General features: G+C 41.9%; 3 protein-coding genes across 8 annotated transcripts in view; all 3 read right to left on the bottom strand.

Annotated features, from left to right (window-relative positions):
• stxbp6 (syntaxin binding protein 6 (amisyn)) overlaps positions 1-45,870 on the bottom strand; it is a 60,543-nt gene extending 14,673 nt beyond the window's left edge. The window contains exons 1-2 of one of the 2 annotated variants that reach the window (XM_030444040.1): positions 45,534-45,870; positions 34,046-34,268 (exon numbers count right to left, since the gene is read on the bottom strand). In XM_030444040.1, coding sequence (XP_030299900.1) covers positions 34,046-34,199 — 154 coding nt within the window. In that variant the 5' untranslated portion in view covers positions 34,200-34,268; positions 45,534-45,870. The remainder of the gene's footprint in view (positions 1-34,045; positions 34,269-45,533) is intronic. The other variant, XM_030444041.1, reaches the window with a different exon arrangement.
• A 13,984-nt stretch (positions 45,871-59,854) lies between these two features.
• Positions 59,855-102,882, bottom strand: fermt2 (FERM domain containing kindlin 2). 4 transcript variants are annotated; one of them, XM_030391363.1, is made up of 17 exons: positions 102,620-102,882; positions 100,518-100,675; positions 86,492-86,725; positions 79,063-79,191; positions 76,125-76,157; positions 74,239-74,464; positions 73,970-74,072; positions 73,190-73,297; positions 70,130-70,264; positions 69,509-69,558; positions 68,779-68,903; positions 68,541-68,647; positions 68,234-68,452; positions 65,586-65,606; positions 63,842-63,966; positions 63,506-63,647; positions 59,855-62,560 (listed from the first exon to the last, which is right to left on the bottom strand). In XM_030391363.1, exons 2-17 carry the CDS (start codon positions 100,672-100,674, stop codon positions 62,387-62,389), a joined length of 2,088 nt encoding a protein of 695 aa, XP_030247223.1. In that variant the 5' UTR covers position 100,675; positions 102,620-102,882; the 3' UTR covers positions 59,855-62,386. The 4 variants fall into 4 exon arrangements, with proteins under 4 accessions (XP_030247223.1, XP_030247224.1, XP_030247225.1 ...); XM_030391364.1 differs by lacking the exon at positions 65,586-65,606; XM_030391365.1 differs by lacking the exon at positions 76,125-76,157 and having other exon boundaries at positions 102,620-102,881.
• A 3,880-nt stretch (positions 102,883-106,762) lies between these two features.
• ddhd1a (DDHD domain containing 1a) lies at positions 106,763-138,837 on the bottom strand. Of its 2 annotated transcripts, XM_030443981.1 has the most exons (14): positions 137,570-138,837; positions 135,420-135,596; positions 128,123-128,224; positions 124,803-124,931; positions 123,150-123,297; positions 120,257-120,366; positions 113,803-113,909; positions 113,455-113,717; positions 112,506-112,581; positions 112,191-112,340; positions 111,870-111,934; positions 111,588-111,760; positions 110,830-111,027; positions 106,763-110,744 (listed from the first exon to the last, which is right to left on the bottom strand). In XM_030443981.1, exons 1-14 carry the CDS (start codon positions 138,360-138,362, stop codon positions 110,557-110,559), a joined length of 2,679 nt encoding a protein of 892 aa, XP_030299841.1. In that variant the 5' UTR covers positions 138,363-138,837; the 3' UTR covers positions 106,763-110,556. The 2 variants fall into 2 exon arrangements, with proteins under 2 accessions (XP_030299841.1, XP_030299842.1); XM_030443982.1 differs by lacking the exon at positions 128,123-128,224.
• Positions 138,838-144,179: the final 5,342 nt, after the last annotated feature.

Genomic DNA, 144,179 nt, shown 5'->3' with positions numbered 1-144,179 from the left:
TAGGAGTCAAGAAACTTGGGTCATCCAATTCCCAGCAAGAATAATTTGTCTCTGAGCTACAGTCACGGCAGATGATAGACTACAGCGCAGAACCACTAACTTTCCCCAAGTGATTAAGTTGAAATAGGGTTTTATTGCTCTCACTTGGTAAGAGGAGGACTGGTAGCTGACAGATAAAAGACTCCCTCAAGCACACTATAAGTATTCAAGAAGAACCATCCATCTCTCTTATACCACTTTTACACCCAAATTAGCATGTGTATGCATATTTTTTAAATGTGGGTAAACTTGCTAAGATGTTTAACATCTTTTACTTCAGCTTTGCTTTCAAACTTAGCACAAACTGAACGATGTTCAAGCGCTGCTTCAACAAACACAGATGGAAAAGTATTAACAAGCCAGAGTGTTGAGGTTCCATCATAGCTATAGCTAATATATACCTGGGACTATTGCAGATTTTACACATTCACACTGAAGGCAAAAAGCCAAGTAGTAGCAAATGTTTGGCATTTCTTTAATGATAACTACCCACAGCCCTATGTGAAAAGCTTAACCAGCACACACAGTTTGTGTAAAAAGAAACGTATTTCTTGTGCTTATTACAAAGTTTACTTTAAAGCAGAGCAATCAGTCACAGTAGGGAAATGGAACAAGCTGAAAATACAGTTACAGTAGTCTTACACTATAGTGTAACAGCCACTCAGGTCCAAGCTCAACGGTGTATATTTTTGCCCCTGAAGTACACTGTACAAGATAACATATGAAAAAATAAATAAATCCATGTATATGAATGAGAGCAAACCCCAAGCCTGAGGGGTTCCTGCCGTAGCATATTCATTTTTCATATACAAGTCTGTTCTGAGGCTGCTTTCAAAACAATCACACGGACTCCAGGCTTACAACAGTAACATAACATTGAATATACTAAAATATCAATGGCTCACAGGAAAATGCACTTCACGTTTAGTCACAATCTAAGTTAACTGTTTGGATATCTATCTTTTTTTAAGTATGAAATTTCACTGACAATTGTGAAAGAGTTCCTTTGTCTAAAGGCAGTGGAGCAAAATCGTTAACGCATCAACACTGAGGTCTTAATCAACCTGCCAGACACCTTTGAGCCTCTCGAATCAATTTCATATTCAGCTGTTGACTCCCACTTTGTCTGAGTTGCTCCCCTGCATATTAAACGATTACGGAAAGTTAGAGGCGCTGGCTGTACTGAAACAACAATCAAGGAGGGAACTGCGAGAAAATGTATACTCAGGCCCTTCAACTGAATGAAACCTCAATAAGCTCTCATGTTAAATTTAACCACTGAGTCATGCCGTGGCTGCAGAGAAAAAAAAATAGAGAAGCAATTATCAAACAAATAAAATGATAGAGGCAAGCTGGGATACACCAACTAATAATAGAAGACAGGAGGATATTTGTTTCACATCAGGCATGATGACATTATACCTCATATCAATATTTAATATCCAGTTTCAAAGTAAGTGTGTTGTCTAGATTGCATCTTGTAACACAGTTCAACTAAACTAATATTAAACTAGACAATACTCCAAACACCATTCCTCCATGAAATTCCAATCAATACTAGAAGTGAAATAGTTACCAGTTGCATCAACCAAAGTTAGTGGTCAAGTAGTCAATTCGATCATGATTAAGGGCAGTGGGCCTTATGCTTGTTTGTTTTGTTTAGTTTCACTGCTGCAGTATGTGTCATGTGTCTGAGGGTTTTACCCATTGCAGATTAATCTACCAGAATAATGACAGTTCAGGTTACTAAATGTTATTATGTTAAATGTTTAGGGGTGAAGTACTTGCTTCAACAGTTTCAAAGTTGTGTTGACAACTGGGATAATTTTGGTCAAAACAACAGTGAGATTAATTGTTTCTACCGTTTAATTCTGATGATAAATTGGTGAGTAAAGATTGTGTTCACTGAGCTTGAATTCTTGAACAGAGTGATACAAAGATGGATGAAGACACATTTTCCCTCCCTGTACTTGAACTTAAGTGGATCAAATGTGAAAGTATTTGGACACACTTCTCCGACTTGCTTCACTCAGAGCACTCACACCCTGAACACAATGGTACAGCATAATAAACTTTATGAGAATGTGCAAACACCACTTGGCTACATAATATATCTAGATACAAGGTAAGGCCACCACCACTGACAGGCTGCCAAGGCCATTGTTTCCATGTGTGCTGTCAGAGGAAGGCCATGCTGGGGTCCCTGCCCTACCCCTTTCTCATGCTCTGATGGTGACATGCTCTCACTTCCTCCAGTGGATCAGTCGCTTGTTGTGCTTGGCTGTGCACGAGTGCTGCGGCCTGAAGGGAAGCTCGTACTGTACCATTTCGCAGACTGCGGACATCACAGCGGAAACGCTCTCAGGATCAGCTTTCCCTCAAGGAAATATTATCATAGCTGCGGTTGTTAAAAGAGAAATGTGGGCGCTAGGATGGGTTTTAGCAAAACCATTAACAACATAAATGATCATGTGAGAAGTGTGCAGGTTGTCGATTATGAATGCATACAAGTGTTTGTAAAAGGTTGAATAAAGGATTATGAAAACAAATATGTTCCAGTACAACCAATGCCATAGCAAGTATGGAAAAACTGTGGAATTCATGCAAAAATATTGGAGCTTGGACCACCGGCATGGGCATAACTTTAATAACTTCCTTTCTCTTACATAATACAATTTAATCCCCGTGTCAACATTGATGCTTCGCAAAAATCTAACTACACATGCCAGAAATATGATAAGAATCAGCAGAATGGGCCATTTGAGAGGAGATATGAAAAATCTAATCCACAGAATAACAGATGATAACATCAGATATGCGAGATAATGTGTAACTGTACAGTCAGAGAGGCACCATGTTGCAATGTTCGAATGGCCTGTTGTTCCAAGTTCCACCCAAAAAGAAGCAGTGACTAAGTAACTAATTCACAAGATAGAATTTTGTAGGATTGTATATCGTAGATGGGTACACAATCATAGGCATATGAACCGCAACAATTAGTCAATTAATTGATTAGTCAATCAAAAGAAATTACATTTCCAACCATTTTTATCATCCATGAATAGTTTAAAGGTAAAATGTAAACCCTAAGCTTGTTACAGCTTCTCAAATGAGTACTTGCTACTTCTACCAAAACATCCATAGTTTTTACTTGAGACCCAGTTGACATTTGCGCCAAATAAGAAATTACCTCAGAGCGCTCTTGAGATATTTCATTCTTATTCAAATTACTATATATAAATAGTCAATACATGTTTTATAACACACTGAGGATTTTATGATGGATGTAACTATCAATTAAGATGTAAACAGCTATGTTGCTGCATACTCTTTATCAGTGGTTGTATGTTTAAACACCAATTCCAGATGCTTAACAACAGGTTATAGGGGGATGATCATTAAATTCTTTTATTTCTGAGTGTCAGAAGATATCTGACTCCAGAGGTCTGGAAATGCAACTATGAAAACTTTTTAAGTGCTACATCTGCAATCTGTGATTGCGTTGCTAAACAGATTTATATTACAATTTCTGATTACAGTTTAAGGATGACCTGTTAGTGAAGCATAACAGATGTTTTTAATCATTTGACTCGCATCTGTCCTACTTCAAAGAAGCATGTCACAGTCTCTATCTCAGCCAGGTGGGCTGAGGATCTCTTGACAAATCAGACCCTTTCAGTTTGCAGTCAAGCAGCTCTGTGCTCTGACATTAAGGAGACACAGTTACCATGGCAATCTCATTTGCATGGCGCAAAAGACACCTGAGAAGCAGGAGCTGGCACCTGGCCTGGTTCATACGGGGACAAAAAAGTGAGGGCGGTTCACATGAAATTGTGACTCTAGACTGGATTAATTGTCAGGTGGATATCATTAACAGTAGAAAATATTAATAAACTAAGTGCTAGGCTACAAAGTATTGTGTACACTGTTGTTTGTTTGGATTGGCTGAGGGCCGGAAATGACCTAAAGGAAGAGCTCATATATGTATGGCCAAACTAAACAGAATAATCATTATCAGCCTCATGCACTAATGCAATAAATGTACCTTGTGTACATTTAGGAAAGTTCAGATTAATTTATGTCTTCTAAGAAAAGACTTTGATTAACTTGGCAGAAATAATTGACATACAACTACATAGATGACGTAACACACAGCATAATTCACAACCTCATCTCCTGAGGTAAAAACAACAACAACCTGAAATGATAGCCTGTTGTATTTCTGGACTAGAGAACAGTCTAGTACCTTAGTAGCAAGGACACTATCCTGCAAGGTAAACATTCAGATTGTGCCTCACAGGTTGAATGGTGCAGCTTGTTATTAGAGCTGTCGTCTGAGGGCACGTCTAACACTTTTCTCTGTCTGGGTCTATGATTACAGGTCCATTTTAGAGCTGCTCCCACTCTGCTTGCGCTGGAACACACTGTTATCGTCAGAAAGAAGCTGTCACTGGAATGAACCACGGCACTGGCTAGACTAGCAGCACCACCCCGGAACAAAGGCCTCTACAGTCTATTCAGGGGTTGGAAAACACAGTGCCTGCTGTGTACAAGGCTCCTCAGATGGGATAACACTCAGGCAGTGGCAAGGCACTGATAGTAAAAGGGAGTGCATATACCATGGTGAATAATAGCTATAGAATAGAGATCAGCTTCGTTCAACCCTCGGGAGAGACAAGTTCCTCACACAACAGATACAGACACCATTAGTTTAACACGACAGCACGGACACAATAGAGCATTGTGCAAAACATACAACAATAAAATATTTATTACAGACTTTAACAAAGCAGTTTTTGAAATCCGAGTTACTATAAAAGTTATTGCATGATTTATATCAGCTTCTGATTTGATTTTCATCAAGCCGACATTAATCCCAAACGCCTAAACATCTTCATTCCATGAAAAGATTTTTAATCAGCGAGCAGCAGAAGTAAGTTTCACAGTTTTGCTTTAATCAAGGACACATTTCAGTGAACTTTTAGATGACATGTCTCACAAATTCTCGACTGAAAGTACTAATTTGAATATTTTACCAATCTAGTTGGCTGTCACGGCTGGATGGCAATTGAGCAAGATGTTAGCAGGAAAAATTCCTCATGCACATTGTTTTGTGTGTTATGCCACTGGAGTGTGTTTGAATGTTGATTTTGTATTTATAAATTATAACCCCTATAAACAGTCATGCACCACTGTTAATAGCTGTAAACCATCACAGTGGGAACATGCATGGGGTACTGCTACTGGTTGTTAAAATGACTACACCATCAGGAGATCAGGAATAATTTTTGAAAAAGTAGTTATATTCACATTAAATAAAACTGAACTTGCCTGAATTTCAATCATCGTAACTATCACTCGGGTGACATTAATATAACCTCGTGTTCATACCATGCTTTACCCACATGTTCATAATAAAACTAGTCTTTATCTTTGACGATCTTTTGAAAGTCAAGCCGCTCCTTTCATCCAAGCTCCTTTAAAACAGTAAGAATTCAAAACCCAAATGAGCTTTTTAAAACATAGCTGCCTCTTGCCTCCAGTCACATCTGTTATCCATCCAATTATAACACTCACCCAAGGACAACACATTAAAAGGATTCTGAAAGCTTGACAAATCATGTGCGTCAGCCACTCAAAATGAAAACTCTCATTTGAGGCACCAGAGCGTCTTTAAGTTCTGTTCAAATCAAAGCTGCTCGGAAATTATTCAGTTAAAGAATGAGGCTGAACTGAATGTTAAACAAGTTAATTTTTTGACATGTACTTCACAACTTTTCTTAACAGGTATGATATGTATACTATCTGTATGTTATGACACTATGATAATTCTACATCATAAACATATTTTTCAACCTAAATATATGTATTGAAATATAATCCAAGCTATCTAGTTTCCTTCATCTCCTGGATCTCCTCTACTGAGATCACAGAAAACTTGACTTTAATCGTAAGATTCAATCTGAACTGTAATAGGGTGAGACAGCAACACTTTTTTGGTTAAGGGGTGATGAGATGCTCTGCTGACAGCTCATGATACAGTGCAAACACGCTACTGATCACTGTGACATTTCCCCTTGATGTATGAGGTGAAGAGTGCAGCTTGAGGAGTTGATTAATGAAGTAACAGGAAGACTGAAGTTATCTTTTAGTAAAATAAATCAGAGCAGCAGTCAGTAAGAAGATGAGAAAGAAAAAACTGAACATAAAGGTCAGGTGGGAGATAAGGTTAAAGAGGGACAAAGGCGACTGAAAAAGCTGAGGCAATGAATGTTGAAAGAATGTGGCTTCATGAAGGCCTCAACCTCCCCAGCAGCTTTCAATACAAAACTGCCTAATGACAAATTCACCAAGTCTTAAGCCTAGTGCTAGTATCAGCTAGTGTATGTTCTTTTGACCTGTCAGTAAACTAAACTAGTTATTTTACATTATTTTCAACGCAGATGGGGGATCAACGACGACACAAACTACATGTCATTTTAAATTAGTTCGAACCCGATTTTGAAATGCAGGGTATTTTTTTCTCATATAGCAAGTGATAAATAGCTTCAGACCAACAGTACTAATCACAATGTAAAATAAGTAATACATCTCAGTGTCCTATGAAGAGAAACCAAGGAATGAAAGTCATCATCATCAAATACAGTGGCAAGGAAACCAATCACACTTTCCACAGAGGCAGGCTACTGTGTTTCCTTTTTCCATCTTGCTTCCTGCTCCAGTGCACATCCTGGGAGAAAACACAAGGTCTCTTGTGAGGCCTATATTCCACATTAGGACCCCCTGAGCTCGTCCATCACCCAGTGCTCCATGGAGCACTTAATAACCCAGCTATTCAAGGCTGGTCCCCAGACGCATAGTAGACATTCCTTCAGAGCCAGAGCCCACGGATACAAGGAAATATTTAATTACAGTGGGGCACCAACCTGAGGCTTCCCCCCTGCCGTGATGTTATGGGACGAATTTTACACCAATCCGCCTACCGTCCCTGTTGGCTATCCAAGACCTGAACTGATTGTTTCTGCGTGATTCCGCCAGGCTCAAAGTGACAAGATTACATTTTTTTCGTGGTTTCTTTCTTTGTTGTCTTGCGTTGAGATTTTTATTTTCAACTTCAAAGGAAGACAAAGTCAGAAATTAATGAATGAGAGAGAAAGACAAAAAAGGGCGAGAAATGATGTCAGGTCATTACATTTTGAAGGGCAATCTCTCAGCTTGAATTTGGAAAGAGATGAAATGCATACAAAACATGTTGTAAGTGCCAAAACTCTGAAGAGTGTGAATAAACGAAGACTTCATAACAACCTAATCTGGATATCATCACGCAATAGCATGCGTCGCCATTTCAATGGTCGTAACAAAGAGCATTCCTCAACACTTACACTCACTTTTCTTCAGGATGACCTAAACTCGTGTGCATGGAAATCCTTAAACCTCTGTGTCAAACCTGGGTCACATAGTATTAGAAAGAAATGGTTACTGACAAACTGTGTGTGATGCTTCAGATGAAGTCAAATATGTTGTTCATCAAAGAGGCATACAGTACACGCCCTGTCTGTCTACATCTTGAAACATCCTCAATAGGAAATGTTTCAAAATTGCTCATTTATTATGCAATACTTCCTCTGAAACTAAATCCAACTTTCTGTAACATTATCCTCCATCAATCATGGTCACTTTAAAAATACAGAATTTCGTTTCTCTGGTCTGGGTGGTCTGGCTTTTTGGTTCCTTGATATCAGTAATCTCTGAATAAAATCATACAATTCAACTACTCAACTAATTTATCTAATATCCCAATATCTGAGATTGTTCACAGCTATTACTGAAATGTTCCGCGGAGTTGGAATGAATACTATCAGTGAGTCATTCCAGTAATTTCTACCTTAAGTCCAAAGAGTGAAATCAAACAGGGAATCAAAGCAATACAGTTCAGGCCTGTTTCCAGATCTCATTTCCTGGCCCATCTGTTCCTTTTTAGATGAGGTTTACTGAAGCCCTGTCTGCATTTAATATGGAGGGAGAGACAGATATTTAATACGGCCAAACTCACTTCAGCTATCCAAGAATAAATATTGCTTATAGCTTTTAAGAAAGCCTTAAGAAAAGGGACAAGTTTTACCGTCATGGCTCTGATGGGTCGAGTCAGAGAAAATATATTTTTGGGACTATACCAGCTGAAGACATTTTTTGAATAGCAGAGAAAATGACTGCACCGTGCAGTACTATGTTGCAGGGCGCTTTGTTCTTTCAGCTTTGACACACTGTCTACTTTTACCAAGATTAAGGCTCAAAAAAGGCATTTGTTTGTTGTTCTGTTTCAAAAGGGAAAACATCTTATCATATACTGAAAAACAGAGTTACATCTTATGGTTGAGAGTGTGTGCTGCTGCTTGTGTGTGTGTCAATGTACGTTACGGACTGGGTAAGGACTACATTCACAATTCCAACCACGTATGTATTGTATTCAGACAGGATTAAAGCCCCACCTGATGTTTTCTGAGGATTGCAGAGCAAGGTCAATATAATATGAACCTATACAAAATGTTTTGAGTTTGATTAAACAGGTTGTCACTGTTAAGTTAGGACCCCTGCTTCATGGGCAGCAGGGATGAATATGACTATCTGAAGGCTGTGTGCTATGACAATATCCTATATATTGTTATCAGTTATCTCTTAAATCACCTACATGACAAACATGTCAAACTGTAGAGCCTGACCAACAGTTAACATTTACAGCAAAACAATCAACTTTTGCTGACTAAAAGGGCTTTGTGCACTGAAACAATAAACTTAACTGAGATTTTTTGTCATTTTAAATCACCTCAAGAATCTAAGTTAAAAGGAAAGTTAAAAGGAAAGGCAGATAATTAAAAAATGACCTCCAACTCATCCTTACCATGATAGCATGATCATGATCACAGAGGCTGTTGCTCAGTTTCAAGCATGTTGATCCTCACAGCAGCAGCAACTCTTTAAGCTTTTGATTTATGCAAAGTTGTTGGGGTACATGATAGATGTGGCATGTCACCAAAGAGGAATGGGATAGTAAAGAGAATCTATCAGTCTGCTAAAACGGTGACAGGCGCCCATGAGGAGCATAAGCCTCCCCCAGACATCTAGACCACAAGTATGATCATGAAGGTCATGAAGATAGTCATTTGAGCCACAAATGACATTTACAAAAACATCATTTTGCACAGAACCGAAGGCTCCATTATGTACGCTCCTTATGGAACAACAACAAAGCCCAGGAGTTATTATCATAGCATTTTTTAATTCCGGCCACAACTGGACCCCTGGGATGTCATTTTATGCCTCTGCTGGAAATATTTTCCAGCCTCATAGCAGCCCCACATTTGCTGTCTACATTCACAAAACGTATCTTAAGATAACACAGATGACATAACCGGATCTCAAAAATGATTCACTGGCAACAGATGTGTGCAATTAAAGGGTTAGTAAGGCACATGTGTATTGTATCAACCTGGAAATCGATGATTAACTGAGGGGTAGATCCCACAATGATTTGTTCAGTAGTAAAATCAAGTGAATAGTGGAAGTTAATCCCAAATATGCAGGCCACGATAGTCACTTAATTTACAATGTTATAAACACTCTCCTCTCCTTTAGCCTTTACTCTTGTTTGAAATCCATTAGTCCTGGTCACTGTAACATTTGGAGAGGAGGATGAATTATTCAGTACTCATTACAAAGCGGTCATGGGAAAGAACAAAGAGAGGGTGATTTAACCGTATAAACATGTAGGATTGTACATTTGGAAAACATTTGTGTGGTAATATATTCAACTAGGGTTCAGCGTGACACATGCCTCTGTAACATAACCTGGATTCACTTTGTGGAGTTTATGATCACTGTCACAGCAGAGGGTCTAGGGTCTATGAGCAAATGATCTGGTACACCTAAAAGACACTGAGTCTGAGTCTGAGTCTCATTTAGTTACATCAATTGATGTATGATGTAATATTATGTAGTAGTGAGGTTTGGGTTTTCACTATTTAAGAAAGTACAATAAGCAGATAGAACAAATGACCCCAAAGGACTGAAATATTGAAAAAACTCAATTTGTCAACGATAACAAACCTGAAAACCAGATCAATAGTTTCCTAAAGTAGCCAATTAGTCCAACTGGCTCACTCACTGGTTTTTTACATAGGTTTTCAGTCACTCAGCTCATTAGGGACTGTGGCTGATTGAATATTGAATACCTATACATCATACGAATATTGGAAGAGTCGAATATTTGGGTCCAGCACTTTGTTTCAAAAGAACTCAAGTCATTTAGGAAATACACTTTACTGCAGAAGCAAAATGAGAAGGTCAATATGAATTAGATTTCTGCACATGTGGTACAGAGGTACTATACGGTAGGTGGTTGATAGGGTTTGCCAAGCTTAGTTTAAAAAGGCAAAAAACTGTCAAGTGTGCATAAAAATGCTTTCCGGCACTTCCAAAAGTTTTTTAGTCACACATTTGAACTTTCTTATATTCAGTGTATTGAGGAAAGATGAGAGGAATCTCCCCAATCACCCACAACTACAGAAAAAAAAAATTGTACTGTGTATAATGTAGTTTTGGATTTGTTGCAGTGCAGCTGGTTACTCCTGCTCACATCTAGGATCTAATAAATGCTAAACACATCCTGGACCAATCTCTGGACTGCACGCACAAAAATTTAACTGATATTGGTCCTCACATTGGACAGTTTCAGGGCAAAATTCCCTGAAGGTAGGCACGTAGCATATTTTCCTGTGATGTGCCATATCTTGAGCTTAAGCCCATCGCTGATGGATCAGAACGAGTTACACTGTAATGTCTGTATGAGAAAAGACAGCAAAGACTTACCCCTGGGGGCTTTTCACACACACACATAGAAACAGTGTCAGTGAAGGGCACAGATTGCTATTCTGACAGGATGGATAACAAACATGCAGGAAAAGTTTCATTTGTTCCTTCAGTCCGTGGGTTTCCATCTGGTCTTCCAATAAATGATGTTCGCAGGAAAACAGCTGGGGGTTGTCAGACTGATACTAAACTATGATATCATTCTTCCATTCCTTCCTTCCTAGCGTTAAGCTCGAGAGAAAATCATTAAATAATCAATTCAGTTCATCTTGTGAAAGTCAAGCAGTGTGATTTCTGAGAATATTGACAAGTGTGATAAGAGATTTCGAGCAGCTAATCTAAAATAGAAACTGTTTTTAAACGGCTGTTCTGACATCATCTTCTTCAACTTCAGCATAAAGATGAGAAAAATGTTTATACACATTTTCTTCTCAGTGTGTGTGTGTGTGTGTGTGTGTGTGTGTTTGGCTTCCCACTAATGCGCAGTGTGTACTGACATGAGACTGTCAAGGAGCCAGTAGGGGTGCTAAGATATGCCCTTAATGTGAAATACCAGAGCAGAGCCCACCCAGCGGCCGACAGAGGAAGTCTCAACAGCAGACCACTGGAGTCCCTGCAGTCTGCTGTCGCCAGGTTGTTCAGCCACCCAGCTGCCTGGAGAGAGTGAGATGCCAACGTGCCAGTCCTCATCCTGTCTAACCTTTAAATCCTAATGAACGCTAAACTTCAACACCCCCCTTCAACAACCCCCCCCCCCTCACCCACCCATACTGCCTGGTGCTGGTTTGACCACCTGCTGTGAAAAAGTTATGTGTAGAGATATAATCTTTATTCACAGTTCTAAAACAGCTAGCGGCCGTTAAAGAGCACAACAACCTTCAGAGACCCAATCAGCAGCAATGACTGTTTGGAAGTATGTCTCAGCTTTACATTACTGCATGTTATACAAGTGTTTAATAAGTTCTATAAATAACAAAGACTGAGTTATCAGAGTAGACCATCAGGAAAGTGTTTCCTAAATGCCATCAATCAGTTTACATACATGTAGAGGAGGCAGGCTTAAGTTAGAAATCAATATTACAAACACACTCACAAATATTTTGTGGAAAAATGTGTCTAAGTAATAAAATAAATAAAAATAAATTATGCCCCTGTAAATGTATATGGATTTTAATCAACTGTCAGTGTTTCTATCATTCATGTATTTGCAATGAATCACGATTTATATCGTTCACCACTGTCATTGGCTCATAGCTGTAGTGTGGACTCATTATAGTTATCGTTCAGGCCTGAAGTCTTACAGTGTACATCCTATTTGCTACAATGTGTCTTTGGAAGACAGCATTTGGTTCTGCATGCACTTTACTTTAAATGCACACCAATTTGCACAAGGTGACAGAGCTGCACCTAATTTGAACTGAAAACATACTGTATGCACTCAACTACATGAGCACCTGGAGCTGATCTGTAGTCAGGAGACTATGTAGCCCAAAAAATACATCAATCATACATAATCCAAACAGAGATTAACATATAATATCGGATGTTGGTATTCAGCAATTAAAATTTAAACAATCCCAATTGTAGAGCCTTGGCCGCTGCCAAGTACAAATTTAAAGATGATGCAAACTTGAAGATTGTTCAGTATGTATAACCAATAAACCTGCAGATCTTCTTTTGCATTTCATAGTAGTTATTCTGCATTCTGCCAAGCTGACATCCATTACACATTACAGGGCAGTGCTGTCCGGTAAATCCATGAATTTGAAGGATTTTTTGATTTCGAGCTAGATTACATGGAAGGAGAACAGGCTGAGACATCCTCCAAACTGACTCAAATCCTGTGGCTTACCTCAGGAATATATGGTCACCTTCTTCAAAACAATGTTGTTTTTCTTACTTTGTGAAAAGCTGGCATTTTAAGGATAAATGGTTTTCAACCAGACAGCAATGAGAGGCAACTGAGCGATCTATAATGGATGTGTGCACCACATAGAGTTACACCCCCAAATTTGTGCCTAGGAGGACATGAAGAAAGATATGAGTTGAACTGAAATGAGAAAGCGCACAAAAGAAGGTCTGTTGGTGAAAATAGAGTCTCTGATGTTCCCTTTGTTCTGAAAAGCTGGTCCTCCCAACGATTCTAAAGGTGGTGATTGAACCAGCAGCAACAGCACATTCAATGAAAATGTGCACAAACTATGAGAGGATGTTTTAGAGACAAGTAGATATATTAAGATCAACAACAACAAAAATAGTTATTAGATGTGATTTTGGTAAGAATCCCTGTAAAGGACAGTCTGTACTGAGCACCACCATCTACAACATTATCTTCTCACTTTTAAGTGACCTGTCTAGTTTATTCTGATGAGCCATTTTTATCATTGCTACGTCTATCATAGAGTTGAACACAGTACTTCAAGTACCATTAAATGGCTCGAAATAAGAAGCACACTTGAATGTGCTTCTCAAACAGTTTTGCAGGAGTGACTACAGGATGGCCCTGGCTACTTTAAGGAGATGTGTGAGAAACCACTACAACATTAACTTATCTTAAAGTGGCCTGAAAAACAAATCCATCTCAGTGTTCTAGCCATGCCCGCTTCATAACATCTTCAGTATCTCTGCACTGTGTTTCTTTGAGTTTATTTTAGTTTTTGACCTGCTATTGGCAAAAAAAAACCCTTAGTGCACTTTATCCTAGTTTGGACAACAGAACTCATAGTATCTTGCATATCTTGCATGGCCGCAGGCTATGTGATTGAATTTCTCAGTGCCATTCCTAAGAAAGGTGTGAGGCGGTGGGTGGGGAGCATATGGTGTTTTTCCGTGTCCTGGTGAGGTTCCCGCCGGGCACCAACTTCCCCTACAGGGACTATTGTAGATACAGAGAAGGACTCCAGCTGCTCCTCTGGGTGACCTTCATTACCACAATTAACATGCATGCCACTCACAGGCACACTAGGCTGGAGTAATAGCTGCAAGGTAGGCATTAGTAAAGAGCGACCAGTGCGTAAAAAAAACTAAAAGTATGTTTAAGAAATAAGCTTATGAAAACTATAGAGAGGGAACCAAACTCAAAGCTAGGCTATTAAAGATTAGATACAGAGAATTGGAATCAACAATTTGTCATTGCCAAATTAAACAGTATTGTATTGTACGGTACTTACTTTAGACAAATGAGGTCATGGTTGAGCATGGATCAATACACAGGATATATTGTACTGCGTCTCTTGAGCGATTAGCATTTAATATAATAATGAGCTACCATGCAAATGGAAACTGTAGCAGGTGAAACACACCAGGCTCAACTCGCATTAATCTGTAACACTACAAGAGAATCAAATAGGTCTTGCACTCCCCCACTTGAGCCTCAGGGTGAGTGAGTCATTGGGGTTATCAAGTGGGAACATCCCTCACCAGTGTTTTCTTGCATGAGACCCTCAACACCCCAAGACGGCTGAATTGCAGAGCAATGTTTTCATTTTTCATGTTATTGCAAGATACATTTCCACAATCAACAAATTGCAAAGGGCCATCATATCAATGCAGGGTCTCATAAAGCTGCCATCTCATGGTCCCATGTGCCCGCTGTACCAGGGCTGTAATAAAGTCTGTCCCACAATCCCAAAATTAACTGCCAATAAAAGAAACAGCAAAAGATGTAATAATATAGATGCAGCCCAACTTTTATCAGGCGACAAGAAAGAACCCTTTTTTGTTTCTGGAATAATGTAGACGTAAACCACAGAGGTACAGATTTTGCAATGATGTAGTTATTGCAACACTACATGTTGTGTTAGCCGGTGATAGAGCTGGGACAATACATCAATATCATATGGTTATAACTATATGAGATTATTGTTTTATATTTGAGATATCGTTATATAGTGATATGGTATGTGTGTTGTTTTCTTTCCTGGGTTTAAATACTGCATTACAGTAGAGTGACGTAATATCCTAAACTTACCAGACTGTTCTACTTGATCTAGCCTAATACTGCCTTTACCCACTTAGTCATTATATTCACATTCATAATAACTATTTATCAACATACGTAAGTATATTTATATTTTATGGAATATAAATGTTTGATTTTGTCACAGAGTCCTAGAATTTTTGAAGCCCTAGCCTGTAAAGTTATAGTGACGCTTCAATGCTGTACTGTAAATCTTTAAACAGTTTGTCAAATATTGAGATGATGTATAAACAAATACTGCAATTTTTTTTTTTTCTAAATCATGCACAAAGTGGCTGGTCAACAGCCATTAAAAGAAATGGAGCTTAATCAGTCAATGAAATTAATGAATGTGCACTCTTTGTCCTTTAAGCTCAAATGTGTCTTCACAAATCTGTCATCACCATTCCTCAACAGTCTGATGAAGCCCAGACTTAGACACAGAAAGTTGGGTTACATCATCTAAAAGGCCAACAATCCGAGTCAAAAACACTCTGCTTTCTGTCAAAAGCCCTGACAATGAGAAATCAATAGGGAGAAAGGATCAGCTCATTGCACAACAGCTAATGGGCACTTTATACAGGAACTTTTGTTTGTTATTGTAAAGCTGATCGATCAGAGAACACAGAGGCCAAACAAGGTGAACACAGAGACCATTACCTCCTACTTCCCACTGCTTCTCAACACAGACACATTCATTTTCATGCCTGATCAGGTCTCACGGGATGAGGCATAGCCAACAAAAACAATGCTCAATTGGTCAGTAGGATGTTCAGATTTGTAATGACAGAACAACTGAGTAGTGCTAGACTGTTGTGTTGCTGACCTCCTACATGACAGAAAACAGATGACCTCCGAAATAACACTAGTCTATCACAGGTATATCAGTATCAGTGCATTATGATATTCCCAGTGTAGTTAGCGACTGCAGTCATTTTAGATTATAAAGTTTAATATTAAACTTCAAAATGTCCTGATTTGGCAATTTCAGTCCTTGGTAAGAACTGCATCAAAATCATTTTCACTCACCAGAAGCCTATTAAATTGTACTAAAACAGTAGAAAATAGTTTATTTAGATAATCTTAGATTGTTGGATTGTACAGTGCAAGTTTTTGTGGGCTGCAGATTTCAACTGTGTAAATAACAATTGATTTTTTGGTGGAGTACATTATTCAAATGGTGAAACAAGGCCAGATGACGCCACTCTTTAAACAAACTGCTAGTTCATATTGTACTGGACACAGCCCTGAACCCATAGAGTTTTATTGACATGGAATCGGCAGCCAAGCCTACGTGAAAGTGCAGTGGTGTTATTCTCTGATGTGACTTTGGCTTCTTGTCAACGAGACCACTTAAAAGCCTTAAGGGCTTCACACCACCATGGTTTCATTATAAATCTCTAAGTGACAGAGACACATGAACTAGCACCTCAGGTCAAACCCTTATTAAAGTATCAAGCATCGATCTTGACCGAATGATGGTCAAAAGAGTATGGTCATAAAACCAAAAAAGAAGATACTATGATCACATATAAAGGAAAAAAAGAGTGTCCTTTTTAATGACCATGTTTCAAATATAAATCACTTCTCACAAACATCAGTTTAAAACTTTGCTGCTATAAAAAAAATATATATTTTCCCAAAAGGAAACTCCGGTGTGACAAACATGCCAGACACATGCAAATGAGTGACAAAAGAAAAAACTTGACTGGGCCACAAAAGGGAGGCTAGTATGCATCTTTCTTTGCTTCAAATCTAAAAAGTCCAGCTTGTCCTTACTATAGATGAGACCGAAATTGAGTCCAAGTACCTACTACTCCTACTATGGAGAGGACATGGGAGATGGAGACCAACAGATGTTCAATATATACAAATACAAAGATATGAAATTGGGAAAGTGAGAGGGGATGTGAACAATGAAAGGGAGGGGAGAAAAGATGCAGGAATAGATACAAGAGCCATTATGGAAACAGACAGGGCAAGATGAACAGATTAAAAGTTATGGGCAAGAACAGTCTCATCTTTTTAGCCCCCAGTCGCTGTTCAGAGTTATGGGTTGCATGGGAGGAGGGAGTAACGAAAAGTCAACTTCATCTGAACTTAAAGCAATTTCAAAGGTCACAGAGCAGGGAATTGGGTCAGAATAAAGCCTCATGACATCTGGATGAACTCCATGTCAATTTCTGCTCTGGAAAAAGTGTTATCACAATTCCTTGAATTCATACGTCAACTGTGTACTGAGCACATATAAAAACATAATCAACATGATGTCAATGACTTGCTAATTAAAAGGTATGTGTGCATCTGTTATTTTGGAGAGCAGATTAACATTTGATACAAAACAGTATTTTCTTTATCAATTCATCTGCGATTATAATCAAACTTTGTTTTGATTATTTCATTTCACAAATCTGATAGGTTTATCAGAAAAGGCCAAACGCAATTTCATATTCTCTCTTTTGGCAGGACTTGCAGCCTATTGGTTCATACCATGACCATAGAGAATATCTTGATTAAAGAACATCTTGTCCAAAAAGAGCACAGCATGACTGATCGTGTTAAACAGACATGGTAACGCCTGCCATTTATGAGGGCGAGAGTGGATAAAATGCTTCCACTGCATTAAAAAAAAACTGAGCAGGTTGATGACTCAAAGTTCAAATGTGATAAGATAAAGTTTGTTTTTTACCTTCCAAATTGCACCAAAACACAAAAATCTAATAAATACTGTTCAAGATCTTTCCCATCTTGGAGCATCTATCTGGTTCAAATAAACAACACCCATGTCACACTGGACAAAAAACCCACTTCCACCCACTAAACATCTGGCTTTGTCATAAATATAAATGGAAGCAATATCATTTACTCATGCATCAAATTACGGCAGTAGTGACAGGCGTTAATCAGCTCCAGTGTTTTGAAGTGCTGCTATGGAGTGAGTTGAAGTTAAGGACGCTGTATTGTAAATAGTTTTTCTGTCACTCTCTGATGAAGCAGCACTTCAACATGATTCAGTCATAGCTGAGTTTGAAAGAGAGACTGAAGTAAGGTGTTAACACCATTTTTTATTGGTGTCTGTGTCACTACACAAGCCTTTCCAGCAACGATTTCAATTTTTACCTCTTCTAGATGTAGCCGGATAAGGTATATGATCCGCTGCTTTCTACTGTTCCCTGTTTTCCCGTTTTATTGTTATCATGTCCGTCATCAGGAAAGCGATACACAAGATAAACAAACTCTCTTGGCATGGGAAAGGAGTCAATAGGCTATTTTTAGCTTGGTTTAACTGCATTTAAAAATCCACAATTTATACGCACTAACATTGCTGTAAATGGCCATGGCCGAAATTGAGAATCTTTAGTATTTTTTTTTACCTTAAACCAGCAAACAAACTGGTTAAGAAACTGCAAAGTGTCAAGAGTTGCAGATGACCTAGTTTGAAAATAATGAAGGCCGACCAGAGATTGCAGACCGTATAACATGTTTCTGTCAAATGTTTCACTGGGGAGAAAATTAACAGTGGAAACTGTTTGCCAGATGCTGCTTCCCCTGCTGAGAGAATAAAGCACACTTCAGTCTAGACTACGGCTTATCTTAAAAATGTCTCTTTCTGATTACCTGACCAGAGTCTGACTTGACCCCGACTACTGCTCAAGATTTCTTACTGGCAAAGAGGAAAATCTCCATCCAAAAAAGCCATTTATTCTGATCTCAACAGGCTGGCTTTTATCTGATAAATGCAACAATGAGTGATATTATGGCAAAGCAGCGTGTAGATGTGAGTGAGTGAGTGCTGTCCTGAGTGTGTGTATTTGCCAAAAATGGGACTGATGTTCCCCACAAGGTCCAATTACTCAAGCTCAGTGGATTCAGCGCTGTCTGTTTGCATCAAAGCAGATTCACATCTAATGGCCTCATCTAAGCAAACAAACAGGGCTGCATTCATAAACAAGCAAACAAACACCACCACCAAAACTGCAATCTCTAAAGGACAACAATGGGGTTGTTCACATGTATCCTGTACGTATCCTGGGTAAACAAAGAGGGACTCTGGCTTACCTGCCAGAACAGAAAACAGCAGCATTTTGGACAAGCATCCGTTGCAGCTGTGCTCATGTCTCTTGGCGCTGCCTAAAAGCTACACTGAGGGGACTTCTCCGACAGCTCTACACGGTCACTCACTCTTGCCGGCTTTTACTTTCACTTCTCACTCTATCACTCAGTCACTCGCTTGCCTGTGGCCTCTGAGGGAGAAAGGATTAGTGAAAGACTAAGTCAGGGATCCAGGAGGCTGTCTTGGACCTTGTCCCAATCTCTCGCATAAGCACCATGCACTGTTAAGCATTAAAGTTGCTGCATGTAAATTTAGCCACAAGCGATGGAGCACAGGGAGCACAAATCATTCACTCCCCAGTGTTAACCTCCCGACTGAAGCAGGTGCAAAAATAAAGTTGTTGCGGAACTGCTGATTAAAACAGTCAATCCTTATTCCTCATTTCCAACACTGTGGATGAATGCAAAATAAAAAATGAATACATCCAATCCAACTCTCTGTACCTCGTCTTATAGACTGTAGCTGGAGCCAGATCTGCTTGTGAGGCAGAATCCTCTCTGTTTTGGGGCTGTAGATAAATCCACTCTCCCTTTACAAGAGACTGATAGAGTTAACTCCAGATGCACTGGCTCAGCAAATCCATTTGCCTCACTTCAAAATCAATACGAGCGGCTTTAAAATGATATAAGAATCATCAGGCCCAGCAAGCATATAACCGTCGAATCAGATACGACTCTGAATTCATTATATCAGTTGGTATCAATCCTGCTATGCCTTATTAGAGTCTTCTCTTACTACATGCCTTTTAAATCTTTCACGTTCCTTCTCGGACAGAGCCCGAGAACATTTCTGCCAAGTCCAGGAAGAAAACTGAATAAGTGAATAATGAATGGAGCCTTACGACACAGTCAACTGTGGCCAGCTCTAATGAAAATACACTTTAACAGACTGTTAAGAGTGACTTCAACATGTTCACTTGTTTTAAAAATGAAGTTAGTACAAATTATCCGTCTTCAGTATCAGAATTCACGTAACTTAAAATTCATTGGATGTCCAATAATAATATGAAATGATAATATGCTGAAATTCATGAGAAATTAGACATATCATCAATAATATCCTTTGAAACTGCTGAGATATCAGTTTGTGGTGTGACTCATGAGTTAAGAAGTCTAATTATACATTAGACTTCTTCTACACCTCGGTCCTGGCAGACAGAGATCATGAATCCCATAGATGGAATGGACGTATCAGCAGTTCTACTTGGTGTCTTTATTTATGAGCCGAAGTGGGGGGCAAGTGTTAAATGTTTGCTTTTCAGAAGTATAATTTAACAATCCTGCCTCCATTGTTCTCTTACTGCAGGGCAGGAGGGAGAGAGCCCACACAAATATTTACTGTGCGAGCTGCAAGGGCTTTTCTGCAAAAGAGCCTAATCGATAATTCTCAGTACTCACCTCAATCACTCACACCCAGTTAACAAGCCAGTTCTTTCTACAGGGCAACGGAAATGCAATTTTATAGCAGAAACTTGGGGCTTTAAAAAAAAGATGATGGCAGCATTTTATTTGTCTTTTTTACACATTCAAGGAGAGGGGGGAAATTGGCACCAACATTATCTCTTGTTGATTATGTTGGCGACAGGAAGAGCCACTTGCATGGTTTCCCACAGGAAATTATTGAGCAGAGGTGGTAAACCACCAAAATCATGATACGTCTCACCTTTGCATTCGCCTTGAATGTTAATGTTTAATTTCATAAAGGAAAATTGTACACTGCACTTAAAAGATGAATAAAGTCATGTAAAATAAAGTCATCTTTAGTTGGCAATACTGCTATGTGCAATGGATAAGTCATGCTCATTTATGTACCTGAAAACCTGAACTCAGCACTGCTTTTTCATGACTATCACACTGGAACACACACACCCTCATGAACTAACTACCACACACAGCAAAGACATTCAAACTGGTGATAATTGAACAGCTAGAAAGGGGGAGCTTGCATAGAAAAAGAATAGCACGTTTCTCTTAAGAGTTTTCCAGCCAGGAAGATGAGTCCTGAAGGTTAATGCATAGAGTTTCCTGTCTAACAAGCTTTCTGCTTGTAAGTGTTTGTTTGTGGTGCTGGCTCAGATGCAGAACGCTTTCAGCTTTATTAGCCCTATAATACAGGTTTACCTACATCTGACAATACACAAAGACTTCTCAATGTTGGGCGAGTAAAGAGAGGACAAATAATACTGTAACAAAACAGGGTTTAAGAGAAAACATCTAATAAATCATTGTACATTACAACTCTTCTATGTCTCTCTCTCACAATATCTCTGAAGAAGGGGAGGAAAATAATGGAGATGCCGAGCACTATGAAACGTCAATGTTTATATCTTTGAGCAGACATGGACAAAGAAGAAGCTGGCAGTTTAAAAATGGCAATCATAAATCGGCCCAAAAACACCTTTTTATTTATGCAGTACTTGAGGTATTAGACACCTTTCTGGCCACCAAAGGAATTGTAAATCACGGAAAGACACACCTCAACACCAGGAGGGTGAAGAAGAAATGTGTGTCTCGCCTTCAACAGAACACGACTCCGGAGATAAGAGCTAGTGTGAGGAGAAATACATTATAGATGATACATTTTCAATGTGGTGCACATAAATGATTGAGCTCTTACCTCGCCCTAGTTATCATTTTATCAGTTCTAAATGCAGAGGAATAAAGTGAAACAATTAGCAATGGACAGACTAAACACACATTATGCGTCATAGTTCCACAGTTCATTGAAGGAAGTGCATAGCACACAAGACCACGTATTTGTCTTTCCATCCAACATCACAAAGAGAAAAGCATTTCTGACTCATGTTACATTTTAAAAACTCAACTCATTACTCTTCACAGTAATAGCTTTCCAAAGTTTACTTTCCATTTTAAACCTCCTTCTTTCCAGTAAAGACTATCAGAGTTTAGGACCCTTGAGATCTTTCCCTCCCTTTCTTCCCCTACTGTCTCTTTCACGATCCACAGCCTCCTCCCCGTCTCCCACTATTTCAGTCTAAGCTGGAATATTCTGTATGCTATAGGCCTCCCTTCTGTCTGGTTGATAGTTTTGTGTATCTCAGATGGTCACTAATAATCAGATAAGTTTTTCATAACAAGCAGAGTCACAGAGGGAGCGTTGACTGAACAGATTTACTGGCTGCACCTGTAGATTAACATGAGCTAGATGCAGCCAAACTCACATTTGTCATTTCTTTCCAATGAAATGAATCACTTTTATTCTTAGAAATATGGTAGATTTCAAGCTTGGGCCTCCTCCAAATAGGTCTTTCATTACAAAGTATGTAAGAGGGGCAAATCTTCTTATTTTATGCATAATGTTTCAAAGACACAAAACAATAAGTCAAATAAACAGAGGGTGGGTGTTGTTGCCAAACGATAATGTCACAATCTATTTAATCACTATCACAATCCACAACCTTAATCTGATCTTTTTTCTCAAAGGCTATACACAGAATTGAATTAGCCATTTAATGTATCCATTTGCATTTGCGTTTTTGCCACAAGTTTCACATCTAGAGTCCTGCTAGCCATAATTCACGTTGCTTTATTTACAAGAAAAATCCATGTAAAGTAATTTTGTGCAATGACCATCTCCATCTCCACAAGTAAGAAAATATTAAAGACCGTAATCTCTATAACTTGTCTGAAAAGCAAATTGGGGAGACCTTAAAGCTGAATTAAATAGAACTCACCGGATCATGAATCCCCTAAAATTAAGTTGAATAGAATGTTCTGTAATGTTTGTTTTAGTAAGAACAAGCACATTTCACCTTTAAAAATAATGTATAATGATAAAAACAACTTACTGTACAGAGAGTCAGAAACAATGCCATCTGGCAGCATTCTAACCATATGCTTTTAAACAGCTGGACACTTTTTGTAGCCATAGCAAAGCTTTGTCAGCCAAACCAATGATGCATTACGCTGGAGGCCTGAAGCCAGGATGATTGTGTAGGGTCACTTTTCCAGCCAAAAGACACTTTGCAAAGTCCCTGTATGCTGATTTTCATCCAACAGAGAGCAAGTTGAATTGTAGAGTCAAGGTCAACACAATAGGAATTCACCTTTAACTATTAAACATTTCCAAATTGTAGCTACTGTTACTGTGTACACAACTCCCATTATCCCTCTACACGGTTCTTTTTTGTCTCCCATGTTTTACATTCCTGGCTTTTCCCCCTCTCAACTCTGTAAAAAAACCAAACATTTTAATTAAGAGAAAGTTAGAAGACCTCTACCCTAATGATGAAGTTTATTGTATTAATCATCTACTTTCCCCTGCCTGCAAACAAATGACTTAATCAAGTACACTAAAGTCACTGCAGTCAAACGGAGACAGGTAAATAAATTACTTGAATACCCGAAGCGTTCTGTATTTGTAAAGGCTTGAAAGACAGATGGCACTGGCCACCGGGAAGACCATTACCAAGCTTGATTTTTTGTGCTTTCACCAGGGAGTGTTGTAACAAAATGTGTTCCTTCTGCACCATATTAAAGATTTGTGTTGTAACTGCAGCTGGCACCTTACATGGAGCAACTCACTGTTTGCAAGTGTACTGCTGCCAGTAAATATTCTGCTTCATTTGAGCAGTTGGCCTAAACGTTTCAGCAAAGCCACATCAACAACAGGTTTAAAGCTGAGAAGTCCAATTCAACCAAGTTAGAAAATAAATGAGTGAAAGGATTTGGCCAAGCTGGAGAGGAAGTATTTCTTTTGCTCATACTCTGACTTCCCAAGTCCACAGAAGCATTATGAGACAACAAAAGTCCTGTTTTTTTTTTCAATTACTGCTGGGAGAACAGACTGTTGCACAGAAAAGAGACGGTGGAGAAAATGTGGGTGAGTTGAATGGGAAGCAATATACTTTGAAGGGATTCCATCTTGACAGAAGAAAGCTGTTAAAAAAGCAAGTAGTACAGAGCTGTTGTGATGGCAAAAGTTTGCCTCCCCAAGTCTACATCACATGCAGCTGCTGAAAGAATGCCAAGTGCAGCAAAGAGGATCCAGGCAATATTGAGGACTTGAATTACTGGGCTAAAGAGTGTTCAGGACACAAACTTGGAATGTGGTTTTCAGGCCAGACCTAAAAACAAAAGAGAACAACTAGTTTCCTTAGTTTCCTTCACTTAGTCTAAAATGACAGGCGTTGACCTGGCCTCCAAATTCCCCAGATCACAATCGGATCGAGCATCCGTGGGAAGTGCCAGAACCATTGAAGCCCCGCCGCGGATCGAACTTGGCTCTGACCCATTGAGGCATGGACACAGGACCTCTAGGATTGTCCTGTGGTGTCTGGCACAAGGGCGTTGGCGGTGGATCCTTTGAATTCTGTGCATTGCGAGATGGGGCCTCCATGGATGAGACTTGTTCTGGATCCATAATGAACAACACTCACATTAAAGTTGTTGAATCATCCAAAGGATAAAAAATGTATCCTCACAAGGCCAATTCGCCCAACAGTACGTGACTACTTGTACCATTTATCTCAGCAACTCCCTGACCTGAAACAGGACTATTTTGCCTCCAAACTGCCGTGATAGACTGCAATAATAGCTTTGTAAAATGTCTAGAATGTTAATGCACTGGCGGGACACTTTGTAATAAGAGAGGAATGTCAATACATTTTGAAATAATATGAACTCTTCTGAAATGAGCCCAATATTCAAACCAATAAAAATATTTTTCTTCATATGAGCTGTTTGTACTTTCATTATCTTCAGACAGTTTTAATACAGCCAAATGAAAGGTGTCTGAAAGTCAGTTGGACTGAGTGACTTTAGTTGCTTATTAAATGTTAGTTGTGAACTCACTCAGTTTGACAAGAACAGAGCATCAGCTAATTATACGGCTGGCTGACTTTTATAAGTCCGGGGCTCTTCGCTCTTTTATTACAGCTCTCCCTTCTTTTCCTCCTCCCCTCCCCTGTTTTCCCTACACTTCACACTGCACAGACGAGAGGAAGGGTCTGGGGTACAAGCTTTGTTTGCACAAAACAAAAGCTGAGAACACCACAAAGATGATTTTCCAGGTACACAGGGAATTGTGTTGACACAGTCTTTGCTCTATTAATGAGCCAACACATTTGGTCAGAGTTAACAGTATTAAAAACATGTGTGGTGTGGTCGTCTTCTCGAATAATTACCTCCTCAATGATCCCTAAGTGGCCGCATCACCTCATCTCCCTGTGCCATTCCCCGCTGTCGTGTGCCATCATTCTGAACAACAACGGTACATCCCAGCAAGAAGGCCAAAAACATAACCTAATCATACTAAACCATTCTGTCAAAACAAGAGAGAGAAGCCATGAAGTGTTCAGGTTAAGAAGAACCACGCCCAGTTCTGTTGTTGTAATGACCAGCTGTGACTGTGTGCAGACACTCTTCATGCGTCAGATCAAAGACTCTTCTTACAGTTCAAGGTCTTTATTTACCTCTCCTATGGATTAAACTAGGGCAGGGCAATTAGGCAAAACACATGATTGTGATAATTAGATCAGTATCAATATTTATCACAAACATCCTGATAATGATTGAAGCCTGAAGAAACCAGAGGGTTCATTACTTAAAGAGCGCAAAAAAGGTTTGGATTACAACGTATTTTGTGGTTTAAAAAATATATCATAGATGAGTATCATCTAAATGACATTTAGGTTTGCAAACATGCTTTATCTGCCTTATCAAAACAATACAAGTTAGCTTGCCTTGGTCCACGCGATCATACCCTCCATGTGATTTGTTGCTTTTCCCATTTTGGTTTCCAACAACTGACAGCATATTTTGAATCTCAATCTCCTGAACTTTGTTGTTTTAAATGCGTACACTGTACTGAAGTGGTTCCACTCTTGTCCAGAGGACATCTACTCTCAGTGGTAGTTCAAACAAAGTCCATGCCTGATTTTATGTGTGTGATAGGCTGTTAAAAATTTCCAAAGCTCATTACCATAATCAATGTCAATTTAATTGCGTTCCCATATTAAGATCGTGTTATTGCCCTGTCCTAGATAAAACTGTGGGCCCTAACCATTACTCTTTTCAAATATAATTGAAATAAATTTCACCCAAATGATTGTGTTCTGGGTTCTAGAACAGTTTCCCTAATATATATCAATAATATAAAGACTACCTACATTTATATGCATATAGGACAGGAAATCTATCGCTACACTACAGCAACTATAAACAATTATAAACCAAAAAAAAGCTATCAGCTCCACACCACAGCTTAACACAAATAACTTCCAGTAGTCGTATATATTCTTTTAATGGGCACAATGAAAGAATACCCAGTCTGTTGTTTCAGCTCTTTCATCTCCATCTCCCATCTCTCTCGTGGAAGCAGGTGTCCTCCTGTTCTAAACAGAGTCCTAAAAAACGAGTGGAGCTGCACCAAAGAAAGAATGAATAGATAGAGAGAGCCGAAGGGAGTCTTCCAAACCATCAACCACGCACTTCCACCACCACACTAATCGTCAGATTTCTTTTAGGAAAAGAAAAAGCTACCAGCTGTTTCTGCTGGAAAACAGGCCACACTCATCCAAGACAAGAGCAGCAGCAGCTGAGATGCTCGCCTGACATGCCTGATGTGTGAAGAGATCAGGAAGCAAAATTGTAGGTTTGTTCTGTGAACCAAAGTGATGTCTGGATAGAAGGCAGGCAGAATGAGTTGGACGGTAAAGGACTGAGGGGGGCCCGATGGAGGAGGATGATGGACAGTTTGGCTTTGGTACAGGAAAGCACTGTGAAGAGAGCTGTCAGAACGGCTGGGGCATGCACTGATTTTCCACCATGCACACGCACACAAACGTGTACTGTAGAGTGGATGAAACACATTCTCCGTCTCTACAGAGAGAGGCTTTAGTATGCACAACAGCACACACACACCTCAGTCTACCTGCAGAGCACCTGAGCCTTTCATCTATCTTGCTCCACCAGCTGTGTTCGCGCATTTGTGTGTGTGTGTGTGAGCTCTATGAGTGAGCAAATGAATGAAATATCGGAGTCCATGCATATGGGATTATGCAGCTGGCAAACTGCATGTCTTTAAAAATCAATGGGCTTTTCTGTTTTCCATCTTAAAAAGTGATCAATTCAAGGAAACACGCCTATGTTCAAATGTTGGTGAATTGAATTAGAGCTCAAATATTATACTGTAGCCCAACAACTGTTACATGGAAATATTGGTATTCCTATGCCTTCCCAAACAACTGGGAACAAGTTGTCACTGATGCAGACATTTCATATAATTTCAGAGGATATTGGCAATTTACAAAAGGGAATGAATGTGACGTAATGCATGTTGACATCCTTTCTTGCAAACTTTTCCAAAGTTTCCAAAAGATGCCACTCCATCCCTTTAATATTTTCACTTCTGCCCTTCACTTCTCTTAGCTTTTACATTCTGTGATAGCTCTCCTAGGTAAAGCTAAGGTCCCTCATCTTTGCCAGGAGGAGGTTGGAGGCAAAGGGTTGAGGAGGAGGCAGACACGATAAGAGAGGGCGAAAGTGAGAGGTGAAGACAGTTCATGTTCTAGAGAGTGGTCTGGCACAAAAATGAGCTGAGCTGCAAGAACCTAATTAGTCTAGATAAAGACTGCCACAGCCCACTGATACAAAGAGGTTTTGATATGGATGCCACGCACACGCGGATGCATGCACATACACACACACATGACTTAACAGGGAATGTGGTATTAGTGTCATGCTGATGTATCTGGTCCTGTGTGAGTGGGCTGCATGTCTCTGCTTTCGGTAAATACAGGGAGGCCAGCATCAGTCACTGGCCCTGTGAGAAACTCACAGAAGGCAACATTCTTCACAACAAAACAGAGACCACCCACACACCCATGCCAGGCTGATCCTCGTTAACAAACATTTGCTCAGACTCCGTGAGATGTTTAAAAAGTTCTGTCAGTTGGAAAAATGCAGAAAATGCTGAGAAGAACAGTATTGAGCTGAACTTAAAACTGTATAGGTTGAAATGTACTATTTCCATCGCTTCATTGGTCCAATTTTCATCTACACTGCCACCAAAATGGACATTATAAGCAATTAAAGCTCACCTGTCAAAAAGTAACAATAATGATAGGCTGAATTTATATTTGAATTGATGAAAGGTAAATGCTAATTGAACAAAATTGTGAGGCCAGTGAAGATTCACACCTTTACCGTATACTCCCCTCAAAATAAAACATGATATCTCCTTAAATTTGGAGTGCTGAATCCCCCAAGATGCTTATATGTATCCACGTGGACTTAAGAGGATCTACTAACCTTGGCAAACACATCCAAAAACTTAAATGTATGTACAACAACGAAACTCAGACTGATGTGTGTTAGAACTGAGTAACCAAGGCTGTAACTGATCTGACTTTCTGATTAGCCTGAGCAGCTTAATATATTAGTGAGCTACACTATCTTCCTGCCCATCTATCTCACTGTGTAATCAATAGCCTTGAGACGACTGATGATGAATGGAGTGAGGTGGAAAGAACGATACACAAACTCATGTGGTAAGTAAATAATCTATATTCTACATGGCCTTGGAGAAAACACTGGTACTGGACTCTGTTACTGAATGTGTTTCTTTTAAAAGAAGGCAGGAGATCTTTGTCCCTCCAACGAAGGGAGCTCACCACTGATGGGTGCAAGATAGATGGGAGTTATTGGAATATACGCTAGTGTCATAAATCACTGGCTCTAATTAAACGTACTCAAATTAAATGATGAAGTACATCCTCTCTACTTTGCATTGTGGTCTCATTGTGATGAGAGAAAGATACACAAACATACAAAATGAGATGCACACCAACCGAGACAACAGCATGAGGTTCTTCAGCATATCATACGTAACACACAGCCTACGCTTAAAATTAAACATGTCAAGCAACCCACATAATAACATGCCTGCATAAACACACCGTGCATGAATACACCCATGAACATGCATACCCACATGCTTCCCACATGGAAATTCACAGATTAGCATAGAGCAACAATGAGTGTGTTTACATACGCACAAGTATCGTAGTAATGATTGGGTTTTTGGATCAGTCTAGTAATGACAAACCTAAATATGTGACCTTGAGTAATCAAAGACAAAACTGCACACGATTATCAGAATCCTGGAAAGTATTAGAATTCTGTGTGAAACAAAAAACTTTTCTTATATTCTCATCCATGGAAGCATCATATCCCGAAGCACATGTAGTAGGGAAAATAAATACACGTAACACAGCCAGACATACAAAGCATGTATAACTGACAGATAACTGGCAGAGGAACATTGGCTTAAATTAATAAAGCAAAGTTAGTTGGTGGAAATAAGCGATTGGTCTTCCATAATATGATTTGGAAACCAACAGATGGCTCCTCATTTCCTTCACTAAACCCCCATAGCCGCCAACCTGTAGCAGTTACACATACAAACACACACAGATGGAAGCAACCAGGCCAAAAGAGGTGCTGAAAATTAGGATTGCTCAGAGCAGAAATGGGCTGGGGAAGGATGAAAATATGTTTTCATGTCAGATGAGAAAAAAAAATGTAATGAAAACCATGTAGACTAATAGGCTGCTCCAGTGAACCTTCGCTGTCTTATCTAACTCATCTGGCCCTCACATCTCTCCTGCCAAACATTCTGTGGGCGGTCCAGTGTTTCAGCCCTGGGGTCTAGCCATAAAGGCACCGCATGAAGCCCAGTGATCAAAGAGAAAGCTCTCACACCAACTTGGTCCATGTTAAGCTTTTGGCTTTGCTCCATCACACTCCTATGTCATATAGTTCCCTGATGTTGTGAAAGTGTTAACATACATTTCTGTGTGCAGCTGAGCAACTCTGTGTGAACATGTATGAGTATGAGGGTCAAAGAGATCTTAAAAAGGTCATCACAGCGGGATCAGCGCAAAATTTAAGAACAAAATGGCCTTGAGAAGTCATCCATCTAAGACAATGATGGAAAACACTTATGACAATCAGAAATAACTTTTATAATACTGTCGATCTAAATAAATAAAAAGAAAGTCTAAAGCAACCTAAGAAAGTGTTTAGTTTTATCGCAAATGTGGTACAATAACTCAGACATCTTTGATAATGAGCATTAGTAAAGACTACATTTGAAAATTATCTGTAAGAAGTCAAATAGACAGCTAGGTAAATGGCATCATGACTCCATACTGCAACATGATCGGAAATGGCTGCCATAATCATCAACGGTATCAGAAAAAGGTTTAGATTTGCTCAAGTGTATCGCATATATCACATAGTCTTGTGAATGATCTGTGTTGTGTTTTCACCACAATAAAACCTTGAAAGATGTGACTCAGACGGAAAACCATCAGACTGTGCGAAGAAAAAGTGAAAGTGAAATCGATTTCATTGCTACTGAGGGAATTTAAGAATAATATTGTTCTGTGTTGCTGAATTACACCTGATTAATTCACCCTGAAGCCAAACAAAAGTTAGCTGTGTGAGCAGAAACAGTCTTGTTGTCCTGGAGCCACATGTAATTCTGAAACAAGAAGCACTGCTCTCAAAGTGGCAGCTGTCCAGACCTTATTGTTCCACTGACAGATGTAGCTCTCCACCTAAGACAAAAAGCCATGTGTTCAACAAACACCCGATTCACTGACTCGGAGTCACCCACTCGTGACAAGACAGCTCAAACTGAATGTTGCGGTTACAAGGTCAATTGCATAACATCCATTTAGCATGTCTGTAGAAGCAGTGATTTGTTTCAAACAAATAAGAAACTTCACAACAGTCTTCTTCAGTCTTGTTTTTCTTGTACTCAGTCAGACCTTGTGACTGCATTACAGCATATGATCGTGGAATTAGAGCAGCAGTGATAGCCTGGTGTTTCATCCTGGCACCCTGCTCAGCTTGAGAGTGAAGTGCCCGTGGCTGTCTATATAGCACAGCTCCTCATACTGTGGGCTTCCTTTAGCTGTGACATACCACAGATTACATAACTCTGCCACTGTATGGCCCTCAGGCCTCAACTATCTGCTACTGCAGCCATGAGACTGTCAGCAAACCCCTTCCCCCCATCCTTGTATACATACACAGTGCTTTCACATAGTTACACACAAGCTGAACACTCAAAGTCACACACATCAGTCTTGTGACCCCAAGGCGCTAGGAGGCAAAGCCTGGTTTCACATTCATGATTTTGCTATACATTACACTCGCAGGAACACACACATACAAACAACTCAGAACAATGCTTGGCTGGCTTAAAGAAATGCCACATGACAATGCCACAAGTGAACTACACAACAGTGCTGGCCTTCACTTCTGTGCTCCCACATGTGATACAAAGCAGCAGCTTAGTCAGGCGACTGCTAGTACAGAGCAGACAGAAAAAAACTTTGAATAAGCCAACTGAAGAAGAATAAACTTGTTTTTTGTTAATGGTCGAAGTCACCCTAAACTGTGCGATTTCTTGATTTGTTTTTGATGATGCAACATCTATTCACACATACAAGATATTGTATTTGAAATGAGAGCAGGAGACAAAATGTTCCTCCTTTGAAAATCACAGACATTGAATCAACAAAAGGCTTTTCAGCACGAGGATGAACAAGCCTGATGTCTCCTGCTCTTAGTGAGCAAAGATGGCAGTGAATGAATGACAGAGGGCCTTGACTCCCACTTACATCCCCCATGAAGCAAAACAGAAGACGCACCTATTCAGCTGTGTTATGTAAAAGGTAAATAAGGTAAGAACAGCCCACAGTCGCTTTAGTCACAGTCCAGGCTTAGGCCTCCACAACCTTACAGAAAAGTTGGAGTAGCACTACAGCAGACATATCTTGCTCTTACCAGATGATGCAGAGGTCTGGGGTGTAAATCCTCCACAGAAGGCAACTTTAAGGCAGCTTTAAATTGGCTACCCTTCAGCGTATCACCAAGGATTTGAGACCGACCCTGCCTCAGTCATTCTGTTCCCCCTATCTAGGTTACACTGACACACACTTACACATTGAGGCTGCTCACATTTGGTATCAACATGCAGTCTGAGTGGTCCGATAAAGTGGTCAACTTTAGGTCCGTCAGATAAAACTAGGTATTAACACGCATCTCGAGTTACCACTTGTGATCTGATTTCACTTCCCCACTCTATATAAAAATAAACACCTATGTCACTAGGACAAATTGCTGCAACAGTTTTTACATGAAGAAAGAAGTAGCGTATCGAGTTTAAGTCTGGGGACTCTCTCCACAGAAATCAAACAAGTTTTCTACATAGATGACTGTTTACTAGGGGTGTAACGATACACAAAAATCATGGTTCGATACGTACCTCGGTTTTGAGGTCACGGTTTGGTTCATTTTCGGTACAGTATGGGAACAAAATGCAAAACAGAAATTTGCTTGTTGTGTATTCAGAACTTTTGTAAACTAAAAATGTATACAAAAAATTACACAAAATATATTAAAAAAAAAAAATGTAATACTGTTGTCAAGTGCTGCCTGGTAATAAGTTAAATAAATGATTCTCAAATAAACAACATGTATATAAAATAAGCTTTCCAATGAATAAAATATTCTCAAACAAAAAATAAATTAAATATTATAAAAATAAATTCCTCACAGCTTGTTAAAGGGCTTTAACAAAACTTTTCCACAAGTAAAGTGCAGCACTCACAGTTCCAGCATGTAGCCCTGCTCAGTTTTACTCAACCTTCACATTTCTTTTCTCAAATCACAACTCCACCACACCTGGGACCCTCACCGATAAAATGAACACCAGTTAAACTGTCACACCAGAAACATGTCTTTCTCCGTTGCAATGTTTAATGAGGAAGCCTCAGTGTTCCCAAGCATTAGACTTTAGCGACAAGGGAGGGTCTTCAAGCTCCGTTTTCTCGCTAGCGTTAGCCACGATGTAAACGGGCTGCACATGTAGCTGCAGGCGGAAAATAAACATGCGCAACTTCCGTTCCGGGAACTCACCGGTGCACAGCCCTGTACCGAACTGAACGTCCTGTACCGAAATGGTTCAATACAAATAAATGTATTGTTTTCATAAGAAAACGATTTTGCTGATGCTCCAATTTTCACAGCTACATTTGGGATTCAAACCAGCAGCTTTTTCGTCAAAACCAATCTCTAATCTATCAATATAATGTCACATATTCCACTCTAATAATTGTTAAAAAAATATCAGATTGTTTATCCACCTCAATTTTGCCAGGCAGTCTAAGCAGTTAGGCCGTCCATTGACTTTAACCAATTTCGGAGCAGCAGAGCTCAATTGGGGCACAGAGGTGAAGGCTGCTGCTGGGGACTTGATGAGACTGACATTATAACAAGTGAATATCACCTGACACTCATTTCCATCTCAAAGGAGGAATGAGTCATCACAAACCCTTCAGAAGAGCAGTATATGTTTTCAAGAACCTGTGGTTAATTTGTGACTTTACATAACTGGCTTTTATGTGTTTGTATCTGAGACTGTGAACACAGAAGCTCAGTGTTGTGTAGCTGTACGGCAAGGCAACCTTGAATCTGAATTCCATACTGAGAAACAGTGCGGGCCTTTGTGCTGTATTGATATACTGATGAATCCCACCTCTTCACAGTTAAGTACCTTTGAACTTTTAGTGATGTGATCTGCTGCGAAAGCAGAGTTTAATACACAATAAAATGGTAGGATTAAGAGATGTCATTGATCTTCATCAGCAGTTCTGCTGGCACTGAAATTAACAGGCTCTAGCTATTCTCATAAATAATATGCATGGCTAATTCAATTAACAAGCAATATCGCCTCTCACTTTTAAACAGGGGAAAAAACAAAATAATCTAAACCTCAATTTCTGTTGAAACAATAATTCAATTTAAGTTTAAATCTAATTTATTTAAAAAGGATTGACCTAAAGCCCAGCCGTAAATTGAGTTAGCGTGTCATCCTATTGGCAGAGGACACATAAACATGCTCATCAGTGTGAACATTAGTGCGAGAATTAGGGGAGACGTGTTGAAAAGTGACTTTGGGTTGCAACATCGAGAAGAGAAGAGAAGAGAAGAGAAGAGAAGAGAAGAGAAGACTGTCATTTGTCCTCTGACCTGAAAGACAGATGAAGGTCATGTAGTCTCCCTGTCCACCTGTAGCCAGGAAGGGAATCTTCTTTTTGGTCCTCCGCCTAACCTGCACGGCAGCAAGCATCTTCTCGTCATGGGGTATGAAGACCTCCTTGTTGATGGCTGACTTGGCACTCATCTCTGAAGTAGGCAGGAGTGGACAGGAGTGGCAAAGGGATTAAGTAGAGAGGGTGATATCCACTTCTCACTGAAAGCAAGAAAGCATGGAAAAACAGCAAATTACATCAAACAGAAAGGATGGCTCAGGCTAACTACTCAAACAAAAGTCTTACTTTGTCACAAGTCTCCTAAATCACAAAAAACACATCCTTTCTCACTTTCCTCCACTGGTATTTTGCCATCTAGATTCAAGTTTTATTTCAGTGTTTTTAAATCAATGTCAGTGTAACTACTGTACCAGCACAAGCAGCATTTGATATGCTTTTGTTCTTTGGTGCGCAGGTAGGAGGAGAGGTGCAAACAGGTGGGAGGTTTATTCAAATGAAGAGGGCCAGTTGTTGTATGAATCTTCAAGAGTAGAATTTAGTTTTTTCATTCCAGATATAATTTCACTACCTTGAAAGAAGAGATCTGCAGTCTCAAAGGAATCTTCTTGGCTACATAATGGAAACATCTGGGTTACTGTCTACCACTAGATTAAGAACCACTAAGCTTGAGAGTGAAATAAAAAAAGTTTTTTTTTCTGTATTTAGTAGGGGTGGGAAAAAGAATCGATTCTTAGATTGATCGCGATTCAGACGTGGATGATTCTGAATTGATTCACAAATGTCAAAAATCGATTTTCTACATGTTAATTGACAACGTAATGTTGACGGAATGCAAGAGGCGGAACTCAGAAGTGCGGAAGTGCAGCGCCCGGACAGTCGACGGTGTGCACACAACAAAAAACACGGGAATGTCGTGAATGTCTGTACTCACAAACAACTCATGGGTGGAACAGTCTGAGGCATTTGTTTACGCCGAGCGGCTAGAGAGCGGTGTGGAGACCCCTGTTAGCTGTTAGCTGTTAGCTGTGGCGTTGAGTGCGCAGCGTCCAGGTTAACTTGTGACACCTGTAACTATTTCTGTCATTCCGCACTGTGTTCAAATGGTTACTTAAAGCCATCCTTCCCAGCCGCATACATCGTTGTTAAGCTGAATCCAAGTCGATGTGAAAACTGTACACTGTCATACAGCCCGCACAGTATGTTGAAATCCAGCCCGCACTCAGCGTGAGGTCAGTCAGCTGTGGCAAAGTGTGAGAGTGCATCGAGAATTGGTTTAGAATCGAATCGTTGACCTCTGAATCGGAATCGAATCGAATCGTGAGGTGCCAAGAGATTCCCACCCCTAGTATTTAGAGTGAATAACCCCTTTATAAAAAATAAACACAATGACGCTGAAGTGACATGAAGCGAGCAGGAGAAATCATTCAGTTAAACAACAATTAAAATCGTAAAGCTTATGTCTTTTGTATGTTTGAAGCCTCAGCCTCAGGCCAATCACATCCCTCAGACTCCACAAGCACACAGACACAAAACCAATCTAAATGTGTACACTCTCTACTGCTCACAGTGTATGGCCTGTTAAAGTAATGACAGAGTTAGAATGGTTGCATCTCTCTGTTTTGCAGCCAGTCTCCACGCTCCATCTCTATAAACGCTTTCCCAATCTTCTCCTTGGAAGCCCTGTTGCTCACAGAGATGAAATGACTTCAGCTGGAGCAGCTAAGAGTACTGGTAGGTCAGAGGTACAGAGCAACAATCATGTTTCTATTATTGCAAACCAATGTCTGCTAGTAGTGAATTTATTTCTTGGTTACTGGGAATGTACCACAACAGACACAGCAGTAAGTGTGATGGTGTCAGGGAAAAAGGTTCTTACTTGGCCTAACTGTGCCTAAACGCCAGATACAGTCATAAAGAAGTGGGTTAATTCGGTCCAAATGCTCTCATGAGGAATACAGAGCTTAATCATTTTTTCAGCCACACACACTCTCGAGGCACACTCATAACGGCACAAGCCACCCTGATGCACCTAACTGTCAGTCTCAACCAGTCGTGGAATTACTTAACTTTGAGGCAAAGCAAGCCAAACTGCCAAACAATGCCTTCATCAAACTGGCTTCCTAATCAACAACAGACCACAAAGTTGAGTGCTCAGCAGCCGAGCAGAAAGCAAGCAGAGTTGAGGCTTCATTCACTGATCGTTACGAAGGCAAAACCTGCAGGAGTAGGAGATTTACACGGACAGTAAAAATCACACAAGCCAACTTCTCCACCCCCCAAACGTAGTGACTGAAAGACTGCCATTGTTTACTGGCGGTCATTGTTAAAGAAGGATTACACCAGGCCTGAAGGAACACTTCAACAGCCGCAGAACATTAAAGCTTGGACACAATACTACAGCCACAATAAAATGTAATTGCATAAATAACCCTGCTGTAAGAGGTACTTTCATGAAGCTGTTAGTTTTCATTTTTTGTCGAGTGAGTCAGCTACATGGTAATTTCTAAGACAACATTTAGTAGTGTTTTCATACTGAGTTGCATTACAGGCAAAGATAGTGTGTGTAATGACTAAAAGGGGTTGACAAAATGAGTTAAATAATCTCAGAAAAAGCCACCGATAGAATAAGAAATAAAGACATTACAGGTTTCACAACGAAGAAAAGAACATACAGGCAGGCTTATGCTTTATGTTTGACAGATGTTCTCTTGTGCGTATCTCCTATAAAAGGGTACAGACAGAAAAAAAAAGGCTTACTGAATTACAAACTTCGTGTTGTGCACTATTTTTTAGGTGGTTTACAATCCTATCGAGCGTCCTCTGAGTCCATCCATCTCCCTTCCTCTCTGCACTTTCAGCAATGCAAGACTTCACAGTAAACAAAAACTTGAGCCAAGATTTTAGGGAGAGTAATTACAGAGGCTAATAAATATGCCTCTCATTGGAATTTAAAAGACTGACAACATTCCAACACTTCTTCTAAGAAATAGACCTAAACTTTACTGTAGAATTACGACACCCTTGATCAAAGAAGAAAAGTTATTCTGCGCTAAACGCCCTCTGTCAAAGAAAGGAAAGCTTGTTCAATCGGGGCCTCTTCGGCGAGCCAGGCAGGCACCATGTAAAAACCGTACAAAACTCTGCCTGGAGCTCTGTGTGTATATCATACTAAGCTCAGATAAACACTGCAAGACCTGTGCTGTGCCAATCCAACCTCAAAGACTCAGAGGACTTTGACATCATGTCCTCTGAATACAATATTCAGTATTCTGAGGTCAGCTCTGAATGTATTGCAGGATGCAGAATTCCAAATTTTACCACAGGTAGTGGTTTCAAACGTGTGTGTGTGTCAGACCTTTCAGGACTTCAATTTGAAAATAGTAGAGCGTAATTGTTGTACAAAAGGCTTTTTATATTTCTGTGCTGATGGGGCAAGACAAAGATCTGTCATCATATAGTGCCTCAACAAACCTATACATGCATTTTACTGTACACATCTGTATTCATACACATGTGTCTTCATAGTTACAGCCCAAACCACCTTACCCATTACCCTTGGATCAGTATCTAACATTTTATGTGTCCTTTCCTTCTTCCTCTTTCAATTGTGGGATGGTACAATGGAGAAAACAAAAGCAAAAAATTGAGGTTAATTGTTGAAAAGTAGCTGGTGTTGTTGCTTGATCGTAGCAAATCAACCCAGCGGAGTTCCTCTCTGTGGAAGCCCTAATCCAGAGCATCTCTCCCTCTTCTCCTACGTCTTCCAGCTGGGAAAGGCTGCCCACATCTCCCTGCAAGCTGTCACCAGGCTAAGGGGAGCGCATATCCCCCCTCAGGTGGCCCACTGAAGCATGACGAGAAGGAGGGAGAAGGAGGGATAAGGGGATGGGGGATGCAAGGAAGAAAACAAGAAGATGGAGAGAGGCGGAGGACGCAGACAGGAGGCTCTAGGCAGTGAAATGTAGCCAGCTACAATGCATATCTTATGGTTTGACTTTGAGCAGTCTTATGCAATGCTCACAGCGCCTGGGCTGAGCAGCTGTATTGTAGGGAGCCAAGGAGCCGTTGTGGCAGTGAAAACATCGCACATATATTTTACGACTGCTTATCACTCCATTTCCAAGCAGAGCCCCTTTCAAAAACACTTCATTAACTGTGGCTGTGTATTGCCAAGCAGTCAAAAGGAGCAGCAATGCTTCTGCTCATTCCCTTGGTCCCCCTTTGCCCAGTGTGTTAATGTGAAATCTGTTCAGTCCGTGCTCATGGCTCTCCTGGGACCTCATTGGGAGTGTGGCCTTTGAGTTCGCTGCGCAGCTACCTCTTTTCCCGTCAACACAGTGCCGCTCTCCAGCTTGTATTCACAAGCCCATGGGAATGTGCCACAGTAGCAGAGGTTCCAGAAGGGGCCTGAAAGACAGGTGGGTGATCGGTGCCTGAATAAAGGGTGTGTCTTTAAATTTCCTTTGGAGAGAGATATAAACTCAAAGCCAAACCTTCAGCTGGCGAGCAAGTTCCATATAGGAAGGAATTTACCAAGTAGATCTACTCTGCTGCTCATGGAATTAGACTGCTGGCAGCTGGTGTGAGAATTATTTAGATAGAAAGCCATTAAAATTCCAGCATATAGGTATGAATTAGTGAGCTCCAGTATGGATGTGGACTAGGGAGGTAAGGGAGACCAAAGGACAACTGAAATTTGATGAGATAGTGACATAATTATATTGTGTGCTTCTCCTATCTTTGTGACAATTAGCTTTGGACCATGAGAGTGAGAACAGGATAAAGTTTAAGTAAAGGTTAAGGTAGTGCAAGGCTTAGGCATGCAAACATTTATGTCTGTGCATGCAAGTGATAAGCATGGAAAACACATTTTTGTGCCTTATCTTTACTTCTAACAAAACACCCACAACTGAATGGGCATAATAACATTTACTTACTCACAGCATCAAGTACGGGAAAGCTCCCTTTTCTGTTCAAAGTCTGTAATGTAAGACCCAGTGCAAACAAGAATAGCAGTGTCTTGGGCCTTGTCCACTTTTCTATATATTTTGGCCTTTTGTACACTTCAGGTCCCTGAAAACCAGCCATTTTGGAAACTCCTTCCACGGTCAAGCTATTCAGACACTCTTTGTCTTTCTATGCAGTGTTTACATGTGGATGGAGACAGAGAATTTTTGGAAATGATGTCACAACCAACATGTTCACTTCGTCATCGAGTCTTATCGCCATATGAATCATCATTGGACAATGTCAACTCAAGCAGTCGCATTTTCCTGCCACATCATTTCAGTCTCGTAAAATGAAATACTGGAAGTACCTCACAGTTGGATATCAAAAGTCATAACATAATCATTTTATCCCATTCCTATCCTCAATGTGTGTTGTGAATTGTTGAGTAATGGTTAAAAATGTAACTTTGACCTTTAACCACCAAAATCTAATAAGTTCATCCTTGAGTTTTGAGTTCAACGGGATGACTGTACCACATTTGAAGAAATTCCCTTAAAGTGTTCCTGAGATTTGGCATTTATAAGAATAGGAGGCCATGATGTCACAGCGATCTTTGACCACTAAAATCTAATCAGTTCCTCCTTGAGTCTTGAGTCCAAGTAGACATCTGTATCAAATCTGAAAAATTCCCTCAAGGCGTTCTTGAGATTGAAAAAACAAACAAACAGAGAGGTTAGTTTGCTTTTTGGAAACTGGCTATTTTTAAGAAAAAATGTGAGAATAATCTATTACTAAGATCCTCAAAAATATTCAAAACATGTACATTAGTATTTCTGGAGCCCCTAAACACCTAAAATGTGCATATTTCTGCAAATACATATAGGTGCACTATACTGGTGTGTCAACAAGCTTAACAAAGGTTGAAAGGTAATGTTAGAGATATCACTTGCAGTTGGGGTTTCAACTAAAGCTTAGCCACATAAGAGAGATACACATGAACAACATTGCACATTTTGGAACATAATGAATGATATGACATTTAGCAAGATAACCAACTCAAACAGATCATTTGAACATCCTCTAGAAGCAAGTTCCCTTTGTCTACTCCTCCCCCTCACATTTGTCTGAGTTTGGAAACTTTCAAAGACCAAACAGTTTCTTTCATTCCACACTGCACTCTCAAATCTGTATGAAAGAAATAAAATGCTTGGCCTCATCTGCAGCCTCTCAAGCATATCTTTCATGTTGGCTCATGGCTCCACAAGGCCTTGATTTTTTTTTTTTTACAGAAAAACCTTCCACAGTGCACACATCTTCATAGATTACATCTTTAGAGAGTGATGTCACACGACAGTGTCAGTTTGATTCCAACATCGCCACATGAACAGATGGTGGATGTTACCTCTCATACAATAATTGAGAGATTACGCTGTGTCTGTCCTGCTGCTTTTGTGTTGTCAACGCCAGCATGTGATGTATTAAAATCCAATCTCAGGTTTGTGTAGCAACGAGGTACAAATAATAGAAAAACTCAGTTTTGAAATGTGCAGTATTAATTATTCATTCACAGGTCATTTAGAATGATGTTGGTTGATATGAGCCAATAACAGCAAGAATTATTATGCTGCACAACCACACATTCAGGAAATGTGTAAGACACAACATGTTCAGTGAAGGAGTGCCTATTATTTCTCTCCAAAAGGGAACTTGGGGTATTTTAGAGTTTGTTACTTTCTAGTTAGATAAGTAGTCATCTAACTACTTAAAAATGTTGATGAATCATCCTGTACTCGGGGGCATGTATGCTCTCTTAATTTTTGTGATGCTGCTATGGATGTTTAAAAAGATGAACACTGCCAGAGGGGCAGTACAAAAAACACAACTTCATGCTGAACTTTATTTACTAATTTGTGTAGGGCTGCACCTAATGCTTATTTTTTAATTGATTAATCTATGCATTTTAATTTGTCAACAAGGACAAACGATCACTGGCAGGACCAGAATGCCAGTAGCACAACAACACAGAAGTTTCGTCTTTCAGCAAATTGGTCAGCAGTGGTTCCCACCACGTCACACACACATGGACCATGGAGTGACACTCCCACACCGCTGCACCAACCTGCGGCATTCTATCGCACCACCAGATCAAATGACTCTGGATGCCTCTGCTTCCAGTGCTCAAGCATGCAGGTAGTACAGCTTACGTCCAACGCATTGACGTACCTTTCCGTGAATCGTTTTCACGTAATCTATTATAAGTAATCATATTTCATGGAGAAAGTATTTTCTTATGTCCTTGGGCTGCTTTGTCTTAACTCTGGACAGATAGCTTAACTTTTTGCTGAAGTAACTTAACAACTGCTAACAATAAACACTTCTGGGCCACAGCCATACACAGCCTCCAAGAAGAATGAAGGTTTGTTACAATACCAAGGTGATTTATCGAGTTTACTTATGGACAGATAGTGGTAGCTTTTTTGCAAGACTTACCCCTAACTGTTGCTACTGTAGTTGCTGTGAGGAAGTTGGCTAACTCATACGGCTAGGTTAGTGGTCATACTTGCTCACTAGCCTCAGGATGCAAGGAGCCAAACCAATCAAAGAAAACCACCTCGGTACTGTATCCCTCGTGGTCGAACTAGCCTCTGACTTCTCAGAACCTGTGTAGTTCCATCCCATTCCAGTGTTCACCGGTAGTCTGCAGGCTCCATGGCAGGAGGTGTAACACCAATTCAGGGCTACTGGCTGCTGTAAACATCAATTAGGATCCACAATAGGTCCATCCTTGGCTGCCTATTTTTATACAGCAATCAACTAATGCCAAAGCAAAGGGCACTCTACTATTTTTTTCTCTGAAACAACCTTGCAGGGAGAGCAAAATAAAAACAGCAGTAAAATTGTTTTTTTATGGTCTCTTTAATAACAGGTCAAAAACAAGCTCAAGGGTAGGACTGCTTATTTAAGCTTGATAAGACGTCAGGTCTGCTTTAGATTACTTTGAAATCTAAGACTAAATCCCTCGATCAGAACCAACTCAATGTGCATGCCAGACAGCAAAGCTCATTAACATGGTTCTTCTGCCATCTCAGAAATCTTAAAATATGCTTGGATTTGTAAAATCTGCAATGCTGTTGTTGTGTGTAGAGTGCACATGGCTGAAGCAGTGGAATTTACAATTCTAAACAACAACACGATGATCTCAAAGTTATCTCAAACTCTCCAAACGGAAAAAAACAAGCAGCGCTGCAACTCAACCATTCTCTTCTCCAAATTCATGCATCCAGTGCTCTGTTTTCTTTGTTGACACTCAGGTGCACTGGTTACTGGGCTGCTCTCTCTCCACACACTTTAGCACACATTTGTTCATGTTCTTTTATTCTGGAAAGAGCAGAGCATTTCGATTCCTCACAACCAGATCCAAATGAAGAGTCTTTTCAGGTCAAGGTTTTGCACAGGAAAAGGTTGCGTGGGATCAAACTGATATACAGATAATAGCCAGGGGAAACCCATGTAAGCATCCATAATTGGCTATTCTGAGAGATGCTACTACTGTAATTTGTAGGACACTTTATTCTCGAGGGAGCACTACAGCAGTTTGTCGCAAATGCTCTTAGAGAGGGAAGCACTTTCAGGGAAGAGCACGAGAAGAACGAAGATCTAAAACATTTTTGGCTTAATCTCCTTTTTTATTTTTCATACTGTTACAGTACATTTGTGTCTTTAATGGCTCTACGAGTTGTGTTTTTGTTCCTTTAAAATATGTGAGGAAACTAATGGACATTGTACACTGTGGGACAAAAGGCAAATGTTATATAAATATAAGAATACATACTGTGCATCCTGTGGATGTCAACTTTAAGTTGTACAATAATGGAGGACACTGATCACAAAAAAGAATAGCTCTTCATCAAAGCAGCTTGTTGAAATTAGTGTTACTCTTTTCCCCCAAAAAAGGAAAGACACGTAAAGACCTATCCATTTTCCTGTTTGACTCAGCTGCTACTGAAGGTTATGTAGTGCCAGGGAGGCATGGGCTAACCATGAATCAATGAGCAACATGCCAGGCCCCCAAATGAGCTCATCCTTTATAGCCCAGCACCTTATGGCAATAAAACAGTTGGGAGGGACTGAACAGTGGTGGGTAAACAGGAGTAAGGCAAACATAGAGCACTCACAAATACAATGCCTCGAACACAACTGCAGAGATCATTACCACAATGACTCGATTATGTGCTGGGGCAATGACTTGAGGCATTAACTGTACAAAAGTGAATGAACAATTTGTTTGCATAAGGATAAGCTAAAAGCAACAGCACTGTGTCAGTGTGCATAGCCAGAATAATAGATCTGGATGATATACGCAGAGCAAAATCAGCAAAAATTCTGAGGTAAAGAGCTTGTGTCTAACTTCACTACTTCTCTATTAAATCTATTGCAAAACATTGAGAAAGAGAGAGAGAGCAAGAGAGAGCATCGTTCCTGTAATGCAGTGAGGACAACTCAGTGATTCAGACTCTTCAGGGACTCCAAATCTTCATGTCATTTTGTCACAAACACTGACAGCCTGGTTTTTGTTCCGCTTTCATTATACAATCCACAAAGGAAGCAAGGCTTTTTATGTCTTTATGTCTGCCTTCAAGGATATCTGTCCTGTCTGGCAACAGAAAAAGGCGAGGTGGTGGACACACAGGGAGGGAGCCAGCTCAACAGTTTACACAATGCTGACTGTAATTGGACACTGAAGTATGGGGAAAGGTATAATCTTATCTTTTATGGCGTATCAGAGCATATTAAGGCCTGAACTCTTGCATAGGAAGAAGCAAATATTTTAATGTAAGCGCTATTGTTAACACCATTGGAAGACACAAGGGTGTCCTCACAGCTAATCTGAACCAAACAGCCTTCTAGGTCCCAACCTGTCACGGAGATTCAGCTGTGGAGACATGTGGCAATGGCTCTTCAGAGATAAAGGCATACCAAGCTTTTATCTACCTTCAGTTTCGGGAAGGAGCCGGCCCGAGCAATTGAGGGCCTAAAAAAGTGCTAATCAAACAGGTTAGCACTTTTTTCACTTAACAAAATAAGTGAACGAGAATGTAAACTTGGTTTCTTCTTCTAACAGCAAATAATATTCACCATGTTAAATAAAATGCTCACTGTGAAGATTTAAGCCTTGTATCTCCATTTTTAGTGATGTTATATACAACATTTTACAGCCTACAAATCTTGCTCTCCAGATGCAAGAAAACACAATTGTTTGATGTGGACCCCCAACAAATGTCACATCGTCGTGATTTGAATAGCTTTTTTACCAGTGAAAATCAAAATTGTGACGCAAAAAGTGATCATTGCCACTGATTACAAATCGATATCTGTCAAAATAACAACATAACATAATAATGTCCAACACGCATCATCTAATCAATCCAAAACAAGAATACTTAATTTAGGAGATACAAGGGTTTTACCTGAGAACATCAAGTTGTTGAGCGTATGCCTCGGGCCAGGTTTTGGCACATATGAGTGCATCTCAAACATTTATTTCAAAACACCGTTCTCAATCTGTTTATAAGACTGCTGAGTGAGTGAGTGTTATATTTACAGACAAGCAACTGCCAATGATGATCCAAATCATGAATTTAACATCAAAGATTGATTATTTACACAGGAGACAACACCAGCAGCATCAGGCGATGACAAACACCTCACTCCTTACAGCAAAGAAAAAAAAACTGCATCATCAGATTTCTCTGGTGCTGTATAATGTTCTGAGACATTAAGTGACGATTTTATGATCTTCTGGTGCTGATCACATGATACAGTGTCTCCTGGTTTTTCTTTATGAGCCAACACAACAGGCAGCCAGTCAAGTTGGACAACACCCAAATTCACTTGACTGCGCTGACAGGAATTTCTCTGGAATATTTGCACCTCCAGGTCACATATAGGACAGGGGCAAAACTACTTTAGATCAAATATTGGACGATCTACAAGAGTGCACTTTATTTTTACTGTATTTATTTATTCTATTCAACACACAGTGGCCACAGCCTCTGTTTATAAGGACAGCTCCAAAATAGGGGAGGCGCGGTTCACCTCGGAGAACACCATAAAACAAAAACAGGTCATTTTTATTGACAGTAAATCACCTTGAATTCTGCAAATTTTGTAAAAACAGAAAGAAAAAAAGCACTTAATCAACATTTTTACTCCGAAAGCCCAACAGATATACTAGATATAATTCTTATAATGTGAAAAAAACTAAACAAAAAAATTAAACAATGGACGCTTGATTACACCAGCACGTGCACTCATGGTTAATGAAGTAAACGGGCGCGCGCACCGCAGAGTGGCTGAATTTGTTGTTGACGCAGTTAGCGCCAATTGCTAATCACTACCGCGAAGTCAACAGATAAGACGTGAGTAGAAAGCATTAATTAAACTTTTGTTTTTCATGTTCAAACTGTTAATGACTGACAGAAGTAAGAGCGCGGCATGGAGTTGACATTACTTACCGATGTGTTTTCCACGTGCGGTCCTCAAATCCTTCACTTGGCGTCTCCAGCTGCTGTCACAGTTTCTTCTCCCAGCACACTTTCGGCAGTCTCCTCCTTTGCTGTTTATTAAGCTGTCGGCTCACACCGAACGGGAGCATTTCGCGTTTAACATCGCGTCGACTTCACTTCCAGGACAAGTTGTTTGATGAGTGAGGAGAGTTTGTTTCTCCCTGCTGCCGTGTGAGCGGAGACTGAAACACACCGTCCGCCTGTCTGACCGACCGACTGCGGCTCTCCCCTCCCCGTGTGTGTGTGAGTGAGTGAGTGAGTGTATGGGGGAAACCAGTAGCAGGTTCCCATGCAGACACACAAACCCTCCCGCCAATCACGTACAGTGTCACAGCACCACGTAGCACACACTCCACTCCTGCAGAAGTGCGAGGAGGAGACGAAAAGAAGGAAAAAACACCAAAGCCGAACAGTGAAAATGGAGGCTTTAGAATTGATGTTTATGGGCTATATTAGAGCCATATAACATTTTCAGCAGGTTTTTTTTTCTCTCCAATATATGAGGCTTTGCTGGCTGACTGGTTCTGGTTTCAAGACCAGCACAGCAAGTTAGAGAGGCTACCTTTCCAGAGGATTTACATTAGCTGTTTGACTTTTTTTTTTTTTTTTCACCTCTTCATGAGTAAAAGAAGAGCACATTTGCAGGGAAACTCAAGTCACTGTGACCCGGGCTCGAGTCAGTGTTTCGATGACCCGCAAGTTCACTCGACAGAAAACAATGACTTTCCTCTTGGGTAGGGAAAAAGTGACTTGTCTCGGGACTTGACTTGAATTGACTTGACGTGCCCGTGGCAAAAATGACTTGGGACCAGTGATGTGCACAAGGGGGGGGCAGGGGGGGCAGTCGTCCCCCCTCGTGACCCAATTGTTGAAAAACGTGCGCTAAAGTGCCCTCCTGAGAGCCAAAACGTACGCTAAAGTGCCCTCCTGAGAGCCAAAAAAGCATGCCAAAATGCCCTCTTGGTTGGCAAAACACACTAAACTGCCCCCTTCGCTGGTTAAAACATGATAAACTGCCCTCTTGGGAGCCAAAACACGCGCTAAAGTGCCCTATTGGGAGCCAAATTGCGTGCTAAAGTGCCCTCTTGAGAGCCAAAACGGGCGCTAAAGTGCCCTCTTGGGAGCAAAAACGCGCGCTAAAGTGCCCTTCTTTTCGCCCCTGCCCTTCAATATATTCAATATTTAACCTAAAAAAAAATGCACTATAGAATGATTTCCTGGGTGTTTATCTAAGCTACAGCCATCTCTACAAAAAACTACATGCCTTCTGTTTGTTACACACTTTCATTTTCGATGACAAACACATTTACCTTGAACCTTGAACCTTGAAAGATAAGACTAGGAGAAAAGTACCTGCTGTTTGTTACTAGATTTATATTAACAGTGACACTTTCAGCCCCTCTGGGCATGTTAACCATTGGACAGAGATGGTGGCAATAATATTTTATCACCTCATTACTATTACTCAAACTTTAAATAGCCTATCTGTGGTTATAGTCTGTGTCCCCTGCTGGGTACACCTTCTTGTTAATTTGTAACAGGGGACAGACTTGCAAACTGACTCTTTTGATTCTTTCGCTTTCAGAGTCACGGTCGGTGCTGCGGATTCTACCTTGCACAAACCTCAGTTAAGTCAGGTGAAGGATCAATAAGTCAGGCCGACCTGACTTACAAATTCAACAAAACAACCTGCACTCTCTCTGCTACTAGGGGATGGAGAGCGGGGGTGGCAGGTTCTGTTAACACACAATTACTCAGCGGACATGTTCAGTAACAAAGGCATTCCCCACTGGACCCATAATAAAGACATATTCAGTCCTTTTGTGGATATTATTGAATTATTCTTTCTGTCAATCTTGCTTCCCAGTTAATGGCGGGATAAATGACCCAGGGTCACTTGGAAAAACCAAAGTAGCTGCGCCTTTTTTGAATTACGTGTTTAGACAACCCGATAAGGTGACTGATTTTCATAACAGTGACTGACTCCAAGTCCTTGTGAGGAGAGGACTACGATGGTGACAAATGTTATAATTATTATTATTATTTTTATCATCCTGTCACTGTGACTCAACCCTCACATATCTCAGATTATAGTAGGCATCCCACAAAATGACTTAATGAACAGCAACTAGGGCATTCCCCAAGCTCACAATAAAATAAAGTAGCTTAACTTCTTTGAATTGCTTGTTTAGGCAGGCTCGCACTACTTGAACACTTTCCAACAATTCACCGAGAGATGTGTGGGAGGTGTTGATGTTCAAGTCTGTCCTAAACTGCCAACAGCGGCCGACTACCATCTACCATCTTTTTGTTTTCTACCGTCATGCCAACAGAAATGTGCTCCCTGGGAATTCACACACACACACACACACACACACTGCAGTATAACTGTATGGAAGTGTGTGTGATTGTTTTCTGTCTGATGTTTTGCTTGGCCGGTCGTGAGTCATCCAAATTCCCCACAGAGCTCTAATTCCTCCCGTGGTTGGCTTGGCTTCTTTTATAAGCTCCGTCTTTATTCTGAAGAGACTTGGCTCATCTGAGATAGTTCAAGTTTTATGCGCTTCTGTTTCTTTGCCTCTGGGTCCCTGCAGCTGATGATTAACATGTTGCAGAGAAGAAGGATGAGCGTTTAAGCAATCGTTATTTGTCATATTAAGCAAAGGACCAGTTGTACTAGCAGATGTCTGTGGGTCATTTGAGAAAACCATGGAGATAAATCTATAATGAAGGGTAAATTAAATCTTCCTGTGACTTGCAAGCAGGCAGGCATTCTGTAATCAAGTGTGAATGTTTCTGATTTCACTGGAAACACTTTGTGTTTGTCTGGCTTTTGCATTTCCGTGCTGCAAGGTGCCATCGCAGGCAAGTTACACCGGCTGAATTGATGGCAGATGTAATTCAGTTTTCTCACTTATGAATACAATTTATTTACCAAGACCAATTACGCCTAATCCATGCTGCCAAACAAAGTCACACTAGGCATGCCAGTAATCAAATATGGATGTTTCCTTTTTCATCCAGCCCCTCGAAGCTTTCCTGGGATCATGTTACAGTTTGTCTGGCTTTGCGATTCCACGCTGAAGCAAGCTGCTCAACCATCTGGTGGAGCATGTGAAAATAGTTCATTTTAGGATTGAAAAATGTTTGCAGACTCTTCTGATGCCTTTTCTTCTTTTTTCTTTTTTTTTCACGCTACACCTTGAGACCATCCACTTTGATTTACACAGCCTTCTCTGTAGGGTGTATTTTGGATCTGGATGTGGGATTTGTTTCGCTGCTCTGGCTGCGAGGCCATTGGGACAGCAGCGAGAAAAAGTATTGGATACAGTGCTAAACTCTCCAGACTGTGACACACATACTGAACTGTACCTCTGTGGTCCCCTTTGAGCAAACACTTTGGCTGTAGTGAGTCACTTTTTCCAGGTTGAGGGAAAAAAACGAGGGGGGAAAAACGATGCGTCCGCACACATGTTAACCACACAAGGCACACAAGCAGAGAGGGTTAAGAGGGCATAAGCTGCTTCCTGCTAGTGAGTCTGGGAATTCGGGCAGCTGATTCTCTCTAGGGGAACAACTGGCTGATGATTTGCTCTGATGAAAGAGGCCAATCCGAGGTTTGTTTGGAGGTTTGGTGTGCGGCACTACCAGTCTCAATAACAACCCGGAGAGTGATTGCCCAACAAATATGTTGAAAGCCTGACACTGCTCATTGCTCAATGCAACGCTGAGGTTAGTTTTTGGATGCATGACACACCGCAGAGACTGAAACATCCTTCAGGTTTTGCTTGCGTGGCTCAAAGTTTCCGCCATGTGTTATAGGACTGGAATCTGTGGTAAGGGAATAGTGGTGGAGAAAAAACAAATTACAGCTATGTTGGTGAATTTTCATCAATATTTTAAACACTACTCATATATAGGTATAAGCATTAATCAAGCTTTACTAATTACAGTCCTAGTTTCTGTGTTTTTCAGCACCGTACAGAACTTGCAGAATGGTTCAACGGGGAGTTATTTATCTAAGTTTTCCATGAGTAATTTTCTGGAGCAGCTCTGCTCCACTGACCTGAGTGCAGTTTATCCTCTAAAAACTAATGTTCCAAATACTCCCTAGAGATTTTCTATTAAGTAGCTTTACACACTTGTTTTGATACTGTTTAACTTTGTGCTCTGTGTCTGCTTGTTGTATTGCCTCATTACACATATATAAAGAGTATTAGATAAACATATAATATATATATAATTCTGCGTAAAAAAAAACTGGCGTTTGACTGGACTTTTGTTATATTTTCTTGACTTGTGTACTCACATTATTCCATATGATTCCATCAATGTTCAAACCCAGAGAAATGGAGTTTACCCAAGTGTAGGACTGGTGTTTATTCGCCCCAAAAAGCCAGATTACTTTACTCTACCTTAGCTGTAAGCAAGCAAGTTCACATGTCGTGTGTGTGTCATTAGCCCTTTTTAGATAGAAAAGGCGGCACATTTGCTCCAAGGTAAGGACGACTGTCTTTCTAAAACCGAGGCGTAATATTCCTCCTTTTCCAAAAGCCACCTCTGAGGTAGGCGTAAACATGTGACGTGACGTGAAGCTCGAAGTTGGGCTGTGAACGGTGACAATGAATTTGTCTTCAAAATAAGAGCTTTACATTGCACCCTATAGGAGTTTAGGCCTGGGTTCTTAGCGGGGGGCTTTTAATTTAAGAAGTAGCGACCGGTCTTAGCTTGCGGACACAACAACAAGCTAACACAACCAAACAGCTACAGAGACTGAGGAGACGCTAGCATCAGCAGCTGTCCAGTTGTTCATCTTAATGTCCATGGATGAAGTGATGGACTGACTGCTGTGATCAGCTGTTTCTTGGTTTTAAAACTCCCGGCTGTGGGTCGCACAACAGTGCAGGTCATCGACACATCCGCCCATCTTACGCAGAGGCCGGCACATTGCCGCCTCATTTTTAGATAGCGGGCGAGGCGGAAATAATTGTACCCTCCGAGGCGGAAAATCGGCAGACCAAAACAGACCCCCAATTTGCCGGCCTCTGTCTAAAAACGCGGACCGAGCCGCCAAAAGGACGGGCAAATTGGAGGCTTGCTGCTCTGTCTAAAAACGGCTTGTGTTCCAATCAGCCTCCTACTAGATTCAGCACTCACCAGAGACTCCGCTCCCCTCTCTACTTTCCCCTCTCCTCTCTGTCTTGTACCTTGTGTATATAGTAAACATTTCCAGTCGGCCGTCCAAATAAAAGTCAGTAAACACCCGACAAATGGAAGTCACCTCCGCAGATCACTGCTGCAGTCAGGTTGATAAACGGGTCTGAAGATAAATCCATACTTTGTAAACCATAAAAGTTAAATCTCTGAGTTCTCCTCCTGGTGGTGAACGGCTCTGGATCAGAGTAGAATCGGATGTGACTGCAGGTGTTTATTCCTCCAGACAGTCTGGCTCACACAGCAGCTGCAGTCACTATGCCAGTACATTAACAGGAAACATTTAGATTACTTGCATTATTCATACACATTTTATCTAGTGTGTGGGATTTAGTTGCAATCGAGTGGTGTGGTAGCAGATTGCAACCAACTATGACCCCTCAACACTCCCCTACAGTGTTGGCTTGACCAATTATATTTTATATTATACCATATTTCCAGCCCAAAATCCCCCTAAATGGCAAATTCAGTTTCAGTTAGTGAAATATTTGTATCCAATAAGCTTGCTCATAGCAGCGCTGCATCTCTTCATACATCTTTCTTGGAATTCTATATGACATATTTTGCATTCATTACCCTGGAATCTTGTCTGGAATTTGAAAAAGCCTAACCCCTAACCCTAACCCTTAATGATCCTCCGCGAGACATAAGCTTGTAGTCATATAACCGCAAAATAAAACGAATGGGTTGAGATCTCAATTGGTGTTGTGTTCCTTCTCCTCGAGCACAATCTGTGATTTTTTTTTTTCTACTCAAAGGCACTCCAACAGGAGGCAGAAGCAACTGTCAGAGCTCTACCTGGCACTCCTTCTTTCTTTCTTTCTGCTCACCCACCATCCCTCCCTCCCAAAATCCTGGAGAACGTAAACATCCTTCCGGCATGTGATGTCGGACGAGGCGCTGTGCAGGCGGGCCGGATTAGGGAGAACGAGGTGCCTCAGTCCCCGGGGTAAGTAGGGTAAACATGGAGATCTGACGATAGAGGAATGGAACGGTGCGAGGGACCCTTTGCTCCAAACCAGCCGGCTGCCTCTCGTCTCCCCACATGGCCAGATGGCTGCTATACACTCACACACTCCCCAATACCTCTCTCTATTAGTCTCTATCTTCCTCCTTTTTCTCTGTCTGACTGCTGCACTAATCAAACACTGAATGCATGCGGTTTGTTGTTTACTCGTCACAGCATGAGGCATGAGACACACACATCAGACGCTGCTTACAGAGCGGCATGAGAGCTCACTGGAGAGAGAAAACACGTCTCACTGTGGTCGAGCTGACATGCATACATTACTTCAAAAAGCATGCGTGTGTGTGTGTGTGTGTCTGCGCGCTTTCATTTGAGATTTTATGCCTTTGTTCCAGCAGAGAATATCAAACCGTGCGTGTTTGATTTTCTTTCATCAGAGGTGTTTTTTCGCCGTTCCTGGTAACTTCATGGAACGGTCAGGGAGGCGGACCGTGTGTTTATGTGAGGAGGGGGGTGTCTGAAACTTCATGTTTAGATTGAACTTGTCAAGGGGAGGAAATTACTGTGTGTACGTACATGTGTGCACTCTTTGCTGCACTTTTTTTACATTATCAAACCAGGTCAAGTGTGACAATCCACTCCGATGACCCCTAAGTGGTGTGAAATAAGAAAATATTTAGACCTCGGCTCTGGTATTGATTTTACCTGCTAGTGCCTGATAGAATATCCCTCACATGTGGCCCCTTAACCAATCACATTAGATACACAGGAAGCCAAGTTGTGTCATATCACCGGGCTCTGTGTTGTTTTTAAAAGGAGACCTACCATGTTTTTTTGTTTAATTTCCTGTCCTTCAGGGTTAGAATAAGAAAAACTGGTATGTTGTTTGTGCATTAAAGCATGTAATTATTTTCAAAATAAAACGATGAGCCTGAAAATGAGCATAATGTCGCCTTCAAGTCATTGTGTCACATCATTGCCATGTCTTTCCACTTTCATGTGTGAAACTCTGCGGGAGCAGAATCACTTTTTTACGACTATTACGCGCTTTCCAAGGCATATCTTTTACACCAAGTCATTCAGGGACAATGGCTGTCAAAAGGCTTCATATGATCACTCCAGATGATCCGTCAGATTATAGGAATCATCCATATGACCTTTCCCGCACTGCTGGAACAGAAAGACCTGTCACTTTCTTTAAAACTATTCGCAAACCGCTCACTCTGACATCATGGCTGACAACTGCAGTGCTCTTTTTCCTTTTGAAGTGTGAATTTTTTGGGGCCGTCATCGGAACATTCTTTTGACAAAGCCAGCCGCATTAATTAGATTTGAACAATCCATCATTCGAAACGAAGCGACTTTCATATTCGGATCAATCTGAGCTGCCTCATGGCTTTACACAACACGGCAGGGAAATTTGCTTTGAGTCCCAGCTCTGAGTCCTGCATTATTAATAAAAGCTGCTTGTCCAATCGATGACACATTTAGTTTTAATACGAAAAGATCAATACATAATTAAATTCAGACTGTTGGTTGATGAGGGAGAGAGGCAGCTCTCGCTAACCTTGTATTAATTATTGTTGTATTTACCTGCAGCAGAACTAGTTGAACAAGACTCCCCTTTTAAACCCACACTTTTCTTCATCTTGAACCAAAGAATGTTCCTTTTGTCGCCCTTTTTCCCCTCTATTTATAGAACAATTGAAAGTGGACTTTATGCAGAAGATGTGTAAGGGGTGAATATCTTCTTTCTACAATTTTATTTCAGATTTGGCATTTTAATAAGAACGCAGTGTCGACGCAGTCAACTCCACATCAATATTGTCGATTGTATTTGCTCATTTTCTACATCTGTGGTCTTACAACTAAGAATACTGTTAAAGTGCGAATCGTAATTACATATTCAACCCTAAAACTGCTGATTGTAAGACTGCAGCTGCCGCACGACAAAGTACAAAGGAAAAGAAAAGACTTTGTGTGAGACTGTGAGATGTGTTTCAGTCGGTCCTCTCTGTTTTCCCCCTGTCTGCTATCGTCATACCAACACCAGAGAAACATATAATCTCACTTTACCCACAAGGCAGCAGCTTCACACCAGAGTTTTTGCAGAAGCAGAACTTATCCTGAATCACAGTTGATCCTCTGGGGTGTGCTCAAGTCAGATTTGGGAGCAGCTCGCCGGGGCAAAAGACTCTGTAATGGAGCCACACACCATTAAACACCGCAAACTAGATCCATCTTCATCACGGCCGTCAGACAGTTGAATGATGGGTGTGTGAAGTGTGTGCGGCTGGCTGCTGTGGTTGTGCGCGCAGTTCTTCAATATGCTCAGCCACTTCTGTCATCATAAACGACGTGGGCCTCCGAAAACCTCATCGGAGATTCTCAGTCCACATTGTATTGAAGAAGCCCTTCAGTATGAACCTTTATACCTCTCACATGTTCACCTGTAAATACGGCCATTGCAGATTGATTTGTCAGTTATAACAGCTGGATAGCAACTCAGATATAGAGTCTTTCAGTTTAAAGGGACAAGTCATGCAAAATCAAAAATGTGTATTTTTTCTGCAGAATAATTGTTGGCAATGTACTTTTCTGCAAACCACAGATTTGCACATATCTTTAAGCACAACTGAATGTTTCTTTATGCTCAATTTCAGTTGCATCTCGTGACAACGCTCTGCTTATGCTCTGATTATGCTCTGATTAAGTTCAGGAACAAAAACCACCAGATCAGGTTTAGCAAAACATGTTTTGGCTTAAAATACTTGTTTTGTTTGGCACCAAAACATCCAGGGATGTCCTGAGGTGTTGATAAAATCACAACTGAAAACTGTCCCAGGGTTTCCTTAAGAATATCCTATGGTGTCTCGCTTACAAATGTTGATATGCTGGTCACTGGCTCGGCAGTTTCTCATCTAGCTCCTCCAGATAGAGAGTCATAAACGTAATGTGGTTGCGATATGACATGTTTTTATAGAAATGTCAATATTGTAAGTAGCCTATGAAACTTACAAATGTGAATGAGTTGTAGTTCGTCCTGCCTAAGGCTGATGTCTCCAACGCCGGACAGCTTACAACAAAACAATCGATGGGTTAATAGCAGTGCACGTAAGAAGAAAAAAAAAATGTATGTTAGATTTTACTGTCGCCATAAGTCCTCTCCGCTCTCCCCTCTGTCCCGCCAGTGACCCACTCACTCTCCACCCGATATTATTTTGTTGCCAGTTAACAGTCAAAACCAGCTAATTTAGCCGATCAATAAGCAGAGCCCTCTGGGTAATGCAAAGAGCCAAAGAGCCACTTTCATTTCGCAAGTTTCATTCGGTCTTCATTGTTGGCGAGACAAGTGGTGTAACTTGCCATAACATCACTGGGAGATGATGTGGAGATGCAGAGATGGACACTGAGACTTTGGGATTAGCACAGGCTGGCTTTCTTATTATGTCTTGGTATCTGGGAACAATTGAGGGAAAACAGGTAATAAAACGGGATAGAACTGAGGGAGAAGGCGCCAGTCAGGTCCTAAAAGGTGATGGCGTTAGAGGCCATTTTAATACTATTGATCAAAAGGGATCAATTTAAAAACACCTGCTGTCTCTCAATATGTTACACTGAGGTGTAGTTCATGCTAAATAAAATGCCTCAGTAGAAAAAAATATGTCCCTAGTGATTCTCTTCTCAGCTTATTTTCTTAAATGTTGCCCTCCATCGCCTTTTTTTCCTTTCAAAAGCAGGATTCCCTTTGACTCTTCCAGTGTTATGATTTTGACAAAATATCTCCCAGGATACATCTGTTTCTTGCTTGTCAGACAAGTCAGCACACTCCCATCGTGCCCCCAGGCAAAGACAGGTTCTTCCACCACCAGCACCATGAAAAAAAAGCAACCCGACACTTGTCTGTTTGCTCCAAATGTATTCCCTAACAACGTCAGGCCTTTAAATTGCATTAACTCGGCTGAAAAACAAGATGTAGCCAAACAAAAACAGGTTTTTTAAGCGAGCGGGGCGATGCAAATTACCCAATTTTGTGCAACAGTGCTTAAAGCCAAAAGGTCCCCGGGGGAGAAGTGGATTACTTTATAAAAGACTCCCACTGCAAATAGCCCGAGAGAGGATTCAACTTGAAATGTTACGTGAGCGGGAACACACAACATCTGTAGCTTCAGCTGTAGTTCTGCTGCACACAATCTGTGTATACGGTGCGCTCTGTATGTATGCACGACCGTAAAAATTCTTGCGTGCAGCAGAAAGTGATGACGCAAGCGTCTTGGCTCACGAAGGGCCCCATCTCATCTCTATAAACACCATGTGACATGACCTCATCAGCTGAGAGGACACCCTCCGGATCAGCTCTGAGACCTTAATGACACGCTCGTAATTTCGGCAACTGCACGTGCAACGTCCCGGACTTCATCAAGGCAAGGCCCAACAAGGTGGATGACCTCAGGCTTCCAGTAATCATCCAACACATGAGACGTAGTGGTGTCAGATGTTGTTTTTGGATAAGACGGCATTTTATGTTTCTATCAAGACAAGCACAGGCGATCAAAGACTTCAGGACAATCACCAATATGTAAACTTGCCTCCATGAGATCTCATGTAATTGAATCTGAAAGGCCTGTTACATCTGTTTACAGCTGGATCTGACCAATACCCACCTGACTAACATCACTGGATTAATCAACGGCAAGAATGAACACGATTTTGTGAGCCAATAGAATTTATTTAACCTTTGATTTGAACATATGTTTTATAAAGCCTTTAAACTCAGTTTAGCACCTCCAGAGTTTAAATGATGACATCAAGATAAGAGTCTTGGCACTCTCCGGTGTTTAGCCCAGACCGGGGCTTTTCCACGAAAACATATCTAGACTGAACTGTCCAGGATAATGGGAATAACATGTGTGAGTTCTCTTTTGGGGGGGATTTTTCATTTTCTAATGTGTGGATTAAAGAGGTCAAGCCCACATAGTGTGTGTAGTGAATGAATTGAAGCCGAAAAGCAATGGAAAGGGGGCTGGAAAAAAGAATGAATCACATTGTTTATGTGGCTTTTGCCTTTTAATGGCCGGGATTTTTTAGTAAGACGAGTTAATCTTTCCAGCAAAGAAAAAGAAAAAAGTAGTGTCGCTGTGCAGTGTGGGCTCGGCTTTGCAGAAATCACATGAGGGAATTAATCCAGCGCACACTCTGGAAACACATCGGACTGCCTTAGCGATTAAAGTTCACAACATTTGTTCATGATTTGCAAAAACAAAACAAAAAATCCAAGGCTCTCAATTAGGCTAACCAAATATTTACTCTGCAAAATAACATTATGGCATCAATTTAGAAACATGTGGACATTAAGAGTCTCATTTTACATCCAAAGCCAATTAAATATAAAAGGCATGAATAAAAACTTAACAGGACCGCAAGTCTACAGCCACACCTTTGTCTCTGTGAGGCTGTTCTTCGACACAATGAGGTGGCATGAGCATGCTAGTGTGCTCACTATGCCAATTGTTAAGCAATTGCTCATTGTAAAATAGCAACTGACTTTTATAGTACTTATTATAATCCATAAACATTATCTGGATCAGCATTTTAAAGTTGCCACTGATGTTTAGAAACCTTTTAAATCGCTTAATACATGCTTTATAAAGCACTTCATAGGTTAAATTTAATCAACTGTGAATGTACCATTTATTATAGATAGTTATTACCCATTGCTGACACTGACATTTCACAACGAACATCGTGGTTGTGCAAGAGTCCAGTCAGGAGTTCACCAAGAACAAGAATTTATCATCTGGGGACCACGACTGTACGAAATTTGGTACCAATCAATCGTTTACATGATGAGTTATCTCACTATATAAGCAAAAACTGCAGCCAGCTGACAGCAGTACATGAGGGGGTCATTCAAATCAATGGGATTCATCCTCTGGGGACCATGAATGTCTGTGCAAAAATGCATGAAAATCATTACCAAATTTACCAAAGTAATTTAGATTTACCGTCTGGAATCATGCATGTTCAAAACCTGGTCAATCCATTGTGTACATGTATATTTCACAAAAATCTATTGAAGTCATCCTCAGGGGACCACGCATGGTCTAAAACCTGCAGGATCTCCTCACTTTCTTTTATCTTGGCAGCAACTTCTAAAACTCCAGCCACCATGAAATGTACTCTGACAATCGCCTTCTCGACAGTGGGTTAGAAAGGGAGGATACAAATTTATCCAGACAAGGTCAAAGCATCGGTCTGAGAGAAAAGACACTTTTCTTCAAGGAAATTTCAAGGCCTACGTGAAACGAGCTAATCGGCACATCTGCTGTCATGTCTGACGTTATCTAAAGCCGTCTGTCCTCTGGAAGCAAAAGGGGGTGACTGTCAGAAACACTTTCCTAGAGAGCGATGCGCTTGACACAAACAATGACTTAAACCGGCTGTGAACTTCAGGAATGAGGAAAGCGTCGCAGCACTTCCTTCAAACTGAACTATGCACTTGATTCAACCAGGAAGCTGCTGCGCTGAATGGCAACAGGTTCTACGTTGCTGCCTGCATTGTGTTACTTCTTTTATGTTTCGACTTCCTGCATTTGAATTGTTTGTGAGCAGCGCAATCTATAAATGTCATCCTCAAGTTTCCTACTGCATTTGCTTTTTTGTCGCATCAAGGCCCCCGTCCTCCTCTCGAGGGTTCTGAGGAATTCCACGTCACTAGGTGGAGCCTTCGTTACGACGTCTTTACATCCAACACTGTGCGAACACAATAGGCCGTGTCCCACTTGAGGAATGGGGAACACAGAGTAGTTACAGGAGAGTAGCCCTTCAAGTGTAAATCCCATTTACGAATGACTCGATTTGCATTGTGCTGCAGACGCTTTTCTTGGAAGCTGCTGCCGTCAAAACCGCCAGTTTAAGTGTTGAATTGAGACTCATCTTCCTCCAGAACAGGATGTTCTTGCAGAAATCAATTCATTGTTCCCACTGCGATGCTGAACACCTCATCTAATCTCTATAACTGACTGCAGGGTGGATACAAACTCGTGGGCTGTTGAAATCGTCATGTCAGCCATTAATGATAGGATACTTCAGGGTCGGGTCTTTCTGTAAAATGGGATGAAATGTGGCCGGTAGCAGAGCAGATGAACACTTTTACATTTGTTTCAAAAAATGTGCCATCAAGGCGGAGGAGTCTGCAGGGTTTTATCGCACCAACCAGATAACAGAAGATTCATTCATTACCTATTGCAGTATTTGATCCAGTGAAATCTTTCATACACGTGGGCTCCAGAATCACACACTGCCAGTGTTACTAACCCTAAATGGAAAAAAGGACAATGATCCGCACCTGTGCTCACACTCGCCTGCATCTTATTTAACCAGTGCTGCCGTTCAACACCAGACATCAGGTGGTGTGAGCAGCTCCCCAGTCATCACGGCCACCAACACCTCCTGTCCCAGCTGCTCAGCAGGTGACAGACGGACGTGTGCCCTGTCCACTGTGGGCAAAAAGCCTGCTGACAGACTTGCCTGCAGGCGTTCGCTGATCTAATCTCCTCCTCAATCTGGCCCTTCAGGTTCTTTCTGCCGGGAACGCCGGGTAAACATGTCAGATTTGGAGAAGTTTGGGAAAGAGGTGGAGAGGTGGGGAGCACAGCTGGTGAAGCACCGCTCTCTAGTGGAGAAACATGACCAGTGCACATGAAGTATGTATGCTATGCAGGAGGCGTGTGGATATGCATGCTATTGTTATGCTATGAATTTTACTTTTCTGTGCACTATGATCAATTCTCATATTAAAAGATTGACATCTAAATTCTAACTTGGGGTACATGAGTATTATATCCTCAACATGGAGGTAACGCTGTCAGCAGGATTTAGTGTAATTAATGATTAATGTCGGGTTGACGATGTCAGTGTAAATAACCTAAATATTTGTTCACTGCTTTCTATGATTTAAATCTATCCTAAGACATTGTTAGTCCCTGTATTTGCATGGGATTTGTTGACAACAGGTATAATATAGAAATCCCACCAGCTGTATCACTTTAAACACTGTTAGGGCAAACGGAAACCAGAGGACACCGTCTTTAAATAAAAATTACTTTATTTTTTAAAATAAATGCATTTTTACAGTCAGAAAACAGAGCAGCAGGACATGCACCGCTGGCTCCTGACACTGGAGGCAAACAAAAAAACAACATCAGAGAAAATAAACACAGACCAGGTTTGGTTTTCTCTTACTTCTGTTCACTTTTGCCGATTTGTCTCAAACTCCAGGGTCTAAACAATGTAGGCTTCCTTCATACGGACATTATTAAATGGCACACTTCATTTAGTGACAAAACCAGATGAATAAGTGAAGATTTTTTTTTTTTTTAAAAGGCAATGAGCAAATCAAATTTGCTGCAGATTAAGTATCACTGTCAGTCTAAAGATTGAGCTAAAAAACACAACTCAGGGCCACGAACGGACATTGTGATCCACAAGTGGTAGAAGAGAAAGAAGAAAAACCAATAAAATGAAGCTGAAATGCAAGAAAAAAAGAGAGCACATTGAGAAGGCATACGTATCTATATTTTAAAAAAAAAAATTACAATATGTACTCGACAAATATCTTAAATCAAACCTGGAGTTTGAGACTAGTGTTATCTTCATATATATTCATATATATCTTCATCTGAAAACTCAGTAAGACCACAACATAAGCAGGCACAATTCTGAATACTACACATGTTGACAGATGGCTTCCCCCCTCTTTCCCAAAAGAGCAGAAAAAAACAAAAAACTGTACAATTCTATAAAATGTTTGTGTTTTTACATTAGTTACAAAAAAAATAATACTTCATTTACTGATCCTTCATACTGAGGACAGGAAAAAAAACGTTGCATATTCATTCTTCAAACTTGGTGACCTTTTGCTGGTGTGTAATGATAAAAACTATAATATAATAATAATAATAATAACAATAATAATAATAATAATAATAATACTATATGGTGTGAGAAACAGAATGGCGATAAAACTAAAAAGGTGGAGCATGGGAGTGATGAGCCCCTCCTGTTATGTAGTGTACATGCACTTAAGCAATGAGGCGTCAAAGGGTTTCAGACCTCTGGATGCAATTCCAAACATGCTGTTGAGATTTAGCAGCTTGTAACTGTGGTCGGAACAGCAGCCATTAACAGACACGTTTGGCAAAGTATGAATGCAGTTTGGCACATGAGGTTTTGAATGTGCACTTCCAGAACAGAAGAGGAAAAAAGCGTTTCCTTCAAAAAAGGGGGGGGGCGGTCTAAAATTCAGGGAGGCATCTTAAAAAGTCATGTCGCTTCTGATATATTTTTTAAATCAAGTTTCTTTTTAAAAGGTTCTTTGTGCAGGATTTGTTTGGATTAAGGGGCAGAAATAGAATATACTATTCAGAATTTTGCTTTTTGTTATGTATAGTCCAGAACAGACACACTTATTTGTAAAACTATAGCATATACAGCTGATTACAATCTGCAACCTCACCGCTAGATGCCACCAAATCCTAGACACTGGACCTTTAAGAAACTCTACATAGACTTTACTAGAACGAATGACTTTTTAAGATGAACTTTTTTTTGCACAGAGGACTTTAACATAAATTGGAAAAAGATGTTCAAACCCACAAAACACTCATCCCAGTGCACTGAACTGTAGTGCGTTTTTCAGACACGCTCACTGTTAGCAGTCTATTAAATACAAAACATAACCGAGGTTCCTCGACGTCACACCTGTCTGCTAGTACAATGAGATTTCAAAATCGTTCTGGCCAAGCTCTGAAACAAAAGACAACGAAAAGCAAAAAAGGAAATTTTAACAACAGCTTATTCATAAACAGGACTTGTATAGTGTCGAAGTGCTTACATGTGACTTCAAAGAGATTAAACCCTTCATAGAGCGGACAGGATGGACATGTAGTGCTGTGATCAGTGGCCACTGCTGTCTGATAAAATCTGTCTTTTAGGATAAATAATTTGATATAGCTGTAAATATCCGTGGCACAACAATTTACGGTAAGTTTTAATGACAGTTTTTCCGTCAGCTCCTTTAGTCCAGTTCTAGAAAGAGAGAAAAAAAATGACAGCGAGAGAGAGAGAGAGAAAGATTCTTTGGGATTAAATCTGATTGGTTTTAAAGGGTTGTCATGGACGTAAGTTGATGGCCATAAGTCCAGGAGGAGAGGAGGCAGGTGGTGGTCGTCGTCATCGTCATCGTCATCGTCATCGTAGGAAAACAGAGAAGCTTCCCTGGTTCAGGGTTTGTGTAAGGCTTCTGCTCAACCACAGGGGTTTTCGAAAAAGTTCATCCATTCACCAGAAAATTAGTGTTGTAACAAATGACCTTGTCAGCGTTAATGCAAAAAAAACCAAAAAACTATAACAATAAAAACTGTCAGCCATGGCGATAGTAGTGCTGTTCTGGACTCATCAGCACAGCCCCAAATGATTTAAAAAAACAAAAAAAACCCACTGAGAAATAGAATAAAATAAACCCCGTACACTGTGGTTCAACCGCCCACCCCCACACCCAGCCACTCCCCCTCCTGGCCCCCTGACCTACAATCGTTGACCCCCGGTGGTTCTGGGCAGCTCAGACCCAGCCACTGGTCAGCTTATAGAACATCTCCTCGTCTAGGGACTCGTTCTGGTCCTTGGCACGCGTGGACAGGAAGATGTAGCCACCGATGAACTCGTGGACCACCTTACAGTCCACCTCGGCGCAGATGAAGGACAGACTGGGCTCGTCTGCAAACTCCACCGTCACCTGGAGCACACAGAGCAGAACACGTCAGTCACGATTCGGTGAAGACAAGTGAAATGTAATCATGCTCCTCCTGCAGACTCTATGAATGAGCCATTACTGTAATTTGTTTGCTACAGATGCGCCATGTTCCCTTTGATTACTTCTGATGGTATCCAGATAATTTCCACATGGGTGGTTTTTCCTCAGGTGAGCAATACTCCAGCGTTGTGGAAGGCTTGCTAGTGCTGCAGATTCAAACAACAAACTGTGTGGCTCTGTGCAGCTTATGAAGCTTTAAGTTAATTTATTTTAATGCCCCAATCAACTTGGCCTGTCTTTTTGTGTTTGCCAATCAAATCACAAACCAAGATGATATTCAATTTACTTTTTAAAATGAGGAAAACCAGAAAATAATTATGTCTGACAACCTGAAAGTTATTTTTGTTCTGATATTCTACTAATTGACTACAAAGAATACTCCCAAAAATGTGGCATATAATTGTAACATTGTCAGACTTACATTAGACAGTTTGCAACAAACAATAATTGTCAAAACAGAAAATCTGTTTTGACAATTATTGTTTGTTGTTTGTTGTTCGATTCCATGTGTCTTCCTAGTCAAAACCTGGTGCCTACCATTACCCACAAAGCAGCTCAGTTGGTCTCAGCTGTGTGTTATGCTAACAGAGGCTAATTTAGCCTTAAGAAGCTAGTCTCAAAGAGATTAGGAGTGGGCTGCACTGGTCTAGTGAGCTTGCATCTTTTTTAACACTTTTCACACTTGCAGTCTTCAGCCCCAACTGATGCTGACTCAAATGACATCACTTTTACATATACATTAGAGTTGAAGGCCTTAAATACTTCCCCTTAATCAACTCAAATTAACCTCCAACACTGAGTGACAATAGCCTAAAAATATCTGGTACAGTATAAATTATATTTAAGGGTATTCGGTGCGTTCCCTACCATCTTGATCTCCCAGTTGACGTTCCACTGTTTCATGTTGCTGAAGCGCCAGGTCTTGATAGCATCTCCAGTGCTGGCATCCATCCGGATCAGACGGTTGTAGGTGATGCCGATCAGCTCCTCCCGCTTTCCACCCTGGAACCTGCAGAGGAGAAGAAGAGGATCCACTGTGAAGTTGTGTAGTTTTGATCATATTTAAATTGCTTCTCCCACATGAGCTCTCATAATGGTTGTTTTACTAGATTTTCCACGTTCAGGGATTTTATCTTCTGGGTAAAGGCATGGATCTGTTATCATAGAATATAAAAGACATTCAACAGGTATGACCAAACGTACTTGGCAAGGAAATGAGTGATTCCAAACTCAGGCAGGGACTGCCACGCCTGGATGAAGCGCATCTTGGCCTCGATGAGACTCATCTGGGCCACGTTCTGGTGGGCTTCAAGGATCCGGGCGGAAATCTGACAAATACACAATCGCACTCATTACACACACAATATTACACTCCAAACTTATAAAAACAAATGCATCTTATTGCCACACTTCAACCACCTGATGCACCCATATCCACACCCACACACATACACACACTAGCACCCACACAAACCCACTGTGTAAACAAGCCGTGGCTGCTTCCATTAAGCCATCAGGACACAAACTGTAAGCCAATAACCAGAGAGCTGTCACAGTAACAGTCTACTTCACACGGCACAGACAAACAAACATGAACCTATGAGCCCCCTGAGGAGCCAGACTAGAGTTAATGAGCCAAAAAAGCTGCCAATCTGCGCGAGTGTGCATGCATGTGTGCATCTCCCTACTGACCCTAAATCCTTTTCAGGGCTGCAGGCACCCGCTCAACTAGGGGGAGCAGTGTATCACCTGGAGTGACCTCCTCTCTAAGAGTTTAAGGGTTATGGATGAGCTTTTCTTAGTTTGTGATCGCAGTATAGAAACCAGCAGACGTAATTTATCCATCGCAGTGAACTTCACTTTGCAAAACTCCTACATGCTTCAGCCAGCTGCTGATTTGCGTTGCATTCTCGAGCTGTATCGTAAAAACAAAATTTAGAAGGAAAAAAAATGATCAAATGTGGGTGTCGGGGATTTGTGGATGAGCTCAATCATTTTGTTGTTGTGCAGAAGCAATTAAGGGACTTGTTGCAGCTTCTCGTAAGCACATCCACATAAAAATAAAACAAAAAACAACAAACAAAAAGATCTTTACTGTGATGGATTACTAGCATGCAAGGTTTATAGTCTTTTCATGTTGTACAGACAGAGAAGTAAAAACACATTAAAGCTTCTCTCGATCTAAAAAAAACTTTTGAGTTGTTTTGAAAAATGGTTGGCATCAGTTTGTAGAATATGGAACTTGAGTTTAATGGGCTAAAACATGCAAAAAGCCTGCAAGGTCCATTTATTTGACAGAATGTCCCTTTTTTGTACCCTCACTGGTTTTCCATACCATTAACGTAGCAACACAAACAGCCAGTGGTTGTATTGATAAGAGGCGCACCGATCCACCTGCCAGGGACTGGAATCGGGCAGTTTTCTGCAATAACGGCTGTGATCGTGACGGGCAGGTCAGTGTCAGACATATCCAATTCATTGCCGGTCACATCTACACATATGCTAACCGCTAACTGACGGATGGCCAATTTTTATTAGTTATTTATTAGCCAGTGTTTTATTTGGAACATACAATTGAGTTTTTCATCAAAAGAAGGTCAGAAAATGTTTGTGTATGCTGTTAATTATAGTTCTTAGACAGAAAGAAATTCAGAATTGGCTGGTCAGACTTTTTAAAAAATTGCAATCGATGCATCTCTATCATGATAGATTAATGTGTCCTTGCATGTGTGATGGCTCCGGAAAAACATTAAACAAATGACAAACACACGAACAGGAAGGATCTATTCTACTGTGACTAACGGCCACTATGACATGACAGCTGTGCTACTGATGGTTAGGTGAGGCGACCCAGACACAAAAAGTGTTCAGAGCTTACACACTCATGCACACACAGAAGGTATCTAAGACTTAAAAAGGCACCCGATGGACACATGACTCAACTTACCAAGTCCCTGATAGAGCCTGGCTGAAGACGGGAGGAGGGAATGGAAGAGGGACACAGAGGAATGAAGGAGGCGCAAACAAGAGGAGAGAAAAAAAGGAAAGATTGGACAAAGAGAACAGGCAGGTAAGATCACTGTCGAAGGGAAAGATCCAAAAACAAAGTAGGAGGTCATAATTATAAAAACAGAAACACAGTGGAGACAGGGGATGTTGGGAGTCATGCAGTATTCAGCCACAGGAGGGAGAGAGAGAGCACAATGGCAGTCAGACTCTGTCATTTATGAAAGAAAAGAGGGAATTTACGCAACGTTTGAGTGGTTCCACGTCCAGGAAGTGGTAGCTGTACATTTCAGGTCTAGATAATGTCTGTTTATTCTTAGCAAGCTTTCACATTGAGGCCATTAAAATAATCACACAGCTTCTTCTTAATTCTCCTTTTAGCCACAAGATGGCGGTGTGTACTAAGCAGCACCGGGACGAAGGAGTGCCATGTCACCGTCCTCCAGGAGTTTATTATCATGTCGCTAATGTTTGCTTTTCTCTGGTGTAAATGTATAGATTTGACCTGAGACAACACTGCTCCAACTAATCTAAAAATTCCTGTGTGTGTGTATCCGCCGGGAGCTGCCGCACGGAAGTCTCTTAGGGCCAGTCCTGAAACAGGAAGTCCAGTTTAAGGGAGGTGGGGAGGGGTCGCGGGCTTTTCCCAGACAGTTTTTCCCGCGCAGCATTCTCGGGCACGACTCATTTCCTGGTGCCCTACGCCCTCTATACGCAAGTACACGTGTGTGTGAGTGTGCGGGCACATACACATACTGTACATAATGCCACTGCTATTTCATGTTGTGCCTGGGGATACCCCTGATCAGAGTGGGACTGGGAAATGAGAAAGAACACTGCCCCAGACAAACGCACACCCTCGTTCTAAAAAAGTCCAGGTCCTGCTCCCTGTTCATGCTAGCTTCTATTCCGGGCAAAGTATTATGTCATGCAGGGTTTTTTTTTCACCATTTGTCCTTCTGAGAAAAACTGACACATGATACATGAGTTTTATGCCTATATTCTAAAGAATATGGGTCTGTGGACAGTGGACTGTGACATCTGAGCAGCTCATGATTTCAACCGAGATAAAACAACAGCGATCATGTTTCGCATTCAATAACCACAGGTCATAAGGTTTTGATGGCACGCAGAATGATTAATGTTTCATCTTGATTTAAATGCTGGGCTAGTTAAGTCTTAGACTGTAGAATATCCTCAGAATCATGTTTCAGATTTACAGGAAAAACCAATGAAATAACTCCTCTAAGGTAAATAACAGTAGAGAAAGTTCCGAGTGCTTGTGGAGCAGAAGCTAACCAAGAAGTGGACCAGTGCTCGTCTCTCTGCCGGACCATCAAAAATAACTAATAATAATAAAAAAAACTCGCCCTCATCGAGATATAATCCTTTAAGAGAGAATCATGACTCATCTAAGAATAGATGTTTTTTGTCAAACCCATAATAGAGGGATTTCCTAAGTGGTCTTAAAAAGGGAGAAAAAGTGACACATAACGAGAAGGAGAACTGAATCTTTCTTGAGCACTTCTGTCATTTTCGGTTCATTCTGAATTTTTAGCAGCACGGTGTGTGAAACCGCAATTTTCTGAACAGTGACGTCCAGGGATTACAGCAGTCCCATATGAATGGGAACACAGAAGTATCGCAGAGACAAAGAACAAGCCTGATTTCTATTGTGGCCCACTAGAAGAACTTGCCTACAGCACACAGACTCAACCAGCTATGTTAACAACCATGAACAGGACCTGAATCAATCTTTCTGTCCACCTCTCACTCTCTTTAGACGTCCAGTATATTTCAGGCTTTGGCCCAGACTGTTCCTGAGTCATCACTTACTGTACCACCAACACCCTCCAAATATCTCTTTAACCTCCTAGCAACATTCCACTTTTCTACTACAACTTAAACAAATCCAGATTGAGTGAGTAAGCTACAAGGAGGTAATACCCTCCTCCCTCCCTCCCTCCCGCACCCATCCCCAGCTAACACGGCTATGGCAGCCGTGTGCTCAGCTGTTCCATTGTACACACACCAGCCTGTTGCTTGCATGCAAATCCGCTGGGCACATTGTGGACTTTACCTAACGCTTGCAAGAAAGTCAATTCATTCTCAGTGTGTAAGCTTCACACCTGGTTGTTAAAATGTTGGCCGCGGTGGCTCCTTATTGTTGTGTTTCGACAAATATATTCTGATTCGCGCCAGATTAATTTATCACCTACATGTTCAATGACTGAGATCTCCACTCTTTTGTCTCCAAGAACAAAGGCTGGAGCAGAGGAAGTATCCATTACAGTCCGACATGAAGCAGCTCTACTGTACTCTTGTTGAGTGGTTTGGATGTCTGCTGTCCTGGTTTCCCCTCGGACAGAGGGTTGGGGGTGGGGAGAAGGAATGGAGGGAAGAGGAGGAGAGTAAAGGAGGGGGGAGTAGAGGGAGGCTGCATTCCAGTGCAAGACAAGCGCGATGCCAGGAGGCGCCCATCTGGGAAGCATCAGACGCTGTTCGTCTAAACTCCACAACCGACTCATCAAACAAGTACACAAGCTCACACAATACACAGTGACAGAAAGACAGTGTGCAAAGGCTTACCTGCTTGTTCTTGTACTTCTTCAGGTAGCGCGGGGACACCAGGCACTCTGGGTTGATGTCTGTGGTGATTGGCTCAATGAACTGAGGGTCAGGGTTCATGTGTTGCATCTTGAGGAAGGACAGAATGTTCTGGACCTCCAGGTTGTAAGAGCTGTCGGCCATGGTCTTGCCTTTGGAGGCCAGGCGACACGCAGCCATCCAATGGGCGTATTGTTTCTCCTGGAGTAGAGGAAAGTCAAACACTGATGTTTAGGAATCGGCCAAAAAGAAAACGATCATAAATGGTGCACTAAAACTCGAGTCTTACTGTGTCACACCGGAGCCAGATCTCATTCATGCCATCAGCCACAGGGATTAGCAACTTGATGTTGAATTTCTGACCCGAGATGTTAACATCTGGAGTTACCTCACAACCTACGCATGGAAGCCAAAATGCAGAGTGGGAGAAGAGGCCAAAAGGTCACACCCTTTCTTTGGAAACACCACCACATGTACCATTAACATTCCTGCATGGATATGAAATGACATCTCTTGTGTGTTCGCACCTCTAAGATTCATTTGGTGAGCAGGTGTCCCATGTGCTTCCTCTTTGCTCTTGTAACAGGAAATTGTGATGTCCTTGAACGTGCACCAGTATTGCTTATAGCCCTTCAGTGTCAGTTTCTTGGGTCTGGAAAATATATAAACAGACGGAGGAAGACATGTTAGACTTCAGATGGAAAAAAAAAACACCCCCTTTTCTTTATTAGTGGTCAAGAGGGAGAGTGGGGGAGGGGAGATCATACAGGAGTACAAAGGAGGGAGGTGAAAAAGAGGGCATCTCAAATGCAATGTCAGTGAGGTGAACAGGAAAAGGAGCCAGCATTGGACGTGAACCTTAATGGAAAACCATTAGAGAGGAAAAGCCTCTTGATATCGCTCCCTGTGGTTTATACATTTTATGAGACAACCACCCCAGGGGCCACCTGCCTGTCAGCAGAGGCTTGAAGCCAAAAATGAATATGGTTAAAAATATGCTTGGTCCAAGTGTAATCACTTTGAAAAGCTAAACTGAAAGCTCAGCCTGCAAATGCCCTTTGGCAAACAATGCTGCCTATTATACTGATGCAAACCAGACAACAGCTTGCTCATTTAGCTCTGAAACCTTTTATTTCCTGCTTCTTTGACAGAGTCAGCATCTTTTGGACAAATGCAATCTTTGCACGCACTCAAGCACAGTTGTTTTTGATAACAGCACAAGTGCATGTGGTCTGGATGAGGTGGCTGTGGACGTACTTGAAGACTTTGACGTAGTCCGCTAGCTCAGGAATAGACGTGATGTCACCCTAACAGGAAAGAACAAAAAAAACACTGTTAGTATGAACCTGGAAAACTTTAATGTTAAAGTGGTCAAAAAGAACCAAAACAATGATCTAAGGCTCAACTCTGTACACTTTCAATGTCACTACTCAGTAGAGCATGCTAAAGAAAACGCTTCTTATGCAATATCTCAGAGCTCAGTTTCCTCCGATAAGCTGTATAAACTTTACAAGTTCTTAAAGCCGGACGGGGCTGCTATAATAATGGACACACATTTTCGACGTGTTCAGCCGGTGCTGGGTTTATTTGCTTAAGTGTCAAATATCTCACACCCCCAGTCTTTTGTCAGATGCAGGCCTCATAAACAACAGTGTGAAACTTAACACTCTCTGGGAAATTCATCGTCATTTCCCCTCCTCACTGTACAGTGTCTGTAAGTTTCCGCTCCTGTTTAATTATCCATGATGACAGGAGACGTCATCATCATACAATAGAGAAACAGAGGGTCAAACGCACTGCCAAGCAGCGACAATTTGGGAATTTGTAACCTGCGACCAAAAGGTATTTCCTGCAGTGAATGTGAAGCTGTTGTCGTACCAGTGTGTTGGACGTCTTCCCTCCCTCCAAAGTGATCTCTAGGTCCGACAGGGCCGCATCCACCTCATCCACCTCCTTCTCGCTGTTATTCATGTGGTTGTCTGAAGACATGATTGACAGCTTGTTGATGTGGTACTGAGAAAAAGAAAGAAACAGTCCCAGTTAGGATAATTTTTCATCTATGTTTGAGCACATTTTCTGTGTAAAACCAGGGATTCTACATATTTACATGGTATTTATAGCACTTCAACATCTGCACCAAAAGATTTGAAAATATTACAGGATAGTGTATGGAGATTCATGAAACTGTTTAATGATTTCAGAACTTTTCACAATCTAATTATCATTATATGCATGACAGCAGAGGCTAGTTGGAGAAAAGTTTATGATTCTGTGAGAAAGATTTCAAGGTCTTTTCACAGCACTGCTATAGCCTACAACCTTCAGGTTACAGAGTGTTTCCATGCACAAGATTTGTCTTCAACAACCATTCCAAGATATCGATGCAACAAAAGAACAGGATGGCAGAGATGGAGATACGCTTTGCTAGAAAATGTTAGCTGTTCCGACACCTTCATCAAAAAAGTTTTATTGATATCTATAAAGTTTCCTGCTATGTGTGCTACCGACACATAAACCCTCCAACTTTGTCTTATAAAAGTGAATTGGTCTGTGATAATTGCCATATAAATACTTTAACATGTGTTGGCATTTATGTTAGCAAGTGCTGCCCAGTATGCACCATTGAGTTTACCAGCGACAAAACAATGATTTTTTTTAACTTTGAAAGAGATGAAGATGAGTTGACTAGTTTCAGGATGAAGGAGAGGGTAAGGTGGCTGGTGATTACCCACTGAGAGAATAGAGCCATATGGTTTGTACAACATGCTCTCTCAGCATGTTTTTTAACTGTAACAGGCTCTGAAAATTGTTTTCCTGTGAACGCATGTTAAACTAGAATAAGAGACATTCTTTAGAAACCTCAAACACTGATTCAACAGGATGGGGCCATTATTGAGAACTCAGGATGTTCCCTAACGACCGTCCGTGACATTTTCCCGGATTTAAACTCAGCTTAAGCACTCAGAAAGCAGTCCTACATAGACACAATTTATTTCATTAAGGTTTAGACTGCCGGACAAAATGTTATATCTTAAGAGCCATCAGAAAGTTTTCAACATATTCTTCAATTACAAAATCATATTTTTAAATGCTGCTAAAATGTGATGCTCGTTGTGACATGCATTATGAACAAACAATTAAACAAATAAAGACAAAATCTTAAAGGAATATGCCTGATTATTGAATCATGTCATCATCTAATTCAATGTGTACATTAGAACATAACACAAGATTCATTATTCTGGTACCAACGAGTGAGGGTAGTAACATTTTAGACAGACTAATCGCCCACATTGCTCCTGAAAACCTGACCATGTTTCCCTCTCAGTGTGAGTCACAGACACTAAATACAACTTGTTGACAAATGGCATTTATAATGTCAACCCCTCAACAACCCCCCACTAATATATGAATGAACAGCTGTTGAGAGAGTGAGAGATACAGAGGCAGAGTTTGAGGGAGATATGTGAGGCTTTAACCAGCTACGGTTACAGAATGTGGGACAAAGGGCTCGACATGACGCTCCACTCCTCCGCTTATTCCACCCTGAAAGTCTTTTAAAAACTGGGGGGAGGGGGTTGTTTCCGGTTCGGGTTTATGAGTGGCTGAGATACAAAGTCCAACCTATGCCCCTAAGGTCGGTCACTTTTTCTTGACTCCCAACTACCTCATTAATATTTACCGGCAACATATAACACCCAGATGATAGCATCATAGCAACATACTGGTCGTGGACAATCATGCTCTTTATTTAGACCCTGTGTATCACCAGTGAAACATTAGCTAAAAACCCCTGAGCTCATAGTATCCAGCTGAAACATAGTAGCAGCTACAAAACCGCTAACAGACAGGTAGTGACAGAGTGGCTGCCAGTCTAAACACCCAACTCGGATTAGCATCTCTCTCAGGAAGAGTAACACGAAACCAGTTAAGTGTAATTATAACCGGTCTGATGAAACACACCTTACACCTCTGAGTGTAAGAGGGCTTTTAGAAGAATGCGAGCAGGTCTATGAGACAGGGTCTCGCTGGGGGGTCGGGTGGTCTGGGCCGAGGCACTGGGTGCTGTGGCCCGAGATGCTCTATAATTACCCCGGGGGTGAGGACAGGGTGGCGTCCTCAGGTCTTGGCACTTGCAGTTTATGAGGGTCAGGAATAGCATGTGCACCACCCCCAGGGTACAGGGGGCTACCTGAGGAGGCTAAAGGGCGTCACATCTGTATATCACTTCCACTGCTTCCCATTTCTCCTCCTCCTTAGACTGGACTCAAAAGAGTAATTCGTGTGTTGACTTGATTTCTGTGAATTTATAGTCCAGCTCTTCGGCAAGCTGCCTCAAGGTTTGAAGGATAAGGATAAACATAGGATAATTTGATGTTGTAAGAATACATCGACATGAACATTTAGGAAAACTAGGATATAATGTTTCATTTTCTTCGTCTGATGACTCACTTGGTCTGGTTTCCAGGCATTAAACGTGACACTTGCCTCACGTAGATAAAAAGTGGGGTACATTAATGTCTTTCAAGTTAATTGCTTTCATTATTCATTAGAATATTTTTTGTTCAAAAGCCTAATGACTCTTCTTTTTCTGTTAACTATGAGTCAGAAATAAAAAGGTAATTGATTGAGATTCAGGCAAATTGAGAAGCCCATTGGGAATTATGTTTGATAATGCCCCCATTAACTCCTTCTGCATCACTGTACAATAGCCAAGTTTTAATATGCATGCAGCAGCAGAACTGGCAGCCACATGGCTCAGCTCTGGGCCGGAAGCCCATCCAATTCATTAGCTTGCGGTTGAAAAGGCAATGTGCCCATCGACGAACGAAAAGAGGACTGCAGGTCTTCAGATTTCAGACCCTGACACAACAACGCTGTAACAGGAAAACTGAGATCAGGCATTCACACACAGAGACACACACACTCTCTCTTTACCTGCAGGGCAGCAAACATCATCATTTCCTCCTCCGTGCACTCAATTTCCTCCAGCAGGATAGCCCACTTGGCCTGTTCATAGAGCTGGTTCACTCGGATGGCATCATACTGTGGAGAGATGTTAACAACCAAACAAACAAGCTGTGAGTAAACACAGTCTCAAGCTCTCTGATACACACAAACTATATTTGGAAGAATCACTAATAAGAAGTCATATGTGGCATCATGACTGTTTTTTCAAAAACAGAGTACTGCACCAGCTTAGCACCGATTTCTACAACACTGCTGGCTTCGAGCCTTGGGCAACTACCCTAAAGTAGAGATGAGTAGTGGGCTACAAAAATATGGTAAGATCTCTTCTTCTAACTCCATCAATTTTCATTTTTTAATTGATGATTTAAAAAAAGGCAATTTATCAGGCTTTGCACAGCTTCCTCATGAGCCACAAAAAGGTTTTATACAACTTTTTCACATTTTAAGAAGTAGACGTGTAAACAGACTTAGATGTGTAAAGATGATGGAGGTCCCTGTCAAAGTATGTATATTTTTACCTTTATTGGCTCCAACATCAATAAAATCATTCTTAAAAATGATCTAGCGTTTGACCAGAATCACACTGACGAACATGCCTGTATTAGCATCTAAGATGGCTGTGCTCACTGGGGACCCTATTACACAACTCTAATAAGGAGTCATTTACTGGCAGATTATGACCTTTACAAATGACCTTAGGGATTCCATTTTCAGGCTGAAACTGTATTGTTTGTGTGTGGGACGCACCTTAGGGTTGAGGTCAAAGAAACTGTGGTATTTGAACCTCAGCAGCAGCACCTCATTCTCCTTTACATCCTGCTCCATCAGAGACCTGGATGAGTCCAACCACCTGTACACAGAAAATTAATATACCTTCAGAGACGATCTCTCTACAGCCTTCTGCAAGTTTTTTGATCAGCTGCACAGCTCTTAATATACTCCAATCCCACCACAGCACTTTCTGACTATGAGCAGTTTTACCAAACCACCAAACCACAAAGCAAAGTTCATCTCACCCCTGGTTGATTTTGGCTTTATCCAGAAGGGACTGGGGCTTGTAGAGTTTGACCAGGATGTCTGGTGAGGAGATTGGCTGGCTGACAGCGAGGATGCTGGGATTGCCCTCAGAGAGGGGGCTGTCCCCGAACCAGGCAGAGGTGGGCGACAGTGGGCTGCCATCTCTGGAGTCATAGGTGGGGGTCATAGTCTTACTGTACAAGCCAGGGCTGGAGTAGATGCTCCCTGAAAACAAATAGCCACCAGTTAGTCCCTTAAAATCACATTAATGTAAAGAAGAATATTACTTGCATAACTTGGACATGAATCTAACTGTTGTTTCACACTTAATCATCAGTCTGTAAGAAGTGCACATTCACAAATACTATACATCTACAAAAACAGCATCACTAAGTGGAAACAGAGGGGTGTACACTTTTCAAACAGCACACACACACACACTTGCAGCCTAGCCAGGCCAGCTAGCGGTCAACATCACCACGTGACTATCAGCCCACACTTTGCAGATGAGTGGCTTCAACAATGTCCTCCTGCTGATGGCGGGATTGATGTGGATCAGCATGCAGATGTTGCAGAGCATGATCGGGGTCGCCCACTTACTCACAGTCAAAAAACCTGCAGGAATGCACTGCACACAGCAAACTACTGCACAATGCGCCACAGAGAGGAGAGAGGGAACAGAAACATACGGGAGGAGGACACATGGAATATGATGAAACCATGTTTTATTTTTATTTTTATGAAACACAACTTCATTGAAAAAAGGAATTTAAATGTTTAAGTATCTGTCTATTTTCCTTTTAAATTACTCTGGATTTTGGCAGAAACAAGCTGTTTGCACTTCCTGTTGGTTGGCCTTGTGGGAGCATTTTTGGCCCCATACCCCTCCAGTCCCTCTCTCCCTCTGCAGGACCTAGGTCAAGAAGCAACACTGGCTAAACCACTAAATCCCTTCTGAAATCAGGAAGTGGGCTTGGTTTGTGTTTGTGAGTGTGCACGTGTGTGTTTGTGTTTGCGAGCTGAGGTCATGAGAACAGGGTGCAGGGCTATGGCCACCCATCCCTTGTGGGGGGGGGGAAGGGAGATTCAGTGGTTCCTTCAAGGTTTTTTTCGCCAATGCCGAGTTCATCGGGTCAGGGAGAGTACTCCCATCCACCATAGAGTCTCTCTTGAGGAATCCCAAATATCCAGAAAGATGTGTAACTGGAAAGCTGGCAGCCCATTAAAAACACAACAAGGCCTCCCTTCCATCCTGTTTACGGACTATCTCATACAGACGAAGAGGCACAAAGAATGTCAGCATGACTTGACTCCCTAATGCTCCCACACTGGGGATTCATTGAGGGTTTAGATGGATGGAGCTCGACCACCACCGGCTGTTAAGACTAGAAGTAAACCAAGAGAGGGTTGTCAATAAATGAAAGTGTCTCTTGTGGATTCGATTTTTATGTAAAGCTCGTCGTATGTGGTCTATTGGTTGTGGTGTATATTCAGGATTACATGGACCAACAGGAGTTATCCTATAATGAAGAAACTATAGCAAAATAATTCATGACCGTCTCAGTAAACACCACTTTCACAAAAAGTGATAAGCTATCCTGCAAAACAGTCAGCAGGCACAGTGAGCAGGCCTCAAGTGAGCTAATTTCTAATGAGAGGCAAAGCGTCTATCATGTGACAACCCGAATCAGCTGACTTCCTCTGTGCAGGGGCAGTCAGGTGACTCGGCTGCTACTCCCAAAGGTTACACATGTCATGTGACCTCAACACTCCAGCTCCAGCTGAGGGAGGGGCGGTTGAGCGGTGGAGGGAAGGGAGGAAGGGGAAGGCGAGGGCGAGGAAGCAGTGCCGAAGAGTAAAAGGACAGAGGAAGAGGAAAGCTTACCTTTGACAGGTCCGATGTATATTATCTCAGAGGCTAGGATGAAAGGAGAAGGAGTAAGAGAGGGAAAGACAGGAAAGAAGTGGAAGGGAAGAAGCGAAATGGGAACAAAACATCAAGTGGCCAGATTTAGGATACTGAAAACTCTACGAGGACAGGAGGAAATAGAAAAAGACAAAAGTAGAGAAATACAAGAATAGGGAGATCCGTGGCATTTCCACGGGCACTGCCAACTGCTCGCCTCAAAGTGGGCGATGACTCAGTTTACCCTCTTTCTCAGAGGGAGGTCACCCTGGAATGACTAGTGAGGTTCTGTCGTTTTCCATCCACCCCATTCATAGCAATCCAACGCAGCATGACTGATTGAAAACACAGGCGAGGCGTTGGTAAACGTGACCAAGCCCTGCATGTATAAACTGCAGCACAAATAGAAATCACTGGCTCTCTGAGGTAGGTCATTCTCCACACTGACAGCAGAGATAATTAGATACAACAGTCACGTCAAGCTGTGGTAGAACCCAGAGGGACTCAATGGACTGGCATCATGGCCAACATCAGTCCAAATTGTGACAACAGCTGAGGATTAGTAACATGTTTTTTTTGTTGTTGGTTTTTTTTTTTTAAGTAAAATGACCAATTCTGAGGGCACTTAACATGACAGACAGACAGACAGGTGACATGGAGTTCTATACAATAAACAGTACACTGAAGAGGTTGAGGTTTTGGAAAAAGATTGCCAGTCCTAAAGTATAATCCTATTATAAAGTATATAATTATCCTGTGGGTAATGGGGGCGGGACTTGATCAGCTTTGGCTTCTCCCACTTTTCCCTTTCGGCCATGTGTATTGTATTATTTGAACAATGATGAAATGTGATGTTTATGAATTGACATGCCCGAAATAAACAACATAAATAAAAATAAATAAATAAATAAATAAATAATTGGTCACAAATCACCATCCACCCATGTCTGTTCTCAGGTTTGATGTGCAGTACATGTCCAGTACTCTGCTGGTAAAACAAATTGATAATAAGAAATATAATAATTCTTTATGTTGTAGCTTAGATACTTCGATGCAGTGTCAACTATAAACAAGTTACCTTGAACATGGTTCAGCTGAAAGACAAAAGGCCACTGAAAGCAAAGGTTAGTGGGGAAAAATCTAGCTGAATAATGATCATTTTCATTACCAGATGAACAATTATGAAGTGAAAAAGTAATTTTAAAAAGTGCAAATCACGAGTTCCTAAAGTTTAAGGTGATCAAATGTCTTGTTTTGTCCAAATAATCCAAAACCCAAAGATATTCAGTTTTCTATCTGAATCTAAGAAGACTCAGAAAATCAGATAAAAACTCATCTGAGAGGCTGGATTCCATGAATTCTTGTCATTTCTTGCTTGAAATTGATTAATGGATTCATCACTGCAGCTCTAAATATGATTAGAGTATCCAAAAGAATTTTCTCTAATCAGTAAGAGCATGGTGAGGAGAAGTGAGCCCTTCTTTATTTCATCTCTACTGTGCCGTGGAGTGTACAGAAGGAGTTGGCTGTACAGTTTTGCGGTTCTGACTGCATCGCTGCCTCTCTGCAAAGACTTGTGATTCCTATCAGGTGACCTGAGCGGAGCGGTCAGTCCTCCACTACAAGGGACAAATAACGCCTTACAACTTGGAAATGAGATAAACTCTCTGACTGAAGCATGCGATCTAATCGGGAGGAGACAGGAAGTGTGTATCTGTGTGTGCACGCTCACACGCAGGGAGACAGTGACAGTAAACAGATTTTGCACATTCCTGCTGAAACTCTGTTTCTCTGCACCACCTTAGAGTGTGACCACAGTCCTCCAGCGAAAAACAAAATGTTTCCTGATGAAGCCTTGAAATTTCATGATGCAACTTTGGGTGTGATCATCATGTGCTGCTCATAAAAATGGAATGTTGCTGCTTTTTTGTTATTTCCATCCATGGGAAATAACGTAAATACAAAATCTGAAACTAGCATCGAAGTCAGCAAAATTCATTTTTTCGTGAGAGAATTGTGATGGTTGACCGAGCTCACAGCGACTGTTCAGGCCTCTTTCCACTCAAACGGGAGTATATATATATATATAAATATATATATATATATATATATATATATATATATATATATATAAATAAATGTATGTGCATGCTGAGCTGAGTCTAAGACACCAACGGACAGACCAGAGGCCGGAGAAGAAGAGACTCAATCCACACAATGAGTCCCATTGAGTCTGTCTCATAGAATTAGCCACTTTGCTTAATGCTAACTCTGTGACAGCAGCACAGCCTGTTTTGTTCTGCTCCACCCCTCTCACATGGTTGTAACTCTCCCATCACTGGCAGAAGGAGGGAGGAGAAGGAGGGCCAGTAGAAGTGCAGTCGTGTAGCCTGGTTTGGGTTTAAAATGGCAGCGTGACCAACTATGTGTGGAATCTCAACCATCCTTGGTCCTCCCTGCCAAGGAATCGGGAGCCGGGGCTGCGGATCCCATGCAGGCCTCAAACTCACACATTCATATTTGGTCACTAGAAGCACAGTGCAGCAATCTGGAGTTATCTTAGCGGTTCGAGCACCACAGGCGCAATTAGGACGCAAAAAAGAATGGAGGATTCTCCACAGTGGCCAGTGAAACCTGCTATTCAACCTGCTGCTTGAGGGAAATGAGATTATAACTTTCTACAATGAAAAACAAAAAAAAACCCCAACGCTACATAATTACTTCAAAGTAGATCTTGAACCTTTAAACTGAAGTTTGCAGGAGCCAGATCTCTTCCAACACGCCATCTTAACATGTGCATAAACTTCTTTTTTTATTTCAAGGAAGACATGTATTCCTTCCCTTTTACCATTCACCGATTCCTTTGAGCAGAGTGTAAGAAGTGCTTCCACGTAGGAAATGCCATCCATCAGCTCACCTGATCCAGGGGTTAACAGCGGACCCTCCAGCTCCAGATCATCCTCCTCCGCCTCCTCCAGCTTTTTCTTCTTCTTCTTGGGATCACGGGGCTTACGCAGTAGAGATAGCTCCTCTGGGTGGCGGATATCTGGAGGGAGAGAGAGACAGAGAGCAAGAACGGTCATTTCATGCCACATAAACATAAGCTTGCCTCACAACAAGTCACTTAAAAGCAAGTCATTTGTGTTGTTTCAACTAGAGGCTTCAAATAAACCACATGACCTCTTGCAAAAGCGTGCAGACAATGTAGGCGAATACGGTAAAATGAAGTGGACATTCACAAAAAAAAAATTTGAGGTTAAAAAAAGCCAAAGTGTAGGAGAAAGCCAAGGGACAGAAGAGATGGGTGAGAATTATAGACAGCTGTGCACACGAGGGGTGGAAAATTTCAAATCCCTTTTCTCATGGCCCCAACAAATCTCGCTTTAACTGTAATCCCCAACTGAAACATGGCAGACACAACCTCCATCTCCTCCTTACCCCCTTTTCCTTCGACTTTTCCTCTCGCACACACACACACACACATAAAAACAGAACTCAGTTGCTGTTGGCGAGTAATAAGACAGCGCAGCTTTCACAAAAGGCAACAAAAAGTCATTCTTGAGGATACAGAGATGCTGTAAATGAAATAAACAACCACATCCCAACTGTGTGCGAGCAGGACAGTAAGACATATAATGACTAAAACAGAGCTGCTTCTTTCCCTTCTGGGTTGGAGACCAGGGAACCATCACTCAGCACCTCGATGATGTTTTAAGACGGGATGGTTCTGATGCGAGCAGTGAGATGGCCAGAATGTGTCAGGACTAGAATAGATGGTGCTAGTCTAGAAGCGAAGCACATCTGGATCCTCAGCTGGATTTATTTTTCTCTCAGAATTCCATATATATTAATTAAACAAGCTTATTTTTTGGGAGCCTTCTTTGTTATTTTCACCTTGTTAATGTGCAGACCAGTTGCCAAAATATTCACTTTCTCACGTCCACTGAGATAAGTCTAAAGATGAAGGATTGGAAAGGTGTTGCAGGCTGATTGGACAGGTTGCAGAGGGTGTTGAGGACAGCACAAGCACAAGGGGAGAGAGAGAACGTCTTGGCTTAGTGAGAAATCTTGTTTAGTTTGTGTAACTAAAGCAAAAGCATTCCAGGAGTTTTAAGAACTACCAGATGGGAGCTCACCCTCTCTCTCTCTCTCTCTCCCTCTCTCCCTCCTCCTCTATTCCCGCTCTGCTGCAGTGGTGAAGCACAATCCCTGTGCCCTTATACAGCCATGTGAGCTGCAGGCGTGCTGCCGAGCTTTAGCCCCATTGAGCCAAGCGAGGAGGCCAAACACACACACACACACGCACACATGATGAAGTGTGTATCAGACTGCCTGCATACGTGGGTAGGACTGTGTCTCCTGTTGAGGCACTGCAGAGGCATGTGGCATTTTACTACGATGTCACTTAGTCGTTCAGGCTTATGACCTCATCGTCACAAAGGAACATACCTATGAGCAATACCAAACTCATACGTAGGAAAATGTCTGATGATGAATTATCTCCGTGAAACTTACATAGCATAACTTCTATTAAGGTGGACACAAAACCAGAATTTTAAACTTCAATACAATATAGTAAAATAAAAAAAATGGATACTCTATTCTCCATTTCTATCTTTGTTCTAATCTATTTTTCTTCCATTTTTAGAAAGTGTCAGTAGAGAAAAAGTTACTGCACACATACTAACACATTTGTAATAATTTTAATTCACAGTCTTATTATAATAGTCTCTATCTATCTATCTATCTATCTATCTATCTATCTATCTATCTATCCATCTATCCATCCATCCATCCAAGTCCTTAATCACTATATATCAAAAGTGTGACTCAAAAAGATAGATATGGGACAATATGAACATTTCCTGTCATGGTTATAATGACCAAAATAATTGCAATTCACAATATCATCCCAATAATAAGCATAAAGCTTTAAAGCTTTTAAAAAAATGGCAATAAAAGTTAGTGAAATCACTTGACTGGAGGTGAGAGGTTGAATACATTTTAACACATCCGATTTAACCTTTTTTTGTGGAAAAGCCATGCTGACAGGTTTAGGGATTTAGAATGACTGAAAAGATTTCAACTCCACCTTTATGGCAATTCAAAATAATCTAGAAATCCATACAGGAATGTATGCTTGCGTGCTAGATATTCACGATTATCGTGATAATGCAAACTCAGCATGGTCAACCCATCTAGCTTAAATGTTTGTTTTTTATCACGATCCACAACAATATCTTTATTGTTTCTGCTCAAAGGCAATTGTTTTGGCCACAAAATCTTCATAAAACCATGACTCAGTGTGGTAACAATCGACTTCCTGTGACAGGTTTAGAATCCATCAGAGGAAGAGGGAACAAAAGTACAAATGCGCATGTAAAAGTAATATTCGAGGCACCCTGGAAAACAAAAGGAAGTGGGAAAAGAGTGGGTGGTGTAAATAAATTGACAGACGTGCGTTTTTTTCCCATGAAGAAAGTGGAGGCGTAGTCGATATGACGGAGATTTCAAGTCTGCTAAAGTATGACTATCATCAAAAACACAGCGATAAAGATGACTAAACGAGGCCAAGGAGTAAATACAAAAAACACTCACCTCTACTTGTACTTTTCAGTGAGAGGCATGATAGACTCAATTTCTGCTGACAGTAGAGTGTTGAATGTTTGTAGCGATAATTCAAGAATCGTGATCTGGTGGGAAAAGACTACTCCCACACTCACCACATACATGTGGCTGGTGTCAGAAGTGAGGAGGAGGACGTTTGAGTGATGGTCACAGTGCTTACAAAAGCTGGTTGAATTCCATTATTAGAAATGACACCTTAGACAATAAGACCCAAATCTTCCTTCCTGCAGACATGTGGCAGTAACCGGGCCTGGAGCCAGAGGAGAGAAGGGTTGACTGAGAGCCAGCTGGGCTTGCAAGATCTACTCCTTGGAACACATGATTCACTGCAGTGAGTAAGGCCAGCCGCAGAAGAATCACAAACACCGTCACAGTCTAATTTTACAGCACTAAAGTTTACCGTGCAAACAGTTTAAGACCCTACATGGACAAAAGAAATTAAAGAGGAGTGATTTCACCTTCTTTTCCCCACTGAGTACTTCTCAAAGTTGTGCGGGGGGTCCTCATTAGTCTGCAAGGCTGACTGATCAATACTCAAGAGCAAATAAATCAAAAGGTTTGTTCCAAGGCAAACAACGGGTAAAAAAAAATGACTCATACAGTCACAGTCCGATGGGAAATGTTTAATAAGAATGATGATGGTGTTGATATTTTATGTTTAAGGATTCTACCTGATGGAAAAAATTCAGATTTTAGACATTTAGTGCGAGTTAAGCGAGGCTATGATCAAGTACAAACACATATCTATCTATCTATCTATCTATCTATCTATCTATCTATCTATCTATCTAACTAAACAGCAATCAATAATGACCGAATGCCTAGTTGCCTGTCTAACCGCATATCTGCCTGCCCATGTGTACTCTGCATGTGCACTCATTGCTCATGACCGGTCAAAGGGGATGTACCGCTGATACTAATAGTAAGCCATTCGCACAAGAACGACAGAGACGGCACAGCTCAAATTTCCCACTAGCATGCTGCTAGCTTGACAGTGCTGAGTAATAACATTAGCCATGTGCTTTATTTACATTCATTAAGAGAATTGAGACACTGGCTAGTTGGATACGGTGATGTGCTGTGCCACAGTACACAGTAACTGCCAGGTCAGGTAGACTGAGGTTGATCATGAAGGCTATTTTGCTCCATCTATGTATTTATTAGAATGAAAAAACCTGAAACGGCTTGCGGAACGAACTCACGGATCACAAATAGCTGGCGAACAAAAGCTATAGGTCAGTCGGTGTAGTCAGTCAGTGCACATTCATGTGTTTTGTAGCAGAAATGCCTGAGGGGAGGGTGTTTTCTTCGGTTTGGATACTTACAAAATCTAGCTTGCTCTGGTTTCTCGAATGGTACCAACTCCAGCAGCTTAATAAGAGTGTCAGAGGTTCTCCTCATCGATCAGACAGGAAGCTAAAAAGGTACTAAAAAGGCCCCCATAAAGTGGATAATAATGCACTTCAATTTTAGAGCTGAAGGTGAAGCCAAACCACACTCCTCCTGTGTTGTGACAACAGTGACCAGCACACTCGGGCCAGTCAAGCAGACCACAGGTTGATGGGCCATAAATCTGCTGGACCAAAATGATGAAGAAACAGTCCCATATGTCTAAAAAGGTCTGTGCAGGATAAGGCGCTTGCAACACGCCTTCTCCACTGTAAGCTCATTCTCCTGTGCTCTTTTTGACCTATGATGTCTGCATCCTTTCCTGTGAGGGAGTCCATTTTTCTCATTGTAACGTTTCAGAGCAGTGTAGACAAATGCAACAAGTATTGTCACTGCCTCTATTGTCTTTCAGTTTTCCCACACAGGGTAGCAAAGGAGTGCTGACTCAAAAACCCACAGCAGTTAAGTGGAGCAGCCTGACTCTTGTTAGCCTGAAGTGGTGCTTTGCTGAGAGAAGCAGCCTCATTTTTTTTGTACCACCTCAGGCTCTGAGGTCCACAGTCATGTGTTAGTCAGTTGTGAAAAGTACATTTTGTGCGCTGGCTCACAGGGAGAGTAAAACAGCCTCCTGTCAGAGGGAGGAGGTGTACGTGTGTGTTTAATGTGTTGGAAGTGAATCCAGGTTGTCTAGACGGGACAAGCTTAAGTCTGACTGTGACCATTCGCTGGGCAGATGAAGCCTCAGGAGTCACTACGGACCTGACTTTTTGATTTTTACAGTATTTTAAAGCTAAAATAATTTGTCTATACATTGATGAGTTGACTACAGAAACACTTTTGCTTGTTAGTTAATTCATATATAGTCATATATATAGCAGAAATGCTTTTCTTCGGTAATTTAATTGAAAAACGGATTATATTTGGGTTTTCAACTGTTCGCGGCACAAAACAACCTATTTAAAGATGACTATGTGTGCTCCAGAAAGTTGTGACAGGCATTTACTTCCATTTTCTAACGTGCATTGAAAGAACAATTCGTAGCTTTATCGATAAGGACAGTTTAATGCAGCCCCTGCAGCATCTCCACTTCCAGTTTCAGCCGGCATTTCAACACAATAAACACTTCAGACTTCAAAACAAATTCTCAGAATTGTTGACCGGTTCACATTATGCTATCTTGCGACTAAAAGTGGAAAACCCCCAATGCCTTCGCCTCACCATCAAGTGAGCAGTGCAGCACAGGATGTAAGAGCTGCCAAATGGAACCAGAGGTCAAAACAGGAGTGGAACTGAGTGATTTTCATGTATCACAGTACATCAACCTTTTGCTGAGTAGTCTCAGTTCCCAGCCTGCACAGATGGACTGTGTCTGTGTCAGGCCACAGCTGCCATGGACATGGGAGAAGTAGTACAGCGGGGATAATTGGTTTTATACTTCTAACTTGGAGTGTTATGTTGATTTTCGACGCTTTTTTCACTGTATGGGACGCTCACTGTCAGACTTTGAGTTGTGCTTAAGAGACTGAAAAGTCTAAATAGCAGGTTTGAGGTTAAACATACTGCGTGTTGATACTACAAATAATAGACCAAATGCTTAAAGCCTAATATAATCCTTAAACTGTGGAGATGAGATAAATAAACCATTGGGGATGAAGAAAAGGCAAATCCTACCCCAGAGGACTGAATTCAGAACTTGTTTTGGAACAGGAAACCACCTCTGTGTGACCGGTGGACCAGACACACCAGAGCAGAAATACCCTAGAAAATAAATTGGTATGAGAAAAAGAACGGGAAGCTGAAAAACTCAGCTGACTTTCTCTCTCTGTTTCCATCTTCCAGGATCTGTCCCTCCCTGTCTGCTGTCTCGGGCGAAGGCCAGTTGGACGGGCCTCTTCTTATTCTGTCCCTCTGATTCCCAATGCCGAGCAGCTGACAGAGAGTCAGCAGAAAATATGCACGGGAAATTGTAAAACTCAAAGTTGCCCAGTTAACAAAAAAATGGAACGCTTCCAGGCCGGACCAGCTGTAGGTCAGCTAAATCAGTTAAAGTTAAGAAACTTGTAACTGGTCCTTATCATAAGTTCTGCTTTTTGCAGACAATAATGCAGAGTGATACATAAACACAGGCATGTCATTCTGAAAGGACCCTTTACAGCCACCGTACAACGTCTTGCAACATCTTGGCACGCGCAATGTCAGCCAAAAGCAATTTGTCCTGAATTTCTGAGAAGCTGAAATAGATTTATTACAGAAGTAGCAGACACATTCCTAACAAGGCCTGGCTGTGAGAAGAGAAGGACCACAGGCCTTCTACTCCTCCATTTCCCTGCCTCTGCTTTCAAAAACAGCCCCCTTTGTATATTTACATTAAGTAAAACTTGTTCTTATCAATTTCATAGAACTGCTCTGCCGACCCCGTCTTCTTCTGAGAGCTCCTTTCTTTCCAAATTAAAAACAAAGTTGAGTGCTACCTGTAGAAGCCAGTAAAAACAGGAGTGTGGCTACTGGAGCCCCTGATCCTGCTGCCGGCTGAACACGGTCCAGTGACAAAGACACAACAGGTGTGCTATGACCCTGCCTTGATGGAAAGTTTATATTGGGGGGGGGGGGCGGATTCTCCAAAACCTGCAAACCCTACTGGAGACAGTGACTGAGTTAAGGGCCAGGGCTGAGGAAAAGTGGGCGTTAACAGTTCAGAGATCCCTTGTGTCCGTGTGTGACCTCTGACATGTCCATGACAGGACAGGGTGGTGCCAGTGATGGAGGATATCAATAGTGAGTGTGAGTGACCCTTGTATACAACTAAATCCATGGGGGACACTTAGATTTGGACACAATTTTAGTTGGGAAAATGGTATTTAAGCAAGACCGTGAGCAAGAGTATGATTTTTATTTACACACACGTGAACTTTTGCTATGGTGTATGCCTGAGTTCTAAACCCGAGTCGGATTGATAATCTCTGTTTACTAAACATTACTGAGAGACCCATGGAGCCCTGGTTCCAAGGACACGACTCCAGAGTCAGGAGACGTGACTCCAGTATGCAGAGCTCAGTGTGTTTAATAAACACCACAAATTGCCAGGAATAAAAACAAAGTGAGAGGAAGGACATGATTAACCAAGTTTGATGCTGAACATTTCCAAAAATACTCTCACAGGGTGGGCACCCTCCGTTCCACTACACCACCACTCTACGCTCACTCCCATAACTCTTTGCCAATCAGTCACACCTCATCTCACATTTGCTTCATGACTGTTTTTCCACATCTCAGCAACTGTGACGCTGCTCTCCCCGCTGCCACGCACACGAGTCGGTCGCTCCACTTACTGAAAGTTTTGCAGATGTCCGACACTGCCTTGAAGACGCGGTCCGAGAAGTTGACCTTGACCTTCATGTGCTTCATGTTGGGCAGCTGGAGGCGCAGGAGCTTGTGCTGTGGCGTGAAGAGCAGCCTGGCGTCGGCTTGGATGCCGTACTTGTCCAACGTCCAGTGGGTTTTCAGCAACCATGTCTTCTTCTTCTCCCACCACAAGGCATGGTCTGACCAGTCCTTTTTCACATCTATGGAGGGGCAGAGAAGAGGAGAGAGGATTAGTTTTAGTATTAACAGCAAAGATGCAAAAAAATAACCCGACTGAATAGATAAATTGGTGGACCGCAAGGCAAAGATATTGTTGGCAAAAGGAAAGTGTAACTAGAGCTCTCAGTCTGTATCCATCACACTGTACTGACCTGAGCTAGCCAAATATGTCCCCTCCAGGGCAGAGGGTCACATTTGGGGTGAGAGGGGGGCACAGAAAAGGTTTGCACGGGGGGCGGTGAAGTCAAAGTGAGAGGGAGGAGACGACCGAGTGTGTGAAAGACGTGGCTGTTCGAGTGACACTGTGGGGATATCAGGTTCATGCCTCCCTCTTTGTTACGAGGGCGCACCGTGATCCTTCTAAAAGCAGACGCAAGCCACCCAAAACCCCACATAGCTCCCGGGATTTTGCTCCGCGGGGGCTCACGCACAATGGGGACGGACTTGTGGTCTCATGGTGTGTGTGTCTGACTTCAAGGGAGAAGGTGAAAACCGCAGGGATTTAAGGGGAACTCAAAGCAGCTGTTTGCGCGGATCACCTTAGCTCTGGTTTCTGTGTGAGGAGCATTGTGATGGGCCAAGTTGTGTTTGAGCTGCGAATCACTTCAAAGCAAAAGGCGGAATACGCTCAAAGACGGTGCATCAACTTCTTATCGGTCTATCACCATAATAGGATATGATCACAAAATAGCTAAGTATGTTGAGCTAGCTGGCCTGCTTTTCATTCTGACCTGCTTAAGGACTAGCTTTCCTCACTTTTTAGAGTATTAAAAATGTCAATCTTCTTATTGTGTACCCTGTACTGTACATATGTTACTTGAAAGGCCTTCGAGGTCTATGATAGTTAAGTACGAATGAATAGGCCTGTAGTTTTCAGCAGTGATGTCATTACTCCGGCATTAGTCCAGGAAGGCACTTCCCAAAGCGGTGTCTCATTTCCTCCGCCCACATACCCCATCATTGCTTCTCCAGCCTGTCCTCTGTCTCACTCCAGGTCTCTCTCTCCCTCTCCTCTTGCTGTGTCCAGAAGCAGACGTCACTTTGCACAGTCATCCTTTAATCAAAGCAGTCGATCTGAACCGTTTCCGCTTACATATGGCTGTGGCGGCAAGAGTGTTTGAAGGTGTACAGACAGATTTAAAAATAACGTGTTGTCATCTACAGCAGCGTCATGGCCGGGCCATAAATGTGCCAAAAACTAGAAACCAGACAGTTGGATCACAACAATAGTATACAGTAGGTACTTCACCTCCATCTCTCTCTCACTTTAACTACCATACTATTTCATTGTAGGGCAGCAACAGATGATATATCAATAATCCATTTGTCTATGTAATATAGAAAAAAATGGTTCAAAACCCAAAGACAAGGAAGTGAAAATGAATCAAATGATCAACCGATTATAAACATAGGCAGCATGAACTTTCGTTTGATTAACAAATCAGTTAATCGACATATCGTTGCAGCTCTAGAAGAAACGCTGGACTTTCCTAAAGTTTACAAAAACAGGCAGTCCAGTATTGTGCTGTTAATTCATAAATGCATCTTCTTTGTGTTCAAGGCTGGCAGCACATCATCTAAATGTGACATCAGAACATTGCATTTACTTATTACACGCAGAAGGACACAGCTACTAATGGACACACTGGAGCCATAATGGACTACAATTACTTTCTGATACATGGAGAGAGAACGTACATCAACACGGCGATCGACAAAATCCGACACTGACTAATGCACACAGTTTCTGCTCATTCCGAAAGGAATATGTTTTTTCAAAGAAGAGGAATGATCTTGAATGTTGTGTTACCTCCTCCATATGTCAAACAGCTGGGTGCCATGGTAACCTAAACCTCGAGTGGCCTCGAGTAGCTATTTCCACGATCCGCCTTTGTTTCCCCCTGACCTTAACTTTACATAGGGGCACCCTTGTGCATTGTTGACACTCTCCTGCTGATCCTGTCTGAAAGCTGAATGATCGGGATTAGTGGGTGAGAAGGTGAAACAACAGATTCGCTGCTTAGAGCCGGGAAAGGAGACTGCTGTGATGTGAGGAAAGCAAACTGGAATGAGGAAGAGATTACACTGGTGATTAAGATGGTGAGGGAAGTTCAAGAAGAAAGAGTGACCACCAGCATATCAATGCAGATGTCATTGTGGAGGCCTAGGACTGTGTGAATTGATTTTGGGAGGGGGGGTTGTTTGTCAAGCTGTTGGGTTTTATACCGTTTACTCCAGGGGGGGGAACACTCGGTACTTGAGCGAAAACATTCCAAGCTTTCTTTCTGGGACCCTGTGCGATTTCCTCTAGCAGCATGGGGTCTGGCTGTCATCGCTCCCTTCTGATGCCTCAGCTGTGCAGAGCACAACTTCATTGCTACCATCAGAGAAAATGCTCCCTTAAGTGCACTGCAGCTATTAAAGGCCGAAATAATGAGAGGGAGCAGGGAGAGGAAAATTGAAAATAGACCTGAACGTATTTTCATAACTCTGCTCACAGTTTTTCCCCCCTCATACAACCTTGTAATTTCTGGTGTCTGGGAGAAACGCAGAACAGCTAGCGTTAACATTTGGCGCTTAGGTCGTCACCACAGACCACGTTCTATAGAAACATCCTCATACTCAGCATGCATGAGTACTGCGCAGTCTGTGGCGAGGCATGAATTCACGTTTTTGGCAGGTCATTTTTCCCCTTAACGCTCTCTCAGTGGCCACTGCTACACTGTTTCCTTGTCGCCTCCCGACGCCAAACCCTAACGGACGTAGTCTTTCCTTCTGCTTGCTTGTGTCATCGCGCAGTGGTTCGATGTGTTGTGATTGGACGAGGGGCAGCTCGGGTAGGCGGCCATTGGGTTCTTTCAGCAACAAGGTGGTAATCCAATCCACGGAGAGGGAGGGCCAATGGCATCTCCAAGCTAAAAATACAGCTTGCCAAGCCTGACGTAATGCAGCAGCCAGAGGAGCGGGGGGCTAAGTAATTGGGTGCATTAAATGTGGGCCCACAGCTCCTCAGCAGAGTGATATGTGTGTGTATGTGCGCACAAAGAGGGCTTGAAAGACAAGGGGAGGGGAAACAAAATGGCAAAACCATGTTTTATGGCCTCTGCAGGACGTGAAAGATGACACAGAGATAGAAGGTGTGTGCGTGTGTGTGCACAGGTTTGTCGAATGTAGGGTGTTCTTATCCATCCATTAACGACATTAGCTGCGTGTGTTTGTGCGCATGTGGGCTTTAACAAGCTGAATTAATCCATAAATTCTGTCAAACTGAGTTATTTTCATTCACTGTGGCAGCTCCCGAGTCCTGACCAAAACCGCTTCCTCTGCTTTATGCACCAGATACCACAGAGAGAAATACAGTTTTAGAAAGACAGCGATTCATACGACGTACTCTACAGCACAATCAAGCAAAAGAAGCAAGAAGGGCATAGTGAAATTTTACCTAAAATGTTGCAAAATGGGAACATATGCACCAAGTTTGAAGGGCTTTCGTTTAGATATACAGGAAACTGAATTGTCTCGCCTTCACATCCCTCCTCTTTGCTCTCTCCATCCCTCCCCTCCTACCCAGAGTGTCCATGGTGTTTACATTGGGAGGCAGCAATGTTTATGGAGGCCGGTCTGCGAGGGGGAGGGGACGGGACGGGACGGGACAACAGAGGAGTGGATGAGAAAGAAGGAATGAGAGAAAGGGCATGAAAGGAGAGATGAGGAGGATGAGCAGGGGACCAAGGAGGAGACGCACGATAATAAAGAGGCAGAGCGGGTCTAAAGCAAGGGCTGGAAGGAAGCGGAAATTCAAAATTAAATTCTACCGGCCAGAAATACTAAACATAAATAGCGTTTCCAGTTCCATCTCCTGCATGAAAAAATAAAATAACTGCCTACAAAAACAGACAGATTTCAGACGTCTTCCATGTGTGTTTCAACAAGTAGACGTCTGAAATCTCTACCGTCTGTTTTTGTTGGCAGTTATTCTATTTTAATTCAGTAGCTGAAGTGACACCTGGCTGTCAGATTTATAGGTTTACTGTTTTGTAAGCATTTGTTGTTGAAAAACATTATGTGACACTTGACAGTTCTGTTCAAGACACTCGATTAGAAACAGAACACAGAGATGATAAGTGGAGGTCAAATTACGAACAATACACACCAACTCATTAGTTGATTTTCTGATCAACTAAAATGCACACACTGGGGTCCTGCCCTAATGTCACTAGGGCTGTAACAAGAAACTATTTTCATTATTGATTCATCTGCTGCAATTTTTCTCAATCACAGTTTCCTAAAGCCCAAGGTGAAATCATCAAATTGCCTCTAATCAGTCCAAAATCCAAAGATATTAAATATACTACAAAATGAGACCAAGAGGAACAGCGTATCCCCATAAATTATTAAATGCCTAACGTTTTAAATAATTTCCCAGTCTGGGATCATTAAAGTAATTCTATTCTATTTTAACATTAGCTCTTTTAGTACGCTGCATTTTAGCATGACTTGAAAACAGCTATCGATTAACTAATCGATTAATCAACCAATCACTGCATCGCTACATATGATACTGGGCTTTTGGGGCTCCAAGAGAAAAAAACATATTAAACAAAGCAGTGACAGTCAGCTGACGCCTGAAGCAAGATGCAGGCTCATCTCGAGCATATAACTTATGGAGGTGGTTTGTGTGCAGACACACTTGAAAATCAGGTTTTTTTTCCATTGTATCTGCACAGTTCAGTGTCTCTGAAAATGTTTTTCATGAGCTGTCAGAGCCAAGCTGTTCCCTATCAGTGATAACCGTGGATCAACATGCAGTGTGAGGCTTTGTCATTTTCAAACATCAGCTGATAAAAACATTACAGCTGGGTGAGGCTGGTCATGCCGTTTCCTTGGTGACTCCTGGCTGACGCCGCGGGGGCAATGGTATGAGGCGACGACTTGTTTTCATACACAACAAAGAGCTGCAGGTTTGTCAGTCTTATTCTCTCTGTCACAGTCTTATTCTCTCTGTCACACACACACAGAGTTTATCCCCCTCTACAACATGAAAGCTCTTCTCTTTCTAAATATATTCCACGTCTGAAACAGGGTGAAGGTCGGTATTGACAAGCAAAGATGCAGGAAGCAACTGTTCTGTGGCACTGTCCTTAAATTAGATCTACTGTAAATGCCCTTTAGGCGCTCACTTGCATGTGTACTCACGCTAGATGGTATCAACATCAGATGTACACAAAAAGGTCAATAGAGACAGGTGATGACAATATCTGCACAGCAGACATGAGATAGAGAGTCACACGAGATTACAGTGGAAGATTGAAGCGTAAGGCTGATTTCAACAATGCCTTGGCTGATTCTAAAGACAATGCACACAGCATCAAGTAATCAGCATCGCTGTATGTCAGGGGTGACAGCAGACAAACTTGTTTCTGGATTTGTGATGAATGATCAAAAGATTAAAGTAAATCCTAGTCATGCTAGCAATGCATCTGTTCCACCCTGTACACAACAAAGAGTGAGTACACATCATTTCGCCTGACTCGAATGAAATCATCGACTAATATTTAAATCTATTCCAGCTGTGTCCTTCAGTATTCACTAACCAAAACCATTAAAAAACTCAAGTGCTTTCAACTGACAACCCGAGTTGAAGGAGGTTAGCTGAGCTTATTTTCTGTCAGTTATTATAGAACAGCTCAGCTTCCTGCCAGTAGTCAATAACACGCCATTCATCAGAGGCATTAAATATGCAACACACGGAGCCTTTAGAACCAGATTCTGCAGAGTCTGGATCCTTTCAATCATTCAAGCGTTACCCTGACAAAGCATTTAGACAAAGGGACACTTAATGCTGCAATTAAAGCTTTTAAGGTTGCGGAAATAAGACACAGAGAGGTTCATCGAGGTTGTGCCCTGTGTCAGTGATACAGAGACGTTTTAAGGTCACGGCTCACCTGAAAGGTGTCAAGGGACGTTGTGACAGATATTGATTGATCCAATTCAGTGGTGCTGTACTGCCACTACTTCTTCACATACAGACACACGAGCCTCGTCCAAATATTCTATTTACCTAAAGAATAAGATTCTGCCTGATTTGTCACCACTAACCAGGGTTTCCAAGAAAATGTCAGTGTCCTGGATAAAGTTGTCTAGTGAGCTTAAAAACAATTCATGCAGACAGCTGATGGCGTGCATCTGGGAAAGAGACTTAACAATCAACTATCTTTCTCCAGAATCTGTTAATCCACCTTTACTTTAATTCCCATTGAGTTTAGAGGAAATTATTCTCATCAGGTATTTTGACTGCAGAGATCTAAATATGTCGGAATTTCTGAATAAGGGAAACCTCGACATCCACGCATCCAAAATGTGCACATCCATCCATAGCTAGAGATGTTATAGGAGAAGGGAAAAACCACTTAAAGTATTTTGAATAGACAAGCCACGCGACGCCAGAGACGGCCATTGTATGACACATCTCACATCTGGTGGCATTAAAAGAAGATGGTGGCGTGAAACTGCGCACATGCATAGAAGAAGTATAACCTGCAAAAAAAGCTGTTTTAAACCTTTACGTGGGCCAGGTCACCAAACTTTGTGAGCATGTTTTATCAGATTTAACTGGCAATTCTATACAGGTAGTTTTTTAAGGTTCTGGTGACCATTTAAAGAGAAGTTATGGCTCTCTCCTCATTCATTTAGATAAGGGTCTGGTCTCATTAGCCAGAAATAACTGCCCAGATTGCTGCCTAGATTGCTGCCAAGATGGCTGCCGAGTGGCAAGACTTGCCTTAAAGGACTTTGCTATAGCATAAAGAACACAAGTAATGCTCCGGCTTACCATCTGAGAATGGACAGCACCGAGGCTGAAATCTTAACGGGAAATTTAGCTTGTTACAGTAAGAGGAGAGTGGAACAGTGCTGCTGGCTCTGATGCATTAGTAGAGGCCAGGAGGGCTATTAGAGGAAACCTCCTTAGAGACAGATAGTTTGTATCCATTTGTGTCATTTTCAAAAACACAACAAAACACTGGGGGTACTCCGCTCCGCCCTGACACAGCTTTATACAATTAAGTGTTCAGGGACCCGGTGAAATAATGATATTACATGGAAACTCTGGGACTAAGATCAATGGAGCAGACAGACCATATTCATCTGTCCTTCTATCCATGTATGCATCCTTCCAGACGTCCCCTCAGGACTGTGATGAATCGCCGCACTGATGCCTCTGTGAGGTCAACAGGAAGTCAGTTGCTCCACAGCTCCTGGTTGCATTTCTATAAAAAACCCTGCAGAAAACTTCAGGTTTAAAATTTGGACAATCAACTGAGTGATTCATTAATCTCTTTCAACAACAAAGATTTTTCCGGCAACAGCTTTTTAATTACAAATATTTCCTGCTTTCTTTGTTTCTTTTTATTCTGTATTCTGTGTTCCGTCACAGCTGCCTACATAAAGCCTTCACCCTTGGTTATGAAACCAACACCTCTCCTGCCCCATTGCTCTGTAAATGTAGGAGTACAGAGACAGACTGAGAGGCGGGGACGGGTTTTAAATGAATGAAATGTGGGCTGAGAACCGAGACGAAAACATATCGGTTTACTCCGCTTACATACAGGTGTTACAACAACAATGTGCTGCACCAATATTTCCTTCCATTGGACCCACCGCACTGCCCACCACTACAGGAAGGTGAGAGGGACAAAAAGCAACATGCTTCGAGTTCCCAGAGGAGCCATCAAAGTTTGTTCCACTGCATGTTTGAGATGCCAAACATAACTAATTAAATCATCCTTAACAAGCAGGGCAGTCCTTTGAAATTGGACAGAGAGAGAGAACTAGAAAACTGGCAAATTGATTATACTGTGTTGTCAAATCTTTATTTGTAAACTGACCAGAACTATCAGAAAAAAACGCATCGAGATACATTTTGGAGCTTGAAGCAGCTGAAACTGCTCCGACATGACCCTTCATCACGGGTGGAGCACATCGAAACTCACAGCTGTCAAAGTCAAGTTTAGCTCAGCGCAGCTTTTCCTTGCACAATGTGCGAATAATTACCTTGTTAGCATAGGACAGACTCACAACCACAGCCAGTTTCTTTCCTTGACACAATGTCATCTAATTATCTTTCATAGTACTAAAGCATCTGTCAAGAACTGACCATAGGAGGTCATTCCAATCCATACAGTAACCCTGTGTGTGAGCACCAAGTACAGAGCAGCACAATCACTGCAGCATCTTGAAACAGGAAAGCTCTGGCCTGGGCAGGACCGCTACTTAGGCTAACTACTTCCTGTCAGAGAGATTAGAGAGGAGGATGATCACACAGGCTTGCCAGGCCATTTCTCACTTCGTAATGCCTGACGTGTAGGACGGCTCCAGAGTCGCAATCAATGAGTCCCATTACGCAAGGCAATATATCTGGACTGTGTGTCGTGGCAAGATGACAGGAGGAGAAGGAAAGTGGTTATAGCCAACCATCAAAGGAATCGTCCGCTGTCCTGGTGTGAGATAGTCAATGTCAAGATGTGAACACAACTCTCACATCATCAGGACAGATATGACCATGGTATCTCAGCTTTTCATCACATTCTCTGCGGGGACTAAAGACCCATCCTTCCCTTTAGTGGGAGGACACTGAGAGGGCATGAAGGCGGGAATGCAAGGAAGGCACAAGGGAGAACGAGTAGAAAAAAAAAAAAAGCCAAGAGGAAGTTTGACATCCTGTGTTAAATCGCGTCTGTTTCCTAATGAAACCTGGGCTCCCATTGTCAAACCAAAGCCATCTCCCTCTGGTCACCACAACCTCCAGCACACGGCATCTTGGCATCGCAAAAAGGGACACAGAAGTCAAACAGCTGACACACTGGAGCATTATCTTGAAAACAAAGTTGCTTGGGGGAAACGTTAAAGTCAATTCTTGTTAATTTTGACAATAACTGGCGTTTCCTACACAATGTGCTCGAGCAAAACTGTAGTGATTGTGGGATGACGTTCGCTTACTCGCTTGCAAACTGAATATGTAGGTCATCGCAAATACAAAACACACATTTTCTCCGACATGCAGGGAAAGTTCTCTGCGGCTGGCTGGTGGCGCGGCAGCCAAAAATCTGCAGGCCCCTTGCTGGAAACAACCGCATGAACTATCACACTAGACCAATTAGTTTGCTTAAGTTCTATTTATGGAACATTTAAGAGTCGGCGTACATGAACGTGGATCAGAAACCACGAGAAGGCGAACAATATGTACTGTACTTCTATTGATTATTAAGCCATGCTACGTGGCTGGAGGAGTGGATGGTGTCGAATATTAGGACGTGTCTGCCAAAACTTTTTAAAAAAGTGAGACAAAATAATAAAAATATTTTCCACAAAATGTATTTCGATGACGGGGGAATGAGACAGAAGGGTGAGAAAAGGGAGAGAGAAAAAAAAGGGGGGTTGACAGTGGGAGAGAGGGGGGAGGTGGAGGATGAGGCAGAAAGCAGAGAATCCAGCTATGACGGCAGCGACCAGGGAACAACATGCCAAACCCTGGAAGTCATTTCCTGCTTCGTCGAAGACTTTTATGGAATTCTAGCAGCGTGGCCAACGTCACAGCGAGAAGGTGGAGACGGAGAGAAGGACCCCACACACCTCCCTCCCCCCTTCCACTCTTTCCCTCCCTTTTTCTGCTTCGTCCAGTCCGTCTATCCTCAGCTGTCTCTTGAGAGGGTAAGCAGAGCCAATACAACCAGGATACCTCCAGCAGTGGGAGAGTAGCAACGTCCTCACCAATCATTTACTCTTACTAGCTAATGCTACTCGTTCAAAGACTTGCTTTTTCAGCAACTCCAACTTGACTTGAAGGTAGGAGTGCAACAGAACAAAACTCTCTGTTTAGACTGCATTGGGGATATCACAGGCTTTTGCTCGTGGTCTTAAATTAAGACAACATTCATGTCATCATGATTAAATAATGTGCATTTCTTTATAATACACAGTAAATCTGAGATAACATGTTTTTTATTGTCACTACCACAAGATGTTGCCCATTCTTCTTCCATTGAAGAAATTAGTGATAAATCCTTCTACTGCTCCTACCATAGCTTGTTGTAAAAACATGGTGTCCAACATTGACAAAGAATTTTGTCAAAGAAGGTAGAGTTACTTTTTAAAACCTTTACAATCAGTGTTTGCCATACAACGCTTTCTGGCTGTTTCTTTTGTCGAGAACTGAACCTCATCATTCCCAGTGGGCTCTTAAGGATGCTAAGCTAATCAGCAGCTGGTTAACAACAAGCTCTGAGTTGTTAGCGTATCTCCCAGCATTGTAACCGAGTCTTCATTCAATTATCTGCCTGTTTAATATTGACATGTTTACTGGATAGTCAATTAAGATCCCACATGGTTCAGATGGTTTCATTTGATAGATGAGGTACAAATCCCAAACAGATAACGGATCAACTATATTCAACTACGCTACTGCTCTAGGGGCATGGAAGGGTACATCATTATCACTATAAAGGTTGGCATTTCCACCAGTACCATTAGCAGTGTGCAAAATAGCAATGCATTTCTGAGACACATCGACAGCTTTAGCACTTACTGTAAGCAACAGTCTGCCAGACCTAAAAGCGATGTACCCTCAAAACAATCCCTTTTAATCCAATGAAACTTGCATGAGCTAATGTTGTTTGTGCAATAATTATTTTCCCTTCAATATTAGCTTTTAGAGAGGAGGGCGGCCCTTCTAAAAACATCAACAAAGTCAGGGAATGACGGTAAGCAGTGGAAGGATGAAAGGATCACGGGGATGTGGGACCAGGGGGTCGGTCAATCAGCTGGCCTTAAATACTGCTCCCCTGCAGGGCTGCAGCGGGAACGGGCACAGCGCTCTCTGCCGTGATCAATAGCTAAGTGCCTTCCTGGCATTTGTCTATTTAATCCATTATCGAAGGCCACTTGAGCCTGCGATGTGGACGAGAAACCCGCAGCTCACAGGAAGAGCTGACAGATGGAGGCAGGATACATGTGGACGAGACACACCCACTGACAGCAGAGCACCACCCTGCTCACATGTGGAAACACATGCACGAATACTACTGATGAGAACAGTGGCCCATCGTACTGCGGACCTCAGCACATTTTATTCTGAAAGCTACAGCATACAGCAACAAATGCAATGACAGAAAAAAGACTCAGAACACTGTCGGCCTTGAGGAAAGCAGTCAGTGAATCACAAGAGGTCCTTCATTTTGAAGAGAAGGAGACAGAAAGAGAGAGAGAGACAGAGAGGAAGGACAGAGAGATTTGTCACTGCACCAGGATGTCCTTTCAATGTGACACTGACGCACCGCCTGCCAAAACTACTGTTGTATCTACGTGTCCCTTTTCACAGCACCATGTATACGTGCATGTACATCTGCACATGTACAGTATCTAAGTATAACCAGCACATCCAAGCAATCAGCAAATCCAACAGTAGGTATGTGACAGCACTCAGGAGGTGTTGAGTGAGTGAGAAATGGGCAGCCATGTCACCAGTGAGAGCTGGGGAGGTATGGAAGCAGGTTACTGACAGAAGATTTTTCTCACACAAGGGTCACATGAGAACATTTTGGTTGCAAGCTTTCTTTGGTGTAACTCATTAACTTGCACAGATAACCTCAGACTGTACACCAACATATTAATATTTTTGAGTGGTGTTGGGTTTTGCAAGGAGATATCATGTTTTAGTTCTTATTTCTTACACAATTCAATCAGGAGCTTGGGCCAAACTGTTCCAAATGACCATTAAGAAAACTTAATTTTCTGTGCCATGCACAGCACAGCATTCTGTGTGTCATGAACAGTGTACAGTCTCCTGCCGTGTGTGCCCATGTGGAAAACCCACGTTGCGCACGGGTTAATGATTACAATGCAAAACAACCTGTTGACTCAGGGTAGGAGGGAGACTGCAGTCAAATGAAACGTCCTCATGCTCAACCTGTGCTCTCCAGCAATCGTGGAGCACAATAACCACACTGCAAGAGTTCTGCCTCTCGGTCAAAACGTCTGTCACCACCGAGCATGCTTTAGTAAGCCAATTTTAACTGCAGTAAAAGCAGTAGTAGTGCGATAATGCTGACAGGATTTCAATTTGGATAATAATAGCAACAAAGGCTGGAATCAGAGAATGTTTTTGATAAGATAGTGGCACAAACAACCCCTCACACCCATGTCCTGTTATATTACTCTGGCGCAACAACAACATACAGTCCACCATGTTCTACAAATCAAAACCATTGTCAACAAGAAAGACCTCAAACCACCAACCGGAATCCTGCGCAGATTAAGAAGTCATCTGAAAAAATAGCTTCATCCTACAGAAAGAAAACAGAAATTAAGGATGATGAAAAAGGGTCAGCTCACATTGCATGTTAACAATGGTTGCATGACCGCAGTACAGCTTGATAAAACTGCAATACAACACATTTGGCCAATTTTGATTTATATATCAATAAAAGTCCTTTAGAAAGATATTATTCTGTTAGACCTCATGTATTCAACTTTCATGACACATTAAGCCATCACTGACAGACTTTCCCCACTCTATACCAAAGAGAAAGGTCTCACAAGCAAAGTCATACCCTTCAACCAGACCTTTAAGACAAAAAAAAAAAAGCACCCACACAGCTCAAACAATGGATAAGGCTGGGCCTTGAGTGGAGCCAGGGTGGGAGGACCAACGAAATTCATGTTGTCCCACACTCGGCAGCAACACTGCACTCGCCTAGCGTGGATGCTGCGCAGCACAGACGACCACAGAGAACAAAGACCTCAATTATGTGGAGCTCTAACAGGAGAGCTAAAAACGGGACCGTGGGCAGGGAATAAAACCTTGGAGCGCTGCAGGAATGCCGAGCATTCGGGGCGCCAGCGACACACAACGCACTGTCACTCCCAAGTCGCGCTGCCACCACTGCCGCCACTGCCACTGAACTTTCTCCAGCCTCCATGAAACAGGGCAGTGTTCAAGTAGATGGAACAGAGGACTCTTATGCTTAGTTGCGCCCAAACTTGTCAAGTGCGTAACTGCAGTTACAGAACAGTGAATGATACACAGGGGGGAGGGAAGCTGTGTATGGTTTCTTTATACCTTGGGTTACTGACCCATATAAACTGCAGGGTAACAAAGAGGATAATTAACCCCTTGAAAGTCCACAAAAATGAGAGAGAGGAGTTTGAGCTGCTGTCGTGGGACAAACGCCAAAGAAAGATTTATTTCGATACTTCAGCACAATTAGAAAATGTATTACACACAGCAGGTTCACTTCTTTATCTAAAGACAATGACGTAGCTTGACTTAACCTCTGATTTCATAAATTCCCTCTCAGTGTTTCTGGCAGAAAGCATAATTTTGAGTTTCCCCGCCTGTTCTCTACTTTGGTCAGAATTCAGAAGTAGTTTCTATGTTAGCATACAAGGGTGATGTGTACTTAGTGGAATCTCACTTCTCAGAATAGCAACTACTTTGAGGCATTTATTGCCAAACAAATATGAACAAATAACCCGAGTCAGCCATCGACACACACAGACATTAACCACAGAATTACCGCCAACCACATCCACTTTGATACAAAAAAAAGGAATGCAATTGAAATCTGCAGGCTCACAGCAGATTATCATTTCTACCATGTGTCAAAATTGGTCAATCAAGGGTTTGCTCAAGCCTGTTTAATACACTTCAGATAAGCTGTTCTGAGAAGCCCAGATGAACCGCTCTGACCCCTGCGCGATGGCTGTGTGCACGCATACCTAGTTTCTCCACAAGCTTGAGCATGACTCCGCCGATGTGGATTTCCCCGGTGACTCTCAGCGACACGTCTCTGTGGAGGTCAGTGACGTGCATCTTCAGTTCCCACGTCCCGTCGGCGTAGCAGCCATCGGGCATCCGGATCCCGTCCAGCGCCATCCTGCCAAACAGACCCAGAGTCAGGAGGGGGGGAAACAAATGTCCAGCCAAACTTCTGTCACACTGGAGTGAAAAGAAACCCTTTGACCCTCTGGAGAGGAATAAATGTGGTGCAGAGACCACACATGGAAGGTCTTCAGAGAGAACTGTTCTGTTGGCTGATATTTCTGAGCATTACTACTTACAAGTGGTGTAAATTAACTGTTTAGCGGGTTACTTTGAAGACTTCACATTCACGCTGCTTTAAACAAACCAATGGAGGATCCAAGCGTAGACGATCTGACAACAGAAGATGCATCCACCGTCAGAGACGTCACCATAGCATTGTGCTGTACAGTGTTAGCCATGCTATACTCATAGAGTGATTTATGATGTGTCATGTCATTAATACTCAGCCTGTAACAACAGTTGCATAATGTCTTCTGCTGCGCTGAAGGATCTTTCCAAAGTCGGAAAGAGTGAACATGATGGTGTCACAGTGATGTCATCAGGGTACGGATTTAAATGGCTGCAACTACCTCTTATTTCCATGATTGATGGATTGATCATTTTGTGGTCCAACCCAAACCCTAACTGTCTAAAACCCCAAGACTTTTCCTTTACAATCACAAATGTCAAAGAAAAGCAGCAGCTGAAAAAAGCTGATTACTTTATCTAGAAACAGATTTACATTGATATTTTGATCATAATGAAAAGTAAATATACAACAATGGAGGATTGTAGTGTAGTGCCCACAAGCTCCATCCTTCATTCATACTTTTACTTTTGATCCTTACATAGTATTAGAGCCTGACAGATATACTGGTCAGCCGATATTGGCCCATCACAGGCACATTGCTATCGGTGTAGCCTATGTGTTGTCTGATGTGTGCCGATATGGAAACTATTTTATTTCTACAAACCATAGCGCAGAAAAAAGATATTTGGACTACACTCGCTGTTTTCCACCATGTTCGCATCTTTGTGACAAGTGTTTGATCACCACATTTGTGAGAACACTGCAAAAAATGTGTTCATATTCTATAAGATTATTAATCTTATACATTGAATGGTTGTTTGGTCTGTAAAGTATCTGTAAATAGTGGAGAAAGTCCACCCAAAACCGCCTGGTCAGTCCAAAACCCAAAGATATTCGGCTTATTATGCCATAAAGGCTGAAAAAAACTACTTCAACAACTAACCGATGACCAAAACAGTTGGCGATCATTTCATTCTGAATGCAAAACATGTGGAACGGAGCATTTTCCCATTTTTGGTGTGTCTCCCTGCACTCCAGTAAGGATCCTTAAACTAAAAGCTACTTCGTACAGCACTAGTGTTTTGACAGCACTACACTGGTTAACAGATCAGCTCAGTAATGATCATTTGACCCCTCGGGGACAATCTGAAGACATCTACAGACTGGTTTTTGCTGTGACATTACAGCCTGCCTGTCACTTCTCTGATGGGAGGCTGTCCTGAAGGGGGGACAGTGGAGTGGCCTGGGGATCAAAACCCGCCGACTGATCGATAAACACGGCGGAACAAAAGGCTCCAGGCCCCGCGGCAATACAAGTTCAACAAGGGGGACCCTCCGACCAGCTTTTTTTTTTTTGTTATCGGCACAAAAGTGCCCGCTTCACCTGTTAACGACGAGAAAATAACGGTACTCTTACAAATAAGACAGAGAGGAGGTCTCATTATGTAAGCTCAGCCCCGTCCAGCAGCACCCACACACGGGGCTGCATGCACACTCCGCTTCGGTCCAAGCCGTAAAAAAAAAAAACAAAAGTCGGGGAGAAAAGTGTGTCTGAAAGCCGACGAAGTGGCTCAAATTATCGGTAAATGTCGGCCGAAGCTCGCGTTATAGGGAGCGGGAGAGGAGAAACAGCGAGAAAGAGACGTTTTCGCAGCATTTTCGTAGCGAGCAACAGAGAGAGAGAGAAGGGTCGAACATTTAACTCACCTTCACAAAAGACGGGGGGAAAAAACAGTGAAAAAAAAAAAAAAAGTCGAGTACGCGGTACAAAACAAGTGCCCCCCTTTCTTTAAATCATGTATAGTCTGTTTTGTTTCTTTTAGTTAATGAAAAGGGGGGAAAAAAGCCCAGAGAGAAATCCCGGCGCTGGAAGAAGTGAAGTATCCCACACAGTTTCCCTGCAGGCTTCGGGCTTAATGGAGTCCAGCCGTCCCTCTCTCTCTGGTCCTCCCTCCCCTCTCGGGTAACGTCACACTGCTCCAGTCCCACTTTTCCTTTCTAGACAGGGAGCTTAGCTGGTCTCCCCCTTCACCCTCCCTCCCTCCCTCCCTCCATCCATCCATCCACCCCTGACAACTTACAGCCACACACTCAGCACACACACGAGCACCCCTAATGTGTCTATTGTGGGTTCATTCTCCCTTTTCTGACCTCCGTGTTTATCGCTTTGTAGATTTAAAAGTCATGATTTTTTTTTTTTTTTCATTAATTGACAACTAATTCCACTCATGTGACTCACAAAAGACAGCGGAGATAACTATGTGGGTTTTTATTTTCCCTTTTTTGTTTAAATTACTGGGTTTAAAATAAATCTTTTTCTTTTAAAGGATAAGTTCACCCCAAACATGAAAATGCAGTCGTTATTCACTCGCCTTCGAAGTGATAAAAAAGTCGGGCAAAGTTTTTGTGCGTCGTGGCAAAACAGCGTAGCGGCATTTGCCTAAAACAATTGAAGTAGATGGGGACTTGTTTCAAAACTTTTTAAAAAATCAATAAAAAAAATCAAAACTCCATAAAGTAGCTACAGACAGCTCATCTTGTGTTATCCAAGTGTTCTGAAGCGCTGAGATCCCAATATGATTGGAAAACATGTAATTATACCTTTAAAGCCAAAATCATCACCGTAGCATCTAATCTAAAAGCGTTAGGGGGAAACAGAGTCTGAATTTGGGTGCACAGGTGAGTTATCCACTCACCTTCAAAGTGATGGAAAGTCAGGGGCAAAGCTTCGGAGTCCGCGAAACATGCCTGGAGCGTCACGACAAAACAGCGTCGCAGCATTCTCCCAAAACAGTTGAAGTAGATGGGAACTTGTTTCAAAACTTAAAAAAAAAACAACCAAAGAACCCCATAAAATGGCTCCAGACAGCTCTCCGGTGTCATCCAAGTGTCCAGCCTTTCAACTGTCTTTCAACTCATTTTGGGATCTGTTTGGGGCTTCCCAAGACTTGGATTATGCCGGACAAGCGATATGGAGCCATTTTTTATCATGTTTTATGGGGTTGTATTTTATGTTTTAAAACAAATCCCCATCTACGAAGCCCCCAGAAATGTCATGTGACTTTCCATCGGCATGAGAATGAGGAGATAATGACTGAATTTTCATTTTTTGGCTGAATTTATCCTTTAACAGCAATCCCTTCCAATGTTCCACTTCTGTAGCTCACTTTATGGCAAGAAAAAAACTCTCATGTATTCAACATCTCCTTTGGCTTACTGAAACATAGATAAAGATAACTCTAAACATGAACAAAATAAGGCATCTTTGCGACGGTGTGTGAGTTTTAGTGCAGATTTGGTCAAACTGCAAACCCTCCACAGTCCAAAATCCAACGGCATAATGGACGTGCAGTTAAGATCTCAAGCTGCCTTTTATGGCAATATAGTGCTGCCGAGCCTTACAGCAGCATCCAGGGACCTCTGGGTCTTTAGCCCCAGGAGCACAAGCACAGAATAACAAGACATTTTTTGGTTTTGTCACTTTCACAGTCTCAATACCTTGCTTTAAGGGTTTATCCATTTTTCCTTCAGTGTGGACCGATGCCTTCACCCTAAAAAAGCCCCAGTGGAAGACTGTTTAGGGTAGAAATTAGCCAACGTACACACATATCTGCTTTCAGTCCTGACACATCACATATATTCAGGGAGGATTTTTACTGTAATGCTGTAGCTGTTCCAGGTGGAGGCGACTAGTTCACAACACTTTGGGGTTTTAAAAGTAGAAAAAGCCATTACATTTCATCATGTTACATCATATAAAAATATTATTTTATATTCTCCTGGAGCGTCATAAGAACCTTAAATATGAAAGTGCAGTGTTAACCTCTGATGTGTAATATAATGACGATAAAACTATCTTCCTACGGAGTGGAGAAGGAAAGGAAAGTAAAAGTGTTCTCACATTGTACTAATGTTCAGTAATGGAAAGTTACTAGGTACGTTTACTCAACACAGTTTTTAAAGTAGTTCCATCTTTTGCTAGTTTATATTCCCTTTCCAATACAATTCAGAGGCAAATATCTTACTTTTTACTTACCTATTAGTTACTTTGCAGATTTAGAATCAACAAATAAATCCTGATGCAATAATATAAGAATAAAACTTTATTAATCCCCCGTGGAAACTTCACAAGCCACCCAACAGATGAACTAAAGAAACAGTTAAACCACCTATACCTCTGTGTCTTTAAGGCCCCCCCCCCTTCTGAAAAGGCCAGTTTGCTCTGATTGGTCAGTCCTCACAGGCCCGAGCAGGCACCACCCACCATGTTTTCAGATAAGATCCATCTGGTTTTTGCAACCGTGGAAATACTTAGGGCATTGCTGAGGGCGGTGATTGTTCATTTGTGACATCACAACCTAATGGAAGTCCTGTCCACCCTTTTAAAGGCACAGCTTCTGAATGTGGCTGTGTGCACTTCAAATCAAACTTGGCAGCTATGCAATATGGCAGCTTTAAAGTTTTTTACGCGGTGCAACACATTCAAAATTGTAACGGGACGTCGTCATCTGTATCTGGCATGACAGCACGCGCAGGGCTCACTGCAAAAGAATGTAATAGCATGTCATCGGTGTGTGCCGATCCTGGCTTCCTTCACCCCTTCAGATAATATCTTTTGCAGGCTGCTGCTCACGTCTTCACTGCTGCGGATGAATGATGATATTTCATACCTGCATTCAATCAAACGATTGCAAAAAATGACAGGCTGAAGGGGGAAAAATGGAGGGAGAGAGAGAGAGAGTGAGAAGGGCTGCTGTCTCCTTTTTCTTTCCAAAGCACAATACACACCCTGACACACACTCTCCAAGTGGTCTGCAGCGAAGACCCATAATTCATCTGCGTTTCTGGCTCGGTCCCCCCCCGGTGAACTCGCTCGGGCTCCAATCCTCCAGCTCAGGAATCTGGGCCCTCGCACTGCACTCGGCATCAAAGCAATTTATAAACTTTCCCCGCCGCTCCGACCCCCTCGTCGGTGTCTGGCACCCGACCCGTTGCCTTTTATAGGCTTTGTTTTAATTGCAGAGTAAACATTTGAGTCAGATGCAGAGCAGGAGATTCAGATAGGGAGGCTTGGCCAGCTTGGCCACCGCCGCTGATGATGATAATGATGATGACGAGGGATGGAGGAGATGAAGGAGGAGGCATAGGGTTGGAGGATGCAAGGGGACAGCTTCAAGAGGTTTACACTGTCTGCATGAGTCATATTTAGAAAAAATATATATTTTTTTGCATTTTTGATTATAGTTGGTGCAATATTTTAAGAATTTTCTGCCCATTTGAACATAATCGCTCAAGTCACACAGATCAATAAATGTCAAAATAGCTCAACTGGGTAAGGGCAATAAATGGAAACAGGAAACGTGAAAGGGCACTGGACAACAGATGGTCAATAGGGGTCTTTGTCCCAGCATTAGCTATAGATGACTGACCTCTCCCGGCCAAACTGCAGAACAGCAGGGCCTGATGCATTATTTATGACAATCACTACTGCTAATCACTGCTCCCATGTGTGAGCCGTGCCTCTCCAGATGTTGCTCAACAGCATTAAAGCGTGAGTAACTCATGTGGAAGCCATGACCGCTCGAGGATCACAATGCGACCCATTTACGATCTATAAGTCAGCTTTGTTGTTCACATTGTGGGGGGGGGCTGCCTCGGAAAGAATCTCGTCTGAGTTTCAGACGAACAAGTAGCTCTATTGTCCACCAAAGAAATCAGCCTGGAAATGAGCAATGAGACCATCTTCCTCTGGAAAGTGTCCACTAACTCTCCTCCTACACGACAGCAAAAAAACAGATTCTGTAATTTTTTTGTGGGATGTGACAGATTAAGGAGAAATGGTAGTCCTTGTATCCAAAAAAGAAATGCTTTTTAATAAAAGGAAATAAATACAGTGCTTTGGATGGCAGTTAGAGTCCATTACAGGCATGGGTTATTGCACAGCTCTAAGGACAGACAAAAAACACTTTTCCAGACTTCCATTCAAAAGGTTACAGCAACAGTGGTGCTCCGACACAAATTGAACACATTTCATTCAAAACGCATTTCTCTTTCTCACCCAGTGACTGATAACATATGGCTGCAGGCCCCTCGGCATTAACATTGGAACATTTTCAAAGACGCATACATGACAGCGATTCAGTCTTTTAATTAACCCTCAAAGACCTAGAACAAGTTTCAGGGGCCACCTGACTCTCCTGTATTGGTTGTTTTTCATACCCCATTCGAGCAGTCGGCATCAAATGCCACAGGAAACCTTAAGTGTCATTTGGGCAGATTTAGAATCCCAATTTTTCGCATTTGCTTCATCAGCTTGGGATCAATAAAGTATATCTATCTATCTATCTATCTATCTATCTATCTATCTATCTATCTACCTATCTATCTATCTTATAGTGAAGGAAAGAGAAAGGTCATTAAATCATAACAAACATGAGCAACAAAAGTAGCTCATCTGCAACCATTGCCTGCTGTGCGAGAAGAAGAAATTACATGTTTTTTTAGACCAATCAACGCAACAGATAACGGTTGTGTAAAAATGTTTACTACGGAGGCCCTGAATGCCCAAACAAGACAAAAATAAATCTCTGCTTTACATGAGTTTTCAAAGCACATGGATAGGATTAGCGGTTCAGAAGTTATCAATATTTCAGAACAGTAGATATTTTTAGCCGCCAGCAGCTGTCTCGGTCTTTGAGGGTTAATAATGGCTTCAAAGTGGTGTCAACAACGGTGTTACAAAAAAACATGTAACAGCAGACGTTTCCCTGATGTTTATGGTTCCTTTAACAAGAAAAAAATATATTGTCATCATTCAAAATGCTGTGCATTAAATGCTCATGTGGTCAAAAGTACAATGTATCTTGACCTTTTTCTTTCTTTTGTAGCAGGCAATGTGAGTACAGTTGAAAATCTGTGCTTGAATCAAGAGAATGGAAAAATGTCGCATACAGCCAAATCACAGAGACTGGCATGAACGTTGTTGTTATCACCGAGACGGTCCGTCCACACTCCTACAATACTCACTGTGTCTGAACCCGCACTGTGTGACTTAAAGATGGAGAGGCAACAATGGAAATGTCCTTGTATTTTGCATTACATGTCTAAGGTCTAAAAAGTAAATGTCATGCCTGCCGTCCAAGTAACATGTTAAAACTGCTCTCTGCATCTAATGAAAACATGCTCAGCAAAAATAAAATAAAATCAACAATGGGCTTTTTTCTTAACATTTTCTGTGCAATCCATAGCTGATGAATGGGCAAGATCCACTAGATCAAAACGTAGAAACACTTTGATATCCCTCTCCCTTATTTGTCCCTGCTTACTTCCTGGTCTGGTTTCAGAAAGTGGGCCTTTGCATAAGAACGTTTAAAACCCAATAAGTGGATTCCAGCCAGTGGTGGACCAATCAACAGCCCTTGATTGTGTGGAACAGTAAAGCAGCAGCTTGCACCATAGCAAATAAAAAATAAGCTTGCAGGTAACTAGAACATTGTAACAAGGAGGACACAGAGAAAATTTGACACTGACAAGAATCAAGTCTGTCATATGTAACTAACCACAGAAAAATCTGATTCCATTTCTCCATCCATCGCAAATGTCTTACAAATGACTTGAAATCCATAAACAATCATGCGTGGTTCTCTACTCAATAAAGACCACAAAGCAGTTTCTTAGATGTGTGTTGGCACTCTCTGCAATGTCTTCTCGTTCATTCAATTTACGACCAAGTCCATGCAAAGTGAGTATGTTTTCTAACTTCTGCTGGGCGTGTTTTTTTCTTTTCTTTTTTTTTTAAGAAGGACCACATTTGACAGGCATACAATCCATCATCTGGAGTAATTTAGTTTTTATGAACTGCTCTGACAAAGCGAAGGCATGAGTCACGACAAGCAGCAAAAGTTATTATCAGTGAACAAAGTGTCTGATTTGCTGCTCCAGTTGTCCAGGCTCTTTTTTGAAGTAAATTTGTCAATTAGGCAAGGACACATCTAGTGTGAGAAAACACAGATTTAAGACTAAAGAAACCTTTTTTTCCCCCCAGCTTGTCAGCTTGACAAAAAGGCAAGCTGACATATGCATTGATCAAAATGGGGCAAAGTGAATTGGTCAGAAAAAAGGCAAACGAGATGCAATTAACTTTTTGTGTGCAATGTATCATAAATAAAAGAGCAGCTGCTTTCACCTTTACCCGAGGGGCAATCTCTTTATCATAGCGCAGGAGTTAGCCTTAGCATTAGTAAAACCGAGCAGCTAATAAGCGAGACACGTAAATGTTATTTGGCCGCAGGTTCGGATCCCATTTTCCCAACGATGAGATCTTGGTTTTCTGTCCACAAGAGCCTGAGCATTTCTAGGAAAAATATTTCTTTTTTTCTTAAGAAAAAATACACCACTGATTTCCTCTAGATATCAATATAAAGATAGAGCACAGAAAACTCTCCATACCATGTCCTCGATATAGAAGCACGGAAATTAATTTGAAAGATGACGGTTGTTTCTGAGTGAGACCTCTTGCTCTTTTAAATGACATCACCAAGAGATTTATGACATAAACTGGATGCATGACTATACATGTCTTGCCCTTGTTAAAGAACATTTAAATGCATTTCATGATACATGTGGCTGTAAACCTGTGTGTTAACGTAACATGGAAACTGATGATGCAATGATCATCTGTAAGAGACATTTAGTTGACGGTGTAGAATATAAAAGTGGAGTTTAGCTCATGTTTTCTTTTGGTGCATATCTATGTCAAGAGTCAAACAATGTTAAAAAGAGGCGAACATAAAAAAATAAATAATAGAAGAAGAAAAACAAACTGAAAATAGCATGTTTGTTATGTCTGTCTTTGTACTTCCCAAACATTATTAAAGGGATAATGCCCTACGTTTTTTTAAGAAAAAACTTAACAGAAATATTCTGCATGAATAATAATATTTGGCTAATTTTGAAAGGCATTGCATTTGCTTGTTAGCATTAAGTTTCTTTTTAGATGTAGTACTCTATTTTAAAGATAAAAGCTCTGTTTTGTGACAATTATATTTATCTCTCCTTGTAAAAAAAACAAACAAAAAAAACAAAAAAGAACTCGAGGCCTCAGTGACAGAGGTTCAGGCAAGTGTGTCACAAGGCTCCAGAATGAGTTTGTTGGAGAGAGGCTGGATGTAAGCTGTGATTACAAGGAAAACATTTGAACACTTTATCAACAGGCTGTTTCAGGTTCAAGACTTGGAGATGAAGTTCGAGTTCTCTTCCTCGGGGTGCAGCAAACTCCATGCATCCACCTCATTAGCATCATATTCTGTGTTTATATGTAGCTCGTGGTCATACTGGAAAAGGGTGCACCTCCTTAGGGGTTCCTTGTCCAACACTGTCACCCTTAGGGTGTGCAATTGTGTACAAACTACACAAAAAGAGACCAAAATGCACGTCTTGGAATTAGGTCAGTTGGTCACTAATTACTCCCAAGCGTTAAAAGAGCTGGATCACAGGGAGCTTTAGGTAAAGAGATAATTAGTGTGTTTGAGAAGTTTTTGTGCGTGAAAAATAAATGTTTCTATTTGTGTCTCATCAAGAAGATGACCCCCTCAGGGATATAAGACACCATTCAAGTGTGAATGTGTTGTGACAAATGTGCTGCCTCAGTCCGGGTCTGGAGTATCTTCTGCCAGATCAGAGGGTGGCGTCTTCTGCTTGTATATGAAGGTCAACAGGAAGAGGGCGATGTCATGTGAGACCCAGTACCCCGTGTGTGAGGTCACTGCTGACCAATAACGACTCTCCACTAGACCCTCTCGGAGCTCAAAGTCGATGCGCCGCTCCAGTTCCACTGTAAGACACAAAAGGAGACATTATAGTACCCTTACATGTGAGACTTGGCGTTGTTTAATGTCGGATAGGTCACGTGAACTAACGTGAAGTGTCAGCAGTGGGTGAGGTGGGCCGGGCCATAGTGGAGAGGCCGTATGCCGACTGGCTTTCTGTTCGCTTCTGCTCCTCTTCCTCAGTGTTTGACCCTCCGTCCAGTCCTAATGACACTGAGGGCTGGCTGTTTGAGCGGGAAAAACGTGAGAAGAGGATGCCTCCAATGCCCTTCCCTATGCTCGCCGCTCCTACGTTGAGTGTGGATAGTGAGAGAGAGAGAGAAAAAGAGATATGTTGGATGGGATGTGGTTCAGAACAAGAATGAAATACTTGCTTTTGTTTCTTTTTTCAATTCTCTTATTAAATGTATTGAAGTACAACAAAGAGTATGAGCTCATTTTTTTCATCTGTCCACATGATGGCACTGTTGACATAGTGTAGTTGTCAAAGTGAGCCTCTCACATTACTACAGATGATGGACCTCACTGGACACAACAGATTTCACCTATGAAATATGACGCTCAGCTCTCTCTCATATTCTTCGCCAGTTTTAAAATCAGAAAAGTTGCATGCATTAGCCTGGGTTTAAATTAAGGTGCCTTAGCTTTTAATGTCTTTCAACTTTAAGTTGGCGTTAACTTTAGTTGAGTATTACAGAAGAATATTACCCCCACTCCTCTTGACCTCAGATCCTTTTCACGGCAGAAGCCCATCCTCACACATTTGTGGGTAACCTTTTTGACATATTTCAAAACCTTTATAGCTCTTCTGGTCAATAACAAGTTTAAAAGTGATGGTAATAACTTACCAAGTATGCTGGCCTTGCCCAAACTGGTTATGGACTCTCCATAGTGTCTGCGGGGGAGGACAGGAGAAGTGCTGGGGCTGGGGATGCTCTCAGTGTCAGATGCTGGGTCTTTGACTGGGTTTAGGAAGGTTGGTCGGATCTCATCATAGGATGTGGGGTTAATGGCACTGCACCTGATAGATAAAACACCCCAAATATTCAGAATACACATACAAACAATCTATGTTTGTACAAACAAGAGATAACAATAAATGCTACAAGAGGTAAGATTTATGTTCTTACCAGTGTATCTGAACAGGGGCAATATTGCTGTAATGTTTGAGGATGAGGGGTTCCAGTCTGTAGGCCTGAACATAGAAATCAAACTACAAATCAATGACTGAACTTCTGCACATTTTTAATGTAAACATCTTGACTGGGTGGGTTACAAATCTGGTTCCTGTTAGCAGAAAATGGCAAGTCCAGTAAAAACAGAAAATTCCTGCTCATAAATCACACCCTAAACGTGTGTGGGCTAAAAAGAAAAGACAAAAAGATTTTGCTGTCATAACCCTGAGTGAGAGAGAGCATCTGTAACAGCTGGAGCGATCAAGAGGGACTGACCACAGGGTCTGTGGGGTGGAAGACATTGAAGAGCCTGCTGCAGATGGCGGTGGGAAGGATGTGGTCCTGATGGCAGCTGGTGCCGGGGCGTATCCCTCTCAGGGCCAAGAACACCGCCAGAGGAGAGCCCATGCAGAAGAAGTTTTCCACCTGAGAGAGAAAATGTGAAAGATTATTGAATATATCCCAAAAACTATTCGAGCACTACTGTTTGACCTTCTTAACAAATATCATTTCAACAAAACAACGGAAATCCCAATTATTTATTGTTCTAGAGTAATGTCATGTAGCACATATTCACATAATGGATCTTACCTTAAATTTGAGGGCTGGGGGTGCTGAGGGTTTAGAGGCCTCCAGTGTGAGGAGTTGATTTTCCAGTTCTCTTAACCTAAAGGAGAAAAGGATATAATGTTAATCAAGGCATCTACAGGTATCAGACATAAAGGAAACTAGATCAAAGTTAGATGAAGGAAATTAGATAACATATGTGTGGCAATTAAGACATCAGAAATTCAGATTTGAGCCTATTTAATGACATTTAAGGCCTTAAAACTACATTTAAGATATTTAAAGATTTCAAGAACTGCAGACATCTTGTTAATAAACAAGCAAAAAAACGTCATAAATTTCCTCTTCTGATTTCTCCCATCATCTGTAGAAAACGTTCTGAGTGCATGTCCTTGAGCCATTCATACAACAATCTTACTACTGCTCACAAACAAGAGGCTGCTGGAAAAAAAAGGTTGTTGATCTAAGGTAATGGTGCACACACTAAATAGTAATGCACACACAGGGCAATGGGTGGTGCAGAAGAAATATATTAAAAGTGGTGTCCTTTCAATACCCTTCTGCTCACAAAGCAAACAGGAATCTCAACTTTGCCACTTGAAAATGAAACATGAGATGAGCAGCACACACTGAGATAATTGCTAGGTATCGATATTGCAATAGAAGAAGAGAGTGGCTCCAAAGGTATAGACAGCTTGTAATGTTTGCTCACATTAAGAGTGCTGATGGTGAATTAAAAATGTGATATACTGAGAGGAAACAAACATGTAGGCAGTTCATTGGTTAGCAGCAGAATACTAACCAAACTCACTACTGCCTCAAATTACTATTAAAACGGGTTTAAATCAAAAGGTCTGTCTCATGCCTCCCTTAGACCTTGGCCCCTTTCTCCATAATAATCTCTGCAGGATTCTTACAGCAGTCCCTGACGCCAAGTTAGAAGTCATTGAAGATCTATAATAGCAAGCTCTACCTCGTCCTTGTGACCCGCAGCTGCTCTAAAACGTGCCTCTCCTCATAGGACATCCAGCGCAGGTCCAGCTCCTCCTCCACAGCGTGATGCTCCTGCAGACAGAAGCGCACCGGATCCCATCCTGTCATGATGTCATAAGTGATGACGCAGCCAAGGGAGTGGGACACGATGGACACTTTGCCTCCCTTCTCCTCAAACTCAGGGTTCCGAGAGCAGAAAAGTGTGTACAGTCTGTTTAGCTCCTGGGTTAGGCCCTTGGTAATCTGGGGAGACAGGGAGTGTAGAAGTTTTATGGAGAAATGGTGTCACAGTGAATTCCTCAGGTGTCTGGCAGCATTTGACACTCACCTCATCGCGGTAAAGGGGGCTGTTGTAGTACATGATGTCCATGGCACTGCTGTTAAGAAGATCTCTCAGTCCTCTCACTTTGTCCGGTGTGATTGAGTCAACCGTATCTACAGACACAAAACACCAATATCACAGTTTAATGACAAAGCCTGTAATCATGTAACAAAACATAACATGACATGGGGAGGATTTGTTCATTAAGTGAAGCACATCATACATAAAAGGATGTTTCTTGATGATATGGAGCAAAACATTTCTTAATCAAGAGTTTGGCCTTGTCTTTGTGATCTATATGAAATCAGGTCTTACAGTTGACACGTAGTTGAGCCATTTCAACCAGTTCTCTTCAAAAATATCAGCTTGGTTTTTGAGTTTGAATGTAATTCTCTCCATAACATATATGTTATAAATGGTATCAATCAATTCATTAATTGTTGGTTTGTCTTTTTTAAACCACTTTTGGGTCAGGGCCTTTTTACAACCCACTAGCAACACTCTCAGAAGGTATTTGTCTCCCTTTGGAAGATCAAGGCCATCCAGATCACACAGGTACATGACTTTGAAATTTAAAAACATTCTCCTTTTAAAAACAGCCTCCAGGACTCCAATGATCTCTCTCCAAAATGGAGTCACAGAGGGACAGTTCCAGAATATATGAAAATGGTTTGCTGAGGTATTCCCACATGACCTCCAACAGGCAGTCTGATTTGAGTAGTTAGTCATTTGTGCAGGAGTACGAAAGAATCGAGTCACATTTTTCCAACTGAATTCCCTCCAGGAGGGGGAGCTTGTCACTGACCACTGTTGTCTGCAGATCCTGTCCCAATCTTCTTGAGAGACTGTGAGGCCTCCCTCTGCTTCCCACCTTTCTTTAATGTCCAAAGTATGATCACTTTTAAGATTTTGAAGAGCGGAATATAGTTTGGATATTATCTTTTGGAGGGTGACATTCTTGTAGGCTCTTTGAAAAATGATAAGAATTTCATCCCTCCCTGTAATAACATCCCTTGGGAATTTCTTGCTCGTAAAATCCCTAATTTGTAAATATCTAAAGTGATCTTGATTGTGCAGACCAAATTTCTCTTTTAAGTCCTGGAAGCTCAAAACCTTATCCTGATCAAAGAGTGTGCAGTAGGCCGTAAGTCCATTTTCCGTCCAGTTTTTAAACCTTGTGTCATAGTTATTTGGCACAAAATCTGGATCATATGCAAACCATTTAAACATTTCGGCTCCTCTCTTCAAATTATATTTTTTTATAATTTCACCCCATGTTGTCAAAGAGCCAGATATCCATGGGTTTTGGGGGTCTGGGAGGAGATTAATTAATGAAGGATCTCCAACTAAGTTATTAACTGGTGGTCCCTTTCCCATTGCCATTTCTATTTCTTTCCATTTTGATCTATAATTTGGTGTACACCATCCCACTAATGGCCTAATTTGAGCTGCTCTATAATAATTTGTCAAACAGGGGAGGGCTAAACCTCCTTTCTCTTTTGGTAGTTGTAGGGTTTTATATTTTATTCTTGGTTTCTTCCCCGCCCATATAAATCTGGAAAGAATTTTATCCCACTCTCGAAAATATAATTCTGGTTTCCCAATTGGTATTGAGTGAAACAAATATAAAAGTCTTGGTAAAATGTTCATTTTAACCGAATCTATACGAGAACTGATATTTAGATAGGGAATTAAGTTCCATCTGTTGATATCTGCTATAATTTCTTTTTTGAGTGGGCCATAGTTAATTTCTTCAATTTTTGATATGTCTAGGGGAAGGAGAATTCCCAAGTATTTTATAGAACTCTTGTCCCAGTCTAGATGGTAAATGGAGCGGAGACATTGAGGGGGATCGAAATGAAAACTAAGGACCTGGGTTTTTTTCGTATTTAGTTTATACCCTGAGTATGACCCGTACTCATCTAAAATAGACATCAACGCTGGCAGAGATTCTATTGGATTTGAAAGGCTAACAAGCACGTCATCCGCGAAGAGGGCCAGCTTTTGTTCTCCTGCTGCCATGTTTATACCCGTGATCTTGTTGTTCTGTCTAATCCATTGTGCCAATGGCTCGATAAAAATTGCGAATAAGATTGGACTTAGGGGACAGCCCTGTCTTGTTGATCTCTCCAGCAGAAATGAGTCCGTAAGCTCCCCGTTGATTTTTAGCTTAGCAGATGGTTTATCATAAAGGGCTTTTAATGTATTAATAATTACCTGGTCAAAACCAAATTTCTCCATAGCACTGTATAGGAATTTCCATCTAACCGAATCAAAAGCCTTTTCGGCATCTAAACTAACTAAAATGGCCTGTATTTTGTTTTGACTTATATGTCTGATAATTTGTAAAGATCTTCTAATATTGTCATGTGTCTGACGTGCAAGAACAAAACCTGTTTGATCCATATTGATTATACGGGGTAAGATTTTCTCAAGTCTCTTAGTAATAATTGAAGTAAATAATTTATAGTCCAAATTAAGCACACTAATAGGTCTGTAATCTGCGCAGTCTAATTTGTCTTTTTTTCCCTTAGGTATAACCGATATAATCGCTTCTTTCCATGATACAGGGGTTTCCCCTTTAGCCAGGACCCAGTTGAATGTTTTTAATAAAACAGGTGTCAAAACCTCCTTCAGTTTCTTATACCACTCTGAACTGAATCCATCCGCACCTGGGGATTTATTGGCTTTGAGTCTTGAGATAGCCGAATAGATTTCCTCTTTTGCAATTTGTGAGGTTAATCTTTTATTTTCTTCTTCTGTAAGTTTTGGTAGATTTAAGGATTCGAGTAGTAACTCCATTTTTTGGTCGGTATTAACTTGAGGTTGAGAATATAATTTTTCGTAATATGCTTTAAAACAGTCTTTAATTTCCTGAATTTGGTGGTGAATTACCTTAGTTTTTGGGTCCCTTATCTTGTATATTGCATTGTCTGCCTGTTGTTTTCTTAACTTGTATGCTAATAGTTTTGAATATTTGCTGCCCCCTTCGTAGTATTTTTGTTTCGTGTAAAGCAGTTTCTTTTGAATCTCTTGGGAGTATAACTCTTCAATCTGATTTCTTTTCTTCTTTATTTCTATTATTTATTTGGGTCTGTTGACTCTTTGTGTTCAGATTCTAGGTTTCTAAGTTCAGTCTGGAGTGTTTTAATTTTTACTTCTTTTTGTTTTTTAAGAAAAGACGTCACTGCAATCACCCTCCCTCTCATTACTGCCTTACAGGCATCCCAGAGTATGGGCGGAGAAACCTCTCCATTATCATTAAACGCCAAGTATTCTTGAATTTCTCTTGCAAATTGTTCTGTCCTATCGTTGTTGAGTACACTAGGATTTAGTTTCCAATGCGAAAGCTTCCTTCTATAAGTATTTTTTAGGGACAAATAGATTGGGCAGTGATCTGAAAAGTCCATTGCTCCAATATGGCAATCTTGTATTTTGCTACTATCTGTTCCAAATATTAAAAAATAATCAATTCTAGAATATGTTGAGTGAGGAGATGAATAGAAGGTATAGTCTTTGGATGATGGGTTTAGGTGTCTCCAAACATCAATTAGTCCTATTTCTGATAGTAGTAAATTGATTTTCTTTGTTAATTTTTGGGGGCGGGACGTTCTTGTCGCTGTTGAGTCAAGGTTCGGGTTAAATGTAGTATTAAAGTCACCTGCGCATATTAAAGTCCCCTGTGCTTCAGTTGCGATCCTTTCAATTTCTTGAGTATAGAAATTTGGTTCTGAACCAGGAGGGATGTATACATTATAAAGGGTAAATAAATTTCCATCAGCTTTCCCACGGATCATTATGAATCTACCTTCCTTGTCTTTAATAGTAGACATATGTTCGTATGTCACCCTTCCTGAGATTAGAATAACTACTCCCCTAGTATGTTTAGATCCATTTGAGGAGGAGAAGACATATTTAAACCCCTGTCTTTTGAGTTTTTCATGTTCAGTTTCCGTCAAGTGGGTTTCCTGCAGATAGGCAATATCTATGTTTTCTCTTTTTAATTTAAGAAGAATTTTGCTCTGTTTGACTGGGCTACGAAGCCCATTCACATTTAGAGACACTACTTTCATTATCTGGTTCCTGTATGTGTCGGCTTATCTCTGTAATTGTATGATGCTTTAACCTTAACGAAAACAGATTTCCCTTGTAGAAAAAACATTTCTCCCCTGTACTGAACATAGAACAAAGACAAGCGTTTACACTCATCATAACAGAAATGAATACATGAACTTCCTGTGACTGAGGGATCTTTGTCCCTCTAGGGTCCCTGTTGGTGGGTGGTGGGAAAAAACCCTCCTGAGTGGTTGGGGCCCTCCTTAGTGGTGTAGTGACTAACCAGCCGGTGCACTCCATGTCCACTTATTAGTCCAACATTACCATTACCCGTTCAGTCAGTTAATTTTTTTTTTTTTTTCAATAACTTCAACAAATTATTTTTAAAGTAAAGAGAGAGAGTAAAAAGGAACAGATCACCTCCCTTGTTTAACAGTCTACTCACAGCATATTAATCTGCGCAGGATTTTAGTGTTTTTAGAGTTGGGTTGGTGGTCTTCTGAACTCCTGGAGTTTTTCTTTCACTCGAGTCTGCATCCGTTTTCCTCCGCTGGCCACTCGTTGCCACGGGAACGCCTTCTGGATCCTCTCCTCTAAGTTGGGGGCTGGATCCACTCTGGCAGCGGACACCTCCATCCCCCGTGCCCGTAGCTCCTGTGCGGCTTAGTGTGCGTCCTCATAGGTCCGTGGGCCGGTGCTCCAGTGAATCCGGATCCGCGTAAATGGGGTCTGGAAGCGAATGCCTTTTTCTTTCAGCACTTTTTTGATTCCCCCGTAGGCTCTGCGTTTTTCCATCACTTCGTATGCATAATCATGGTCAAAGAAAATCGGTTTGTTGTTCAGGTGGATTTTCTTTTTCCAAGCCAGCTTCAATACCGTTTCTTTGACGTCATACTGCTGAAAGTTTATCACAATAGACCGGGGTGTAGCTTCAGGTCCCGGCTTCTGGGTCAGAGCTCTATGAGCCCGCTGAATCTGCAGGGACATACCGTCGGGGAGAGCCAGCTCTGTGGTCAGCAGGTTTTCCATAAACTTTATCATCGAGTCGCCCTCTGAGCCCTCCGACACTCCATAAACTCGGATGTTGTTTCTTCTAGACCTGCTTTCCAAATCGGTGACTTTCTCTTGCAGCCTGTGATGCTCTCTCAGCAGACTCAAAAGAGCCTCTTTAGTTGCAGCGCCGCTTGTTTCCATATCCGAAATGCGCTCCTCTGCCTCGGTGATCGCCAGGTCGTGACCCTGGAGCCTGGTCCCGACGTCGGCTAGCTTCTGGGTTAGCTCGTGTCTCAGCGTTGCTAGCTCGTCCTTAAAGTCTTTCTTTAAGTCAACCTTGAGATCGGAGATAGCTGAGTGAATGTCGTTTGGGAAATCACGGATGTTAGTTGAGATGGCAGACAGTTTCTGTATTAGCTTGTTGTCCTTAGCTTCACCGCCATCTCCGCTAGCTAGCAGGTCGCCATTTTCCTCATCGGTCGGCTCCATTAGTTTTTTATATTTGGGTTTTTCTTGCCCAGTTACTCTCTCTGTCTGGTTCGAATCGTCTCTTTTTTGTTTCCTCCTTCTCATTCCTCGTTTTCAAGTTAAAGTTTTCGAGTTTGGAGGTATTTTGATACTGACTGATACGGAGCGATTGACTAGGCGTCTGTCACGAGCATGGCTTAACCGGAAGTCCTCACCTAATGCAAATTAATGCAATAAAAGTCATAAACTCTACTTTACAAAGATAATAATGTTTACTATTTCTTGGCACTGTCAGAGATATTAATGAACTTGACAACCTTACTTTCAGAGGTGTCTCTAATGTAACCTCGCAAAGCAGTTGGAGGTGTGAGATCATCTTATCATGTAATCCTGTGAAACCATCTCGCTAAGCTTTAAGCAATGCACTTGTGTTTGAACCCCAGTAGTTTGGACCAATCAGTGTCCTATGAGGAATGATTGGTAGCTATGGGTGTGGTTTAGATGCAACGACCAACGAGGGAAGCAATTGAAAATAAAATGGCGGCTCCTAAAATTGTCAGTGTAGATGCTGCGTTAGCATCACTTGTATCAGAACTGGGGAGTATTCATTGTTGAAAAAGAGCAGTAAAGAGTTAAGAACGGGATTGAAGGGCTTTCTACAGATGTATTCGCTCTTCTCTTGATTGTTTTCATTAAGAATCTGCTTTCCCAACTGGCTCTGCTGGTAGCACTTTCCTACAGTTGATCTGATTGGTTGAAGTTAGCCTGTGACATGACAGACATGGTTTGCCTAGACACCAAGGGCAACTTTCCAGACGGTTGTGTGTAACAAACCATTACAAAACTGCCTTACAAAACTATAAGAGTGTGGCGAGCAGCAGGTCGCCGGTCTTAACTGTAATCACTGTGCAGATATAGACTAAGATACTAAGAAGATACTGACCTCCATCCAGTGCGAGTTTGGAGCGCCACTCGACAGGCAGGAACTCCACATGCTCGTCGTTGTGCTCCGAAAAGTGCTTCTCCTCCATCTTCCTCACACCCTCCCTCAGCCTGTACAGACACAATAAAGCTCATGGTGTTTAGTTCTGGGTGTACATTAGTTAATATGACCAAACATTCAGCTACAAAGAAGGGGGTACAAGTGCTTGATTTAGAAACAATGTCATCATCACATTGTCTGAATAGCAGTGGATTATAATGACAAATACTGAATGGATGATTAACTTCCTCCACGTTTATCTGGCCTTCCTAAAGACTGACTTGGGAGGCTGTGTTTGCACTTCTCTCATGCACTTTAATGACTGTCGGGAAGAGAAGAGCGACGCCCCTTCTGCTGCTCACTGATGCAGCAGCTTCCCTCATGCAGCACACACACAATGATTACAATGTTACTTGTCCTATATGGGGAAGCATTAGCTGGCACGAAAAACACAAAGAGAGGGAGGTTGAGGCAGGGCGTTGACATGAGTAAATGGAGGCTGAGAGTAGCTTTTAGGTAACTGGCCTGTAATGGGGCAGCTAATGTAGGTTTTGACTGTACTACATGCAGGCTGGTGTGTCTGCAGGTGAACTTGAATGCTCAGAGGGCTGAATGCTACATTACAGGGCTTTCAGAGCTGCATGTACACAGATTCCTTGGCTTTTAGTTCGGCATTAATTGGGCTGTGAGCTTTGACTTCAAGCTTCGGCTAAAGTAGGATTTAAAAAGACAGACATTCTGTTTTTTATTTAGAGCATAATAAGGTCCTAAAACCCCCCACAATTGCCTCTTTCAGTGCCGCTGATAACACTCTGAGCTGAAATCAATTCACGATCTAAATAAAAACAAAACAAGGAACTTGCTAGAAGTGTCAGCTTGATCTTTCCTCTCATTTGAGGAAAGCATGTACGCTGTAATCCACAGGGAGCTGGTAGTGAGGCTTAAAGTTCTCTGCAGCTTGACTTGGTCTACTTTACCTGCTTAGCCGGCCTAAGCTGCGGGCTGTTGCCAGACGATGACTTTGTGACACAGAGACACACAAGGCTCTAGTCGGCACACTCTGTACTACTGCCTGTAATGCTCAGCGACTAGGGCCAGAGCAGCGGTGCCACTCAGGGTCACACATATCTTTCCACAGACCAGCACATGAAGACAGAAAGAAGAAAAGAACTGTTTCTAGCTTAAGGTATAGGATTGGGGGGATTTGGGAGGATTGGATGGCAGATATGAAATATAATATCCAGAGTTATGATTTCATTAGTGTGTAATTACCTGAAACTAAGAATTGTTGTGCTTTGGTTAGCTTAGATTGAGTTCACCATGTTGTAACAATGGATCTGGATACAGCATTGGAGGTGGGGCTCTATCCATATATTTCTAAGCTGCTCAGTGGCACATAAAGCCAAAAAAGTTTGACTTCCTTGGTGTAAAATCACTCTGATCCTAGCATTGTGCGGCTCTGAACTTCCGTTTTCGCCCTCTACTAACTGGAAAAGGAATAAACGATTAGATCCAACTTAATGGTACAGTCCTCCTAGACTTTCACAATGTTATCAGACCAAATGGCTCAAATATTGATAGTGAAATTAATAATTTCACAAGGGTAGCGATGCTCACAATGATAATCCAGCATTTTACAGCCCTGTTCACATCATAAGCTTATGGGGGAAAAAAAAACCTAATGTGCATCTCATTGTAATTACGTGGTTTGACCAGTATATCAAATATGCTGGAAACACAGCGTTGTTCCTTAGGGCATGACTGCACCAATGTTTTAACTGTAGCTTAAAATGGACAAACCAAAGCATGGCTCTAGAGACAGCCTTCTGTGTTTATCGGCCGATACACTTATGAGCTGCAGCTAGAGAAAACTTGCTTTGTCAGGTTTCTCTTTGCAACCTTTTCATTTCTGCCTTTACACAAATATCTGCAAATGATTGTGTTTCTTATGATAACATAAAGCCTTTAAAAGCAAAAGGAAGTTGATGGGCTGGTTAAAGAATCAGGTATCAAGCTACACTGACAGTTTTGGTTTAATGTGTCAAAACTGTGAGATATGCATGTCTGAAAGTAGTGCCAGCACCCTGATAAAGTGGGAGTAAACTGACTTTTGTTTATGCTGCTCAAACACAAGCTATATTTGGCACACATGAAAGTACAGGCTTAAAATGTGGATAACTCTTTTACAATAAATTGCTTGCATTTTATCTGGATTTTTACACAATATTAGGATGCAGTGTTTTTTGTTTCCTACAAATATTTTGCCTTATGTTGTGTTGCATATTTATCTCTGTATTTCCTTTTGCTGTGAAGCCTCAATGAATGCAATGCATCAGGAAAATGTGTTTCCCTGTTCCCTTGAGTTTCGGATCATTGTTCTCTCTTGGCTAGTATACTGCAGGCAATTTTACACTACAAAGTATAAAGTGGAAAAACAGCAGGAGAAGACAAAGAGTGAGAGAGATGGAGGGAGGAGATGCGAACACCTCATAACTAGGTATACATTTATCCAATCTACTGGTTATCTGTAATCACAAGAACCTGTCAGACAGGTTCACATCTGAAACCCATTGTCAGCAAGCCTTTAAACAAGGCCAAGAATATCAGAGAAAATGCCACGGCACCTAAAGGAACAACCATTTAAAGAAACAAGATATTATCACTGTTACGTGTTACAGCAGAATGAGAAGTGTGAGACTGACAGAAGAGAAAGTGAACAAATAAACTTCACACCATCCGTGACTGAAAAAATTTGAGCCTGCCATATCACCTTTACGAATTCTGATGGAATGGGAGGACAACATTTTATGCATACAAGCGAAACCTTAACCAAATCATCATTTTAAAAACTCACATTCCAGTGTTTTTAATGATGCGTCCCTGGTCCATCTTCTGTCCAATCCCATGAACCACAAAGACAACATGTGTAGTCTGAGGAGGTCTGTCCTCAGGTGAGGCCTCCTCAACATAACCTCGATGCAGTCGTGTTCCACTGCTGGAGGCTAGAAGAGGACAGAAGACAGGAGAATTGGAGAATTACTTATTGTAGCTAGCTGTTTGTTTGCGATTTTTGTACAGTAAATGAATAAGAAAATGAATACATAGTAACAAGCACAAGTATTTAAATATGAGTATTTTCTGTGCTGCATTTTAAAATGTGCACATTTCCACTACAAGGCTATAAATATCTCAGAGATGTTGTTTAAGTAACGTGCTATTTAGTACAAAGAGGTTAGTGGGTGAGACATAAAGTCCTGCTGTGACTGCGGCAGAGTCTCTGATGCTGTAATGTGCCTTGAGGGTTGAGTGTGTGTCCTAATTTAGAATCTGTAGTCTGGTCCAGTCATGCACTGTGCGGCAAGGCGATAGGAGCCAATGGACTCCGCCACTGTCTGGATAACACTAAGGAGATTTCCCATCACTGAGCATCTGTGTGTCAGGGGAGATTGAGACAATCAGTGTGAACACCTCCTCTTATAATCTGCAAGCAGAAGATGAAAATGTACTGTAGCGCTGGGAAATCAGATTGGAATCATCCATACAGATCAAACATTGGATATGGGGTCAAACTCTTCAGTTACACTTGGGCCATTTCATTAAAGCTAGCTACTCAGAATGGCAGATGGACACTGCATGATTTTCTGGGCTAATCCAGTTAGCAGACTGAACTGTACCCAGCCATGTTTAAACTGTTTAATAATAGCAAGTGACTGCACAGTGAATGCAGCACTATCATTTGTGATGTGCAGGGAAGCAGTGCAAGTTTTTTAGCCATGCTAGGCCTATGGATGACAATGTTGGTCTGTAGTTGTAGGTCCAACGTTCTGATCCAGCCTGGATTTTCTCAACAACTAGTCAATGGATTGCTATGAAATTTGGTATAGACACTCATAATCACCACATGATGATTAGTACAAACTTTGGAGATCCTCTGTTTATCTAGCAGCATCATCAGGTCAAAATTTTACTTTGTCAAATATCTTGGTTTATGACAAAATACCTACTAAACTAATGACATTCACATTAGCTACAGCTGTATTACTAATTACCAGCTGTTAGCAAATTAACCTTACGAGTCGATTCAGAGAGAAATTATGCGGTTATGAAAAGATTATCTATAAATCTTGATTCTATACATGATTCATTTTTATCTCTGCCAAAGGGGACAATGTTTTCACCCAAGTCCGTTTGCTGGTTAGTTGGTTTGTCAACATGAATACATGACTACTGAATGGATTTCCTCGAAACCTGGAGGACAGGACTTAGCTAAGAATAGACCCTATTTAACCTTTTGTGTGGCTAGCTTTGAAGAAAAACATGAAGGACATGCTTTACATCCATTATGTTTCACCATCCACTTGGTCTGTGCAATGATTTAAGCCAGTTGTTCTAACAGTGGGCTTCATATTGATTCAGTATTGACACTAGTGCAAATACACATGCAAAGTATGATCATGGATCTCTTTGCCCTTATTAGAGAGATAATGACAGTGTGTACATTACAAACCTTTGGAGAAGCCCAGTTTCTGGGTGACAGTGCGTGCAATTTTGGAAGTGGTGGCATCGCTGTAGAGGTATACTTCATCTACGCTGTGCCAATCCACATGGGTCCGACTCAGCTTCAGACTGTGGATGGCTGTAGGAGGGCAGTGAGAGAGGAGTGAGTGAGCGAATGAATGGACAGAGCAAAGTGAGGAGGGCAGGTGGTGTGGCAGATTTTGCGAGTAGGGAGAAAAAAATCAGGAAGGAGAAGGTTCACCGACACAAAGGGTTGTGATTACACATTTCAAGGAAAGAACAGAGAGAGAGACTGACAGAGAGAGAGAGATTGACAAACATTGTAAGAATCATCCCAAATTGTGATCATCTTAAATGTGGTGCAGAAAAGCCCAAGTCTAGGATCGATCTACCGGTATACACACAGCTCAATCAAATGCACCCTGGAGCATTGATCTGCAGTTGGAAAGAAAAACACATCAAACTATCGCACACCATGATTGCATATTTCAGCTCTTGCTTGTCTGTCCTGCTTGCACATTATCATGGTGAAGCAATTTTACACTGCTGATTTCTAAATTAATCTTCAGTTCAGTTTTTCTCCATGTTGTTGCTGTATCGCAGTGACGAGGGCAAGTAAGAGCAGAGGTATGACTAAAGAGGAGACAACGTTTTCTCCAGAAGCTTGAAGTGGTAAATGAAACTGGTTGACATCAGAGTTATTTATGTCTCTGCGGCATGTCCTTTAAATGTACGGCACAGTCAAGTTCATCTGGATGAGATTGGTAGAAGACTTTGGCAGAGGTCCAGAGCACAGTCATGACTCTTTGTACTGCTCTGAACCAATCTGGAGATTAAACCCTTTTAAGGGTCAGGGTAAAGAAATTGGAAAAATAAAGATGTTCCAGACTACCATTTTGTTTGCTTGACACTTGTAACAGCATAGTTCCACAAATAATGCAAAATGCTAGAAGATGTCATGTTTGACTATGGTGTTTCAAGAAGCAGTTGAGATCCAAAGACTTACTGAATGTCAAAAGGTTTTCTCTTTCCACTTCCCATGTAAGTTAATAAAACAAGACACATATCATGTGTGTTTGTGTGTCACATGGTGGAGTTTAGAAGGGCCTCTGTGGCCGCCTGGCTGGCTAATTTTCTTCATTAGACAAGCATGACCATTGGGTAATACAAGGCCAAGCAGCTGTAATACCTTAGCTGAGACCAGTTTGGTTGAGGACAAAAAGGAATGGCTATCTCTACAGGAGACAGACATGGACCGGAAGGGTCCGGAAGGAGGGTTTGTCAAGAGTAACTTGAGTGTCGGAGTAAAGGGCACAAGTTTAATGAGGAATAACAAAGTCTAGGATGTCATTTTTTTCTAGTCAGATAAAAGAATAAAGCTCATGAGGAACTTCAGAAGATACAGTTGCAAACACAGTTTCCTCTGTTGCATGTTTCGATTGATCTTTAAAGAGTCTCAAATAAAACCACTCAACAGCAAAGCAAACATAGGCTTAACCCTCTACCACCATACAGAATATAACAAATCATCTAGTTTGGCTTCATTTAGAACAGTCTAAAGTGTCCTCCTTTCCTCATCTACCTCATGGTGGCAACACTGTTATCATACAGGGGTGGATGAAGCCACTTCAGATTGTTGAGCTTTATTTGTAGCAACTGTAAAACAGGAGTCCAGAAAGAACTGAGACTGTCAAATTTCTCAATTCAGCTGGCTTCATTAATATAAAATATAAATTTGATGGGATTTAGATTAGAAGTGAGCACGTAGCCAGTCAGATTAAGTGGTGCTTGGGGGTTGTGCAAGGACACTTCCTGTTTTACAATGAAAGGCAATGCCTTGTGAAAGGAAGGGGATCAAAGTGTACAGAGGAGCTGGCAGTCAACCAGGAGAGGTTGAAGGGTTTACTGAGGCAGTTCTCTAAGGCTGCAAGGGCGAATTACTGAGGGAAACAACATGAAGGAGATGGATAAAAAGTAAGGGATGAGGGGTAAAGAATGTGACCAGGAATTGGGTGAAAAAGAGGAAGAGAAACAAGGAAAATTTGTGTGGGAGAGTTTGGGGAAGAGGATGGAAGCAGAAAGTTAAAAAGAAAAGATGCAAGACAAGAAAATAAATGAAGGAACTATTCATGTAATCATGTAGTGTGTAATGATGCTGGTCTAGGACTCTGAGGAACTTCTTCTTAGCTATAACATGAAGGACATAACAGCCACTTTCCCAGTAAGGCTTGAAATTGAGGTCCTTGTAATAAGCGTTAGTAGTACTCACATGTTTATGCTATATTAAGGCTATTTAAGTGTTAGTAATGCATTGTAAACATGTTTAAAAGCTTAGTAAAAGATAACAATTACATAAAAGGTGGGTTGGTCAAACTCAATAAATTGGTTTGTAGAGCAATTATAAACAATTATAAGAAACTCATAAGGTTTTCATTGACAGTCTTAAAAAGGACTTTTGTAAGGGAGAATGGGACAAAAATGGGATGTTGAAGTAATTTAAGTCAAAAGTGTACTACTTAGTCACAACCCAGGTAGTAAAATCAAAAGGTCTTTTTTCAGATGTATGTAGGCTTGGATTTACTATGAGTGTACATTTCTATGCTCAGCATTTTTAATGAGGTTCAATACACCCAAAACTAGGACAGTGATGGACCTCTAAGAGGGCGACTCTCCACACCATGTTAGGGGGCTATAGTAAAGGCCCACAATAGCTCCTCTGTTCAGCTCATCACTTGTGCTTGGCTCTCAACAGAGAGCTTTGTTCATTGGCCTTAGAGCGAGAGCTGGTGGTTCATTAATGACGGTCATACTGCCAGAAGGGATGATAGAGAGAAAGCAATGAGAGAGAAAGTTGGAGACCGGGCTGGAGAGATAAAAAGGGGGAAGAGAAGGGTGGCTTTTTGAGGACCAGCTTATTTATTTCACATCCACCGGTATAAGGGGTCCTGCCCCGGTAGTGTCTACTCACTATTCCAACAAGGAGATGAGAGACAGATGCAAAGATTTCCTCAAAAAGCAGCAACAGCAGAAGTACCAAACTCTGGGCCACAGCACAAAGGAAGGAGTTCTAGCAACTAGGCCCAGTTATGGCTGCAATGGAAAACTGGAAGAGCAGCCAAATCCATTTAAATACAACCATTTCTAACTGAGCCTAGGTCTAGTTCTAAATATTAAGATTGGACATGTCTGAACCACAACAGAAAGGAAAATCTAGCTCCATAAGGACCTAGGTTCTACTAGGAGAGGATACAAGCTAGCAGCATCTAGTACAGCAGAAATAAAAAAAAAGAACGTGGCATTTTACAGTACCTTGGCAGCGTTTGCGCTTGTGACATGTAGTTTTAGCACTCGTCTGATATCCACTCCATTTGAACAGAAAAGGGAGGTAGAAAGGGGGCAGGTGGGAGAGAACTAACAACCAAGAGAGAGTGAGTAATGGCCATTACCTTGGTGTCAGTCACACAGGCTACCGCTGTCATCACTCTTTAACAGGCCAATCTATCAAGCAGCGCTGCTATCAGGTTACCACTTCAAGGCCCTGGACACAGAGCCTGTACTGGTCACTGACAGGACCTGGTGGTTAAGTAACAGGCCAGTGCAGCGCTGCTTGACATATGCCTAAGATGACTGAGGTAGCATCTGTGTTACACTCATTACAGAAATCTATCTTCACTGTAAAGACTAAACATGTCACAAAGTTAACCACTTCTTAGAAGACCTTTGTGTATGTGTATAATACACTGCTATTTCTAACAGACAGAATAAGGGGAAACATTCTGCTTGTTAATCAATATGGTAGGCAGAGGCCCTTTTCCCACACAATACATGACTGAAATAGGAAGAAAATAATACAAGCTATTACTGTGTTTTACATGACATTAAAGGGTAATTTCTGTATTTCTAAACCCGGGCCCTATATCTACATGTTTTTGGATGCAAACAATTCAAACGTGCAAAGAACTTTGGAATTGGTCCAGCAGATTGCCTAAATGACAGCCGTGACATGGCTACAGTGTAAGCCTTTAGGGCAACTACGACAGTAAAAGTTAAGTACACTAAAGGGGCGTCTTTTGCCAATGACAGGCCAAGTCTCTGACAATATTACGGAACAATTTCTGCCAACACGTTCTTATCTTGATAATCAAAGAGATCATTTTTCAACCAGAAACGCGTCTCGCTTCAGGAGAAGTCACCCTCTTAATTCTCAAGAAGTGGAAATGTGAGCCAGGGTTGGAGAGGGAAGTTTGGAGTTTACGTAGAGGAACTGCAAGCAAGAAGTATTGGCTAATAATTTAACTGATTGTTTCTGGTTACAAAAAGGATCTTGTCATCAAACAATCAGGTCTATTTCTGCAGGACCCGTTTCCATAATGTTTCAGAAACTTACAATCACACCCTCAGTGGCTAAATCAAGCACTTTCGGTGGATGTAACTTTGACAGTCTGAGATGGCCATCACAGACATGTTGCAGCTATCAGCCAAAGGACCAATTCCAAACAAGTGTAAATCATTTACACACCAAAAAATATAAATATAAGGCCAAAACACCCAACACCCCTCTGTGGCCAGAAATTAGTGAACATATTAAGACCTTCTGCAAAGAAGTGAAACACAAAAATCCAACACCACAAAGTGCAAAGGTTCCTGGAAGCATGGTATCATTACTTGGTGTCAATAAAATGTGTAATAAATATTTTGTGTATTATAAATGTTTTACAGAATTCCACCGATAGTGGGAGGAACATACCATCTACAAGAACACAAAGATCTGCAAGAATATTTTAAAATATGTGTGATTCAAAACAATATTTCTGTAGAGAAAACCATAGGACGTTATCACAATTTATTGTAGCTTAATAAAAGGAATAAAAAAGTAATTGTGCTTTCATGTTCAAGTAACCGGAGTTCTCATTTAAAAGTGATACAATCACGGCTGGTCATTGTATTTACATTAACGCAGATTTAATCTTGCTTCAATTACCCAGACTAAACAATGTTCAAATCCTACACTGACAAGATGACTTGTTTTTCACATTGATAATAATAACTTGACTGTGTCATGAGGTTTGATGGCTACCACATCAAATTTTATTATCCACTTATCCAAAAAATGAGATCCTTGCAGCTGCTTTTCTTTCAATCAAATCAGTCAATTGGTTATAAATGGACGTCTTGATCAGACATGCAAAAAGACCTCCTCTGCATTTGTTAATCAAATAGGCGAAGTCCACAAGTCTCAGCTCAGCTCTGACTTAATCATTCCTTCCGTGATAACACAGACATCAGACTTGCAAATGTCAGCAGTGTCTCTTAGCAGAGGAGGGGGAGAAACCTGCTGAGTGCACAGGAAGTTTGTTTGCTGTAAAAGCTATTAGCAAAGTCCATCTGGACATTACAGCGCGTATAGATCCACTCAGAAATAGGTGTTCCCTAATGACTTGAATGTCTACTTTACACAGAATCCTCATAAGGATGTACTGAGGATCAATTGATCTGTGTGATAGTTTGCAGTTTATGACCATCCTTGGGGTTAGGGCTGCACGATTCTGGAAAAAATGTGAATCACGATTATTTTGCTTAGAATTGAGATCACGATTCTCTGGCACGATTTTTTTCACAAAATGTTTATTGCACTGATGAACTTGAACAAAACAAAAAAAAACATTGTAGTATGGCAGAGGCATACTACTATGCCTCTGCCAAAGCAATGTTTTTTTTGTTTTGTTGAAGTTCTATCATTGGATGAGAAATGATTTTTACAAAAGTAAAAAAATATAAAAAATTAATCTCCAAGATGAGAGGGCATCCTTTAATCCTCATGTTGTACAGTGTTTATTGTGGCCATATCCTTGGCTAAGTGATATGTGATAGCTGCTGTGATCGGCTTTCTAAAACGGAGGCGTAGTATTCCTCCTTTTCCAAAAGCCAGGAGACGCTAGCATCTCCTGGATCTCAGCGGCTGTCCAGTTGCCCATCTAGCAGGCGAGGTGGATCGGCGGACCAAAACAGACCCCCAATTTGCCGCCCTCTGTCTAAAACTGCGGACCTAGCCGCCAAAAGGACGGGCAGATTGGCGGCTTGCTGCCCTGTCTAAAAACGGCTTCTCACTCACTCCTTCCAAACACTCAACTGCAGGCAGGCTCCCTCCACCGAATCACGTGTTGTAAAGACGCTTTACCACAGGTTCGGCAGTGCTGCGTTTGGGGGCGCTTCAAAAAATCTGGGAGCATTTGTTTGTGATTCAGCTCGAGATATAAAATGCTTCAGAATCGCCATGTGTGGAAATGAGATCACATGTATGTGTGAATCGAGATCGCGATTTTTTAACGATTTTTCAACGATTTTTCGTGCAGCCCTACTTGGGGTTAAGATCACACTGCATGACTTGTGGTCACTTGAAGGCACGACTGTACCGTCACCTTCAAGTTCCAGATCAGACCAAACAAATCTAGGGATTGTCTTCACTATGAGAAGCAGGTTTAGACAAGCTCATGCCGATTAAGGGTGAAAGACTCGACACACCTGATGATTTCAAACAAACATATGCTGTTTTAAATACCACCCACGACCAAGTCTAACATCACACAAGAAATAAATAGATACAACATAAGAGCTTATTATCAGATGAGCAATTTCCGGTTCTTCTAAGCACCGTCTTCCAAGCCTCAGCTGCTGGGTAAATAAATATGCAGCTGAATATGTAGCATACACAAACCATTGTGTGGGCCTTTATAACTCCGAAATACCAAACATGTTATGCTGACAGATGACACAGTGCCCAGCCTGCTGGCTTTATTTTCCCTTGACATCTGTGAGGCCTGACAGACTGGGACACACCCAGTAAAGCCACACACCTTATAGTCTTCACAACAGGCTTACTGCTCTTTACACATACGCAAACAAATCAGGGAAGCTTAAAGGAGAACTTCGGTCGATTTAAACATGCAGCTTCATTGCTCAAGCTACCCTTGACTTGCGAGTACCGAAGACGCGAACAAATTTGGTCCAGCCATTACAGAGCTCCGTGAACGGAGATGTAGCATTGAACGCTAACTGCATGGGGTCAGAACTTCACGCTGTGTTTTAAGCATCTTAACATGCTCCACATCTCACACCAGAAGTTATGCAACATCAGCAGACACCTTAGCACACAGCACTGTAGCGTGTATGACTCAAACTGAATAAAAAAGTAGTTAAAATAGTGTGTTTGTGCAAGCAGCTACTTACCTGTTTGTTGACATCCGTGTGTTCCGGTAGCTAGACCAAACTAGTCAATCCGTCGAGCGTGCACTTACTCCCTCACTGGCGGAGACGTAAACGTATTCCAGCATTTTCGTGTGTATGTTCATAATGTACATCTCCATGTTACAACCTGTCATGAGCCATGAGCCTTACAATAGCCTGTTAAGCCTGTTAAGTGCACACTCGGTGGATACGCTAGTTTGGTCTAGCTACCGGAAGACGCGGATGTCAACAAACAGGTAAGTAGCTCCTTGCACAAACACACTATTTTAACTACTTTTTTATTCATTTTGAGTCATACACGCTACAGTGCTGTGTGCTAAGGTGTCTGCTGATGTTGCATAACTTCTGGTGTGAGATGTGGAGCATGTTAAGATGCTTAAAACACAGCGTGAAGTTCTGACCCCATGCAGTTAGCGTTCAATGCTACATCTCCGTTCACGGAGCTCTGTAATGGCTGGACCAAATTTGTTCGCGTCTTTGGTACTCGCAAGTCAAGGGTAGCTTGAGCAATGAAGCTGCATGTTTAAATCGACCGAAGTTCTCCTTTAAGTGAGTAGACGGGATCCTCTAATTCAATAAAAGTTCTCTGAAAATTGCACATGACATTATCCTAAGTATGGCTTCAACATCCGACAGTGTCACCCTGCTGATTCGAAAAAATATCTTGTGATCAAAGTTGGCCCATTGAAAGATGAAGATTAAGACAGTTTATATAATCGATCAACTGTGATGCCCTTGGGGCCATTTCAGCCTCAGTAACTGATATAAGAGCTGCTCTGATACCACAAGTTCACAATCAAACATCTGCAGCCACTTTTAATAAAATTTCAAACAGTAACACAAAACAATTCATTGGGGATGATGAATTTGCGAGGGAAATTAAGAAAACTGTTAAAAAATATATAAGTACTATAAATGTTGATCAGAAAAGCTCTTTCTGACTCAAACATATGTGAATTTGTTATTTCACAAAAGCCATCAAATCATCCTTATTTCTTCTGATAATGTGAACGAACAACTGTGAAAAGTACCACTGTTCATATGTGACTAAAGCACTAAAACTGATCTTCTTTAAAATATTTCTTTAGCAGAAAAGACTAGATAAGCAATGTTACCTCTGATTCTAACGATTCCTGAAGAATAAGGCGAAAAGCAGATATGGATCATGAAGGACGAGGACATAATGTACATTTTGTCCTGCCCACACTGTGATGTTATCACTGGATGCTATGCCTGCATAGATAGCACGCTAGTATGTCTACCATATGTCCCGTGCTTTCCTATCCTTTAGTTTCAGCTAGCTACTCAGGCACAAGGAGAAAGAAGAGACGGGGACGGGGAGATAGCAGGAGAAATGTGTGTACTGCAGTAATGTCAGGGCGCACGCAGCTCACTGGCTTCATGATCCATTTATCTATTGTAATGCAGTTCAAGGTAGACGACTTATAGCTTCTAGTGCTTAGGATTATTGCTTCCAAGATGAAACACTGTACTCTAAAAGCTCCCTGCAATATAGACTGAAACAGGGTGAATTAATGTGATCTATCACTCGCTTTGCTTTAACGCTCTGCTAAATATAGGAGTGCAAAACAATCTGCCAGCAAAGACAGCAGGAGGGCTTTAAGCAGATGCTCGATAATATTTCTAAGTTCCATGCATTAAACAAACATGTAAAAATATCACTATAATCCCATATGTTGTAAGGGTATGTACGTATTTGTATAGGGAGGACGTGGCTCAGTAGGTAGAGTGGTTGCTAATCGGAAAGGTCAGTGGTTCAGTGCCTGGCTTCTGTAGACTACATGTCTGAGTGTCCTTGGGCTTTTCAATCAGTATGTGAGTGTGCATGGTAGCATTTGCCACCAGTGTATGAATGATTGTCTGAATGGGAGAATGCTGTCTTGTGTTGTAAAGCGCTTGGAGTGATTAGTAAAACTAGAAAAGCCCTCTATAAATGCAGTCAATTCACATATTTAATATATAGAATCATGAGGCACCATTCAACTTTGCAGCTCACGCACAGGAAAAGCTAGGGTTATATGATATATATGTCGTGCAGCAGAGAGCGGCCTCCAACCAATTTGCCCTTGTGCTATAATTCACACACCTGGCTTGCAGATAATCTAACTGTGATCCCTCTGTCCTCTGTGACTGTTTATATACCCTCTTCCATGTACAGACCATTTAGTGCCAGTGTGTACATGTACACGAATGCTTGCTGACCAGGAGACCTAAAAGTTTAAACTTAAAGTTTACTCATTTTGATACAAGGAGACAATAGACACATGACGAAGGTACTGTTTCATTTCAAGCTTTGGTTTAGGCACCGTGAGTGATTGTGTTGATGAAACACCAGATTATAGCCAAGCATTTTTCAAGTATATTCCAAAATTATTCGATAAATCACTGTGGTTCATTGATTTATATGGAAGATTTACATGTTTTGCATAATGTTCCAGTTTGGAAAGGTGATGTTGTGATGCATGTGTCCGTGTCTCTCACACTCTTATTTACTCGGTTTTTATAATGCAGACTAAATATTTTCTCTTTTAACTGCACCTTTTTTCCCTCTGTGCTCCTTTTCTATTTATCTGCCACATTCACACACCCACACATTCATCACCAGTGAAGGTCCTGTGGATCTGGCTGCCTTAAGGAGACTGCTGAATCAAAGGACCTCTTTCTTATTGCCTTTCACAGCTAAAGTGTACTACATTTCGCCTGTGCCAGCCCCCTGCGAGACAGAGACGTGCCAGAATGTACGAGCTGCACCTGCTTTACATTGGGAGCGTGACACGGCAAAAACCGACGCTCAAGTGAATGGAGGCACCTGCGTCATTCATTTCTCTTGACCGTGCATCGATACTAAAGCGGGCAGGGCTGTCACATCATTCACTGTTTATGACTGCACAATGCTTTTCTTCTAGCTTTATACTGAAGGCCATGACTTTACTTTTAAATGGAATTTATTGCCAATAACACCTATTGGAGCATTTCAATTCCTCGCTTCCCTCACATAGCACTATAAAAGGTGCTCCTTTACAAGATGCTGCCTGCCTGGGATAAAAAATGCTGCAGAGTTGGTGAATGCAGCAGTGAAGAAGTCTTCAATTCTTTTTTCTTTTTGTTGAATGAGCAATAACGTTTTAGCCTTGGATTTCAATTCCCACACAAAATGTTCACCTTCAAATCTAGCTAAAATGAATCAAATAACTAAGTTTTTTTTTCAGATTTTAGTTACCGGAATAGATACTTCAGTGCTGATACATTTTGAATCATTTTCTAGATGTGGAGTCATTCCTAAAACAATACCAAAAACAATACGCTTACTCTTCTGCTCTCCCCTTTCCCGTTCTCTCACCATCTTTGCTGTCGACGGTCTTGACCACCAAATCTGTCTCGAAGGTGTCCTGCATTTGTTGCCCACGGAAATGGTTCAGGTGCTCCTGCTCGATGAGGTCGCTCTCCTCTTCCTCTAACGGGAGCCAGGTACCGTCGATAAACCACTGGCCTCTCATGACTGGAATATGGTCTTGTTCTGCGAGACAGTAAAAGATAACATGGATTGCCATACAAAACAGTGACTTCAGTGTGGGGACAGATATTTTGGAGCAAGCATTCTTCCACTCATTTTATACTTCGATTTGCTCTTTAAGGATCCCTGAGGGGTTTTTGACCCCTAAAATTGTTACACAGCTGTTTATTATATATGTGTGCGCTTGTTTATGACACACATACAGTGTCTGGATGAAATGGTACATCCTCCTGCCAATAGTTTCACACAATTCCACTAATCTAAAGACGGTAGTGAGATGCCAAGATATGAAGCAATGTGCCAACAACAACAGCAGGGAAGAGCACGACTGCAAGCTAGTAAACATGGATATAAGAAATGTGGATTTAATACACTTTAAAACATGAGTTTTGCGAATGTCTCATATAAAGTAGTGCTAGAGGATACACACAATTAAAAATGGGACAATAAAAGATTTTTAATGTGGATCCTGATAAAAAAAACACTCATTGAGTTCAGCTTGGTGAATTTTTATTATAGGGATAATAAAAGAACTGGGGTGATCGTGAATATCCTCACGTCTGTGACTTGAAATAGCTGTCTAGCTCGCTGACGTACAGTCCTGTATTTGTTTCCTGATTTATTTTTAATTCGCCTGTCATCATGACTGAAGGCATGGGCTGCACATTGTATCCCCCTCACACGAGTGATACAATAGCCACTCTCTAGCAGTGCATCACTTTTTCAGAATGAGTTTTGGCCTACTTAAAAACTGATTTCCATTTCACTCAACAAGTCTGGCAAAATCCAGGAGGGCCACGTCTCAGAGGCTTATGGAGCGAGGCCAGTTTTGATTACAGTCTTGAGTGAAATTATTAACTGAATCTCTGTTGGTGAATAAGATTGTACTTGCGGTTTTAAGTCTAGGAATAGCCTACTTTCTGTACAGAGTGAGACTGCTCATCTGGACAAATACAAAAGACACGTAAGCATTTTCTTATCTACAGCCAAAGAGGCCCACCATGACGCTGAGATAGACACACGGGACAGACACAGTGATAGAGGTTCACAGTAGGTACTCTTTACTCATTTGTTAAGGTCTGTTTGGAGAAGATAATAGGGGGGAAAAGGGACCTTTTCACTTTGTTTGCCTTGTTCACATATTCAAACATAAAACTATTACAAATTCATGCCAAAGCACTGACCAAATCCTTCACTTCTTTTGTATTTAAGTAAGTTTTACTCCCTGGATTACAGTATATAAACATCTCTCCTCTCCACATCTCCCATTACATGTACTGGCCTCTCTCTCTCCTCTTTTGCAAACAATCTCTTCTTGTATTAGTTTCCACCTCCCATGTAGTGAACCAGGGTCTTCAGTGTTAACACAACACTACGTATATATGCCGAGCTGTGAAGGCATGCCGAGGGCCTGAGCTGACTACAAAGGACTTTGTACATCCACAGCGTGAACGTTCGGGCTAAGAAGTGTTTCTTGAGACGTCAGTTGGCGTTAACCTTCAAAAGAACCAGCTACGCATGAACCCATTCATGGAGGTCAGCTTTCTGAGGCTTCTATAGCGGCCGCCTTCATTTGTCCACTGCTCCATTCCTGGAAACATCCATGAATTAGTTAGCACACATCCGTTCTGGCCAACACTGACTGACTTCCTGGGTTGTTTGAGATGTCCAGAGAAGAGTAAGTAATTACTTGGCATGTGAGAGAAACGGCAAAAACAATGCAGGAGTCAGCATGAAAGGATGAGTGAATGAGCTGCTAGTTTGTTTGACTTGTGAGGGGCTGTGGGTCATTAATCTGCATGCTGCCAGTCATAATGCTGCAGAATATAAAGAATATATGAGGTAGAGGAATTATTGCATATAGACATGCACTCAGTGATGCAGCCAGTGAGTGAAGGAACATCACTTGTGACTGATGCAAAGCAATAATAAGGCTTTATAGACATTGATCACCTGATTGTTTTTATGATACTCACGCTTCCAGTAAACAGGATTGCATTCCCTTTCTTTAACATCCACTTCATAGAGCCCTCCCCGCACACAGACAGGCTCAACGTTGATTTCAATGCTGTCAGGGTCCCTCTCATCTGAAGACACGGTGGATGTGTCTAGGGAGCCCCGGCCTCCGTGCACACTGCTGGTCCTCGTCTCCACGGGCACCGCGCCATTTAGCCCTCTGCTCTCCACGCCGTTATTGCCGCCGCACTCCTCCTCCTCGCCGCCACCCTGGGAGCCTGCCCCGCCGGGGTTCAGCTCACAGTACTTCCGAAACGTAAGCTCGATTTTAAGCGAGTCATGCCCGAGAAAGGGCTTCCAGGTCTTCTTGTCCTCCTTGTAAAACCACCGCACCTCCTCCGGACCAAGCTCCGTGACCACCTCGCTGAAGCGGTGTCTGGAGCTGTTGGACCGCGACCTCTTCCTCCTCTCGAACAATGGACCCGCGTTGTTCCCGTCGGTGTCGCTGTACTCCAGGGAGCCGCTGTCAAGGTAGGCTGTCGGGGAGCTCAGGTCGAACAGCAGTCCGCCCTGAGCGCCGTGGTGCCTGGCGTGGAGGAGCGGCAGGTGTCCGTCCAGTCCCGGCTGGACCGAGGACATCCCAGCCTGCATCGCCTCGTCCATGGGGCTCATCTCGTGACAGCACGGGAACACATCGCTTCCCAGCGCCCACTCCTTGTTGTTGTTGGCCGCGTCGACGCTGACCGGCGAACCTTTAGCGTCCAGCGACGAGCTCAGTGTGGAGGTCTTGGTTGTAAAATGGAAACTGCTCATAACTATCCGAACCACCTAACCTCGCCACCTCCTCGCCTGTCACCTCACCCGAGGGACGCTCTTAACATTTTTTTCGCTTAAATACACCAACGAGTGCTTAAAAACGACACATTAAAAGCAAATCAAAGACGAGCTCGCGCCGCATTTCCTTCCGTTCGGTGCGGCTTCATCTGCTTTGCTAGCCTAAGCTAACGATGCCGGTTGGTTCCAACGGTCCGATGCTAGTTTATTAGCAAGTATGCAACGTTGCAACCGGAAAACCTGTTCACCTTCCTCCTCCACCTCTAACAAACATAAACCTGAGTCAAACTACTCCCCTGTCAGCGAGTCGCTTCGGTCCAGCTCGATGGGAGCAACGGTACAGTCACCGCACTTTGAGTGTTCCGGGTCTCTATGTGCATTTTCCGATTCATTCGTTGTCCAAACAAACCTCGCACGGAGACAGACTGAGCACCGCGGCGTGTGCATGCGTGTTGTGCGGCTTGACAGCTGACGCACAGATCACGGGTTTCACTCATGAACGCGCACGTAGAAATTGCATGACGGCATGTTTTGTTTTTCTACCCCCCCCTCTCTGCTCGTAAAAAATGCGTGCTTCCCATTGCGCACTAGATGGAGACAGACGCCGATGAATGGTCATCTGCCCTCACAACATGCAATGATCTGATCTGACACTAGAGGACAGCAGAGGCATACTCATTATAATGCAACAGCCCAGCTGGTCTGCTTCTTTTAGAGGTGTTAGTGATTTACACTGCTGCAAACTTTCTTGTCACAGGATTGGACCAAATGACAGGATCACCCCCAATACAGCATCACTGCAAACTTTCTGAGACACAAAAAAGACAGACAAACACATGTCTGACACTGCAAACTCCTGCATATAGACTATTCTCCATAGAAATATTTGTTGATGTATGACTAACTCTGCAGTGAGTCTCAATATAGATAGATACGATCATCCCAACGCAAGTAGCCACAAATCAATTGCCTCCCATGTTCATTTCACTCGTGTCACTGAACTAGAAGAATCTATCTGTGATGTATCTGCTCTAGTGTGTTTACATCTCTGTGTCTGAGTGCATGAGTGCAGAGTGTGTGCATTTGCATGCGTGCGCTGCTGTGCTTGTTTATGCAAGTGCATGTGTTTGCATAATGTGCGCCTGAGTGTGTGTGTGTGTGTGTGTGTGTGTGTGTGTGTGTGTGTGCACGGCTGGTCCAGGTGATCCTGGGGGCCGTGGTGGTGGTGTGGTCTATGGGGAAGAGAAGGAGAGGGATAGGAGAGAGGCCCATGCAGCTGTATTTGGGATAAACAGACATTACCCTGCTGTGTTCTAATTTACTGCAGAGTGGGAATTAAACTTTAAACTCGTCCCGCCCCTCTGCAGGCCAATACTGCACGCTTCTGGCCATCAACAGCCACTTGTACAATGTGCATTATAAAAGCGATACTCCACCCAAAATCAGTGTTTTGAGTATCAAATTCACACCCCCCATAGGCTTTAAAGGTGGCTGTAAAAATGTGGTCTTTTCACAACAAATCGCAGCTTCTGCAGGAGCTTTGGAGTTTTTGTGGCGACTAGTACAAATGGGGAAGCAGCACAGAGTTTATGGATGGACAGCTGAGAAGTGGATTATTCTGAACAAATAGTTTGAGATGCTTCTGTGGGTGTTTGCCCGCCTTAAAACTAAAGCAAGCTACACACACCTGCAGTCCACTAACAACAACAGTTCCGTTTCCAAACCAATGCCCAAAGTTTTTTGAAGGCTTCTTTTTTGTGAACTTGTAGTGGCAAGTTCAACGTCTCGTTGACCCCATCAAATTAAACCAAAAGAAAAATGAGAAAAGTGGGAAACATTGAGGCTCACCTACATCAAGAAACTTACAGGATTTAAAGAATCTGCTTGAGAACCTCTGCCAAATGTGCATACATAAGATAGATGCTGCATTTTCCTTAAAATGTAGATTTTGAATATAAGAACAAATGTGTTAAGGAATTAAGAAACTGCAACAACATTTAAAAAAATATATATTTCCCCTCCACATAGGTCGGATCACCACCCCCTGGTGGCTTCAGAGGCGCCATGCACCAGATAGAAATGGGCCTGACCAACAAAGAAACTTTCTGCGCCTTTCTGGCCCATTTTGGATGAATATTTCATACTCCTCATCAAGACAGTTTGACAATTTACAACTCTCAATTCAAAGTCATAGTTTTGATGCTAGAACAGAACGGTCTGAGCCCAAAACCCCAAAAATTTCAAGATGCTGAACTTTATTTATTTTTTCATCATTCTTGATTAGTTATAAGTTGCTCGTTGGAGAATGTTCCGCGGGCCCAATCAGCTCAACGTGAATGTTGTAATATTGCCATTTGCCAGATGATAGTCATTAAAATTGCTCCGACGTTGCGTAATTATGAGCGCAAGCCTAATTCACGTTGCAGTAATATCTAATCTGTGTGGCCAGAATAATTACTGGGTTAAATATGCAACGAGATCTTGCCAAGAGCACTCTCTCTTTCTGCAGGTTTACACTAGAGGATGACATGTGGCTTCCATATAAGAATTAGTCAAATTCCTCATTTCTGGCAGTCAAACTCGAACAGGTTGGCCCCTCTCTCTCTCCCTCTGTCTCTCCCCCTCTGCTCTCTGTTCAGATGTTTTGCAACCACCAGGCCCACCACCTGGATGAGTGGATGACAAACAAACTGCAAATTTTCCTTCCAGTAACTGACCAAATAGATATTTATAACCAGCTGGTCACCTCCCCCCACCCACCAGGCCCCCCTCTCCTCAGCCACGGCTGTGAGAGCTCCCTTTAAAGACCAGTTGTGTCACTTCTGGCTTTGTTCTTAAACAAAGAGAACTGCCCCTCATCTGCCCGTAATTGGGCCGACTCTTGGAATGTGCTTGATGTCTCCGCGCGGGCCATTGCCGCTCCAGCAGACAGCCAAGGGTTGCTGGGACATGGGAGATGAATGAGTGGAAGTCCATCCAACCATCTCCGTTCTTGGCCCGGTGTTCTCCTGCTTTCCTTACCTCCTGCATCTTTATTATTATTATTATTATTTTTTACCTCTCTTTCACCCCCTCCCCGCCACCTATTTCAGGACGGAGGATCTCTCCGTTGAGTAAAGAAATCCCACACTCTAGGGCTAAATGGAACAGCCTGCCGATTGACTTCACCGGGTCTGTTTGGTCTCTCCGAGCCGCACCACCTCGCTAAGGTGGGGTAGTTGGAAGCACTACAAGGCCGATCCGCGGCACATGTCACTAGCAGTTACTGAGGTGATGTTGACCATGGGCAGATGGCTGAGAAGGGATTGGAGGGTGTTTACGGCATTGTTACTAAAGGGAAGCAATTTAGAGAGTTCAAATTCCACTTGCAAGGAAGGGAAAAAAAAATGTTGAAACAGTAGTTGGCAGGCTACCAAAAAGCCTGAGCCCCTAATTGTTTTCATTAATAGCAAATAATCTCAAAGTGCTTACTCCGTATTCTGGGAAACATTATGGTGTTATGTTCAAGACGCGTACATCTGGGAAGCCTCTGAGGATTAGTTTAGAAATTTGTCTGAAGCAATCACACGAACACCAGGTGAAAGGTTTTTTAGGACTTTTGTGCTCCAAACCGCACATGTGTCGGTGTCTTTGCGGAGGTGTTGTTCGCCCCCTTTTTTTGGTGTTTAAGCAACCTTGTCCCAAGAATGTAACCCTTTGGTTTTGGTCATGACTCATTTACTCCCGAGTCCTTCACCTTTCACCCCCACCGGGCTCCACTCTCCATGTCACTCGCTAGCTGCCCCTGGATAAGTAAATACATGATGTAATGTGTGGCTTTCACCTCCAGCCCCCGCCCACATCCAGAGGTGATTAAACCGGAGTATTTCTAGGTGGGGATCGATGGGTGTGGTCAAAAGGGTCTTGAAGAGGAGAAGCTAAGAGAAAATGCAGTTGAATTTAACAAGGCTGTTTTTTTGGGGGGCAGATATAATGAAAGGGAGGGGTCCATGCAGGTCACCAACAGGGCGGGACTTAAAGCAGGGAGACATCACAGCCCCCGGTTGATCTGTCTGGGCCGGGGGGCTCCTCCGTCCCTTGCAGCCTGTAGCCGAGTTCAGGCCAGCGGCTCCACCTCCCCCCGGCTGTCTGTCTGGGCCCCAGGTTCCAGGTGGGTGATTGGGGCTGTTTGACTCCGGCACACAGCAGCCGTTGCCTGGTCCTGCTGCCCATAACGATCTCCTCCAGGGCTACTAGACCCATTGTCATTCAGACTGCCTGCTGCAATTCACTTGTGTGATATCCCTCCGCACTGGAGCCCGGCCTGACAGCCTTCCCCATGTTTGTTTGTGTGAGAGTATGCAAGCTTGTCAGGAATAATAAGCCTTTATATGTGCCGGTATTTTAATTACAATGTGTCCTTACAGGAGAGACTTCTCCATGATCAAGTCTATTGTTTTGTTCTTGTGTCATTGTCTCTGTGGTTATGTATTGTGAAAACCCAAAAAAAACAGACTGAGGCTCTGGCTGGAAAGAGTTGCATGAAAGCGAAGTTAACGGGACAGTTCATCGCTAAATCAAAAATACGTATTTTTCCTCGAACTATTAATCCGTCTAGAAACTCAACGGTAATGTCTCTGTACAGAAATTGTGACAAGCTAATCCACAGACCTCATTGTGGCAGTTTCATGTAGGAAATATTTTCTTTCTCCCGAACTACACTGTATCACAGCACAATAGGAAGTGTACGTCTTAGCTGTAACGTTAGCCAGCTTAGGTAGCTAGCTTCTGGTCGATGAGTAGATGCACTCCTCCTTCTGCACTGTGATAAAGAAAGAAAAAAGTTCCTACATGAAGCTGATCACAACAAGATCGGTGGATACTCTTGAGCAAAACACTGTTGTGTAAATTACAAATAGACATTTTTGATTTTGGAGTCAACCGTCCCTTAAAGGTATAATTTGACATTATTGGAAATTTGATACGACTCTCATGTCGGTGCATTCAGTTTGAACAGTAACTTCCCGAAGCTGCCACTGTCAGCCTGGAAACGTCCCAGTAAGGACAAGACTCCAGGAAGTCACTGCAACCTTCAAACGCCCATTTCAACTCAGCGCCAGACCGCTGCGTGCCTGACAGATATGTTTTTTGTCTACTGTAGGACAAAAGGACGAGCCAAATCTTTTTATAAGGTGGACATGCCTGCTGCCTGGTTTGTGTCTGCAAACAGAAGTCGTTCACTTGAGTAAAATAACTTGGCGAGCGGGAGTCTGTGCACTTCAGGAGGGCCATCTTTAGATAATGAAGCTAATCGGGAAGCTCGGTAACTGTACACGAACGTTTTGATGTGCCCTCTTCGGCACGTCATAATAGACTAGACGCACTCCTTAACATGCCGGCTGGGAGAAGAACGTACTCGTCCAAACATATGGGGAAGTCCATTTTAAGAGACATGAGCGATGCAGAGGGCATGAAAGAGTTCAGAAAATAGAATGGCATGCATGCTACAAACTTTGTAAATTATTACTTGCGGTTGACGCTGAGCACTTTGCATTTTGGGTATCAGTCACTTTCACCTCCGCGTAAAAGTAAACTTGCCGGTAAAGCCGACAGCCGTGGAGTGGAAAGTGCCAGGAAGATTAATGAGGTGTGTCGTTCCTCTCTTTCACGCTATCCCTCTCTTTATCCCTCTGCTTGTCTGTGCGGGCTGTGGGTGCATGTGTGTGGGGGTCCGCGTGGGGTGGCCCGATGGGGTAACATGCCGAGGTAAACAAGCGGAGGAGACAGCAGGGTGGTGTTCCTCTCACTCAGCTCTAT

The sequence above is a fragment of the Sparus aurata genome, chromosome 16 (assembly GCF_900880675.1).
Source record: "Sparus aurata chromosome 16, fSpaAur1.1, whole genome shotgun sequence".
NCBI classification, from domain to species: domain Eukaryota; kingdom Metazoa; phylum Chordata; class Actinopteri; order Spariformes; family Sparidae; genus Sparus; species Sparus aurata.
The sequence above is the reverse complement of the archived record's forward strand: the minus strand, read 5'-3'. Positions and strand labels throughout refer to the sequence as shown.

Coding starts and splice junctions, on each gene's coding strand:
- ddhd1a (XM_030443981.1), bottom strand. CDS start 138,362: ATGAGCAGTTTCCATTTTACAACCAAGACCTCCACACTGAGCTCGTCG. Junction 113,718..113,802: donor GCCCCCTTTACCGCGATGAG/GTGAGTGTCAAA, acceptor CTGTCTCCCCAG/ATTACCAAGGGCCTAACCCA. Junction 112,582..113,454: donor CTGCGGGTCACAAGGACGAG/GTAGAGCTTGCT, acceptor TTTCTCCTTTAG/GTTAAGAGAACTGGAAAATC.
- fermt2 (XM_030391363.1), bottom strand. CDS start 100,674: ATGGCGCTGGACGGGATCCGGATGCCCGATGGCTGCTACGCCGACGGG. Junction 70,265..73,189: donor TGATGTTTGCTGCCCTGCAG/GTAAAGAGAGAG, acceptor TCTTTTTCTCAG/TACCACATCAACAAGCTGTC. Junction 62,561..63,505: donor TCAACTGGGAGATCAAGATG/GTAGGGAACGCA, acceptor TGTGTGCTCCAG/GTGACGGTGGAGTTTGCAGA.